The sequence below is a fragment of the Ranitomeya imitator genome, chromosome 8, assembly GCF_032444005.1.
Source record: "Ranitomeya imitator isolate aRanImi1 chromosome 8, aRanImi1.pri, whole genome shotgun sequence".
Lineage (NCBI taxonomy): Eukaryota > Metazoa > Chordata > Amphibia > Anura > Dendrobatidae > Ranitomeya > Ranitomeya imitator.
The window spans coordinates 22,948,320-23,092,498 of NC_091289.1; the positions used below are offsets into that span (position 1 = coordinate 22,948,320).

The window sequence follows — 144,179 nt, forward strand, 5'->3', positions numbered from 1 at the left end:
TTTTTTTTTAAACCAAGAATATTTGTTAATTCTCTAGTTTTTTTATATGCATTGGTGCCTTCTGATTCATAAAAAGCTAGGAAAGTCCTGGAAGTATAAAACATTACTAATTCAGCCCCTAAACGCCATTTTTACTGGTGGTCACGTGACCTCGTTCTCTATCCTGAGCTCAATAACCATAGGACCGTATCCGCTAACACTACGTCTCGCTCGGTACCAGGTCGCTGTAATAAACCTTTACTTAAACTCACTTCTTTTCCCCGCATTTAACCCTTCGTTGTTCATTGTTTCTTATGTTGTTACTTCCACGAACCCGAGGAAATGCTGCAATGTGAAACGGAAGTATTACCTTTTATGTAAAGTTATTTATTGATAGAAGATGCGGTACGATGTGTGCGGCAACGTTTCTAACAGACGACATTGACGCGTCTACTAAACCGTTGTTTTTGTTGTTGAGAGATACAAGTTGGAAAAGCAAAAATAAAAATTTAGAGAGAAACTCGTGTCTGAGCTTTTTTCGGTACTAGGTTGTTAGAGGTAACGGGAAATAAGACTAGAACTGATTTTGTACAGATGTGGCAGAGTGCAACCTTTTTTTTTATTTAGACACTCCTACTACAGCAATATTACCCCCCACCAGGGCAAAGCATACACACAGCACTGCTACAATCAAAGTACGTACACACAACCAGCTCTGCTACAACCAAAGAACAGTACTAATCCTGCAATAGTAAACACACACACCTCCTACAGTCATAGCGAGCGCCTGTACTAGGTTTGAACAGTCATTCTGTGCCGACAGTCCCTTTCAAAGGTTATTCCCACCTCCAAGATCCTATCTCAAATATGTACTAGGTGTAATAATAGCTAATCAGAAGAACTATACTACACTTCCAATGTGAAATATTTGCTATGTCTCTCATCCCATGTGAATGGTTACAACCACTAACAACTATCTCACTATACAAGTGGTTGTAACCATGGATACCTAAGCTACTGCAATGTACATGGGGTAAGCAACATGGCTAATCAGAACAACTATACTACATTTCTAATTGAAGATATTTGCTAATATTATTATTGCCAACCACCTTGGATAACATTTTGTACATGGCATCTTTAAAATGGAACTGGACCGTAAATCTATAGTCATAAATAATCCACGTAATGAGCAGTGGTCAGAATACAGCCCACCCCAGGTGAGGCCATCTCCATCATGACACCGGATCCCCCTGATATAGTGTCTGGAGGAATCCTGAGGAACAGAACTAAATCGGGGCCAATGACAATGCAAGAAACACCACATAGAAATGTGAATCCAATATCAGACTGTTCGGTGCCACACTAGTCCACAGGTCATCTATGGTACTGCAGTCCAGCCCTATCGAGTTCGATTGTGCTAAAGCGCATTACCAGACAGAACCTGTCCTGTTCCTGGGTAAAAAAAAAGCAGCCATGTGGTTCCCATCTTAAACCTCAAAGTCTGTGAAGCAAATATGAAGGCAGATCTGGCACCAGACTTTACAATACAAGCTGTATACATTATTAGTTGAATCTTGTAGGCCTGATGAGACTAGTGTATTTACTTTTAAAATCAACGTCAAAATGGCTGTATCCTTTGGAGACACTGAAGAGCCATCACCCACCTTGCTTGACAACTCCTCAGTGTTCCTCCTTCCTGTTGCTGAACATCCACAGATCTAGCTTGATTGACAGCTCCTCAGTGTCCCTCCTCCCTGCTGAGATCTCCACACTGCTCAGTTCAAGCTGCAGCTGTCAGCCAGACTCTCAATACACTTGAACTCATAAAATGCTGATCTTAATACCTGGATTATAAAGTTATTCTGGCATGGATTTTCAAGGTAAATATACCGGTTTCATCAGGTCTAATTGATTTATTTAATAATGTGCCATTAAAATCTAGTGTCAGATTCAACTTAAAGGAAAGGCTTTTCTAGACATCCTCTACCTATTATACGGGACGGAACCCCTACCCCTCTATTAACCAGAACGGACAATCATTGTGATCCCTCTATAAGGCACTAGGTCATATTTTACCTGCAGAGTCGAAAAAGTTCATGAATATCTCTAGGGACCTGCCATGGGGGCTGACCAAACAGGACATTACTGTACCATGAAAAGTAGTGCCATGGGGACATAAAGGTATTTTTGGCTTCTGAATCTCATTTAGGAGAGCCAAAAAGCGGAGGCGTTGCCCATAGAATTTGATCGGAGTTAAAAATCCTGCCACCGACAACTGTAAATAAGGACTTTTATTAAACCTTACAAAAGTTATAACTTTTTTTTTTTTTACATTCGTTTTCATGAAAGCAGAATCCTAAGTGCTCAGCCGACAGTTGGGTTTTGCTTCAATAGTGAGTAGGCAATAATCAGTGATCAATCGGAAATATTAGTAAAAAAAAAAAACACATTAGAAACGCTCATGTTGAGGAATACACGTACAGAAATGGACTGTAAAAAGGTTACACTATCCCAATCCTGGGAAAAATAAAAACGTTTGCAGGTATGTGGAAACCATCACCAAGTAGGTCACTGACAGCAGTAGCTTGCTGACTGTTTTCAGTTAGCAACAGAAGAAAACATCCATATCAAGTTATACCTGGGAAAGTTTGTGAAAGGGTTTGGACTTAGGGGGCCACAGTATTGTGAATTCACCGGTGACTTCCCAGCTTCTCTGTCATCCAAGGATCCCATTGATATACTTGAACAGTCACAAGAGAGGTAGGTCCACAAGTATCGTCTGGAGCACGGCTTTCCTGTGCATTAGTCATTTCCACCGTTTCTGTCTTGGAGAACAGCACTGAGAAAGTTTGATTTTTATGGAAGACGTTTCTTGCTTCTTTTCGGACCTTTCACATAATTAATAAGCTGCGGACTTTATCATAAGCTCCAAGGAAGATAAAACCTCCGAGACTGATTGCGGTAATTCTTGGCACAATACCGGCAAATAACCTGAAAAAGGAAAATCAGATTCATTAAAATTGCAGATAAGTCCCAGTCTGCACATATGAGAAAATCATACCTACAGGACAGAATGGGAGGGCACCACAATGGTGATGTCAGAATGGCAGTGGATTTACCAATTAAGAAATGAGTCTTTCATTATTTTATGTCAAAAATATTTTTCACTTCACCCACTTAGTGGTGGAGTATTAACAGAAACCATTTTTTCTGTGGGACTATTACCAAGTTGATATTTATATGGGTCCCATCCTGTAATTTATAGTTTTCAGGAAGGTACCGCTATGGGGTCTGCGTTGGTGCCATCCTCTCCCACTGAATAGAATCAATACTGATTCTACATAAGGCCAAGCTTATCGGTGATTGGCAAGAGTGTGAGCATCTTCACTAACACCATGGTGGACCACTGCGTGGCTCAGTTTCGACTGTTTATTCTCCACCCCCTCCAGTGTTAAAGTACAGAAAAAATGAAAATCTGAATCCCATCACTGCTCTGCCCCTACAGGGATGCAGAACTTTAAAGAAAGGAGACTGATGGCATTAACCAGTACCAGCAGAGGGAGCCCTACTTATAGCTCCGCCTCTTCTGTTCACACCCCCGCTTAGTACAAGTTTCAGATTCACTGGATTCTATAAATTCTCATATATTACACTTGCATCTGTTCTTTTTTTTATGCAGCCCACACTAAAATAACAACGCCATAGAAAGTGATGGATTTGGTGTAACGTTCATCACTTCCATTTTTTTGTTTGCTAAGGAATCTGTCACTTGTTATTCCGCCCCTCTGGTTTCAATTAGTGGGTCCACTTTTTTTTTTTTTTTTTTAGAATCTTTTCATCAATTAGAAACTCCACAAGAACTGTGTTGCCTTTTCTAAAGTAGAACCAGGCCTCGCTTGTAAACAGGAATTGGTCGTATGCGCTGTTACACTCAGACTATTATTTAGTCCTTGCATCAATCACCAAATTATAAAAATAATAATAATAAAAAAAATAATAGTGCGGAGGCGAGTTATTAATAGCTCTGGAATTTTGTGGTACGGAGTTCTGAATGCGGAAACCCGGGCAGTAGACTGGACAGTGCATGGCGGGATGAGCAATCCTGGCTCTTGATTTTTTTTTGGTATTTTTTAAAAGGGATGTCGGGAGGACCAAATAAAAGTTTTCGCGGTAGCTTAGTATGTTAAAAAAAAAAAAGAAAAAAAAACCCAGAAAACTAAGCTATACTCTCCTCCCGACGCCTTCCGGAATTGAGGGAAAGGCTGCCCTATGGTCTACCTTTACAGAAGCAGGAAGTAGTTGACTTCAAAGCGGCCGCAGGACTGTCGAGACCTGTGGTGTGCCGTGGGGTCAGTTGACTTCTTCAGAGCATCAATATTGAGGAGGCTGACCACTGATGCCTGCAGTCCTGCTGCCACTCTGTGCCGTGACTTGAGATGAGCGAACGTGCTGGGATAAGGTGTTATCTGAAACCGCTCGGGTGCTTAGTGACTTCGAGTCCCCGCGGCTGTTAGCCCCAACACATGCAGGGATGGCCTGTTGAACAGCCGGGAGCTATGCAGGCGCGGAGACTTGAACATATTTTTCGAGCATGCCGAAGACACTCGGTTAGCACCTTATCCGAGCACATTCATTCATCACTAACGGTGACATCTTATTGATACACATTCGCACACTGTGTCCTCAAACCAACACAGCTTCACTAACCCACTCGACTCTGCAATTCCAAAAGGAGCCCGTTTGCATGCTCGGTTCTGCTGTACCAAGGTGCCAGCTCTGCCTTTCCATGCTCAAGGTGATATTCAAGCATATTTAACTTTGCTATTCAAGGTACCATCAAACCTATCCAGCTCCCCTTTTTTCCATGTGCTTCCCACCATATCCAAATCCGCTCTTCCACGCTGCTCCAGGTACTGACCCAGCTCTGCTGTTCCATGTGCTCTCCAACACCATTGGTCAACGTTGCTTCTCCAGACCTTCAGCTTATGGAATTCATCAATCCAGGTGAGGCACAATTCTGAGACTCTAATATGGTTTGGATGATCCTTGATTCATACTTTTCTAGATGACCATCAAAAATGGTGGTAAAAAAATGGACTTCTAGGAGGGTCAGCCTTCTCAAAGAAGCTGGGATTACACAAATGTAAAGGCTATCACAGAAAACCTGGTCTGGATTCGGGGGAAAGTGACTTCAGTTATTAAACCTTCACTGGCCGAGTTCCAGCACGTGTGCACTTCTCCGGCGAAGACCAACATACAAGCCCTTGTCCATAATGGTTTTGCATGGTCTTCAAAAGTAATCGGCTTGCCATAGTTAATGGACATATGTAATTGACAGGCGAGACCCTGCGCTTGCCCTGGTGACAGAAAGTTAATGCAAGCTAAGAAAAACAAATGGTTAAATCCCATCGTTTACCAGTTAAACCGCTCTTTGCTTCGAGGATTTTTCTGCGGATCAAAGTGAAGAGGAACTAAGTGAAATCAGATCTATTTTTGCAGATTTTGCCATATGGAATGTATAAGGAAAATAGCATAATTGTCCGGCCAGGGTACAGCTGGCTAGACGGCTGAAATCACATAATTGCCTAATTTCGCATCTCTGTAAATGTTCTACGCGTTACCCTTTCTGGTAGGTCAGAGTTTACCCGCTCTCTGTGTTCACACTCGATGGCTGGGGGCCGCGTGGCACCCGCCTATAATCCTCGCTCTGATCACGCTATAATCCGATGGATGTTTATAGGCCAATACATCTGGTTTGTAGATAGACCGGACTCCATTCCGAGGAGCTCGCTTCTCCAGCCAGTTGGGAAATTGCTGAAAGTGAACTCCTTCTGGATGGGAGCGATTGCTCTTTTGGGGAGTCATTTATTTTTTGGGGATCGGTGCAATGTAAAACAGTAACTTAGGGCAGGGGGTCCTTGTATGCCATTGCTCCACCAAAGGCCTGGGATATCTTGTTGATGGCTTGTAGATAGACCGGACTCCATTCCGAGGAGCTCGCTTCTCCAGACGACTGGAAAATTGCTGAGCGTGAACTCATTCTGGATGGAAGTAATTGCTCTTTCGGGATTTTGGGGAGTCTTTTTTTTTGGATCGGTGCAATGTAATTTAGGGCAGGGGGTCCTTGTATGCCATTGCTCCACCAAAGGCCTGGGATATCTTGTCGATGGTTTGTAGATAGACCGGACTCCATTCCGAGTCGCTCACTTCTCCAGCCGATTGGAAAATTGCTGAGCGTGAACTCATTCTGGAGGGGAGCGATTGCTCTTTTGGGATTTTGGGGAGTCTGTTTTTTTGGGGGAGGATCGGTACAATGCAAAACAATAGTTGGGGGTGGCCTTGCATGCCATTGCTCCACCAAAGGCCTAGAATGTCATGTCGATGGTTTGTAGCTTGGCCGGACTCCATTCCAAGGTGTTCGCTTCTCCAGTTGGTTGGAAAATTGCTGGAAGTGAACCAATTCTGGATGGGAGTGATTGCTCTTTTGGGGAGTCTTTCTTTTTGGATCAGTGCAATGCAGAACTATAGTTTGGAGGGGCCTTGTATGCCATTGCTCGACCAAAGGCCTGGGATGTCGTGTCGAATACAGGAAGAGTTACTGCAGCTCCATTCCCTTCCAACGGTAGTCATCCTGGAAATGCCGTGATCAAGCTCAGGACACAGTCCAGGTCGGGGATGTCCCACTCCTACCAGGGAATCAGAGTTTGGGACACCCCCCTTTAATGTTCCAGATTCATCCATAAGCTACAAGGTCACCAGAAATGATGATGGTGGAACGGCTAATTCCTTCCCTGCATCTCATGGCTGCCTGGTGCACTGGTGGCAGGTACACCGGCGCCCAGGAAGCGGGAGATGGAGAGGAAGGGAAAAAGTCTTCTCAAGAAAGTTTCAGGAAAACGTGAAGCGCCCGAGACGTTCTGTAGTAGTAACCACATACCGGTGTCTTACCCATTTCATGTACAGGCAAACGAACAAAATGTTAGAAAATAAATGTATATACGGTAATAAACTCAGAATTCAGAAAGGACAGTAATCTCCAATAGATACCCAGTGAGGCCGTGCGTTCTCCAAACGTCATTGAGCGCCAGCAGCACGTTTCCGCCCGCAGTACTCGATCCAGCCTGCAGGAGGGAAGAAAAAAAAAGAGAATTTAATCTGCTCACATTCAGAATTGGAATATTTATTTTTCTTCACATTTGAATTAAAATTTGATTTCCTTCTATACTTCCAACATTATTGCAAATACAGTATATGAGAGGAGAGGTAATTCATCGTACAGATGAAAAGAAAAACAGTAAAATCTTCCTCTATTTCCCCTTTCTACAGGCTAAACTACAAAATAAGAACAATTCTAGACCATTTGGTAAAACTTTAAGATCGGCTTCTCAGTGTCAGGCTCCTGAGTGCAGCAGTAGCCCTCCTCCTCCTCCTCCTCCTCTGCTCCATCTACTATACACATCCAGGCGCATGAAGCTCCAGCCTACAGGTGAGCGCTCATCATCAGGATAAAAAACATTAATTTTCTTGTTCCAGAGGCATCTGTCTTATCAAATGGACACAAGAACATACTGTAGTAGATGGGCACTGCCAGAAAAAACAAAAAACAAAGTTCATTTGCGCTCCATTTTTCTCATTGCACTCTACGGCTCTGTCGAAATCCGGTTGGAGCACTCAACGGAACGGCCAAAATACAATGTAAATGTTGCGGGAATTTACCGATATCTTCTAGTTGTGGCCTCAGCTCATGGTCCAGGCGCGTGACCGAAGCAGTGACTGCTTATTACTAAACCAGCCCACTTGCCTGTCTACACATCAGTGAAGGGGGCTGGCTTAGGCATTTACTTAAGCACTCATCCAGCCCCTTTCTCCCCATTGCTCCAGTCACAGGCCAACAAAAATAACATTTTCCAGTGTCGAACGCAAAAAATGGAAGCAAGGGGTGAAGATCTGAAGCACCTGACCTAGTACAAACTAGTATAAAGATAACTTCTGACTACGGTTCTGGTCCCTGGAAAATCCCTTAAATCCTTGATAAAAAAAGGGGAGAACTTTGGGTTTCACCGCTGAGATCTCCAGCAATCCCAAGAATGCGGGTCTGCAGAATGATTGTCCCTGTACGGTCCCATTAGCTCCATTTATTGTCTATGTGACTGAAAGAAAAAGCCGAGAGCGGTACTTGACGACTTGCCCATGAACTGAGTAAGGCGTGTTCAGACTGGACAATGCAGACCTCCCGTTCTTGGAGCAACCAGATCCCCAGAATTTAAATAAGGACATAACTTTCAAACTTGGGAATAACCCGTAAAAGCTACGTTTTAGGAATTGACTTCGCAATATGCACACTGTCAAGATTTCGCTCTGTTGCTAGCTCGAGATCTTCATACTTCAGTCACTCGCTAATTATCTTCTCAATAAAACATTGAGAGAAGCAAGAAGGCAAGGCTCACAACCACGCACATCTCAACACTTGCAGTTTTGTGATGACAGATCGAGCTGGGAACAGAGGAGAATCCTGAGAGTGTGCATATTACAGTCACATAGGGTGGCGTCAGAAATTTATGTTGCATCCTGAAGACGTGATGCATCTTGTATTGGCGGTAGGACCATCGTGCTTCTTTACCTTTGCCAGCATTATACGGGTCTTCGCTACGTCAAGGGGGGTCGTAACCGCAGCTGCAAAACCACCTGAGTAGTAAAAAAAAAAGAAAGACACAAAACAAATAAGACCTTGTTGGGGATTGATCTTACGGTCCAGTTCCCACAACCTCTGCCAAGACGTCTTAAAATGTGATGTTTATATATAAACTACATCAAACATATGACGGCTAGTTCAGCTCCTGACCGTGAAGGGCCGGTTCTCGGGGGCCAGCGTTCTGCTCCTTTTCGGCAGCAGTGTAGGCAAATTTTATATAGGTTACACATGTAAAGAAGAAGAAGAGTGTTCTCATTCACTCCCTGCAAACTCATAGCTTCAGAAAAGTTGGAGAACTTTGCATCGTACAGTGATTAAAGGGGGTTCTCTGGTTTCATGTAAATGAAAAGGAACTGTAGAATTTAAAAAAAAATGGCCGCTTTCTTCCAAAAACAGCGCCATCCTTGTCCACAGGCCGGGTCAGGTATTGCAGCTCCATAAAAGTGAATGAGGCTGAGCTGCAACACCAGAAATAGTCTATCGGCAGGTACGGTGCGGTTTGGGAAGACAGTTGCCGACTTTTTTCTAATCCTTGTTCACTTTTTATATATTGTGACTTCTTAAAAATGTCCTGAGACCCCCCTCCCATTACTGAAAACAGCTTAAAAATGTCCTGAGACCCCCCCTCCCATTACTGAAAACAGCTTAAAAATGTCCTGAGACCCCACCGATCACTGAAAACAGCTTAAAAATGTCCTGAGACCCCACCGATCACTGAAAACACAGCACTTAAGTGCTCAGCCCCCTCATGCGCGGGCTGAATAGAAAGTCTATGGGCCCAATTCGTTATTGCACTGGAGCCACTGGCGTTTTGCGCCATATTTTTTAATTTGCGCCTCTTTTAATGTGTTCATCAGTTTTGGGTCTTCCAGATGTTTTCTCTCTCTATACATCACTTGCAACTTTTCGAGAAGTCCCAATTGATCGTAAAATATACTCCAGTCCACCCACCTCCTGGAGTGTTTTATCTGCCCCCTGAAATATCTGGGTGCAAATTTTGTGGCTTTTTTTTTCAAGGGACTTGGCACGATAAAATTGCAAAAATTATTTTGTGCCATTTTTTTTTAAATCAATCTAGTGCAAAGAAATAATACTTCAAGACAAAAAAAAAAAGAAAAAAATGAAGAAAAGTTAACAAAAATAAATAAACTGCTACTGATGAATTGGGCCCTTCAGGTCTGTAGACAGCTTTGCGCATGTCTAGGTAGGAGCTATGCTCTTCGGGGGAGGTTCCAAACCTGGACCCACCCCCGCTTTAGAGGGGATAGAATATATTAAAAGTGAAAAAAAAAAGTTACACTTTCAGCCTCATTTTTCTGATTGGGTCCATCGAATTTTCTTTTTCATTTTCTTAAAATGTTGCCCGTTTTGGGAATCCAATATTTCTGGAAGATTTTCTTTTTGCTGATGTCCTGCTGCTTCTCAACTGCCCAGATGTTTTGTCCTCCATTGTTTTTTGCATAGAAGAAGGGGGTTCTTTTTTTTTTTTTTCAGCCTGTAGGCGCTTGCAGCAAAATTTTTCCTCCCCTCCTGACACTATTTAATCGGCGCTGCTGTCAGAGATGTCACCCGGGCGGTGAATCATGGCCTTACTGAGAAAGCCCTGAAGAGCCGCTCGGGGCAGACAGCTGCTCGGTCCTTCTCGCCACTCTGCAGCCTTTTAACGCAGAGCTGCGCCCTCTCACCAGGATTACAATTGGGGGGGAGGGGATGATTGACACCTTCTCGATCTTAACCAAAGCAAATTTGTCAAAAAAACAAATTGGTCGTCTTTCATCTTTTTTTTCTCACCTATTCTGTACGGTGACATCCGGACGCTAAACAACAACTTAGAGAGAATGCGTCCTAAACAAACCGGCTTCTCGAAAGAATGCTGCACGCCCGAACCCAAGACGCTTTTTTTTTTTTTTTTCGCCCTCCTCGCTAATGTGTTTTTCCCCCCTCTTTTCCTAAGTTTCTCATATAATCCTTTGCACCTGCAAAAGCTCCACAGACTGCAGACTGCCAAGAATCGACCGGACGGCTCTGCTTCCATGACCAGAGATCCTGGAATTAAAAAAAAAAGAGAAATAAAAATGCATAACAAAAAAAACAAAATTAAAAAATGGAGGAATGTTACTGAATGTTTCAGATCATCTGCGAATGGTTCGATTTCAAAGATGGGAACTGACGTGGAAGGTCGGGCAAAGCATTAGAGGTCAACCTTGGGAAAAGCCTCGACTTGCCAGATGTTGTGGAACTACAACTCCCAGGCCAGTAGGGGGCAGCATTTATGGATTACACCCAAACAACGAGTAATATAAACAGTGACATAATAAAAAAATTAAAAAAGTGTTTATTAGATACGTATTAGAAAAGTATGTTACAGTAAAACAATTGTAGTCTTAATACATTTTTCACATTTTTCTCTCCCGGATTTAATTTTTCACCCGATATTTCAGACATTTGCCTCCGTGGTGACAGCAATAAATGTCATCGGGGGATTTAAGTTAATTAGGTTTTTAAAGAATCATTACAGTACGGACAAAGAGTTTCAAAGGAAATATCACTGCTCTATTCACTTCTATGGGAGCAGTAGTGAGCATGCTCAACCAATACACAGTGGATAAGCATGCCCACTACTACCTCATTTTCGGGATCCGTGTTGGTCCTAGTAGTCAGATCCCATTGATCACCCATGCTGTGATTAGGTGCTAAATGTTGCTCATAAGACAACCTCTTTGTAGTCGTAGTCGACTGTTTTAGCTCTTCTGATTATTTTCGGATTGTATTTTTTGCTTAATTTTTACTATGATTTTTCATAAACAGTGAGGCAAAAAAGTATTTAGTCAGTCAGCAATAGTGCAATTTCCACCACTTAAAAAGATGAGAGGCGTCTGTAATTTACATCATAGGTAGACCTCAACTATGGGAGACAAACTGAGAAAAAAAAAATCCAGAAAATCACATTGTCTGTTTTTTTATCATTTTATTTGCATATTATGGTGAAAAATAAGTATTTGGTCAGAAACAAACAATCAAGATATCTGGCTCTCACAGACCTGTAACTTCTTCTTTAAGAGTCTCCTCTTTCCTCCACTCATTACCTGTAGTAATGGCACCTGTTTAAACTTGTTATCAGTATAAAAAGACACCTGTGCACACCCCCAAACAGTCTGACTCCAAACTCCACTATGGTGAAGACCAAAGAGCTGTCAAAGGACACCAGAAACAAAATTGTAGCCCTGCACCAGGCTGGGAAGACTGAATCTGCAATAGCCAACCAGCTTGGAGTGAAGAAATCAACAGTGGGAGCAATAATTAGAAAATGGAAGACATACAAGACCACTGATAATCTCCCTCGATCTGGGACTCCACGCAAAATCCCACCCCGTGGGGTCAGAATGATCACAAGAACGGTGAGCAAAAATCCCAGAACCACGCGGGGGGACCTAGTGAATGAACTGCAGAGAGCTGGGACCAATGTAACAAGGCCTACCATAAGTAACACACTACGCCACCATGGACTCAGATCCTGCAGTGCCAGACGTGTCCCACTGCTTAAGCCAGTACATGTCCGGGCCCGTCTGAAGTTTGCTAGAGAGCATTTGGATGATCCAGAGGAGTTTTGGGAGAATGTCCTATGGTCTGATGAAACCAAACTGGAACTGTTTGGTAGAAACACAACTTGTCGTGTTTGGAGGAAAAAGAATACTGAGTTGCATCCATCAAACACCATACCTACTGTAAAGCATGGTGGTGGAAACATCATGCTTTGGGGCTGTTTCTCTGCAAAGGGGCCAGGACGACTGATCCGGTTACATGGAAGAATGAATGGGGCCATGTATCGTGAGATTTTGAGTGCAAACCTCCTTCCATCAGCAAGGGCATTGAAGATGAAACGTGGCTGGGTCTTTCAACATGACAATGATCCAAAGCACACCGCCAGGGCAACGAAGGAGTGGCTTCGTAAGAAGCATTTCAAGGTCCTGGAGTGGCCTAGCCAGTCTCCAGATCTCAACCCTATAGAAAACCTTTGGAGGGAGTTGAAAATCCGTGTTGCCAAGCGAAAAGCCAAAAACATCACTGCTCTAGAGGAGATCTGCATGGAGGAATGGGCCAACATACCAACAACAGTGTGTGGCAACCTTGTGAAGACTTACAGAAAACGTTTGACCTCTGTCATTGCCAACAAAGGATATATTACAAAGTATTGAGATGAAATTTTGTTTCTGACCAAATACTTATTTTCCACCATAATATGCAAATAAAATGTTAAAAAAACAGACAATGTGATTTTCTGGATTTTGTTTTCTCAGTTTGTCTCCCATAGTTGAGGTCTACCTATGATGTAAATTACAGACGCCTCTCATCTTTTTAAGTGGTGGAACTTGCACTATTGCTGACTGACTAAATACTTTTTTGCCCCACTGTATACGTATATTTTATTTTTTAATTTAAAAGGCATAAAGAATGTATATCACTTAGGAGTATACACCGAAGAGAGGAGACTTAATTATCGTGTCCGATTTTGTCCACCCAGGACAGAAGTGCATGGTGCTTGTTCTCTAGGTATCCGGTTTTGCCACTCAGGACAGAAGTGCATGGTGCTTGTTCTCTAGGTATCACCCCCCTTACCTTTACCATGACCCTCGGGCCAATCCCGATCCTCTTATCTAATAAATACACAGTTTCTCCAAGTTACTTGCCACCCAATAATAAAAAAAGATTAGGACCCATCAGGGCTGGGTACCCTCTCCCCAAGGGCCACATGATCCGCCTCTATGGTGTGAATATATTAATCAATATTAACCAATATTTCAGACATTTTGAAAAAAATATCAGGATGTAAACACATTTTTACTTGTGAACGATAATCAATCCTGACATCACCCAACAGTAAAGAGAAACAAATGGAAATTTGCACACGCTAATCCCTTTCTGACAGTTAACAAAGACTTATAAATATCAGGGTTCCTGACAACGCCCCGGGGCGAAACTTGTGCTAATGTTTAATTCGTTACTCCGTGGATATCACTGTACCGTGTCACTGCTATTTACCAATGTAAACTCACCCTTGGAGAACCTATCGGAAAGTATTCATTAAATGCTAAAAGGGAAGTTCCATCAGCACAAACAATTTTTTTTTTGTAAATAGTTTGTTAACATTCCTCTACAATGAAAAATGAAGCTAATTTGCTACCAGTCTTCCTTGAAAGACTTCTACGGTTTAGTGCACGCAGTTTCTACGCAGGCCCATGTGTCAGTCTCCTTGGCAGGAAAGTACAAATAAAATATGACGTAGGGAACAGAAGAGAATCTGACTACAGAGTGGTTTGTTTGTAGTCTGTAACCATGGAGACCAATAGAATCTTCATACAGAAAACAGCACGATATCTTTTAACCAAAACTTTCGGCAAAGTTTCTTTATTTTTTTTTTTAGTTGCTCCAGTTCATTGAAGTTAAAAAATAATGAACGGCTACAAAGAGCAGCTCGGAAGGACTCCACATGTCCATGTGTTACACTGATTAACCCTTGATTTGTCAGCAGATTACAAATTATTGTTAGGGGACCATCGCTGATACAAGTTATTTTCAGGAGGTCCTTCAAATTGAAAATCCCTTAAAAGGCAGCCATCGAAACTTAACCTTCTTTCCAGAGTTTTCTGGCACCTCACTCTTCCGCGTATGGAGGTGAGAGACAATGATGATGGATCATAGACAAGTGCACCTCATTTCCGCATCTGGAGGCGAGAGACGCTGATGACGTTGCATCAGCAGGTTCCCGATATATTCACAGCTGGTAGTTCTCTTTTATGTGTCGGACTGACCTTCATTGGTGCCTCTTACCTCCCAATGCAGAACTGAGAGGCCCAAGAGAACCTTTAAAAGTGACATCAATGGCGTATCCACCGCCTTCACCAATCTCCGGAATGGTAGACTTCTTTCCTCCCCGTTCTGCCTTGTAGAGATGACGTGTTCTACAGGCTCGGCTGTTTTCAGATCTTCCATATGGGAGATCGGTCACGTAGAAGTGAACGCTCGGCCTCCTCTCCTTAGTAGAGGCCCCTAAACACCACACATTAAACCATTATAGGTTTCCTCTAGAAAGTGACATCAATGGCATATCCACCGCCTTCACCAATCTCCGGAATGGTAGATTTCTTTCCTCCCCATTCTGCCTAGTAAAGATGACGTGTTCTACAGGCTCGGCTGTTTTCAGATCTTCCATATGGGAGATCGGTCACGTAGAAGTGAACGCTCGGCCTCCTCTCCATAGTGGAGGCCCCTAAACACCACACATTAACCCATTATAGGTTTCCTCTAGAAATAGCTTCCAAGTCTCTCCACTCTACAGATTCATGGATAATATAAATTAAATGTATAGGATTCACCGGACACCCGGCGCTGGAGGACGGCGCTCTTCCTATACGTTGGCCGCAGTGTTCATGAAGTGCTGGAGTTCTTTCCTTGGATTGTATGAGAAGCACAGAGGAAGCCTTTGAGAAGCTTCTGGCTATGAAAAGCTTTTCCCCATAGAGCACTTACGGATGGTTCTGGTAACAGCTTGTGTTTCTGGGGAAACTATTTAGCGGAAGAACTAATGGTCCTGACAAAGTGACTGCGACGGCACAAACCGGTGACATTCCCATTGTGCGCCTGACGGAGGGGAGTGGATCCTATTCTGCTGCCTGCGCGATTCTGTGCTTCCTCCACGTGAGCAGCATTGGAAGCGATCGGGGTGCGACTGCCAACATTAACCCTTCACACCGGCTGCACGGGGCGAATGGTCAGCTTTTCATTGCCTTTTAACTAGTAGAAAAGTTTACTAATAGTGGTGAGCGAACGTTCTTGGATAAGCTGTTATCTGAGCATGCTCGGGTGGTAACCGAGTGTCTTCGGTGTGCTCGAAAAATATGTCCGAGTCCCTGCGACTGCATGTCTCGCGCAAGTTTGACAGCCGCAACACATGCACGGATTGCCTAACAAACGGCCAATCCCTGCATGTGTTGCAGCTGTCGAACAGCCGCGGGGACTCGAACATATTGTTTGAGCATGCCGAAGGCACTCGGTTAGGACCCGAGCATGCTCAGAGAACACCTTATCCCAGCACGTTCGCTCATCACTACAAATTAATATAGTCTTGTTGAACCAGGCACATCGTTCCGGTCCAATGCTTGGCACAAAACAGCACCAACGTTTACAGAGTGTCTTGATCAGAGTTGTATGTGAAGGGGGCTGGCTGACATCTTATTTCATTAGCTAAGCCAGCCCTGTCCTCAGTTTACATATCTGTGAAGGGGGCTGGGTTAGCTACTTTAATTACCAGTCAGTCAGCCCCGTTACACACTTCAGCTCACATTTTGACATGACATGAAATGCATACTTGACACTAGTCATGGGGGTGTTTAAGGTACTCCCCCAAACCATACCCCACTGCTCCTGTGAATATCCCAACCGTACTGGTAACACCCCAGGATGCCCACTTTTAGGTGGGGTTTACATAAACCTAATCACCTTTCAACATAGTTTTCGGGGGACAGTTGGAAACAGTTAGCGATGTCTTGTGTGGTGCACCGGACCAGGAGTGATTCAGCCAGGACCCCCAGGGGAACATGGGCTAGCAGGACTATACTAATGTTTTTTTTGTAACATATAAAAGATCATAGTGACAATAAAACCTGATCGATACTCGTGAGCGCCACCCCTGGCAAAACTGTGGAAATCGCTCAGGACCTGGCAGAGGACCCCAATTCTGTATCTTGTATAAGCCGGTTAGGTCGTATCAGCCGCGCACCCTAAAAGGCTACAGATGTGTAACAAAATACCAAGACCCCAAATCATAAAAAGGGGCGATTTGCGCGCTGGTCTTGCTTGAAGACTGGACTGGAGCAAAATGCGCCTAATTCATTCATTACCGTGGTTTTGCCCTGATGAAGCTTGAAACTTCGAAACGCGTTGACCAATAAACCCCAGCAATTGATCTTTAGATTCCGATCTTCCTATCTATTGATGGCAGCGTAATAATAATAACAATTATAACAAATCGCATAAAGTATAAAGATGAGCACCGAGGACAGTGACGTCAGGGAAGCACCGTATAAGTGACAAGCTTTTGCGCTCCATGCTATACCCACTGGGCATTCACATCTTGACCCCGGCCAACTGAGGAAGCATTTCCCAGAAGTTCAGAAGAGGAGATGCCAATTACTACATGGTCACCAGGGAAAAGCTAAACCTCTCCAGAAATGTGTTTACAGATTCTGCTCGGCTTCATGTCCGTCATTCATTAGTGAACTGAGATGATCTGTAGGTGGGTCTGACTCGAGATCGGGGTAATAACATTTCTTGGGAGTCCCAAATTCTAAATGATATTTACTAGAAATTATACAAAATAATCTTGCATTTATTTTTTTGGGGAACTTTAATACTGATGACCTGGCACAGCTCCATAGGTTAAGGGGCCTTATATAGTACTGCAAGCGCTCTCCTATTCACTTGTATGGGAAACCAGTCGCAGTGTATAATAATCTTTATTTTTATATAGCGCTAACATATTCCGCAGCGCTTTACAGTTTGCACACATTATCATCGCTGTCCCTGATGGGGCTCACAATCTAAATTCCCTATCAGTATATCTTTGGGATGTGGGAGGAAACCGGAGAACCCGGAGGAAACCCACGCAAACACGGGGAGAACATACAAACTCTTTGCAGATGTTGTCCTGGGTGGGATTAGAACCCAGGACCCCAGCGCTGCAAGGCTGCTGTGTTAACCACTGCGCCACCGTGCTGCCCAAGTGTATAATCACATTATAAAACAGTCAGTTGAATGATTGCAGGTCTAACAGCTTGTTATCTCTCCTGACTTCCCCATACACAGGACCGTTAGAGTGCGCTTACTTTGGGGGCCCAATTCTCCATGTATGATGCTTACATTGGGGGCCTTGTTCTCTCCGTATGAGGCTAGACTTTCCTTTTGGACCCCATTCTCCCCGTCTGAGGCTAGGATTTTTTTGGGGGAACCAGTTCTCACCATGTGAGGCTAGGCTTCGGGGACCTCATTCTCCCTGTATGAGGCTAGGCTTTTGGTGGAGACCCCATTCTCAATCTATGAGGCTAGGGCTGTCATTCTCCCTATATAAGGCAAGTGTTTCTTTGGATACCGCGGTCTCCCAGTATGGGGCTAGGCTTTAATAATAATATTCTTTATTTATATAGCGTCAACATATTCCGCAGCGCTTTACAGTTTAAAAGTTTCAAACACAACAGTCATGAGTAACAACGTTAACAATACAATAATTAAAGTAATAATAATTAATACGGAACCTGAAAACTCATCTCTTCAGGAAAGCCTACAGCCTGCACTGACACCGCTGCTGCCTCACCAACACCGGAGCCACCGCCTCACCAACACCGGAGCTACCGCCTCACCAACACCGGAGCTACCGCCTCACCAACACCGGAGCTCCTGCAACCCTCAACCTACTGTCTCCTTCCCCATAATCCTGTAGAATGTAAGCCCGCAAGGGCAGGGTCCTCGCCCCTCTGTATCAGTCCGTCATTGTTAGTATGTTTACTGTATGTGATATTTGTAACTTGTATGTAACCCCTTCTCATGTACAGCACCATGGAATCAATGGTGCTATATAAATAAATAATAATAATAATAAAGTGAAATAAGCCGCCCCTGCTCGTGAGAGCTTACAATCTACAATGAGGTGGGGGAGATATAAAGTACAGGTGTGTATTTACAATGATGTATTTACAATGATGGTCCAGCCATCTTCAGGGGTGGGGGATAAGCCTTTCTTTCGGGACACCGGTTTCCCTGTATGAGGCTAGGATTTCTTTGTGAACTCGGATCTCCATATATTAGGCTAGGCTTTCTCTCAAGTCCTTGTTCTCATTGTATGAGGTTAGGCTTTCTTTGGAGTCCTCATTCTCCCCATAAGAAGTGAAGATTTCTTTGGGGACCCCGTTCTCCCTGCATGACACTAGGCTTTCTTTTGAAACTCAGTTTTCCTTCTATGAGGCTAGGTTTCTTTGGAGACCCCATTCTGCCTGTATGGAGACTAGGCTTTCTTTGTGAACCCCGTTCTCCCTGTATGGAGACTAGGTTTTCTTTGTGAACCCCGTTCTCCCTGTATGGAGACTAGGCTTTCTTTGGAGACTAGGCTTTCTTTGGAGACCCCATTCTGCCTGTATGGAGACTAGGCTTTCTTTGGAGACCCCATTCTGCCTGTATGGAGACTAGGCTTTCTTTGGAGACCCCATTCTGCCTGTATGGAGACTAGGCTTTCTTTGTGAACCCCGTTCTCCATGTATGGAGACTAGGCTTTCTTTGTGAACCTCGTTCTTCCCTGTATGGAGACTAGGCTTTCTTTGTGAACCTCGTTCTCCCTGTATGGAGACTAGGCTTTTTTTGTGAACCCCGTTCTCCCTGTATCGAGACTAGGCTTTCTTTGTGAACCTCGTTCTCCCTGTATGGAGACTAGGCTTTCTTTGTGAACCTCTTTCTCCCTGTATGAAGCTGGGCTTTCTTTGTGAACCCCGTTCTCCCTGTATGGAGACTATGCTTTCTTTGTGAACCTCGTTCTCCCTGTATGGAGACTAGGCTTTCTTTGTGAACCTCGTTCTCCCTGTATGAGACTAGGCTTTCTTTGTGAACCCCGTTCTCCCTGTATGAAGCTGGGCTTTCTTTGTGAACCCCGTTCTCCCTGTATGGAGACTAGGCTTTCTTTGTGAACCCCGTTCTCCCTGTATGAGACTAGGCTTTCTTTGTGAACCCCGTTCTCCCTGTATGAGACTAGGCTTTCTTTGTGAACCCCGTTCACCCTGTATGAGACTAGGCTTTCTTTGTGAACCCCGTTCTCCCTGTATGAGACTAGGCTTTCTTTGTGAACCCCGTTCTCCCTGTATGAGACTAGGCTTTCTTTGTGAACCCCGTTCTCCCTGTATGGAGACTAGGCTTTCTTTGTGAACCCCGTTCTCCCTGTATGGAGACTAGGCTTTCTTTGGGAACCCCATTCTCCCTGTATGGAGACTAGGCTTTCTTTGTGAACCCCGTTCTCCCTGTATGGAGACTAGGCTTTCTTTGTGAACCCCGTTCTCCCTGTATGGAGACTAAGCTTTCTTTGTGAACCCCGTTCTCCCTGTATGGAGACTAGGCTTTCTTTGTGAACCCCGTTCTCCCTGTATGGAGACTAGGCTTTCTTTGTGAACCCCGTTCTCCCTGTATGAGACTAGGCTTTCTTTGTGAACCCCGTTCTCCCTGTATGAGACTAGGCTTTCTTTGTGAACCCCGTTCTCCCTGTATGAGACTAGGCTTTCTTTGTGAACCCCGTTCTCCCTGTATGAGACTAGGCTTTCTTTGTGAACCCCGTTCTCCCTGTATGAGACTAGGCTTTCTTTGTGAACCCCGTTCTCCCTGTATGAGACTAGGCTTTCTTTGTGAACCCCGTTCTCCCTGTATGGAGACTAGGCTTTCTTTGTGAACCCCGTTCTCCCTGTATGGAGACTAGGCTTTCTTTGTGAACCCCGTTCTCCCTGTATGGAGACTAGGCTTTCTTTGTGAACCCCGTTCTCCCTGTATGGAGACTAGGCTTTCTTTGTGAACCCCGTTCTCCCTGTATGGAGACTAGGCTTTCTTTGTGAACCCCGTTCTCCCTGTATGGAGACTAGGCTTTCTTTGTGAACCCCGTTCTCCCTGTATGGAGACTAGGCTTTCTTTGGGAACCCCGTTCTCCCTGTATGGAGACTAGGCTTTCTTTGGGAACCCCGTTCTCCCTGTATGGAGACTAGGCTTTCTTTGGGAACCCCGTTCTCCCTGTATGGAGACTAAGCTTTCTTTGTGAACCCCGTTCTCCCTGTATGGAGACTAAGCTTTCTTTGTGAACCCCGTTCTCCCTGTATGGAGACTAGGCTTTCTTTGTGAACCCCGTTCTCCCTGTATGAGACTAGGCTTTCTTTGTGAACCCCGTTCTCCCTGTATGAGACTAGGCTTTCTTTGTGAACCCCGTTCTCCCTGTATGAGACTAGGCTTTCTTTGTGAACCCCGTTCTCCCTGTATGGAGACTAGGCTTTCTTTGTGAACCCCGTTCTCCCTGTATGGAGACTAGGCTTTCTTTGTGAATCCCGTTCTCCCTGTATGGAGACTAGGCTTTCTTTGTGAACCCCGTTCTCCCTGTATGGAGACTAGGCTTTCTTTGGGAACCCCATTCTCCCTGTATGGAGACTAGGCTTTCTTTGTGAACCCCGTTCTCCCTGTATGGAGACTAGGCTTTCTTTGTGAACCCCGTTCTCCCTGTATGGAGACTAGGCTTTCTTTGTGAACCCCGTTCTCCCTGTATGAGACTAGGCTTTCTTTGTGAACCCCGTTCTCCCTGTATGGAGACTAGGCTTTCTTTGTGAACCCCGTTCTCCCTGTATGGAGACTAGGCTTTCTTTGGGAACCCCATTCTCCCTGTATGGAGACTAGGCTTTCTTTGTGAACCCCGTTCTCCCTGTATGGAGACTAGGCTTTCTTTGTGAACCCCGTTCTCCCTGTATGGAGACTAGGCTTTCTTTGTGAACCCCGTTCTCCCTGTATGGAGACTAGGCTTTCTTTGTGAACCCCGTTCTCCCTGTATGGAGACTAGGCTTTCTTTGGGAACCCCATTCTCCCTGTATGGAGACTAGGCTTTCTTTGTGAACCCCATTCTCCCTGTATGGAGACTAGGCTTTCTTTGTGAACCCCGTTCTCCCTGTATGGAGACTAAGCTTTCTTTGTGAACCCCGTTCTCCCTGTATGGAGACTAAGCTTTCTTTGTGAACCCCGTTCTCCCTGTATGGAGACTAGGCTTTCTTTGTGAACCCCGTTCTCCCTGTATGAGACTAGGCTTTCTTTGTGAACCCCGTTCTCCCTGTATGAGACTAGGCTTTCTTTGTGAACCCCGTTCTCCCTGTATGAGACTAGGCTTTCTTTGTGAACCCCGTTCTCCCTGTATGGAGACTAGGCTTTCTTTGTGAACCCCGTTCTCCCTGTATGGAGACTAGGCTTTCTTTGTGAATCCCGTTCTCCCTGTATGGAGGCTAGGCTTTCTTTGTGAACCCCGTTCTCCCTGTATGGAGACTAGGCTTTCTTTGTGAACCCCATTCTCCCTGTATGGAGACTAGGCTTTCTTTGTGAACCCCGTTCTCCCTGTATGGAGACTAGGCTTTCTTTGTGAACCCCGTTCTCCCTGTATGGAGACTAGGCTTTCTTTGTGAACCCCGTTCTCCCTGTATGAGACTAGGCTTTCTTTGTGAACCCCGTTCTCCCTGTATGGAGACTAGGCTTTCTTTGTGAACCCCGTTCTCCCTGTATGGAGACTAGGCTTTCTTTGGGAACCCCGTTCTCCCTGTATGGAGACTAGGCTTTCTTTGTGAACCCCGTTCTCCCTGTATGGAGACTAGGCTTTCTTTGTGAACCCCGTTCTCCCTGTATGGAGACTAGGCTTTCTTTGTGAACCCCGTTCTCCCTGTATGGAGACTAGGCTTTCTTTGTGAACCCCGTTCTCCCTGTATGGAGACTAGGCTTTCTTTGTGAACCTCGTTCTCCCTGTATGGAGACTAGGCTTTCTTTGTGAACCTCTTTCTCCCTGTATGAAGCTGGGCTTTCTTTGTGAACCCCGTTCTCCCTGTATGGAGACTATGCTTTCTTTGTGAACCCCGTTCTCCCTGTATGGAGACTAGGCTTTCTTTGTGAACCCCGTTCTCCCTGTATGAAGCTAGGCTTTCTTTGTGAACCCCGTTCTCCCTGTATGGAGACTAGGCTTTCTTTGTGAACCTCGTTCTCCCTGTATGAAGCTAGGCTTTCTTTGTGAACCCCGTTCTCCCTGTTTGGAGACTAGGCTTTTTTTGTGAACCCCATTCTCCCTGTATGGAGACTAGGCTTTCTTTGTGAACCCCGTTCTCCCTGTATGGAGACTAGGCTTTTTTTGTGAACCCCGTTCTCCCTGTATGAGACTAGGCTTTCTTTGTGAACCCCGTTCTCCCTGTATGGAGACTAGGCTTTCTTTGTGAACCCCGTTCTCCCTGTATGGAGACTAGGCTTTCTTTGTGAACCCCGTTCTCCCTGTATGGAGAATAGGCTTTCTTTGTGAACCCCGTTCTCCCTGTACGAGACTAGGCTTTTTTTGTGAACCCCGTTCTCCCTGTATGAGACTAGGCTTTCTTTGTGAACCCCGTTCTCCCTGTATGGAGACTAGGCTTTCTTTGTGAACCCCGTTCTCCCTGTATGGAGACTAGGCTTTCTTTGTGAACCCCGTTCTCCCTGTATGGAGAATAGGCTTTCTTTGTGAACCCCGTTCTCCCTGTATGAGACTAGGCTTTCTTTTGGAACCCAGTTATCCTTCTATGAGACTAGGGTTACTTTGGGGATCCCATTCTCCCTTGTTGACCTTGTTCTCGTTAGAAATTACACGGGTGTCCCACAACAAGCCAGTTTGGGAACATTTCCCTGTACATTGCTGCAGAATATAGATTGGTGCTCCACACGTAACAGGAGCTAAATATGGAAAACAACCTACAGAACGATTGCCAACAAAATCATGCAGATATTATATGGTAATAAGACATTCCATGAATACATCAAGCGTGCACCATCTAGTCTGGCACTATACAATGAGAATACGGATGTACATAGTTGCTGTGTATAGTTTACCATTCTGTACAATGACTGTTACTTACTTTCAAAAACTCCCAAAGTGGAAATTGAACGAGAGAAAACGGGATCTAAAAAAAAAAAAAATAAAATGTACAGTTACAAATAATATATGGGAACAAAGAAGAATTTCACATTTTGCTGACAACCCCTTTAATGCGAATTGTGAAAAAGTTGCAAGAGACCACCAAGCAGGGCTGTGGAGTCGGAGTGGTGGAGTCGGAGTGGTGGAGTCGGAGTCAGAGTCGGCGTCATGGAAATTGAGGAGTCGGAGGTTTGGCTTACCAACGCCATAGCCCTGCCACCAAGGGAAAGTGGTTGGGTTTTACCTGCCTATTTCTATCGATTTGTTAATCAGATGCAGACCTTGAGAATGACCAAATCTGTGCCAGAACTAATCCCAATTATTACATGCCAATAGTTGTAATGGTGTCGTCTTAGGGAATAAAGGGGTCATTGAGAACTTTCCGACACAGGGAAGAGAAATTGCCATTACCCCCCCCAGTTGGCAACATCTTATCTGCATGGCTGGAAAAGGAGGGCCGATAACTCTTGGCAAAATGTTGGAATAGGGCCATCTAAAAGTCAAGGTCATCACTCTCCAATCTGGTTTCCATATTTGTGATAGGAAAATCGTGAACCAAAGTCAAAGCCATAATATCCCAAGAATAGCCTACAAATGGTTAAAAAAAAAAAAATCCGTGCTGGCTATGTTACACAGTATTATGTTGCATAGACACACTGCGCTGAAAAACTAATTAATACTTTATAGAGATTTTCACTTGACGGTCTCCGGTGGTGAACCAGCATCGTAGCCTTGGGTGGTCCTTCATACGTAATAAAGAAAACACAATAAAATTGCTGGACTTCTAGAACGGACTACAGAGAAGAAAACGTGTGGAAAACAGCTTTGTACAGTCACGAGACCATTAATATTCCACGTCCTGTTGTAGCACTACTCGGCGAGTACGAGACGACATCAGGTCTTCTATCTAGTCCCAACGCTCGCGGTGCTGGTGGGAGTCTATATCCGTGCGCTCAGCCCGAGCACGGAGAGCGTTCCACGATGGCCGTTCTACACGCACAACCTAATGCAACCAGAGTCAGCCTGTCTGCTGGCTCCAGCCTCGATTTTCTGCTCGACCCCCTGCCAATGTATTTTGCAGATGCGCGGTCTCGGTGCGCTTAGCACCCAGATCTTCCCAGCAAGTAACACTCAGCAAAAATTTCAAGTGGCTGAACATTAGAAAAAAAAAGTAAAAGCCTTATTTGGCATTGTGAAAAAAAATTATAAATATGTATTTTTTTTGTTTTTCAAACTAAACTAAATGAGACCTTTAAGGCTGGTGTTTTTTTTTTTTTTTTTTTTAGGAAAACCCCTTTAAAGGCAAAACCTGATCAACAGTTTGTAAAATAATGTGACATAAAAGCCCACTCCCCCTCATAGACAATCTGTATAGACTAGAAAAATAACAGCGCTCCTCAGGGGCGGTGCCTTGGGCAGCACAGTTTATTAGCGCCCTTCCAGATGGATTACTGTCCTATAGTATATAATAGTAAGCGCCAACAACTTGTGGGTAATGACAACGGTGACTTTTCAAAAGGGATAAATTATTACCATGTAGCCCTATGCCTACTGACATAATTGAAAGGGGGGCCAATAATAGAGACATGTTCCCTATAAATAAATATGTTATTAACATTTTCCGGGTCTGCTTCCTCCTTTCCTGGCAGCCATTTTTTTTTACTGGTGTTATTCTCCCAGACCAATAAGGCCAACACAGATATTGTTACAGGAAGGGGCCAGGATGGAGGCAGAACGGGGGGACGTTATTACAGGAAGAGGGACATCATTACAGGAAGGAGTCAGGATAGAGACAGGATGGGGAGGCCATTACATGAAGGGGCCGGGATGGAGGCAGGAAGAAGGGGGGCGTCATTAAAAGAAGGGGCCAGGACAGAGACAGGATGGGGACGATAATGACAGGATGGGGGACGTCATTACATGAAGAGGCCAAGACAAGAGACGTCATTACTGGAAGGGGCCAGTACAGGGTATGTCATTACTGGAAGAGGCTAGGACAGGGGACATCATTACGGAAAGAGGTTAGGACAGGGGACGTCATTACAGGGAGGGGCCAGGATGAGGGACGTCATTATGGGAAGAGGCTATGACGGGGACGTCATTACGGGAAGAGGCTAGGACAGGGGACGTCATTACAGGGAGGGGCCAGGATGGGGGACGTCATTATGGGAAGAGGCTAGGACGGGGGAGTCATTACAGGAAGGGACCCGGACGGGGGAGTCATTACAGGAAGGGGCCCAGACGGTGGAGTCATTACAGGAAGGGGCCCAGATGGGGGATGACATTACAGGAAGAGGCTAGGACACGGGACATCATTACGGGAAAAGGCTAAAACTGGGGACGTCATTGCGGGAAGAGGCTAAAACAGGGAACGTCATTACGGGAAGAGGCTAGGACCGGGGACGTCATTACGGGAAAAGGATAGGACAGGAGACATCATTACGGGAAGGGGCCCAGGACGGGGGACGTCATTATGGGAAGAAGCTAGGACAGGGGACGTCATTACAGGAAGAGGCTAGGACACGGGACGTCATTACGGGAAAAGGCTAAAACTAGGGACGTCATTGCGGGAAGAGGCTAAAACAGGGAACGTCATTATGGGAAGAGGCTAGGACCGGGGACGTCATGACAGGAAGGGGCCAGGTTGGGGGACGTCATTACGGGAAAAGGCTAGGACAGGAGATGTCATTACGGGAAGGGGCCCAGGACGGGGGACGTCATTACGGGAAGAAGCTAGGACAGGGGACGCCATTACAGGAAGAGGCCAGGACAGGTGACGTCATTATGGGAAGGAGCCAGGACTGGAGGATGTCATGACGGGAAGGGGCCAGGACTGGAGACATCATTACGGGAAGAAGCTAGGACAGGGGACGTCATTACAGGAAGGGGCCAGGTCCAGGGACATCATTACAGGAAGAGGCTAGGACAGAGGACGTCATTACGGGAAGGGGCCAGTACAGGAGGATGTCATTACAGGAAGGGGCAGGACGGGGGACATCATTACAGGAAGGGGCAGGACGGGGGACATCATTACGGGAAGGGGCCAGGACATGGAACGTCATTACAGAAACGAGACAAGACAGGGGACATCATTACATGGAGGAGAATATGAAGATTTTTATATGTTCTACAATGCTACAAGGGCCCAAATATCAGACCATCGTGCAGTTGGGGGCCAGGATCCTAATTTTTCACTGGGGCCCATCGGACTCTAGTTACGCCAATGAGAACAAGGGTTCATTGCTTTGCAAACAGTAATCATTAAATAAGTAAAAAAAAAAAAGTTGCTCACAAAAGTAGAGAACCCCATTAAGAGGTATGAAGAGATATGCGATCGGATATACACGGAGAACCAAAATTCGACATGCAGAATCAGTTCTACAGGAGGTGGATCCATGTAACAGGGGGCTGAAATACAACGACTACTTTACAAAGCCATCTCCATAAACACAGTAGCATAAAAACAAATCCAGCACATTACATTTCCTCGAAAATACAATACTTAAGTACAGTAATAAATCTAGAAGGGAACGCAAGTGTGGAACCCGATCACAATAAGTGCAGGAACATCTCAGTGCGGATACATTTCAGTAGCGTCACCGGGGACCCGGGTTCAGCCATGCTCCTAAACGCAGCTGACAAGTGGCTGTAAAACAATTGGAATGGTGAATACTCAATTCAGGACGGTCGGAGGGGGACCAGTACTGAAGATAAGGGGAAATAAAGAGGCTTTGTCTGTGTCCATGACATCATGAGGAGCGGAATGTTCCGAATATAGCCTTCGTTTCCTGTCTGTGGTTCCGCACCTGGCACCTACTACATAATAATTGGCTGATAGATGACATTTCCAGTGAGCCATCTTGTATTACAGCATCTGGACGATCCATAATGCAAGTATCCTCCGAAATCCCAAAAAAATGCATTCCTCGTCACAGCGAGTAGACAACGTAGTGTATCTACCACCTACCGGGCATGAAGGCAGCTGTGCCAGCAGTTGTCAGGCGCAATGTGATCTCATAGTTGTAATGTCCGCCATACTGTCCATGAAAGGCACCAATGCAGCCCTCAGAGAAAAAAACCTAAGTATCACAGACGTCGGCTGGTCTACAAAAAAGTCATCCACCGATTAGCATTAGGCGTTCTTAAGAAATGGGGAAATATTAAGAAGGGAGACAAAGCTGCTGCAAAGAGCAACTCCACACTAGATGGATGGTCAATCAATTTCAATGGGTGCCGTGTAAGGCAGGGGACATTATCAGGAGCCACCAGGGTCTCTAGTAAGTCACTGGTAGATCTTGTGTGCAGGAAAGGGGTTGGACAATCCCTTTAATGTAACACGGGGAGTATAAAAGTGGTTGTCACTATTGCCGTGCTGCAACGGAGTCTTAGGTTCAAATCCGGCTATGATCAAAGTCTACATGGAGGAAATATGTTCTCTCGAGATTTGGCAGGATTTTTCTTTTCCTTGTTATGTTAGCCATTGTGGCCAAGATTTGGGGTTTCCAGATGTTTTAGGCTATTTTTCTCTTTAAAAAGTCACTATATTTTTGTGCAATGAGTGGGGGACAGAGTCTACAGTACTGTGAATATCTACAGTATGTGCGGGACGGGTCTGTGAATATCTACAGTATGTAGGGGACGGGTCTTTGTCTCTACAGTAAGTGAGGGTGGGTCTTTCTCACTATACAGTAAGTGAAGGCGTGAATGTAGCCACAGTCAGTGGGGGTGGGTCTTTGTATCTATAGTAAGTGGGGGCAGGTTTTTTGGTATCTCTACAGTAAGTGGGGGCGGGTCTGTCTCTACAGTAAGTGGAGGTGGGTCTTTGTATCTCTATAGTAAGTGGGGGAGGGTCTTTGCAACTCCAGTAAGTGGGGGTGGGTCTTTGTATCTCTACTACAGTAAGTGGAGGTGGGTCTTTGTATCTCTATAGTAAGTGGAGGATGGTCTTTGTATCTCTATAGTAAGTGGGGGAGGGTCTGTGTATCTTCAGTAAGTGAGGGTCTTTGTATCTCTATAGTAAGTGGGGGAGGGTCTTTGAATCTTCAGTAAGTGAGGGTCTTTGTATCTCTATGGTAAGTGGGGGAGGGTCTTTGTATCTCTATAGCAAGTGGGGGAGGGTCTTTGTATCTACAATAACTGATAGCGGGTCTTTGTATTTTCAGTAAGTGAGGGTCTTTGTCTACAGTAAGTGGGGGCAGTTCCTTGTGTCTACAGTAAGTGAGGGTGGGACTGTATCTATACAGTATGTGAGAAAGGGTCTTTGTATCTCTACAATAAGTGAGGGCAGGTCTTTGTAGCTTTATATTAAGTGGGGGAAGGTCTTTGAATCTCTTCAGTAAGTGAGGGCACTTCCTTGAATCTCTACAGTAAGTGGGGGCGGGTCTTTGTATCTCTATAGTGAGGGCAGGTCTTTTTATCTCTCCAGTAAGCTGGGGAGGGTCTTTGTGTCTCTCCAGTAAGTGGGGGAGGGTCTTTGTATCTCTCCAGTAAGTGGAGGAGGGTCTTTGTATCTCTCCAGTAAGTGAGGGCAGGTCTGTGTATCTCAACAAGTAAGTGGAGGTGGTTGTTTGTATCTCTACAGTAAGTGGGGGAAGGTCTTTGTATCTTCAGTAAGTTTGGGTCTTTGTATCTCTCCAGTAAGTGGGAGAGGGTCTTTGTATCTCTTCAGTAAGTGAGGGCAGGTCTTTGTATCTCTCGAGTAAGTGGGGGAGGGTCTTTGAATCTCTATAGTAAGTGGGGGCGGGTCTTTGAATCTCTACAGTAAGTGAATCTCTAGAGTAAGTGAGGAATGGTCTTTGTATCTCTCCAGTAAGTGGGGGAGGGTCTTTGTATCTCTACAGAAAGTGAGGGCAGGTCTTTGTATCTCTCCAGAAAGTGGGGGAGGTTCTTTGCATCTTCAGTTAGTGAGGGAGGGTCTTTGTATCTCTAGGTTAGTGGGGGAGGGTCTTTGTATCTTCAGTAAGTGAGGGTCTTTGTATCTCTAGGTTAGTGGGGGAGGGTCTTTGTATCTCTACAGTAAGTGGAGGTGGGTGTTTGTATCTCTACAATAACTGATGGCGGGTCTTTGTAACTCTACAATAACTGATGGCTGGTCTTTGTATCTCTACAATAACTAATGGCTGGTCTTTGTAACTCTACAATAACTGATGGCTGGTCTTTGTAACTCTACAGTAAGTGGGGGAGGGTGTTTGTATCTTCAGTTAGTGGGGGAGGGTCTTTGTATCTCTATGTTAGTGGGGGAGGGTCTTTGTATCTTCAGTAAGTGAGGGTCTTTGTATCTCTATGTTAGTGGGGGAGGGTCTTTGTATCTCTACAGTAAGTGGAGGTGGGTGTTTGTAACTCTACAATAACTAATGGCTGGTCTTTGTAACTCTACAATAACTGATGGCTGGTCTTTGTAACTCTACAGTAAGTGGGGGAGGGTGTTTGTATCTTCAGTAAGTGAGGGAGGGTCTTTGTATTTCTATAGTAAGTGGGGGCTGGTCTTTGTAACTCTACAATAACTGATGGCGGGTCTTTGTAACTCTACAGTAAGTGGGGGTGGGTGTTTGTTCCTCTGCTCAGTCAAATTATATACAGGTATAACAGCGAGGTGGACTTTCAGCTAAGGGTAGACAAGCCATTGGACAATGACAGAAGTAATTTTAATGGGTCAATGAAGGAATGGAAGTTCCAGTACCTATAATGCTGGTTGAATGTTCATAAAAAACAATTACTCATTTACAATAAGTGGATTTGAAATTGTAGAACATAAGCACCAATTTTCTGGCCATATTAGACTGGCACGTTTAATTCTTACCTTGCTGTAGAGGACCAGGCGGTAACAAGACCCTGATTTTCTACAGGTTTTGGGTGAAGTGCTGGTATCCCTTTAAATTTTACAAGTCAGTATTTTCAGCGGCATCACCAAAGGCGTCATAAAGACGTGGCTAGTAACACACTTTTTTTTAAATTATCGTACTTCACAAAATATTCATTTTGTGTTGGTTTTCCAGCGCTTCTTATTACAAGCGCTGAGAGGTGTTTGCTAATTCCTGTCACAGGCAATGATTAATACATGAAGCAGCTTTGGTGAGACTCGAAGAGGGAAGAAAAAAAAAAAAAAAGTAACATGACAGATGCCCCGGCATGACAGAATGGTTATCTGTTCAGACAGGAACCGAGAGTGAGAAGAAATCAATGTCACCGCCATGGGCTGAGCCGACACGCCGAAATCTCCCAGGAAGTCGGTCATCGCTGGGGATGATAAATGCTGCATGATGCGTCTCACCGTCCTGCAGCAGAGGTCACACGGAGCAATGCAATAAATCGTGCCGACTGCAGGAAAAACACTCCTCATCTGTATCTCTGATAATTGGTAAAAAAAAAAAAAAAAAAAAAACAACAGTAAAAAAGTAAAAATAATAAATATATATCATTATAATATACCATAATGATTATATTTTTTAATGTCTCTGTATACGTTGAAATATTAAAACAAACATTCTAATTGCCATCCTCTTGCCCAAGACGCCAGATGTTATGTTTATCGTTGACGTGATCGCTGGTCATGTGCTGTCAACGCTCAGGTCACCGATTGGCTGCAGCAGTCATGTGAATGATGGGTGTGACATCAATCGCCGCATGACTGGCGGAATATCAGGGGATTAAATAGATATATGTTTATTTTTATTTACACATTTGTGGGTTGTTGTTTTTTTAGCTGTTATTTCACATTTCCAGATTACTCCCTTGTGGTTTTAATACAAAGTTTGTTTTTTTAAGACTGTGTTTATGTTTTTTGTTTTATTTTATTTGGCAGCAAGATGTCAACTGTGGTTCCTTTTTTTGTCAGTGGATTCCTCCCCCCCCCCCCCCCCCCCCCCCTACCACTCTGGGGTTTTTGTGATCTTTGGTTATAGACTTCTCTTTATAAAAAAAAAAAATAATAATAATAAAATCCAAAAATGTTTGTAAACAAATGCTTTATTTAATAAAAAAAAAAAATTAAAATAAATTATTATAAATAATAACAATATAAGCAGAAAGTTTATTTTGATATTATATTTATGGGTCCCAAAAGGACTAGGTTCTGAAATATTGCACCAAATTTACATGTTTTTTTGGACGTGACTTGTGAAGTCACAGTAAAACGTTGACCTTAAATGCTTCATTAATTCGGAGCAGCATCTTGGTCCATTATGTAACATTATAGAAGGTGGGGGGAGTTGATTATAGTCATGAAAATCATTTGCAAATGGTGTGTAACAATAAAAAAAAAAAAAAAAAAAATCACAAAGCAGGGGAGTGTTGAATAAAAAGCCTCCAAAAAAAAAAAACATTAAAAAAAAATAAAGAAAAATCCCTAATATTAGAGCATTTTCCTTACAGACGTCCATGGGCGACTTATTGCGACTCCACCTGATTAAGGGGCTTTATTCACTTATAATACCTTACATTAGTATAATTTTGGATGTAGCCAGATGTTCATTTATCATCTAAAAAAGCCCTCAAGGATTCAAAAGAATAAAAAAATAAAATAAAATCTACAACCCATAAATCTTCCGGAAGGGGTCGTCCAGGGTTGAAAGGTGTTATTGGTTCACAGAAATGTCTCCTAGGCTGGATTTGCACCTGATTGATGGTTTGTGCGCGGCAGATGTTCCAGAGGTGTGAAAATTAGTTAATTTAGAACTGTGCTATAAAAATAACTACTGTCTTTGCTCTATGCCCCCACTGTAGACACTTAAAGGGGCTTTCCAGGCGCTTTAATACTATCCTTAAAATAATTAATCAATACCAGATCGGTGGGGTTCGAACCGATCCGGTGGCTTACCGAGAAAGCCAAAGTCACTCGGTTAGCACCGAAGCATGCTCAGATAACACCTTATCCCAGCACGTTCGCCCATCACTGCCGGTAATAAAAGGAGAATTTTATGGGCTCAGGATTTGGAGGTCGATAAGTGGACTGAAGCCGGCTCTAGGATAGAATAAACAGCGCAGATTATTTATTGATCCAGGTTACGGCCCAGGAGGTGGGGTGAACTTCTACCTTTCCCCAGATATCAGATCTGCTTTATTTACACAAAACTCATCCAAATGTTGTTCACGGCGGGCCGCCATATTTTTGTAGGACACTACAGATCCCTCCCATCCGGCCTTTTAAGATTTTTGGAAATGTTGTTCAGGACCGCAATGTTTCGCTGCACTTTCCTATACTAGTCATCCATTACCTATGGGGCAACGATGGTGGCCCAACATCTGATTTCTCATTTGTGTGCCCCCCATTCTTCCGTGGCTGCGGCCAGGGGGAGTTGAATGGTGCAGGAAGTCATCATGCATGTGACCTGCTGCAATATTCATGTCTGTGACACTGAAGACACCCAAAGACAGGGGAACGGTGCTAAGCTTCATCAGGGGTTGTCCGGTGAAAAAAAATATATAGTTACCACATATTCCCAGTGTCCGACTGCAGGGACCCACGTCGATAGGTAGAACGGGGAACCTTTATCCCCTTTATAATGGGTTGGCAGCGTACATGCTCCACCACCGCTCCATTCATTCCCTATGGGCTGCCAAGTTCTACGCTTGTGGCCCATAGGAAAGGAATGGAGCAGCACTCAGACATCCGATCTGCTGCTCCATTTTGTAATGGGGATAACGTTTTCCTGTTCTGCTGATTGATCTGTGTCCCAGTGGTCAAACCCTCACCTGACATCAAGTTACCACCTATATTTTGGATAAGCTGTTTTCACCAGAGAACCCCTTTAAATAAAACAGACAGAACATGCAGAACTTGGCTATCCATTGGGCTCCACATAGCTGTTTCGCTGATATCAGCTTCATCAGGGGAGGAGGCCCATTTCATCCCGATAAGCAGCTATTTCAGGGAAACATGTCAAAAACGTAGAAGGCTACTCACTTTTTTGGAGTTTTAATGAGCATTTTAGAGATATTGAGACAAATAAATGTTTCCCTAATGTTACCAAAAGTTAATTTTTATGATAGGTCGAAGGTTTTAGACATTTTCTGCTCAATCAAGAAAATTAACTTATATTAATGTTAGCGAAAAATGTATTTGACCCTATTTCTCTAAAGCGTTCATTAAAATTCCGAAAGACTGAGCAGCCTTCTACCCTTTGTTTCCCTGAAATATCAGCTTCATCAGGGGAAGAAAGGGCCCGGATGAAGCGGATATTTCAGCGAAACATTTTATATAATTATTGAGTCCATCGTGAATACTCCAAAACGTTTCCGACAAGTGGGATCGACTAATCAGAAAAGGTGTCGAGAATATCAACAGGTCAGAGGTGGTTCACAAGGCTTCGGTCCTTTGGACTAGGGACGTCCCGAGAATTTTTTTTTTTTCAACCATAATAAAATGTGTTTTCTGCCATTTCCTTGTCCCAATTTTTGCAAAAAAAAAAGAAAAAAAATTGAGCCAAAAAACCATTGTTGGTAAATATACCCCACTCAATCCGCACTCCACCCCGATTTTGCCATTTTTCTTCCTTTTTCCTTCGCTAGCCTGTATGATAGCAGATGAGTTTCACAGCTTTCTATGAATGACGATATTGTTTAAGCTGAAACAGATGTGTGGTCAGATGGCAAACCCATTAGTACGTTCCATCGTTGAAGAAAAAAAAATGGATAACAATGAGCCATCAGAAGAAAAAAAATGCAAGTATCGCACTAATCAGGAAATCTACAAGCCGCGGCTAATCTCACATTTATCGAAGGATAATGCCTTTTAGGCATACGCCGAATACTATGAAGCACGGAAACTGTTCACATGAGGAGGTCACAGAAGTGAAGGCCATAAAACACCCAAAAATTTGCCGGCAAAAAAAAAATATTTTTGAATTAAATTATTTTTTTTTTCTCAAACTGGAAATTTTCATGAATGGAAAAAAGAAACTATTCACATACGTTCTGCCGCCAACAATGCCCAGTTCAGTATGGCCGCCTCCTTCTAGGAGGTCAGGAATGTCTAAAGGAGGAGATGAATGGCGCAATTGTTTTTAAGTCATTTTCAAGGATACATATATAATATACAGAGATTTCCTGCCATGCACGAGAATATTCGAACATCCTCTAAAATATCACATAAAATGCTAAATATATAATAAAAAAATAAAATAAAATACATTGTTTTATATAAAAATACTAAAATAAATATATTATATATATATATATATATATATATATATATATATATAGTGATAAGTGAGCGTGCTCGGATAACACGTTTTCTGAGCATGCTTGTGTGTTAACAGCACCTCCAGCGTGCTTGGATAACTTGTTAGCCGAGCACATTCGTTCGCTCACTAATTTTTACATTTTATGAGTGTTAACGAGTTTTCCAGTACTTATTGATGAACGATTCCATAGGACACTTGGAAGACATACAGCGCCATACACTGCGTAACAGTCACAGCAATGGAAACTCCCGCCCATACAAGTTAATGACAGAACGGTTGCAGTACCGTTAACAACCACTAAACACTGAACGGATTGTAAAATGGAATAAAAAAAAAAAACTTATAAAAAGTAGTAAAAAAAAAAAAGAATATTGAGGTTTGTGAGAAAAGTTGCGTAAAAAAAAAAAGAAAAGACACTAAGACAGTAATTGAAAATATACTGTACAATCGGAGTTTTACAAACCTCGAAGGAGATGAAGAAACAGAAGGTCAAGACTACGGAGCCTGGTGACACAGCAGGCCCCCAGGCAGCCATCATCGGGTTTGGAAGGTGTTCAGGGGTCTGCACTGTGTAAGTTACACATAACCACTCGGTGCAATATCTCAGTGTTACACTTGGCCACAGTGTTATAAAGTTATAAAAAAAAAAAAAAAAATACAGATTTTAGTATGAATCCCAGAAAATATCCTCAGGAATGGTGAAGACAAAAGAAGCTAGAAAAAGGACTAAACTAATGCTTGAGGAAGACAATCTTTTACTAAGTCTATAGGAAATTTTTAAAAATATATTGTGCATTTTTTTACTTTTGAAAATTCCAATGGTGGGTGGGGGCGACAGCAAATCTTGTTGCAATGGTGTTACTCATCTTACTGTTTGCACCGAACGGCCACGCGTCTCCCCACGCCCAAAACAGCCACGCGTATCCCCATGCCCAAAAGGAAAAAAGCACCTACGCATCTCCCCACGCCCAAACCCCCCTGAACGGCCACAAGTCTCCCCACGCCCAAAACGGCGACGCGTCTCCCAAACCAAAACGCACCGAACGGCCACGTGTTTCCCGTTCCAAAACGCACCGAACGGCCATGCACCTCCCGGCTCAAAATGCCATGAATGGCCATGCGTCTCCCAACACCCAGAACGAAAGGCCACACGTCTCCCCACGCCCAAAACCCACAAACAACACGCACCGAACGGCCATGCGTCTCCCGAACAAAAATGCACCAAATGGCCACGCATTTCTAGTCCAAAAATGCACCGAACGGCTGCGCATCTCTCAACCCAAAATGCACCGAACGACCATGTCTTTCCCATCCCAAAATGCACCGAACGGCCACACATCTCCCCACGCCCAAAACGCACCAAACGAACACGTCTCCCCACACCAAAAACGCACCGAACGGCCATGCGCCGAACGGCCACTTTTCCAGTCCCAAAATGCACCAAACGGCTGCGCATCTCTCGACCCAAAATGCCATGAACGGCCACGCATCTCCCAACACCCAAAACGAAACCGAACGGCCACACGTCTCCCTACACCCAAAACCCACTAACAACCACGCGTCTCCCCAGGCCCAAAACGCCATGAACGGCCACACGTCTCCCCAAACCCAAAATGCATCGAACTGCCACGTGTCTCCCCACGTTCAAAAAGCACCGAATGACCACGTGTTTCCCGTCCCAAAACGCACCGAACAGCCACGCATCTCCTGAGCCAAAACGCCACGAACGGCCACGCGTCTCCTCACACCCAAAATGAAATCGAACAGCCACATGTCTCCCCACGCCCAAAACGCAGCAAATGGCCACGCGTCTCCCCAAGCTCAAAACGCACCAAACGGCCATGCGTCTTGCCCCAAAACGCACCGAATGGCCACGTGTCTCCCCAAGCCCAAAACGCACCAAACGGCCACCCATCTCCCGACCCAAAACACTGAACGGCCAATAGTATCTCCACGTCCAAAACGCACTGAACGGCCACGCCTCTCCCGAGGCATCTCCTGACCCAAAACATGTCAGCCTCTAGTTCGGGTCAGAGCCGGTTTGTACTTTGCTGTCCGTACTCGGATGGTGAAACTGGCATAAAAATACCCATCCGACCAGAGATTTGGAGCCTCCCAATATTCCCTTGATGTTGAGAGAAAAAGGGAATTGGGTTTGATGAATTTCAGCATCTGATCCTTTTGGTCTCAGAGGGGATGAAGCATCTTATTCCATTCTTCACATTGAGAATATATGTACGCTCAGATGAAGTGAGTGTGCATGTGTACGCAATGGAGAGGAACAGCTTTCTTTGGCTCGCATAGAGAAGTTTGGGCACCTTATTGTAACAGCCCTTTTAAGCCTTTAGAATAGAACGTAGAAAGGATGGAAAACAGTGGAATTTTTGGAACTATTTGGGCAATAACAAAAATATTTCTTAATATGGAAACAAATAAATAAATGTACACCGACTTCTACAATTTGGAAACAGATCGGAGTTAATTATCAGCGCATGGAGATGGGTCTTAAAGTACTCACTATTTGCAATCTTGGAGCAGTCATCACCTCACATGGGTCTGCATAGGAGCTGCAGACACAAAACGAAAAAGTCACACGGGAGAAGATTCTCTAAAAAAAGGAGCTTGGCTTCTAGCGAGAGGATTATTGTATTAGTGGATTTTGCATCTTCCACATTCCAGCCCGATATCATCTTTCAGCACGAGATAAAGGGTATCTTGTTTATTCTACAAAAATTAAATTAGTTTGACCAGAGGACCTGGTAGAAACCATGCCCGAAAATAAAGGAGACCAAAAGGCTCATCTCAACTTCGCTTAAAAAAAAATAAATAAAAATGGAGAATTAAATTCCACCTGTCATCACCCGGAGCACCCCACATGAAGAATTTACACAATCTGAGCTGGAGATGCCGGAGGGGGATGTCAGAACACTTTGTCACTGCCGCACTCTCTGCTGTTAAATTGCCCCCAAGAAAAGACAAGTGCCTGAAAAGGGGAAAGGTATTCGAAGCACATTAAGACATGCTTAGAATAGTAGAGCTGGCCGGGTGCCAAGATTGATCATTTTCCAATTTTGCTCAATGTTCAGGTCCTACTACTAATACAGATGAGGCCTAAAAAAAATCCTAAAATAAAAAGTATCTGTAAAGCCAACACCTTGCAACCGCTCCTCTCTGACTCAACAGAAAAATTAGGAAAGGAGTTGTGTTAAAAAAAAAAAAAAAGTTAAAAAATTGAAATACACTGATCCATTGTCTGCTGTCACTTGTATTCTTTTTTTTTTTTTTTTAATGGGGTTTGTTTTGTTTTCAGGTTTTAATTACTTTCAGGTGTTTATTACTACCGTTTTGTTTCACTTTTAGTTTATTATTTTGTGTGTTTTGGTTTCCGTCTTTTGCTTCCTTTTTAGTTTTAGATTATTTTTTTGCGTTTGTTTTGTATTTGTTTTATTTTTATTGTCAGTTTATTATTTTGCGCTTGTTTCGTTTTTACTTGTTTTACTTGTGTGTGTTTCTTTCATTTTTACTTTTTAATATCGTTATTTTGCTTTGTGCTTGCTTCATTTTTTAGTTATTTTGTCTTTGTTCTATGTCATTTTTTTGGTATTTGTTTGGTTTTTATTAATTTTTTGTTTGCTTTTTTGTTTGTTTATGTTAAACTTTTCTGTTCTCCATTTTTTTGTCTTTTAAAGCACAGATTTTTTTTTTATCTTTTCGGGAACGGACGAGGTTAAGAGTAAATTACGAAAACCTCTGTGTCGTGTCCACGTACTGGAGGATTTACAGGAAGAAAAACAGAATAAAATCTGAATATTCTATTGCATCTTCATTCTTACATGGAATCCACCTGCTGCTTGAGATAGATTACACCAACGCTGCTTTCTACCTAGTTGTCTTTCCATCATCTTGATCGGTAAAAATTGGAATAAATAGCATTACGTAACAAGATACACTTCTTCTATTTAGGTCGCATTTCTATTCACCTTGGAACAATACCCAAAGCTGTACCCTGCTGACGTCCCCCCGCCGAGCTCCTGTATACATTCACTCCTTGTACATTCTTCAGCAAATGACACGGTATTAAGCTGCAGGACAAACCGCTCCTTCCAGGATCACGTTGTAAATCATCCTAACACCTGACGAGAGTCTTGTTCCCCACGAGCAAAAAGAAGAATGTGAAACCCCAAATTACATAAGGTGTAAAGCAATCCATGCGTTCTGTCAGCTTGTCAAAGGTGTGCATGTATTATCAACTCATTAATTAAATACAAATGCCCAGAAGGTGAACTGATTTCATCCCAGGTGCTCTTTTCAAGGCTATTCCTTTTTTTTTCTCCAAAGCCAAGTGTTGATTTGCAGAGGTAAAATCGGCACTGTGACAAAGTTTACTTTACAGAAACAAGAGAAAAAAAAATAAAAGGGGCAATCCTAATTTATCCTTAGGTTCCTCTATCATTACATGATCTTGGGATTCTGACCTCTGAGATCCATGCTGATCCTTAGAGTAAGCCGTCTCTACCTACAGGGAACTGCAACTGAGCTGTGTTGCTGTTCTCCTGCACAGCAGGTGGGCGGGGAAAAAAACTAAGAAGGAGCTACAGAACTAAAACAGCACTGTAGTCTCTTCTTTCTCCGGATTTGCGGGTCCCTTAGGTTGAACCTTCTTCTGATCATAATGTGATGACACATCCTAGCAATTGAAGGTGGTAACAGCCCGCCATTATAAAAGATATACAAGGATATTCACTAACAATGACATACAAAGCCATTCACAATCTGACTCCTCCATACATCTGTGACATGGTCTCCCACTACCTACCTACACGCAACCTTCGATCATCTCATGATCTCCTACTCTACTCCTCTCTCATCTCTTCCTCGCACAACCGCATCCAAGACTTCTCCCGTGCTTCCCCTATACTCTGGAACACTCTACCCCAACACATCAGGCTCTCACCTACGACGGAAACCTTCAAAAGCAACCTGAAGACCCACCTCTTCCGACAAGCCTACAGCCTGCAGCGATCCCCAGTCTACTGAACCGCCACATGACCAGCTCTACCCTCTCCTACTGTATCCTCACCCATCCCCTGTAGATTGTGAGCCCTCGCGGGCAGGGTCCTCTCTCCTCCTGTACTTGTGTGTCCCTTGTTTTACTCATGTTTATTGTCTGTCTTTGTCTATGTCCATGTCTTTACTTGTCTATATTTGCCCCATTCACATGTAAAGCGCCATGGAATAAATGGTGCTATAAAAATGAATAATAATAATAAATCACAAAATTTTGTGGACATTTAATTGGATGAGTTTCATAACGTATAGTGCTTTGTTTCTCTGTTACAGAGCTTTGAATTCCTCGTTTATCTCAATTCAGAGCATGTTAGACCCCAATACAGCCTTTAAAGAAGACCTAAAGATAATGACAGCTTGGGGGGCTTCAGGAAAAGCCAAGTCAATGCACTTCATCCAAAAGGTTTACGCCTAAGGTGGAGAGTCGCACCTGCGTTATAAGTCAAAAGTAAAACTGCGGTTTCGAAAAGTTAACCTTAGACCTATGATTGAAAAATCCCATTTTGAATTTCTTGAGGATCTGTTCTCGGGTGACTATTAGATAAATAAATTAGCAAATACTTCTATGGATGGACTTTTTATCTCTGAGATCAAAAAACACCTAAATAATTTTCAAAAATGTTTTTTGAATAGATGTCAGACGAATGGCCGCTAATGTCCCTGAAGGCTGTAGGGGGTTAAAGTTCTTCTTTATGAAGTTGGCCAAAAATGAGTATTAAAGAACCCAGAAACATAAAACAAAGTTGACCGAACCCGCTAATATTGAATGAATCGGCCAATGGGTGAACGTGCGTGGGGGCCTCCCGGTTCACCCCCACCGATGATGTTGGGGTAGAAAAGTACCCGGCCACTGAAATTTCAACATCGAAAACAAAGTGATGTTTAGATCCTGGAAGCTACAAACTGCCACATTTAACATTCTTTGATTTTCTTCATTTTTTTCCTTCGGATTAAAGCCACATGCTGGCTTCTGCTCATTTCATGGTTCATTTAAGATAAACATGCAGAAAATTGTGGGGGATAAAAAAAACAAGAGGTCAAAGATTTCGGAAGTGGCAAAGGACTGTCCCAGCAAGCCCTTGGCCTTTTGTGTTTTACAGAAGGCCAAAAGTGTAAATATTGATATTTGTCGTAACAGAAAGGAAAAAAAACTGGAGCATTACAAGGAACAAGCCAAAAGGATCATATCGGGAACTTTATAAAAAACAGATTGAAAGATAATCCTCCCCCCAACTAATATTAATTGTGGGGGACAGATGTTTAGGACTAAAAGAATTGCAGTTGACATATGTGCTCCATGTGTCCATGGCTCATCTGTCATCAAAATGTTTATTTCATTTATCAATAAAGAATTTCATCTGTGCTACGGCATACCTGTCCTTCACACAAAACCTGCAGAACAGCATGGTCGGCGGCTTTTCAAGGCATGTTTTCTCTGAAACGTACCAGTTTAAAATGTCCAGGAACTGTCCTGATAATCAAGATCTGTAACCGGCAATCCATTCTTCCTCAAAAGGTTTTTTCCCTTTTATGAATATTCTGCAAGCACTTTAAGTGATGGAACTTCTTTCAGCTCAGTTCCCAACCAGCATTTCCCAATGGCTTACCTAACCTGAACTGGAAGACCACCTTTTTGTTCTGCCTGTATATAGTTAATAGACAGGACAGCAATAGCAGAGACAATTCCCCCACACACTTACTATAGAGCAATAAAGATGGGCCCCCACTTCCTGTACAGAGGCAAAGACAAGTCCCCACTTCCTGTACAGAGGCAAAGACAAGCCCCCACTTCCTGTACAGAGGCAAAGACAAGCCCCCACTTCCTGTACAGAGGCAAAGGCCGGCAACCACTTCCTGTACAGAGGCAAAGACCGGCCCCAACTTCCTGTGCAGATGCAAAGACCGGCAACCACTTCCTGTGCAGAGGCAAAGACCAGCCCTCACTTCCTGTGCAGAGGCAAAGACCGGCTCCCACTTCCTATACAGAGGCAAAGACAAGCCCCCACTCTCTATATAGAGGCAAAGACCAGCCCCCACTTCCTGTACAGAGGCAAATACCAGCCCCAACTTCCTGTACAGAGGTCAAGACCGCCCTCAACTTCCTGTACAGAGTTTTCCTCTGTACAGGAAGTTGAGGGCGGTCTTGACCTCTGTACAGGAAGTACAGCCCCAATTTCCTGTACAGAGGCAAAGACCATCCCCAACTTACTGTACAGAGGCAAAGACTGGCTCCCACTTCCTGTACAAAGGCAAAGACCAGCCCCAACTTCCTGTACAGAGGCAAAGACCGGCCCCAACTTCCTGTACAGAGGCAAAGACCGGCCCCAACTTCCTGTACAGAGGCAAAGACCAGCCCCAACTTCCTGTACAGAGGCAAAGACAAGCCCCAACTTCCTGTACAGAGGCAAAGACCGGCACCCACTTCCTGCACAGAGACAAAGACTGACCCCCACTTCCTAAACAGATACAAAGGCTAAAGCCCACTTTCTGTACAGAGACAAAGACCAGCACCCACTTTCTGTACAGAAAAAAGGACAGGCCCCCACTTCCTGTAGCGAGACAAAGACTAGCCCCCCCACTTCCTGTACAGACAAGAACTGGCCCTTATTTTCTGAAGAGGCAAAAACTGGCCACACTTCCAGTAGAGAAAAAGCCTCTCTCTCCACTTCTTGTAATCACTCTTCGCATCTGTTTCTCAATATGGATTATACTTACCAACAGGCTGTGGACGAAAAGCTAGGCATCTGGTACCCTGGAGTGATGTTTTACAGATGAGATTTAATGAAGTGATTAAAGTTCAATAATGGTCAACCCCATTAAAGTAGATGCCATCTAACATGATAGCCAATTTAGGAACCTTCTCTTGAGATGACTACTAAGAGTTTTAGCTATTAGACCATCTGATCATCAGTGGGTGGTCCTTTAGGGAGGGGAATGTCCATATAGGATCACTCGAGAAACTAGACAATAGATGATTTTTTAATTGAAAAGTTTTTAAGATTCTATATGTTTTTGTATGTATAGGTTAATCTCAACAAGGCTACAAAGTTATGGCTCCTATATACACATTAGACTACACGCAGACCATCCCGGCAATATTGCCCAACAGTCTAATGTGTATGAAAGGCTCCTGACTCTCCACCAATAGGTGATGTCAGGGGAGAGTAAGATCCAGCAAGTTGGATTTCTAGTGGCCAATTGTTTTGTTCTTTGGGAGATAAATCATGTCATATGACTGTCAGAGCACATGGGCTGAGTATGGGGGAGTCGAGAGAATAAAGCAGTTGGTGACAAATCGTTTGGCCAACGGCAATCTAACGCATATAGAGGCGTTAATCTTGGCTTCTTCATCAAGTCTCCCTTTAATCTGGGATATTTTAATGGCTTCTTTACAACAAGGACTTTTCCATATGGCAAAGATGGGCACAAGGATCAAGTACTACTGCACACATATGATTGGTTATGGGTTCGTAAGATCATCCAGATGGCTTTTTACTTGACTCAAACCTTATAGGGGCAAATATTTTAGTAATGCTGCCTCTAATGGAGCATACCCCATGTTTATGGTGGATTCTCGAGAACAAAACCTTGCAAAAACAAAAAAGAACCCCAAGGAACATTATGGACCTTTTTGGGTGCTGTATTAGCAATTCATATAACTCCGATCTATACTCGACCATTATTATGCTGCAAAAATCAATTGAGGAGAAAAAATAAAATAAAACAATTTCCAATGGGAATTTTACAACTTTATTTTGTTCCACCACCTAAAAAGTTTACGAATAGGAAGCATTTCAGAATTTAGATGGCAACTTTTCCAGCCCTGGAAAATATCAACCATAGCAGCAGCTGGTAAAAATAGAGCAAGTAGTGCTTCTGATTTACCGTATGATTTAATGGATGTGTACAGACATATTGTATATCTAGCTATCTACTCCCTGACACAGCCATGAGTAACAATTATTTTATCTAACGGGAGACTCCTGCGCCTGGTGACTTGGAGAAGCTTAGTCTGGGTCTTCGTCAGCCAGGTTTTATTGAGTAATTAGAGCCATCTCGGCACCTCTGAGCGAGAAGTTTGTTTAAATTAAGGAGTCCAGACTTGAGTGAACAAATCCGGATCACTAAGCAGAAAGTGTGAAGAGACACCTGTTTTGACATTTCATGCTTGTAATCTCATCAGTTATGATGCAAAATTGTCAACATTAAGGTTTCCTCTATGTCAAAATAATAACCATGTTATCACCCCAGAAGAATTTTGCTTTTCATAGAGTCTAGAGGTTTGTTTTCTTCATGAAAAAAAACACTAACGAAAAAAGTCAAGTTTGGGGAGTCTATCTCCAGGACGTAGAGACGGGTGTGGTGGGGAACTGACCCTGAGGTCCAGGGAGGAGGAGATCAGCATTGGAGGTCACAATGAAGAGATTGATCTTGAGGTCCAAAGTGGGGGGAAACCTAATAAGGAACAGTTTGGGGGAAATCTGGGGAAGTAACAGAGGTCAACCTTGAGGTACAGGGAGGAAAGATTAAACTTAACTTCCAGGGAGGGGAGGAGAGGGAGATCAAATTTGAGGTCAACAGAGAAGGGACATCAATCTGAAGATCCAAAGCGTTGAGAGATCGAACATTGGGTCCAGGTAAGGACTAAAGGTCAATCTCTAGAAGTCCAGGAATGGAATAGAGGTTGATCGTGAGGTCTAGAGAGGAGTAGAAGTTCGATTTTGAGGTCCATAGAGGAAGGAGAGATTGATATTGAAGTCCAGTAAGAAAGGAGGAGTTGGATCTCAAGGTCTAGGGAGGGAATAGAAAACGATTTTGAGGTTCAAGGAGGAAGAAGACTTTGATCTAGAGTTGCAAATAAAGAGGTGATGTCCTACGATCCTAGAGGAGACAGAACATACAGTAATTCTCAGTATCCAGTGAGGGGCCTAGGGAATAGATTACATCTCTCAGCGCTTTCCCACCCCAAAAAGAAAAATTAAAATCAGCTGGATTAAACTTTTAGGCCAATATTTGTTTTCAGGCTTTGGTTGTAAGGAAAAATGTTAATAATTGAAAGTAAGCAAAGATTTTCAATGCAGTAAAAGCTTTCTGTAACTACCACGGGATCACTAGGAAGGAGGGACTAATCGGACATATCCAACGACTGCTCCATGGAGAGACCCTAGAAGGGTTTTTGATGAAGATTTTGCGGCAGCAGATTGATTGTAACTGGGTCAAAAAAAAAAAAACGTTTTGCCCTACTCGCAGTTTAAAATGATCTTGGCTATGACTGCACTTATCCAGAAGAAGACCAACAATCCGGTCCCTGCACCCTCCTCTTTCTTCTAGTAGCACAGTCTCAAATTTTTATATTTCAGATATAACGTTTGTTGAACCTCAGAACTGAAATCCAGAACACATGTTTCTCCTTTTGTGCTGGAAGCTCCAACAATAACCTGACTTGCCGATCCTCTTGTGTGTCTTGGTTATGGTACAACAAAATACAAAAGTCTAACTGGCTGCCACGCGCTTTGCTGAAACCATGAAGCCAGTCATCGAACAAGAATCTGCCCGGCACTTAATTAACTACTCAAAATTATTTTTCTGGATAACTCGTGCAACTGATTAGGCCAATTCTACATTCAATCATTGTCAACACGTTCTACATTTGTTAGATTATAACCATTTCCAGTCTCCTTTATCTTTCTAGCAGATGCCAAAAGGATGGCAGCCAAATTTCACACGTTTTATGCGAAGAGCATGAGTCAACCCTTTCTAAGCAACCTTTACATAAGACGAGTGAAAGCCTGCTCTGTACAATCAGCTACTCGGGAGATTTACAAAAGATTAATGAAATAATCCAAAGGCTACGTTCACACATAGTGGACTGGCTGTGGAAATGCTCGATAAAAAGTCGAAAAGCAAACCGGCACGGAATTAGGAGGATTTTGGTGCAAATTTTCTGGTGGAATTTGGCTGAAATAAAAAAAAAAAAAAAAAAATCCGTAAACTCCTCTCCTTTGTTACTGCTATGATATTGGTGGCCTGGTGTCGGTACCTTGGCATCCAGCGATCACATGTGACCACAAGTCAACCCTGGAAGTCAGGTCTTCAGAGATCATCAGAGCACCAGACTTCCACTACCGTGAGAGCGCCATGGAAGGCAAGCACACAGATTGTTGTTGTTTTTTTTGTTGTTTTTTTTTTTAATTTAAAACTTTGAGAAAATTGCCTTTTGTCTAAATTTGTTGGGTTGGTTACAGATTTAGACTTCCCTATTTTACTCAAAAATGGGAAAACATACAACAAATCCATGGCCAAAATGGTAAATTTCCACCCAGATAATTTCCAATCCTATCAACTTTGATTTTCCATTCGAAAATCAGGGTGAGAAACTTGCAGTTCTAAATCAACTCTTTCTATTAAAAGACACCTGCATTAGCCATTCGGCGGGAAGAAAAACCTGCACCTTTCCCCTTATTAGTCGAATCGATCCAACTCGTCAATGGAAGGATTTAGCTAATTAGTAAAAAGGGTAAAAATCAATGTAAGACAATCTATTCTATACAAATAAACAATCTTTACAAATCTTTAAAATTGCACAAGAAAATAAATGGTTGTACTAGCTCTTCAGACTATTACGACAACTGTAACAACAATCTTAACCTCGACCGGCCAGAAGACAAACAAGCCGGTAGGAAATAGGCACAACTTGCATTCCATGATGTCTTTTTCACTCGACATTTGCAATTCGCATTAACTCCAACCCAAGCAAACTTTCCAAACACAACAGCAATTCAGTGGATCGGCACCGTGAAAAAGACCACAACTGGCTAATAAAAAAAGGAAAATATGATTCATATTTCATTAGCGTTTATTTAGCTTAAAGAGTAAACCAGAAAAAATGAAAAGGCAAAAAAACACAAATATTTTGGTACTGGCTATGGAAAAAAGGCGTGTGGGGTCATAATGGCACCACTCACTTTCTATACGGAAGTGAGCATACTCTGGATGTGCCAAATAACCCCTGTAACGATAGTAGTAGTGATGAGTGCAAGTGCTCGGTACTCGAGTTTGCCCAGGGTGCTCGGGTATGCCCCGGGTCCCCAAGTCACACGTAGAGTCCCCGCATGTTTCTTGGCTGTTAGACAGCCATAAAACATGCGGGGATTGCCTGACATACGCAGGCAATACACCCATGTTTGGTGGCTTTGTAACAGCCGTGAAACATGCGGCTGCGGGAACTCGAACATGTCACCCGAGATACTTGGTGCATATCTGAGCATCCTTGGCAAACTCGAGTAACGAGCACTTGCGCTCATCACTACCTCTTAGGCTCAATATCCAATCACGTGGCATAACTTGTTGAAGGGTCTCAAATTGACTTATAGGGTGGTAGCTACCTCCATCAGAGCCAGCTTTCTTCCTAAGAGCTTGGTGGTCTCTACAAGGAGATCTAGTAACCTTTGTAGACCCAACTGTGCAAACGCAATTTGAGAAGAAAGCATGCTCAATCGCGAGAAAAAGCAGTTGAGCATGACAACTTCGGCTCCATTTTAATAAGTAGAAAAGTTTCCCGTTCTGCCGATCGGGGCAGTCGGACCTCCATTGATCAATAAGTTATCACCCATCTTTGTGTAAAACAAGACAACACCTTTAAAGGGATTCATCCCAAAATAGGTCTTTCCTATGGCATCCAAGTGACAGAATTTCGTCTTCTTGCATCTCATGGTGGATTTTCATCTTTAGAACTTAACAGAACAGATTTTTTTTCTTATTCTTATTCAGAACAGAATATTATTTCAATAACTTTTTTTTGTGTTGATAAAGATATAAAAAAAACGGTTTTGGTTTTCTCCAGTGGCCTGTATATTTTTTTTTCTCAACTTCGAAAGTTTCAGCCAAACCCAAGCAGGTGTGAGATGAATCCTGTTCCAAAAGACTGAAAAGAATTCTCAGTCCGCTACGTCACTCTCGAAAATGCTTTAGCTGTGCTTGTTTGGTTTTGTTAGCGTTTATTCGCGATTGTTCTCGCTGTCACTTTGGACAAATGATTAAAAAAAGAGAAATCATAAAAAGAAAAAAAAAGTAATATAGGCTATTCAATGAATTTTTGTGCCGTCTCGGTGATTGAGTTGCCGCCCGGCTACATGTCACCCTTCCACTGTACATATGATATTTGTTTAAAGTGTTTTCTTCACTTTTGTGAGGCAGCGGAGCTTGACAAGACCCACAAAGCAATATTTACATTTTAAGTACAAGTTTCACAATTTTTTTTTTCAAGAATGGAAAATTTATGGGTAAAAAAACGCTGGCCGAGTCACACCAATGTAAAAAGCAGGCTGTAACTACCCAAAAATCAAATAAATAAAAAATCCAAAAACATGGCATTGTCAAGGTATTTGTCAACTTCTTGAGCAAATATTATGACCTGTTTTAGAGTTCGCTGGTCTCTCCTTCTCGTGTGATTGGCCACTGTCCAACTACCCATGGTGATACTTAAAGGGGATCGGTCAAAAGGATCAACCCTTCTAAGCCGTCTCTATGGGCATGTAGGTCATAGGAAGCTGAATAAAAGGATACCTTGATATCTGCGATCCGATGTCTTATTACAGAGAAATCAATGTTTCTCTTAATATGTAAATGAGCTCTTAAGATCTATGGGCTGGACATAGATCTCCCTGAGAATTTATCCCAGAACTTAATCTAAATGAATGAGGCGTTACCAATGTGAAGCATGTAATGACTGCTCTCCTCATCTACATGTCTCCCACTGGTAACACCCCCTTTCATTTAGGCTATGCTCCAGAGGCGGAGTCTCAGGGAGATCTATGTCCGGCCCAAAGATCTGAACAGCTCATTTACATACTAAGAAAAGCATTGATTTCTCTGGAATAAAACTTAGGATCTCAGATACCAATGTGTCATTTTATTCGGCTTTCTATGACATACATGCCCGTATAAGCGACTTAGGAGGGTGGATCCTACTGACAGATTCCCTTAAATAAATTAGCAAACACTAACCCCAGGCTCAGGAGACGTCTGATTATTTTTAAAATAAATCATTTGTGGTGGTATCATGTGATGGATGCCAAAACTGGGTTCAGAGGAGCAGGCAAAATAGCTCTTAGAAGGACATTACATACAGCACTGAGCAGTGTAACTGTACATCCAGCACTGCCTCACCAACTCCCCTTTACACAGACTTCAGAAAGCAGCTGTAATCCAATTCCTCAGTGTTCTGGCAGCCAATCAGGAATTGACCAAGATGGATATTAGCTGTATTTCAGAGTCAACGTTGAGTTCAAGATAGCAGGAGAAGTGGCTGATAAGTGGAGAAAGGAGCATATTTCTCTGATGAAATCTATTACAAAAAAATATTCTTACTTTTGATTTAGGCAAAGTTTGACCAACATTTCCAAGATAAATGCTCTTGCGAAGTCCTCCAGACTTCCGCAGTAAAATCTTCTTCCACAACCACATATAAGGACGTTGACAATTTTACGGAGTAGCGTTATGGCCGCCATGATGATAAATGCTCAATCCGTTTTATAGGACATAGTCCCATTAAAGAAATCACCGTCATCTGAGAAAGTATGGAGAACGAAGGCACCGCTCGCACCTGGAGGAAGTAGCTCTCCGCAAAAATAACCTACAACCGTCCTGTGTCTTGTTTTTCACACCCCGTGAGTAATAAAGGTGTGTGTCGAAGATTTTGGAGGGACGCAATGTGCCGTGAAGATTTACACAGATAACTATCTGCAGCTGCAATCAGATTGGACTCGATCCAATGAATGTTTCTTTCTGATAAATCTAAAATATATTCCCTCGTGATCCCTCCTATTATACGGGGAGGCTCCCAAAATACTGGATCATTTGTAATTTTGTGATTATTTACTAAACACAAAAAATTAATTAAAAAAAAAAAAATAAAGTGGCACCGAGCTGGTTGATAGCGTCTTCCATTTGTTAATTCATTTTTTTTTTTTTTTACTGTGAATTTAACGTTTTTTGGGGGGCCCATTTTCCCTATTTTGTACATTAAAAAAAATCAGAATTTTTTTTATTATTATAGGGTTTTTTTTTTTAACAGTTAGCGATCATACAGATCATCTGCAATCTGTCGAGAGAAAACCAAGTGTTGGATTTGCCTACAGTGCCCCCGCAGGAGATATGAAGAATTACACAGTTATTACATCAATGGCTATCCATGCGACTCATGAATGTCCAGGGACCTTCGGAGAAAGGAATATTATTACCATCTACTCTTCATTGTTGCTAATGAGTATTCTGAAATAGCAGCCGCTAATCAATTCACAAAATAAAATCTGTGCTCAACAAACACAGATGTTCCCATTACGCAGATAGGAGATGACAGTTGGTGCTCATAAAGTTCTATGGAGAAGTATAATTGTCCCATCAGGAGAACTTGTAGCGGAATGTCTGTGCCTGCCTCTAGCTCCTCCCTGGAATGTCAGTGTCCGCCTGTAGCTCCTCCCCCTCCATAGAATTTTAAAAGCACCAACTGTCATCCCGTATCTCAGTAATGGAAAACTATGTCTTTACGGAATACAGATTTTATCCGAGTGAAAGATCAGTCCAGGAGGAGAAAATCAGATTTCTCTGATAAGCTATATTACAAAGTTGCTTATTTTCATGTGTGCTATTGATTTATGAAACAAAAATTAAAACTACCAATACCCTTTAAAGAGACTATACATTTCTGATGCACCCAGTGCCCTCCATTTGCCTCCTCTGCTGCAGGGACATGGGAAGGAGGCAAACAGGCGGCACCAGTACATCAGATGCATAGCAACTTTTTAAAAACCAGAGAGTAGAAGGTCCCTTTACGAGGGTATTAACTTTTTTTCTTTTTTTTAAAGGGCACAGCCCCTTTAATAAGGAAAACATTTCTTTTTAAAATCTTTAAAAAAAATTGGTATTGGTCTAAAATTATTTAGTACCTTAAAGGGATATGTGACAGCATCTGTTAGATCAGGGGTCCCCAACTCCAGTCCTCAAGGCCCACCAACATGTCATGTTTTCAGGATTTCCTTAGTCTTGCCCAGGTAATAATTGCATCACCTGTGCAATGCAAAGGAAATCCTGAAAACATGACCTGTTGGTGGGCCTTGAGGACTGAAGTTGGGGACCCCTGTGTAGATCACAGAGGGACCCCATAAGTCTACAATTCAGCCTTGAAGCCCCATTGAAATCTATGACATTGACGACAGAGCGCCGCATCATTAACTCCTCCTGGACACTTGCCGTCAAAAAAGAACACAAGTCAACCGATCAGGTGATCGGCTGGGGGCCCAAAAGCAGGACTAGTGCTGGTCTTACAGAAACCACCCATTCAGTGGATAGCTTATTTAGGCATAGGCGGTGGCTCAGTGGTTAGCACTGTATGGTGGCTCAGTGGTTAGCACTGTATGGTGGCTCAGTGGTTAGCATTGCTGCTTTGTAGCGCTGGGGTCCTGGGTTCAAATCCCACCAAGGACAAAATCTGCAAGGAGTTTGTATGTTCTCCCCGTGTTCCCGTGGGTTTCCTCCGGGTTCTCCGGTTTCCTCCCACATTCCAAAGACATGCTGATAGGGATTCTAGATTGTGTGTCCCCAATGGGGATGGTGTCGTAAAGTGATGTGGAATTAATGGTGCTATATAAGTGAGTAAAATAAATACAAAATGCAGCCTGGACTACCCCTTTAATGATAAAACCATGTGTCTGCAATTATCATTATGCTACTATAAATTAGGAGCATACTACATTAAAAAAAATGAAAATGTATGCAGCAAGCTCTGCAGCTCCCTCTAGTGGTGGCTGCAAGAAAACCAGAATTATCAGGAAAATGGAGCCACAATCTCCATAATGTTACATTTTTTAAAAAAAGGTTGTTTTTCAAAGGGAAAACATTAATTAAAAACAAAAAAAACAAAAAATAAGAAAAGTAGCGGCCTGAAGATAAAGTTAACGCAAGTATTAAGGTAGAAGACAACAAACAAGATAAACACATTTCTTCTCCTCTTCGGAATGTAGAAGTCGATTAATCTCAATCACTTCAAGAAGTACGTGAACTCTTTGAAAGCAGAGATGATAAAAAGGTTTGATGCGCTGTGTGCAATCCATTTGTTGTTTGGAGATGAAAAAAAAAAAATCCTGAAACAAGCCGAACGTGAGAAATGCCAAGACTCTGCTTTCATACGTGTCCACGGGTCTCTTTGAACTTCTAATTTGCAGATTCGGTCAGTATATTGAACTAATTATCATGCAAAGTGCCTGCCAGATTTCACGGCTATGATTCCTTGCTGTAGACAATGTGCGGGCTGAATGCAGGGCAGATAACTAGATAATGCGGAGCCCCGGTCTGGAAGAAGTTATATAATATATGCTCATATTACAGGATGAGAACCAGCTCCCAATGGTGGCAGGATTACGGTTTTTCCACATGTCCTATATTTACACTTGACTCCCATATGCCAAGGTTATGGATTTACAGCAAGGCAACAAACAAAAAAGTATATGCAAATAGCCAGGGATCACCAAAAAAAATAGACAAGGGTCGTGCAAAACAATATCTAATTATCATTCATTCCATAAAAGAGTTATTTAATAATCAGCCATTACAAAGATATAAAACTTTGTAATATACTCCATTACCTTCTCTCTCAGACATCAGATTGAACAAGCTGTTTTAGCTGCTTATTTCGTGCTCTTTTACATGCTGCTTTGAACTGCCGCTCTAGTGAGAACCCATGATCAAACATTATTTACAAACACTCTCCCCCGTCTGAGCGCAGGAGAGGGGAGCAGAAAGGCTCACGTTTCAGGCGAGTGCCTGTCAAAAAGTATCTGAATATGGTTTTTGGCAGATCAAAGCAGCTCGTATAAGAGCACGAACTACGCAGATAAAACAGCACTTATTGCATGACGTTTAGGAGAAAAGGCAGAAAAAATGTAATGGAGTGCATAACAAAGATTCACAAAGGCTGATAAGTAATAAAGTTTAGATACTCCTTAAAGGGTTATTCACAAATGTAAAAGTTACTACCCGTCTAAAAACGAGCCCGGCCATTGGTACCACCAACAATTTGGTGGATGGGTTCTGAAACGCCTCGTCAAAAATAAAGCAGTGGGTGCCCATTTTTATTCTCTATTCCTGTAGGGCAGTTCAGAGCCCTTTTGGGGGGCGGGGGAATCGGCGGAGGACTCAGTGTTCCGATTCCCACCAATTTGGATAGCTTGTAACTTTTAAGACAACTGATCACCTTCAGAGACATCCAACTTCATCCATGATGATCATCATTCTTAAAGGGGGGTCCTCTATAAAGACAAACGTTGCTTTTGCGCCCCATTTTTGACATCAAGATCAGTACCCCTTTATGTGGCGTAGCGGGGAGCTAATAACCGTAGCTCACACTAAGGCCTTCTTGACCCATCTGTGTAGTACATGGTTGACCATATACCGTTGAAGAGAAGGCCATGATCACCTGATCGTTGGCGGTTCCAAGAGCTTGATTGGCGGCCGTCAGCTGACAGTTTCTTTAAGAGAAAGGGAGACAAACCCTTTAAAAGTGACCGTCAGAAGATCTAAACTGCAAAATCATAAAAGGGTCTGTACAGGCGTCCATTCTCTGCTCATTTCCCGGACTGACGTCAATCCTCCACACAGAGTCTCCAGCCAATAGCAGGGTGGTGTCACGTGACCACTGCTGCCAATCAGTGGCTGCTGATTGGCTGCAGCTTTTACATTCTTTTTGGACAGCTTAAAAAAAACAAAAAACAAAAAAAAACATAGGGACATACCACACCCAATACCCAAGAGGTCACTATTTCGACCTCGGACCGGGAGCCCCTGGATAATTTGACAGCATACCCCGCATTGTAAGGTGCGGATCAGAGCCGAGGTGCACAGGGATCTACCAGAATGGAGGCCGAGACTCGTGGAAAAGACCATTTTCTCTACTAGAAAAAAAAAAAAAATTTCCAGTTGTGTAAGGAAAGATTAATTACACAACATCAGACATCCGACACCTATAACAGTATCTGGAGGACACTTTAAGAAACTGCCCTCCAGATAATTAACCTGGGGAGGATTTTGCTGGATTGTGAAAACAAAAAAAAAAATAAAAAAATAAAATTAAAAATCTTCTTTCGGATTCACCGTGACCGGACACATGGAAGGAGATGAATAAAGACGTCTTTTATTGAAAGTTATTTGGCCTAAAGCTAACAGTACAGGAGTGCGGAGATCCTCCCCGAGATAACCGCGCTCTACTGTTTTCCTTTGGGAATCGCTCACATCTGCTCTCTGCAGCCGCTCAAAAGTTCAGGCTCCTCCTCGGGAAACCTCCGCTGGTATATTATCCAAGCAATAAAAAACTGCTATTATTAAAGCTGATCCCTTAAATCCTTAAAGGGGTTGTCCAATATTTGGATATTGACGACTTATCTTGAAGAAGAGGTCATTAGTATGTCCCCCCACTAAGCAAAAGTAAACACTGAGCACCGCAGAAAGCTCCTGCAAGGGTTAAAAAGCAAATATAACTATATAAATATCTGCTTTTTGTTATTTTTTTTCATTATATTTTGACTTTAGTATTATATTGGTATATGCCATTTATATTACAGTATATTATATTTGTATTATACTATACTGTATTTTTTAGATTAGATTTATTATATTTGTATTATAGATTTTCTCAACTACGGTATATTTTATTATATTTTGATTAGTTTTTAAATTATATTTTACATTATTTTTTATGTTACCGTATATTTTCAATATTTTTGCATTATATTTTACATTATTTTTTTACATTATATTTAGTATAATTGATGCCATCATTGATTGATGACTGGGGGGGGGTCTTCTGGACAAGACCCCACAAAGCCTCAGAATGAAGTACTAGCAGCAGTACAGGTAAGCGCTGCTTCTGGTTCCCTGGGTAGCAAACCTACCATATATCCCCTGTGTAGGGAGCTGGAAGATGGCCCTATTCACTGAAACAGGGTCATATTGTGAGTCCCTGCATGATAAATGGTCAGGAGCGTTTCTGATCCCTTCGCTTTTGTGAAGGTTAGGGAAGAGATTAAAAAAATAAATAAATAAATAAATAAATAAATACACAAGTTATATATCAGTGCGAAACGCGCCTCGGGTGTGGTGGGTCCCCAGGAGTACTCCTGTTATGATTAGGCAATTCAGTACCACAGTGAACATAGAGGTCAGAGCACATACAGTGATCTGACAATAATCCAAAAACATAGAACGAGCTCTGAGACGTGGGAACTCTGCTGACCGCAATCCCTAATCCTCTCCAACCACACTAGAGGCAGCCGTGGATTGCGCCTAACGCTCCCTATGCAACTCGGCACAGCCTGAGAAACTAGCTAGCCTGAAGATAGAAAATAAGCCTACCTTGCCTAAGAGAAATACCCCAAAGGAAAAGGCAGCCCCCCACATATAATGACTGTGAGTTAAGATGAAAAGACAAACGTAGAGATGAAATAGATTTAGCAAAGTGAGGCCCGACTTTCTGAACAGAGCGAGGATAGGAAAGGTAACTTTGCGGTCAACACAAAACCCTAAAAACCACGCAAAGGGGGCAAAAAGACCCTCCGTACCGAACTAACGGCACGGAGGTACACCCTCTGCGTCCCAGAGCTTCCAGCAAACAAATAGATAAGCTGGACAGAAGAAAAGCAAACAAAATAGCAAAGGAAAACTTAGCTATGCAGAGCAGCAGGCCACAGGAACGATCCAGGAGGAAAACAAGTCCAATACTGGAACATTGACAGGAAGCCAGGATCAAAGCACTAGGTGGAGTTAAGTAGAGCAGCACCTAACAACCTCACCAGATCACCTGAGGGAGGAAACTCAGAAGCTGCAGTACCACTTCCCTCCACCAACGGAAGCTCACAGAGAGAATCAGCCGAAGTACCACTTGTGACCACAGGAGGGAGCTCTGCCACAGAATTCACAACATACTCCATTGGTAATTATACTTTTACTATTGTTTTGTCATATACACTTGTATTATTACTATACTGTTTACCATTTGTGCATGTTTGTACATGGTCACACAGCACCCGTCAGGCCGCGACCAATCAGCGACGGCCAAAGTCCAGCCGAGAATTAGTCCCTCCCAACTTTTGTCCAGTCAGTGCCCGGCGCACACTCCATACTCCCCTCCAGTCAGCGCTCACACAGGGTTAATGGCAGCATTACACCACGTTATGCCACGGGTAACGCACTCCGTAAACGCTGCTATTAACCCTGTGCGACCAACTTTTTACTATTGATGCTGCCTATGCGGCATCAATAGTAAAAAGATGTAATGTTAAAAATCAAAAAAACTGCTATTCTCACCTTCCGTCGTCCGCCGATGCGCATGCAGCTGCCGCCAGCTTCTGTTCCCAGAGATGCATTGCGAAATTACCCAGAAGACTTAGCGGTCTTGCGAGACCGCTAAGTCATCTGGGTAATTTCGCAATGCATCGCTGGGAACGGAAGCTGGCGGCAGCAGCGCGCGCATCGGGACAGCTGCGTGGCCTATGTTATATACTGCGTGGGCAGTGTTTAGATACTGCGTGGGCAGTGTTATATACTGCGTGTCTGCTATATACTACATGGCTTCTATATAGTACGTGGCCTGTGCTATATACTATGCGGCTGCTATATACATACATATTCTAGAATACCTGATGCGTTAGAATCGGGCCACCATCTAGAGTATATATATATATATATATATATATATATATATATATATATATATATATATATATATATATATATATATATATATATATATATATATATATATATTCTTTTTTTTTTTCTTTAAAGATTTCACAATACAACCACATAATATCATATACGGTAGATCCACTAAACCTGATGGTACTGGTGTACTTACTTTGAAGCTGTTCCTAATACTAAAATAAAAGCAAAGCCACAATATGAGGAATAAGAAAAGGTCGCTCGTTTGAGTGATTCCCAACTCAGACTGCAGTAGTCGGTAAAATCATGATTTATGTATCCACAATCTCCCTACATATCATATCTGCAGCAGGTTATAACAGCCAGAGGGGCTCTTACCAAGTACTAAAGGCTTTAGTCATGAAGCAATCAAGAACTCAGAGACTTTAGTAGTCGGTAAACGTGGCATTAATCGAGTTGTGTTGAGCTATTTTACATAGTCCTGGCTTGATAGATTTATTGAAAAAAAAAAAAAAAAGCAGAAAGCTTGTTATTTTTTTTTTTTTTACTAATAATCAAAATTTGCAATGTGGGGAGAGGGAGGGGGGAATAATTTTGACTGCAACTGGATATGGAAGCGTCTAATCTGTGAGTGCTTAGCATGTTACAAAGTACAGAATATACATGCAACTACTGCCCTCTTGTGGTTATGTATTGTATTGCTTATGGAGAAGGTAAAAATAAAGAACACATTTTTTTTATTACTCAAACCACTGTATTCTTCTCAATTGATCTCAAATATGAGGGGGGGGGGGGAAATAACAGCACACTCAATATGCTCGTTTTTTTTTTTACTATAAATGGAATAACAGTTCAGTATTATGGGGAAAAAACAACTGTTATCACTTGAATCTATTTAAAACAAATAAATAAATAAGTGTGGTCATCGCTGTAATGAAATCTGCTGCCATTGCAGAGCCAATTGTCCTATTATTTATACTGTTTGATTGAATTTTTTCAATCAAACATTTTGTTTTTTAAAACCCCAATTAAAAAAAAAACAATATGCATGAAAATCTGACTATACAATGCTTTGTAATGGAGTACGGTGAAATCTGCAGCCAAATCTGAAAGCAAGACGTGCAGAGAACCTCTACAAACACCATCCTCTTACCCCGGGGACTCGGCATTGAACAGCATGGCATAGCTGATGTTTAACCCTGCTGTTGTCTTCGGTCTGGGGAGACCGATTTTGAACTTTGGTATTTTTTTGGGGGTGTTCAAGATGCGGTTCTGAAACTCGTGGTTGATTGACTTAAATGAGGATGGGTCGGTCGGCCACGGGGTTTCAGAGCCGCATCTTGAATATTTTAAAGAATATTGAAGTTCAAGGCCGGTCGTTTTTGACCGAAGACAACAGCAGGGTTAATTAATATGATGTAATGCTCTATTTCTCCTGCGGAGGCACTGTCGGGAAATTACTCAATGGCTCCTCAGTAAATGAGGGCTGATGGAATTGTTAAAAGTGGAGAACCCCTTTAAGGGTCAGAAAAATAAAAAATTGTGTTGGTTGTCCTATTCGGTGTTATCCGAGACGGCATTAGAGGCTTAATCCGTTCTCTGAAATAAAAAAAAAAATAAAAAAGCTGTATGAGGACAAAAAAAAAAAATGTTTTATTGAGGGAAAATAGACAGGTGGCTTTTTGAGGCCTGAGCTAATAGAACATTTTTTATTTATTTATTTTTTAATTTTTTTTCTTTGTTCTGGAGGAAAGATTATCTGTCTGCCCTAAACATGAAGGTAGAGCCCGGCCCGGCGCATTATACCCACCCGTTACATCAAGCCTCCGATTAGGCAAGGAGCTTGGTTTCTTCTCGTGTAAAATTTCCTATTAATAATAGTGTCCATTTAAAAGACATCTGCTTAAAACTTACATTTGCCTAATGGAAAAATTCCAAACAGCTTATTTCCCATGAAGCCCAGGACGGACGCCGTCCCGACAGATGTTTCTCCGATCGGACACAATTATTCGACCAGTTGACTTGATGCGCGGAGAACAAACGTGCGCTGAGCAGATCATTGTTTTCCCTCTTAGGAAACTTACGTGGGTTGTGGTTGCATTTTAATAGAGGCAGCAGAAGAAAACGCTCCAACACGAGACAATTAATAAAAGCTAGAAATAACAGAAGTACGTTACAAAAAAGAAAAAAAAAAAAAAAAAGGTTACAGGAAATCGGAGCCAAAGTCTACGCTCAATAATGCAGCCAAATGCAGTGTTTCCATCATATAAGAGTAAGAAGAAAAAAAAAATGTTGGAAGTGGACTAATATGAAGGGTTTGGGTATACAGCTCCATAGCAGAACTATGCGTCTTCATAGATATAGTCTACAAATAGATTCTGGGTAAACTCAGACTTGCGAAAGGAAAACCTTTAAATGGTCCCTGTGCTTTCAGACAATGCGATCAACAGTTAATCTACAAATCACTTTATTTAAAAATTAAGTGGTCTTAAGACTGTAAAAAAAAAAAAAAAAAACACCTCCATTGTGCCGGCCAACAAGTCTCTTCTGTCTACTTTGCCGTCCACTGCCTGTTGTTGAGTGTAATCCATTTCTAGTAGCAGAGTTTCTGAGAAGATTATAGGAAGTGGGGAAAGCGGATCTTTGTCCACCCTCTATGGAAAGCGGAGGGGGCGGGTCTCCGACCGCCCTCTACGGAAAGCGGGTCTCCGACCGCCCTCTACGGAAAGCGGGTCTCCGACCGCCCTCTACGGAAAGCGGGTCTCCGACCGCCCTCTACGGAAAGCGGGTCTCCGACCGCCCTCTACGGAAAGCGGGTCTCCGACCGCCCTCTACGGAAAGCGGGTCTCCAACCGCCCTCTACGGAAAGCGGGTCTCCAACCGCCCTCTACGGAAAGCGGAGGCAGAGGTCTTTGTCCGCCCTCTATGGAAAGCAAAGGGAGCGGGTCTTTGTCCGCCCTTAATGGAAAGCGGAGGGAGTGGGTTTTTGTCCGCCATCTACGGAAAGCAAAGGGAGCGGGTCTTTGTCCGCCCTCTACAGAGAGCCGAGGGAGCAGGTCTTTGTCCACCCTCTATGGAAAGCAAAGGGAGCGGGTCTTTGTCCCCTCTCTACAGGAAGCGGAGGGAGCGGGTCTTTGTCCCCTCTCTACGGGAAGCGGAGGCAGGGGGTCTTTGTCCCCTCTCTACCGGAAGCGGAGGCAGCGGGTCTTTGTCCCCTCTCTACCGGAAGCGGAGGCAGCGGGTCTTTGTCCCCTCTCTACTGGAAGCGGAGGCAGCGGGTCTTTGTTCCCTCTCTACAGGAAGCGGAGGCAGGGGGTCTTTGTCCCCTCTCTACTGGAAGCGGAGGCAGCAGGTCTTTGTCCCCTCTCTACAGGAAGCGGAGGCAGGGGGTCTTTGTCCCCTCTCTACAGGAAGCGGAGGCAGGGGGTCTTTGTCCCCTCTCTACCGGAAGCGGAGGCAGCGGGTCTTTGTCCCCTCTCTACAGGAAGCGGAGGCAGGGGGTCTTTGTCCCCTCTCTACTGGAAGCGGAGGCAGCGGGTCTTTGTCCCCTCTCTACAGGAAGCGGAGGCAGGGGGTCTTTGTCCCCTCTCTACCGGAAGCGGAGGCAGCGGGTCTTTGTCCCCTCTCTACCGGAAGCGGAGGCAGCGGGTCTTTGTCCCCTCTCTACAGGAAGCGGAGGGAGCGGGTCTTTGTCCCCTCTCTACAGGAAGCGGAGGCAGCGGGTCTTTGTCCCCTCTCTACAGGAAGCGGAGGGAGCGGGTCTTTGTCCCCTCTCTACGGGAAGTGGAGGGAGCGGGTCTTTGTCCCCTCTCTACAGGAAGTGGAGGGAGCGGGTCTTTGTCCCCTCTCTACCGGAAGCGGAGGCAGCGGGTCTTTGTACCCTCTCTACAGGAAGTGGAGGGAGCGGGTCTTTGTCCTTTCTCTCTGGGAAGTGGGGGGTATCACTTTGTCCCTCCTCCACGGGAAGTGGTGCTTCGTCTCTCTGTGCAGCAAGTCTGATACTTCATACAAACTGCGTACAACCAATACTCAGAGGCAAGCTTTCAGTTGGGGGCAAACACACAATTTTACAATGGCAATCTGGGAACTGAGGGAAAGGAAGCATCGGCAGCATGATGAAAAAGAACAGTTAACACAAAAATAAAAAAGTGTAGAGCGTGAGAACAGGAACTTATTAAACTGGAATGCGCACCAGAAGCATATTTACTAAAGATGAGCGGATTGAGTCGTGCAAAACCAGTCCAGGTCAGCGCTCTCTAGTTGTGCAGAGGAGCAAACTGAATTTCATGACCTTCTCAGATCTGAAGATCATCCTATGATTTGCATGAATACAGAATACATCACAAATGGCCGGAAAACCACACCGAAGAACCCAAGGTGTCCATGGCCAAAGCGACCAGATCATCTCTAATATTTACGGTGTTGTGAGGTTGCGGGAGGGGAGGGGAGTGAAGGCAGCCTAGAAATTATTTCGTAAAAGTTTTGAGTGAAAAAAAAAGAGCTCACTTTAAAGTGAATTTACTTATTTGGATGGGGGGGGATTTAACCAGTCTTTCATTCTAAATAAATCAAAAATGTATATGCTGGGCCGCCATCAGGGCATTACTGCCCTTACTGCTGTATGGGGCCCGGTCAGCAGCAGTACACAGAGGGGCCCACAGATCCGGGGCCCCACTGTTGTGCGTCTACTGATCGGGCCCCATCATGCACTAAAATACTGTGCACTGCGGCGCACACGTCGGCGCTGGGGCCCGGGAGCCTTCTTGGAGCTGTGCAGGGCCATCTCACCTAGTCGGCTGCGCAGCTCCTGCTCGGCTGTAGCTAGACTGTATGGGCTCCCTGCAGGTCCTGACTACAGCCCATACATTCTAGCAATCTCAGTAGTGAATGTGCTAGAATGTAGGGGCTCCTGTCAGGTCCTCTCAGCAGCCCATACATTCTAGCTGCTGCCTCACTGCTGAAAACACTTTAAATGGGTGAGGTGGGGGGGAGACTGCAGATGATGAAGTGTGTTTGAGAGGGTACTGCACGTGATGAAATGATAGGAGGCTGCAAATGATGAAGTAAGGGGGACTTCAGATGAAGTGAAGGGGGATAGGGGACTGCAAATGATGATGTGGGGGTGACAGGAACTGCAAATGATGATGTGGGGGTGACGGGGGCTGCAAATGATGATGTGGGGGTGACGGGGACGGCAAATGATGTGGGGGTGATGGGGACGGCAAATGATGATGTGGGGGTGATGGGGACGGCAAATGATGATGTGGGGATGATGGGGACGGCAAATGATGATGTGGGGATGATGGGGACGGCAAATGATGATGTGGGGGTGATGGGGACGGCAAATGATGATGTGGGGGTGATGGGGACAGCAAATGATGTGAAGGTGACGGGGGCTGCAAATGATGATGTGGGGATGACGGGGGCTGCAAATGATGATGTGGGGGTGATGGGGACAGCAAATGATGATGTGGGGGTGATGGGGACAGCAAATGATGTGGGGGTGATGGGGACAGCAAATGATGATGTGGGGGTGATGGGGGCTGCAAATGATGATGTGGGGGTGATGGGGACAGCAAATGATGATGTGGGGGTGATGGGGACTGCAAATGATGATGTGGGGGTGATGGGGACTGCAAATGATGTGGGGGTGATGGGAACCGTAAGGCCATGTTCACACGATCCTTTTTTTAATGCGGAACCGCCGCGATTTTGCCGCTGCGAGTCCGCAGCTGTTTTCCATGCAGGGTACATTACAATGTACCCTATGGAAAACAGGAACTGCTGTGCCCACATTGCGGAAAATCCCAAAAAAAGCCGCGCTGAATAGCTGCGGCAAAAAAGAAGTACCATGTCACTTCTTTTTGCGGAACTGCAGCGGTTCTGCACCCATAGACCTCCATTGTGAGGTCAAACCCGCAGTAAAACCCGCAGACGAAAAAAATATCTGCGGGTTTTCTGCGGTTTGTGGTGCAGAACCGCTGCAGTGTGGCTGCCCCCCCGTGCCCTAATCCCACCCCCCCATGCTCCGACGCCCCCCCGTGCCCTAATCTCCCCCCCTTATACTTACCGGGCCTCCCGGTGTCCGTCCGGCCGTCTTCTCCCTGGGCGCCGCCATCTTCCAAAATGGCGGGCGCATGCTGATCACTGTGATAACCTCACAGTGATCAAAATAATAAAAAGGTAAATGCCCCCCCCCCCTTTATCACCCCCATAGGTAGTAACAATAATAAAATAAAGAATTTTTTTTTTCCCCCCCCCCACTACAGTTAGAACTAGGGTTAGGGTTAGGGGTAGGATTAGGGTTAGGGGTAGGGTTAGGGGTAGGGTTAGGGGTAGGGTTAGGGGGTAGGGTTAGGGGGTAGGGGTAGGGTTAGGGTATTTTCAGCCATTTTAACCCTAAAAAAACTTCCTAGAAAACACAGACTCTGCAGAGAAAACTGCATAAAAAACCGCATCAAAAAACGCACCAAAAAGCACCAAAAAACGCACCTGCGTTTTCTGCCAAGAGCTGCGGTTTTTAGTGCAGAAAAAACAGCAGGGAAATCAGGAACGTGTGAACATGGCCTAAATGATGATGTGGGGGTGATGGGAACTGCAAATGATGAATTGTGTTTGAGGGGGTACTGCACATGATGAAATGATAGGGGGCTGCAAACGATTAAGGGCACTGCAGATGAAGTGAAGGGGGATAGGGGACTAAATGATGTAGTAAGGTGGGCTGCAAATGATGAAGTGGGGGTGATGGGGACTGCACATCGAGTGAGTGTGAGGAACGGTGGACAGCAATTGAATTGAAGGTGGGGGTGGGGAGAGCAAATAATGAATCTTGAGGGTGGGGAAGAGCAGTTGATAATGAATAGAGGGTGGGAGAGAGAAGACATGACAATGAATTGAGGCAGAAGGGGCATGTAACTATAATGAATCGGGGTAAGGGTTAGAGCGGGAGGTTCATAGTGGGGTCAATGAGGATAAAGTGACTGGACATAAATTGGGGGAGGGAGTACAGGTGCTAATTAATTTATATATTAAATAGGGAAAGTGGTTATGTACAGATAGTGGGGGGACAGTGGCGGATTATAATTTATATTTGGAATGGTGGGTAGCATAATAACCAATTATATATTTATGGTGGGTGATTTTTTTTATTTTTTATTAATGATCAGTATTGTACTATTCAGTCACAATGTGGTGGTAATATGTTGTCCGGCCATGGTGTGGCGGTATTTGTTCCTTGTATGTGCTATTATTTGGTCACTGTGTGGTGGTAATATGTGGTCTGGTCATGTTGTGTTGGTATTTGTTCCTTGTATGTAGTTGGTCACCATGTGGTGGTAATATGTGGTCTGGACATGCTGTTGTGTTGTGCAGAAGTCTGGTGGATACACAGCTGATAGTCCTACTGAATAGACTGTTAGAATTTGCATTATGGCAAGAAAAAAGCAGCTAAGTAAAGAAAAACGAGTGGCCATCATTACTTTCAGAAATGAAAGTCAGTCAGTCCGAAAAATTGTGCAAACTTTGAAAGTGTCCCCAAGTGCAGTGGCAAAAACCATCAAGCACTACAAAGAGACTGGCTCACATGAGGATCACCCCAGGAAAGGAAGACCAAGAGTCACCTCTGCTTCTGAGGATAAGTTTATCCGTGTCACCAGCCTCAGAAATCGCAGGTTAACAGATGCTCAGATTAGAGACCAGGTCAATGCCACACAGAGTTCTAGCAGCAGACACATCTCTACAACAACTGTTAAGAGGAGACTTTGTGCACCAGGCCTTCATGGTAAAATGGCTGCTAGGAAACCACTGCTAAGGACAGGCAACAAGCAGAAGAGACTTGTTTGGGCTAAAGAACACAAGGAACAGACATTAGACCAGGGGAAATCTGTGCTTTGGTCTGATGAGTCCAAATTTGAGATCTTTGGTTCCAACCACAATGTCTTTGTGCGACGCAGAAAAGGTGAACGGATGGACTCTACATGTCTGGTTCCCACCGTGAAGCATGGAGGAGGAGGAGGTGTGATGGTGTGGGGGTGCTTTGCTGGGGACACTGTTGGGGATTTATTCAAAATTGAAGGCATACTGAACCAGCATGGCTACCACAGCATCTTGCAGCGGCATGCTACTCCATACGGTTTGCGTTTAGTTGGACCATCATTTATTTTTCAACAGGACAATGACCCCAAACACATCTCCAGGTTGTGTAAGGGCTATTTGACCAAGAAGGAGAGTGATGGGGTGCTACGCCAGATGACCTGGCCTCCACAGTCACCAGACCTGAACCCAATCGAGATGGTTTGGGGTGAACTGGACCGCAGAGCGAAGGCAAAAGGGCCAACAAGTGCTAAGCATCTCTGGGAACTCCTTCAAGATTGTTGGATGACCATTTCCGGTGACTACCTCTTGAAGCTCATCAAGAGAATGCCAAGAGTGAGCAAAGCAATCATCAAAGCAAAAGGTGGCTGAGAACCTAGAATATAAAACAATTTCAGTTGCTTCACACTTTTTTGCTAAGTATATAATCCCACATGTGTTAATTCATAGTTTTGATGCCTTCAGTGTGAATGTACAATTTTCATAGACATGAAAATACAGAAAAATCTTTAAATGAGAAGGTGTGTCCAAACTTTTGGCTTTTGGTCTGTACAGTGTGTGTATATATATATATATATATATATATATATATATATATATATATATATATATATATATATATATATATATCTATCTTAGATCAAATTTTTTTTTAGGTTTCAGGTTGACAAAAAAAAAGAGGGTAAAAAAAAATTAAAAATAAAATAATCTCCACGATAAAGTGGACTCCATTATTAATTGCGTGCTACCTCCTAAACAAGAAAATGCCACATTTATTCCAAAGACTAAAAAATATAAATAAAAAAAAAATAAATAAAATAAAATAGGGGCGTTTCACCATAACAATAATTGTTTTCACTCCTCTGACGGCTTTCTGGAAATTAACAAATATTTCATGCAGAATTAGGTTTGAAGGTTCTTTTATGGACAAACACAAAAGGAAAAAGACCCCAATTAAATCCCTTACAAAAGTGCTGCCATTTTGATCCGCGCAAACACCTTGGAAAAGGTCACCTACCGCTCCTTTCTATCAGCCGGGAAAATTAATTACTGCGCTGACATATGTCAGAATGGATTTTACGAGGATGGCAGAGTTGAGCTGGAGTTGTGGGTTTCGCCCATTTGTTACTTATGCAAAATCGGTTTTGCCGAGAATGGAATTGTATTCATTTATTCACGCGCCCTCGGATAAATCACGGGGGCTTGTTGGGTTTTGTATTCCATCTCCATCTTGATGAAATCTGAAGAAAATTACATGTGTTTAGTGGAGCGTAAAATAAGTACAGGACGGAGTTCTTGTGCGGAGTGTATTCAGATGAATGGATCACAGAGGAGGTCTCTTAAAAAAAACGGGTTCACGAGTTTAGAAAACCCATTCTTGTTGTTTGGGTCTAGAACCCAATTCGGAGAGAGACCTACACTTAGAATCTCCTGCTTTGGAGGAACCGATGCCGCCCGCTATGCAATTCAATAGGAATTGTGCAATGCTTTCTTCCTCCTGTGGGGGTGCTGCAGGGAAACTGAACACTTGGAAACTAGATTATCTTAACCACAATGATAGCCGACTGCAGGGGGACATTTTGTACGCCTTTTGCCAGAAGGACAATTTAATAAGACAGGATTTTACAAGGTTCTACAGATTAGATATTAGAACAAAACTTTTTGGATAGTGATCAATGAGTGGAACAGGCGGCCACGAAAGGTGGCGAGTTCTTCTTCAATGGAAGTCTTCAAACAGAGGCCGGACAGACATCTTTCTGAGAAGGTTTAGTGACTCCTGCATTGAGAAGGAGGTTGGATACGATGACCCCGGAGGTCCCTTCCAACTCTAACATTCTATGATTCTAAGGCTGAAGAACAAATAGCATTATTACCAAGGGGTATAACTGTGGAACTGAGGGGAGCAACGACACAAGGAGGAGGAACACATATGGGGGAGTGGCTTCCAATTTGTTTATTCCCCATAGCAAGAACACAATAATCCTAAAATCTGGTGAAACATTCATAGAACCCCTGACTAAGCACCATAAAACCTTTTTTTGATTTAACTAAAATTCAAAATTCTGAAAGGAAAATTTACCAAAATTTCCAATGCAAAAATACAAAAAGTATAAGACTATCTGGTTTAATGACCTTCTGGGAATGCTGCCATAATAGCTTGGAACTCAAAAGGCACCCACTTATGGGCGTGGTTTTGCAAAGCCATGCCTCATTTCAGACCAATTTGTGAGACTGCCTCTGCAAAAATCAGGACTGTTGGCGAGTATGAATGTTGTGTCGAGTTGGAAAGGTCAGTCACTAAACAAAGTCATAAGCTGAATATTAAAAATAATAATAATAATAATAATAATAATAATAATAATAATAAACTAGAAAAAAAATTAGAACAAAATATATTACTATACCGTCAGAATTTTATGGTATGTTCTCCTTTAGAAAACGCATCTAATGAAACAGTCGCGGGTCTTACCTCTCTCAGGACTGTGCTCTTATAACCTCGGTATAGGCCTCGGATTCCCTGTAATAACAATGGAAACCAAGTTGGCATCAAACAAAGAAAAAATAAAATTTTTCTTTTCAAAAGTTCTCAGATAACGGTGGGATCATCCAATGACCCCAATACGGCCTTAAAGGAATATTTTCAACAACATCTTTTTTTAAAGTGACACTGTCTTGATCGTGATGTCCAACCTAAATGTTATAGAGCACAGAGGAAAAAAAATTATATTTAGCACACTGATACAGTATTTATTTAAATTTCTGACTATTCTGGGCTAAAGAGTCCAGTGGGCGGCCTTATCAGTGATTGACAGCCTAGGAATCAACATGAAATAATTGCAAGGTAGATGGAAATTTTCCCATAAAACTATATATTAATCTGCTCAGCTCCTCCGGCTCTATAACATGCTGACCACAGATGGGACTGTATATCCAATATCTCAGGATCCCTTTAAGACATTTCATGAATGGTAGAGGTTTTTAATATATTTTTGGATCTTATTGAGGTTTATAAAATTGTTCCAATTTTTGTCTGCTCTTCTCCAACTTCTGAAAAAAACATTTTGTCCGTAAACTTTAGCTCTCCTGTAGGTAGAAAACTACAACTCCCAGCATGCCCCGAAAGCCACATACTGGGAGTAGCACAACTGATAAGCTACAGGTTGCTGACGTACGGTATAAATGGTACGAGGCCTTTTAAGGTCCGGTGCAAAATAAACGCCTTGGATGGAGACTTCAAAGTGATCGTAGGGTTCTTGCGAGTTCATCCGGAGACGCTCGACTAATATTTTACCTCCGATCAGAACTTTTTCTGCGTTGACTCAAATATTTTGACAGTATTTGGATTTCCAGGAGTTCATATAAGGAGAGGACCCTGTTTTCTGTGAAGTTAGAAGGCACACGGCGAGACTTTTGCAGGGATCGCCGCTCGGATCTTATGAGCTCTTACCTCTTGGCGGAGGGTGCTGGCAAACATCTGGTAGGTGGTGGAGGACGGAGATACCTGGGCTCTTTGCTTAATGACCTCTGAAGGAACGCGGATCAGACAAGCCACCTGGAGACAAAACACGGAAGAGATCTGTAACACGGAACGGACTGATGTGAGGGAGGTTCAATGAAATTCTGTATGAATGTGGATGACTATGAGACTCGGTATAAGGCTCTGACGTATGGCACCATAAGGGGCACACCGCTACTCAACAATCCATTCAGTGCAATTCCCTGGCATATATGCCAAACACGGTGCTCACAGCATTCCTGGTCATGTGCTGGACACAAAAGGTGCACAGCTACCTACAGTACAGAGGTATCAGAGTAATGGCCCACGGGGAGGTGCACACACGGAGCAGAAAAGGTGTGGGTTATTCACATGTCCTGGCTTAAGTGCCGATTCCTAGTTCCTTCCACTAGGGCCATTTCCCTTTTGTGCAATTCCAAGCCATCACTCAAGACTTTCTAAGGCCAACTCAGACAGCTATGTGCTGTCTGAGTCCTCGGCATTATGATGATGGTTAATCATCTCTTCAGAAAAGATCTGCTTGTTAACTATCCATCTGCATTTCTCTCCTGCCTCAGAGAGGAGGTCACTATTAGTCTGCTGTAAGCATCACAAACTTTTGTTTGCTATTCTAGTGCTGTTCACACTATAGCGCTGTTGCAACAGTCTGATCATCTCTGCAAGTATTCAACTGCCTGTTCATTGTTGCTCATTTTGCAGTTAACCATTCTTCTGCTGTATGCATAACAGATCATATCATCTATAAATGGTACTGTTCACACTACAGCACCAGGGGAAACAGTATGTAATCTTCTATTAAAACAAGCAAGCATCACTTCTGCCTGCGGTTAACCAGTTATTTGCAGATTGCCTACGTCTCTGACTTCTGATAGCACACAACTCTGCCTTCAGCCATTTGCTTGCTGCAAGTGCTGGACTGACTACATATCTACAGCCCTTGTATATATATATATATATATATATATATATATATATATATATATATATATATATATATATATATATATATATATATATATATATATATATATATATCCACGCTCCTGGCTTTGTTCTTTTCGTCATCCTAGTCCTCACTGATCCATGTGCTGTCTAGCATTTCCTGCCTGCTGTGCAATCACCTTTGGTCCATGTTCTCATCCTGACCTATGGCTTCGATAACCCATCTCACCAGGTGAAACTTATGCACAAGATTGGTGTGAACTATGAATTATTACTAGCATAAGTGCATAGTTTGGGACTGCTGTACCCCATCATCAAAAGGTCTAATAGCAATCCATGGTCTTGTATGTCCAACGCCGGGTCAGGACTGATTTTTGTACCCAGAAGTAGTAAACAGGAAAATTATATTACTATTGAAGACCAGCAAAAAGATCTTGAAAATCAAAAGAAAATCATGTGGGAAACATACCGTATTTGAAAAATTGGATGGATTTACGAAAAGACAAAAAAAAATACCATTATTTGCTGAAACTGTAATTTCAACTACTTAAAAACATATAGCATAGAATTTTTTTAATTGTTTATTTCATTCCTAAATACAAAGTAAGGCAACTTTATAAATAGTTTTCCTTAAATTGTTTCTACCATTTTGACGCTGAAGAGTCTAAGGGGTAACATTTCTCCTAACGGAGAGTGACAATCCAAACCTGACATGTCAGAGTGAGGAGACTTATAAGCCATGCAATGCTCCTCTGGGAAATTAAATATGCAAATTGTCTCTTCGGAGAGGAAGAGGAGTAGAACTAGTGCCACCTATAGGAAGCAGCGATCCTAAAAGTCAATTATCGACTCTTTGACGAGCCTTGCAATATGACAAAAAAGAATGTCAATTTGCAAAACACAGAGTTCCCCCTCATCAGCGCAAAGTATGAGATCTGATTTGGCTAGGTGAGAGGCTCTGGACTGGGGTCTAATGGGTAACGTTTCTCCTTGTGGAGAGCGACAAGCCAAGCCTGGCAAGTCAGAGTGAGGAGACTTATAATGCTGAAGAGTGAGACAGAACCTTGGATATACACAAAGCTCATATCCAGCCTACATTACTGGGAGGGACACTCCCAGAACAGAAAAACCTGAAAATTAGATCAGTCCACAAAATACTTATCGGGGGGGTCTGTAGCCTTTAAGATAAAAACAAATCTAATTATGTTCAATACCTATAATAAAGTAGAAAATGACAGATTACTGCCATAAAAAAACCCTTTACATGCTCATAATAGACACTTATAAGAGGTGACAACGTAGTTTTACAACATCAGGATCTCTCACAATAACAAACGTCTAGACCCAGGTCGCGACTCCCAGACGTGCGGCGGAGATCGGTTCTGGCAGAACATCCAAGTGGAGTTATCTGGAGTGGCCCGCATGACCGGTTACGAAACAGGAAAGCCGTTGATTAAACGTGAGCGGTACATTATTCATCCCAATCATTTCCCGCTCAATAAACGCGCGGAATGAAGACAAACCCTATGTCCCTTGCAGGACGGATCAACAAAAATCACATCCTAGGCAAAACATTTTCTTTAGCCATCTCACAGTATAAACTTCACCATTCGAGTTCCCTGCTGGCGTTACAGTTCTTTAATCTCAGGACTGGAGGAGTTTCCAACAATTAGACCCCAACCAACTTATGAGATGTCATCTATTTTTCAGATGTGAACGCACCCCTCTCTTTAAAAGAGTTCTTTCCCTCTTTATAGATGATATTGTTGGATAGCCCTTGAAAATACAAGCACTTTTGGAATTTACGGCTTTTTAAAATTTTCATCCGTTCTTGAGATATTAGCATTTTTTGCTTTTGTTTACATCTAGTTGCTAAGGAGACCGACCACTGCTGAGGTCTTGCTTATAAAAACGAGGCTGAAGCTTTGCCGGGGATTAGGAGGTAACAATTTTTCTCCAGTGAACATGGCCAGCTTGAAAACAGTGTTTACAAACTCAAGAGAATAAGACCTTGAAAGCACTCCGCATGTTCTGCTAGGTTACATCAGTGGTCGGTTTCCAAGGTAACAAGCTGTAAACAAACAGAAAAATGTTAATATCTCAAGAATGGATGAAAATGTTCATAAGCAGTGAATTCCAAAAGCGCTATCCAATAATATCAACTATAAAGATGGAAGCTACCCTTTCAAGTGGAGAGGAGGGGTGGGTTACATCTTACAAAATGATGGAATATCATAAGTTGGTGGAGGTCCAATTGCTTGTATTTCAACCATCATCGAAAAATACTTATTTATGAAGATGGGAATCTGACACAATGTTTTTATTACCACTTCTGAGAACTGCAGGATGTAGTGACCCTGTTTCCAGCAATGTGTCACTTACTGGGCTGCTTGCTGCAGTTTTGATGAAATCCCTGTTTTACCTGCTGTGGATCTACCAGTTGTCTGCTTAATTGTGTATAACCCCGCCCTAACCACTGATTGGCAGCTTACTGTGTACACTGTGCAGAAAGCTACCAATCAGTGGTGGGGGCGCGGTTAGACTACCTATCTAGTGAAAATCTCCTGCTGATAAAAAAAGGGATTTTATCAAAACCACAGCAAGCAGCCCAATAAGTGACACATCCTTGGAAATCAGGGTATCTGCCCCCAGATTAGGTGACAAAAGACTGGTGACTGTTTTCCTTTAAGAAAAAATTAAAATCTTAACTGTAAAAAGATCACTTTTATACATAATTACATAGTAATTACAGGAAAAGTCAGAAATTGTCTAAAACACAACCATTCTTTTTAGAAGAGTTTTTTTTGTGATCTGCTGCTTTTACAGTTTTCAGAATTTGCTGGCAACATATTTCCTAGAAAAAATTGACCAACTAGATTAATAAGTATTATTCTAAGAAAACATTTAAGAAAACTAATATTTATTTTAATGTAAACCTCTACTCATTTTAGGAGTCCAGAGGGCGGTCCTACATCTGTCAATCACCAAGCAGGACCACCCACTGGACATCTAAGCTGAGAATAAAGGTTTAACCTTACTGTATAGGAAATATTTTTCCTACAATTATGTATATAATAGAATATATGTATAGAATCTCTTGCTCCATCACCTGCAGAGTAGACCGTTTTTTCACGAGGATTATGCTTATTTTACTGGAGAAAATAACTCTCCGGGCTACATTATTCTGGCCTTTGATGTCTAACAGAGAAGTAATGAAAGTGTGAATAGACCCTAAGCCTGGACAATCCCTGGCGATCAGCTTTTAATACACCAGAGGAACCTCATCGAGGTATACGTTTCTCTGCAGCAGCCACTATAGGTGAAATGTAGTATAGCATGCCTCTTATTCAACCCTAATGGCTGCCCGAGTAACATAATGGGTATGAAGGAGCACCTGTCCATTCCGGGACATAAGAGCGAAGGATCGGGAGATGGAGACCCCACATCCTTTACGACATCGTACACCCCAATAGAACAAGTGTTGCCCAAACTCATGGGGCAACCCCAAAAGAATACGACATGACAGATGGGCAAAGCGGATTGCTACTTTGCATTCTAATAGAAGAAATATTACATTGGGTTTTCTCAGTCAAGGTTTATGGTATTTATCGTCCCTCGTGTCAGCAGCAATTCTTCTGTCTGCTTTTTTTTTTTTTTGTGTCGAAATATCAAAAAACTGTATAAAATCAGCACTTCAAAGCCGTATTCATGAGACCACCGCCGTCAATCCAGAGATATTTTAAGGGGAAAAAAATAAAAAAAAGCAAGTTTATACACGGCTCCATGTGTCCGGGGTCACAACCAGCTGATGACCCCATTATGTCAAGAAAATAGGAATTTGTCAACGTGTGAAGTTCATCATAAATATTCATAGAACTTCATGCTCCGTAACACTTCACATTTGCTTTTGGTTTCCTTAAAACACACACAGGCGGAAGGGAAACCTTAAAAGGGTTTGCAGATAACAAACAAAAAAAAACAAAAAACCACTATCTGACTTAGAGTTGCGGGTGCCCAGCATGGCTTCCCGACTTCTGTGGTGTTGCAATCTTCCTCGGTGATGGGGGGCTTACGCGGTAATGCTTTCCTCTGTATTCCAAACCTTAGTCCATTTTATTTTAGATTATCTTTGATCCTTCTTACCCCCCTCGTTCTCCCCATACCGGAGTCAGAACTACAAGGAGAGACTTTTTTTTTTTTTTTTGTTTCGGAGAAGCAGATGCCCTGGTCTGAACTCTAAAACAAGGGGCCGATGTCATCTTAGGGCCACTTGTCACAGCCATTTTCTTGGAAGCGTTGGCGTCTTGTGACATTTAGACATCAAAATGAATGAAATGTTAAACAATAAAAAGAATCTCGGAACTGGCTTGTCTGTAATCTTAACATATTCAAAGGAGGCCGAGACGGAAAGGAAGGTTGGCTCACCAAGAGAATCTTGTGTGCCGGACCATACTCACATTACCTGGTTGTATCTATGGATGAGTAGAAACAATATCTGTTCTACACCCGGTCTCCGTCTTCGAGTTTGGATCTCCGTTCCGGCAATCCTACACCTGGGCACCTCTGGCGCTTACTAGGAACCCGCAACCTCATCACGTGTTGCGATGTGACGTTGCAGGAGCCTACAAAGTGGCAGAGGCGCCCATGATGCCATACTGAGGACTACCGGCCTAGAGGTGAAAAGTGTCCTGGGGGTCCGGCTGCTACATAGGACCAAATTGGACGTTGGACCAGGGTAATTTAAATCTTCTTGCTCATCTCCTAAGCTAGAAAAGAACATACTGATACGACACATTCGATTGAAGTCTTAAGTCTCCCTAGCTGCCAGCCCGGGAATCGAAAACAACCTGGTACAAATTCCCATCCCCCTTTAACTCGAGCCAATCAGGAAAGCAAATAGGGGGACCTTAAAAAAAAAAAAAAAAAAGGGACAGGCTTCTTCTGGTCTCCAGCCCAATACTAGAGTTGCAACTCCTCCTTGTCATACTTTTTTATTTTTTTACTTTACTATCCAAAAGTCCTTTTAAAGAGGTTTCCTTTATCCCCAAATGGGTTACTTCCATCTTCGAGGGACATTGACTATCGCTAGAATATGTCATCACTTAGTGATCACTACAGGTTTGACCTGTGGGACCCCCAATGATCCTCAGAATGAGGGGAATGCTTCAGTAACATGGTCCAGTTTCATTTTTTACTCAGGAATTCTCGGCCCAATTCAAGTGATTGTGCCATAGAATAGTACAGGGGCCTGTGAGATAGACATTAATGGCTGTGACCTGGAGAAAACTTGGCAGTATGTGGTATAGGTTATATGAGCAGCCGCTGAGCATTCAGAAAGACTGGACAGCAGTGTGAGCAGCCTCTTCTTACATCAGCACCCCGATATCTCCAGTACTACAGTAGACAGGGTGGACAGCAGTGTGAGCAGCCTATTCTTACATCAGCACCCCAATATCTCCAGTGCTAAAGTAGACAGGGTGGACAGCAGTGTGAGCAGCCTATTCTTACATCAGCACCCCGATATCTCCAGTGCTAAAGTAGACAGGGTGGACAGCAGTGTGAGCAGCATCTTCTTACCTCAGCAGTACTGGTATCTCCATTATTAGATCAGATAGACGAGGGTGGACAGCAGTGTGAGCAGCCTCTTCTTACCTCAGCAGTACTGGTATCTCCAGTATTAGATTATAAACAGGGTGGATAGTAGTGTGAGCAGCCTCTTCTTACCTCAGCAGTACTGGTATCTCCAGTATTAGATCAGATAGTCAGGGTGGACAGCAGTGTGAGCAGCCTCTTCTTACCTCAGCAGTACTGGTATCTCCAGTATTAGATCAGATAGACAGGGTGGACAGCAGTGTGAGCAGCCTCTTCTTACCTCAGAACTACTGGTATCTCCATTATTAGATCAGATAGACAGGGTGGACAGAAGTGTGAGCAGCTTCTTCTTACCTCAGCACCCTTAGTATCTCCAGAATTAGATTATAGATAGGGTGGACAGCAGTGTGAGCAGCCTCTTACCTCAGCATCCCTGATACCTCCAGTGTTACATAAGGTCATCCACTGGGGCTACATCTTTCTGCACATGAAGAGAAGGGGCAGAGCTACCTACTGCACATGCTCACAGGCTCCTGTCCTACTACTATTCTAGGGCAGCTATGTGTCATGTAACATGACGATGGCCATTTTGAAATACTATAGTGATTACCTCCCTAGCTAAAATGAATTTGATTTGTGAATTAAAGTTTTTTTTTTTTAGAACATTACTTATAAAGTTTTTCATTTTTTACTCTATTCCTAGAGCACCCCTTTAAGGGAGGCGAAAAACTGCTCCTGCAAGGAAACAGTGGTCGTACATTCGCATGCACAGTGGATCAGGGCAAGAAAAAGGTTCTGCGCTCTGTGCATTTGCTAAGATTTGGAAGGTCATGCAGGGGCAGAGTGTACAGCAGGGTGTACAGCAGGGTGTACAGCAGGGTGTACAGCAGGGTGTACAGCAGGGTGTACGGCTGTTCACAAACCCGGATAAGCCAGAACAATTAAGGGGTAGAGTGGTCTACAAAAAAAAAAAAAGTGGTGAGGTTTTTCCAAAACGACAATCAGCTTACAATAACAATAATATTAAATAATGTGATTTTAAATATATTATTTGCTATATTAAGCTAATCCTGAGAACATCCCTCTAAGGTACGGTTCTGCAAATCACATTAAGTCTAAAAGCACAAACGTAAAAACAATCCAAAAATTGGATTGCATTTATGATAGAACACTGCCATCTAGTGCTAACTTGCAATAGCGCTTTACAAATCCTGGTTTACGTTTATTATTATTATGCATAGACTTTAATCACCTGACATACAGTACAGACCAAAAGTTTGGACACACCTTCTCATTTAAAGATTTTTCTGTACTTTCATGACTATGAAAATTGTACATTCACACTGAAGGCTTCAAAACTATGAATTAACACATGTGGAATTATATACGTAACAAAAAAGTGTGAAACAACTTAAGATGTCTTATATTCTAGGTTCTTCAAAGTAGCCACCTTTTGCTTTGATGACTGCTTTGCACACTCTTGGCATTCTCTTGATGAGCTTCAAGAGTTAGTCACCGGGAATGGTTTTCACTTCACAGGTGTGCCATGTCAGGTTTAATAAGTGGGATTTCTTGCCTTATAAATGGGGTTGGGACCATCAGTTGTGTTGTGCAGAAGTCTGGTGGATACACAGCTGATAGTCCTACTGAATAGACTGTTACAATTTGTATTATGGCAAGAAAAAAGCAGCTAAGAAAAACGAGTGGCCATCATTACTTTAAGAAACGAAGGTCAGTCCGTCCGAAAAATTGGGCAAACTTTGAAAGTGTCCCCAAGTGCAGTGGCAAAAACCATCAAGCACTACAAAGAAACTGGCTCACATGAGGACCACCCCAGGAAAGGAAGACCAAGAGTCACCTCTGCTTCTGAGGATAAGTTTATCCAAGTCACCAGCCTCAGAAATTGCAGGTTAACAGCAGCTCAGATTAGAGACCAGGTCAATGCCACACAGCGTTCTAGGAGCAGACACATCTCTACAACAACTGTTAAGAGGAGACTTTGTGCAGCAGGCCTTCATGGTAAAATAGCTGCTAGGAAACCACTGCTAAGGACAGGCAACAAGCAGAAGAGACTTGTTTGGGCTTAAGAACACAAGGAATGGACATTAGACCAGTGGAAATCTGTGCTTTGGTCTGATGAGTCCAAATTTGAGATCTTTGGTTCCAACCACCTTGTCTTTGTGCGACGCTGAAAAGGTGAACGGATGGACTCTACATGTCTGGTTCCCACCGTGAAGCATGGAGGAGGTGTGATGGTGTGGGGGTGCTTTGCTGGTGACACTGTGGGGGATTCATTCAAAACTGAAGGCATACTGAACCAGCATGACTACCACAACATCATGCTATTCCATCCGGTTTGCGTTTAGTTGGACCATCATTTATTTTTCAACAGGACAATGACCCAAACACACCTCCAGGCTGTGTAAGGGCTATTTGACCAAGAAGGAGAGTGATGGGGTGCTACGCCAGATGACCTGGCCTCCACAGTCACCAGACCTGAACCCAATCGAGATGGTTTGGGGTGAGCTGGACCGCAGAGTGAAGGCAAAAGGGCCAACAAGAGCTAAGCATCTCTGGGAACTCCTTCAAGATTGTTGGAAGACCATTCCCGGTGACAACCTCTTGAAGCTCATCAAGAGAATGCCAAGAGTGTACAAAGCAGTCATCAAAGCAAAAAGGTGGCTACTTTGAAGAACCAAGAATATAAGACATAATTTCAGTTGTTTCACACTTTTTTGTTAAGTATATAATTCCACATGTGGTAATTCATAGTTTTGATGGCTTCAGTGTGAATGTACAATTTTCATAGTCATGAAAATACAGAAAAATCTTTAAATGAGAAGGTGTGTCCAAACTTTTGGTCTGTACTGCACATCACATATGCTGGCACAAACTCTTCTACGGGATCTACTCCCTAAAGGGGAAAAATAAAAAAAACGCATTTCATGATCTAATAGCCAGCTCCATTCTGCAAAAACTGAAGTTTAACCAAATATGCTAATTAGGCTGCTCGGGGCACCCTGGGTGTGGCCAAGAGGTTCAAAGCACTGTTTCACAGACCTGTGACATACCTGTGACTGGTGACTGACAGCACTGACTTGCCTGGAGCGAGCACTGGTCAGTAAGAAAGCTCAGGAAAGCCAGTGCTGCCAATCACCAGTCAGGGAGGCGTGGCATGCAAAAGAAGTGGATGGAATGAGCACAAAGACTCTTGGCCACACCCAGGGTGCACCTCATAGCCAATACTGTCAATTTGGGGTAGACCGACCATTTAAATTATGGGAGTTGTCATTTCACAACAGCTGGAGTACAACAGATTGCAGACGACTGTGCGTGAAACGTTAGAATGCTAATGATCTCTATGTATGTTCTGGGGGGAGTCATATTCAGCAACATGTAAAGTTCTCCACTCTGCCATCACCTGCTAGCCCTAAAAACTTTTGGAATATGAACAAAAAAAAAAGTTCACAATGGTTTTTACTCCAAAGAGCTGCTGCTTCCCGCATTTTCCGCGCCCGCCTCCGGCGCGTGGTCTTGTGTGGGAGGTTGATGGCTGACAGCTTCTAATTTGCAGATTTCAAGCTTTAATCGTATAATGAATTTGTTGGCAGGAGCAGTGGATATCTGTCTCCATTCATCTTTATTTACAAGCCATCTCCAGCAGCAGAATTCCACTTTTCCTGCAACTCTCACGGCACCTCCTGGGATAAAAAAAACTAACTAAAGTCTTAAAGTGAACCAGTCACTAATAAATATTGGGCGCTGACAGATTGTGGGGTTTAAGAACCTGGATGGGCAGAGATTCAGCAGCAGCAGGGAGGAGGGACACTGAGGAGCTGTCTATAAGGGTGGATGAGCATTCAGCAGAAGGGAGGATGGACACTGAGGAGCTGTCTATAAGGGTGGGTGGGCAGAGATTCAGCAGCAGGGAGGAAGGACACTGAGGAGCTGTCTATAAGGGTGGATGGGCAGACATTCAGCAGCAGGGAGGATGGACACTGAGGAGCTGCCTATAAGGGTGGATGGGCAGAGATTCAGCAGCATGGAGGAGCTGAGGAGCTGTCTATAAGGGTGGTCAGATATTTAGCAGCAGAGAGGAGGGACATTGAGGAGCTGTCTATAAGGGTGGATGGGCAGAGAGCCAGCAGCAGGGAGGATGGACACTGAGGAGCTGCCTATAAGGGTGGATGGGCAGAGATTCAGCAGCATGGAGGAAGGACACCGAGGAGCTGTCTATAAGGGTGGATGGGCAGAGATTCAGCAGCAGCAGGGACACAGGAGCTGTCTATAAGGGTGGATGGGCATTCAGCAGCATGGAGGATGGACACTGAGGAGCTGTCTATAAGGGTGGATGGGCATTCAGCAGCATGGAGGATGGACACTGAGGAGCTGTCTATAAGGGTGGATGGGCAGAGATTCAGCAGCATGGAGGAAGGACACTGAGGAGCTGTCTATAAGGGTGGATGGGCATTCAGCAGCATGGAGGATGGACACTGAGAAGCTGTCTATAAGGGTGGATGGGCAGAGATTCAGCAGCAGGGAGGAAGGACACTGAGGAGCTGTCTATAAGGGAGGATGGGCAGAGATTCAGCAGCAGGGAGGATGGACACTGAGGAGCTGTCTATAAGGGTGGATGGGCATTCAGCAGCAGCAGGGACACAGGAGCTGTCTATAAGGGTGGATGGGCATTCAGCAGCAGCAGGGACACAGGAGCTGTCTATAAGGGTGGATGGGCATTCAGCCGCATGGAGGATGGACACTGAGGAGCTGTCTATAAGGGTGGATGGGCAGAGATTCAGCAGCAGCAGGGACACAGGAGCTGTCTATAAGGGTGGATGAGCATTCAGCAGCAGGGAGGATGGACACTGAGGAGCTGTCTATAAGGGTGGATGGGCAGAGATTCAGCAGCAGGGAGGAAGGACACTGAGGAGCTGTCTATAAGGGTGGATGGGGAGACTCAGCAGCAGCAAGGACACAGGAGCTGTCTATAAGGGTGGATGTCTATAAAGGCACGGATGATTGACCTCGTGGAGACCAAAACATCCAACACCGCGGAGACACCATCACGTGTTTCTCAACGCAGTGATCCAGAACACTGCCCCCAAATATGCAAATGCATGTAGAGGAGCTGCGGAGACACCATCACATGTTTCTCAACGCAGGCAGTGAATAGCCAGGCCTTTCCCCGGGAAGGAACAACCAAGGGAAGGGCAGCATCCAATAAAGGAAAACATCTCAATAAAGGAAAACCACCTATGCAAAGCATGGTATCCATCCACAGACAGCTGTTTCAGGGTTTTTGCCCCTCATCAGTGTGGAGTAGGAAACTGGCTATCAGGAGCTTTATAGCTATAAACTGGCTATAAGGGTGGATGGGCAGAGATTCAGCAGTAGGGAGGAAGGACACTGAGGAGCTGTCTATAAGGGTGGATGGGCAGAGATTCAGCAGCAGGGAGGATGGACACTGAGGAGCTGTCTAAGGGTGGATGGGCAGAGATTCAGCAGCAGGGAGGATGGACACTGAGGAGCTGTCTATAAGGGTGGATGAGCAGAGATTCAGCAGCAGGGAGGATGGACACTGAGGAGCTGTCTATAAGGGTGGATGGGCAGAGATTCAGCAGCAGGGAGGATGGACACTGAGGAGCTGTCTATAAGGGTGGATGGGCATATCCAGCAGCAGCAGGGACACATGAGCTATCTATAAGGGTGGATGGGCAGAGATTCAGCAGCAGGGAGGAAGGACGCTGAGGAGCTGTCTATAAGGGAGGATGGGCAGAGATTCAGCAGCAGGGAGGATGGACACTGAGGAGCTGTCTATAAGGGTGGATGGGCAGAGATTCAGCAGCAGCAGGGACACAGGAGCTGTCTATAAGGGTGGATGAGCATTCAGCAGCAGGGAGGATGGACACTGAGGAGCTGTCTATAAGGGTGGATGGGCAGAGATTCAGCAGCAGGGAGGAAGGACGCTGAGGAGCTGTCTATAAGGGAGGATGGGCAGAGATTCAGCAGCAGGGAGGATGGACACTGAGGAGCTGTCAATCAGCTTTGAGTGGAGATTACGTTAAACTCTCTAAAATGATTAGACAGCCATTCTGACATGGATTTCCAAACAAAATACAACAGTATAATCAAGTATAATCGCTCCAGGTGTTATATGGGCAGTTTGTATTGTGAAGCCCGGTGATTGATCCACTTTAAGGGAAGGGATGGAACATAAGTTTAAAAAGTTCAAAGCGTCGGCAAAATATATAACAGTGTTTGAGTCCTTACAACCAGCTCCTACCGTGGAGAGAATGAAGACGAGTTGGACTATATTCCCCCGGGTGAATCCAGCAGAGCCATCAATTCACTTATTTCACTGACTTATATGGCACCATTGATTCTACAGCACTTTACAGACGTCGTCGCTGTCCCCATTGGGGCTCACAATCTAGATCCCGAGCCCGAATCAGTATGTCTTTGGAGTGTGGCATGAAACCGTAGAACCCGGAGGAAACCCACGCAAACACGGGGAGAACATACAAACGCCTCACAGATGTTCTCCTTGGTGGGATTTGAACCCAGGACCCCAGCGCTGCAAAGCAACAGTGCTAACCACTGAGCCACCATGCTGCCCTCATCTATAATGTGAGCCTGGGCCTAGCTTTAAATTAGGGGTACCAATAGGATGACAAGTCATTCCAGCAAGGGATAAAAAAGGGTCAGAATACACCAGAAAAGCAAGGAAAGCAATGGCAGCTACAGATGGCTACAAAAGGAACAGAAACCTGATAGAGCCGTATTTTATACAGAGTCTGTCACTAGGTTTTTGTTCCCTCATCCAGGAGGATAAACTGGGGTTAAAACGAAAATAAGCAAATATCCTGCGGTAAGTAAATAAGAAAAAAGTAATAGTACATGTAAATAACACGGTGTACTTTGCTGACGCTAGTTGATGAAACAAGCCTAAAAGCCATCCCACCGCGACAAGGTGCTCCCGTCGGGACGGTCCCATCTCTATTATTAAGCCTCTATGACCCCATGTTACTTACATGAAGTATTACCATTTACTTACTACAGGGTATACACTCATTTGGTTTATTTTTCCCAAAGGTTATATTTGATTATGCCACAGTGATTTTGTACCTACACGTTGCACTTACACCAACATGTGCTACAGATCATTTCTTTGGTTTTGCTAGTCTGACAGCAGCATAATGTAGAGGCAGAGACCCCGATTCCAGCGATGTGTCACTTACTGGGCTGCTTACTGTAGTTTTTATAAAATTACAGTTTTATTAGCGGACTCAGCGCCCACCGGACTCAGCGCTCACCGGACTCAGCGCCCACCGGACTCAGCGCAAAAATGCTATTGATCTGTGTGTGTAAATTACAAGACGGAGCAGTTACATGCCAGATAATAACCTATGGCTTCACAGATCGATTTCTGCTTACCCTGATGCAGAGGAAAGCACCCCACCCCCTACAAATAATATAGTACACCCGCATCACCCCGTTATCTCTACAGAACAGTAAGTGACCCCAGTCTATGTACTACAATTCCCAGCATGGCCTAACAACCGGAGGAATATTGGAGACCACCGATGTGGAGTGAAAAGCGATATTGGCAAACATATGCAATATATTTAATTCAATTTTTTTTCTTTTTTAAAAAGGTGATGTACACTGTTAAAGGGGTTGCCCATCGCTTGAGAATTCCCGTATAAATCAACTCAGTGCCCCACAGAAAAGTAATTGCAACGGTACCGCTGCAGCCAATCAGTTGTCACTGATCAGCTGCAGCTCATCAATATTCTGTCAGACTTTATTTGGACAGAGGACGAGAAGTGAGTTATACTACTTTTTTTTACTTTTCATTTTTAAATTCCCACCACGGGAAGTGTACCATCTGACCAGAGACTGTTTTTTACTTTATTTTTTAGGTAGGCTATCATTTTCTTCCCGCTATAGGAACAAAAAAAAGAGAAACTAAAAACGACAAACGTGAAGGGACCTGGGCATGACGAACAACAGTGCCCTACGTCCTGTATTCACTATAGTGGGGTCCCCTTTAAATCTGTCCACTATTGGCTAAAACAGTGCCGAATACTTGAGCCTGTCTGCAGTAAGCTTAGGAGCTCCCCCTTGTGGTACTTGCAGGCAGGAAAAATTTTATCATTTAAAGAGGAGCTGTCATCAAGTCAAAGGTGGCCAGTTTTTGACACTCTGATTCCTGCTGCTCCCCTAAGTATTCCGGATTTTCTTTTTTACCCCCCCCCCCCCCCCATAGAGTTTTACCTATGTGAGCCTTTTAATTTAATATCTGGAAACGCATGATGGATTTATACATTATAAAAAATAAAAAAAAATATATATATAAATATATATCTCCTCTTTAAAGGGGAGTTCCATGTTAGACATATATGGCCAGGATTGGAGAAAAGCCATGGCTCTCAGCTTTCCAATCGACCTACATTTACTCCTCCGAATGCTACCACCAATGGGCGCCCAATGAGGGTCAATCTAAATATTTTCACAAGTAGATAAAAATAGAATTCAGATTTTCATTTTTTGGGGAGAGGAACGCGTAACCTTAAATGGAGTGGGATGTGTTACCGTCTGTCTCCGACTATAAGAGAGCGACGGTGAAGAGCGGCGTGCGACCATAATATGCAGCAATCACATCTGCGCTCACATGAGGGTCTCCTTATAAAAGAGCAATTTCACGCCTCCACGTCTCCCGTGCTGGGACAGATATGGCCTCTGGCACTTCTTAGTCAAGAATGCATTTTGCTTTTTTTTTTTTTATTTCTGCAGTTATTTATTTTTTCCTGGAAGTGAAGAAGAAATGCGGCTGGAGCATAATTGAGGCTGGGACTCAGAGATTCTCCAACGCCCGCGAGTGATTGTGCCATCATATAAAAATCCAATCACATTGCCTCTTCTGTATCTACAGCTGTGAGCTGGAGACAGGGCTGAGTAATTAAACTTCTATTGATTCATCGTTAAGGTTTTAATCAGGTTTTAAAGAAAGAAGAAGTGGAGGAGATGACTTCAGAACTTTATTTTAACCTGTGGAAAATATCGGTTGACGATGTGTTGGAAGCAAGAAAAATGAGACACCATAAAAAAAAAACTGAGCCGCTTTGTCAAGTGTCTTAGAGTCGAGCAAAAAGATTATACTACCCTGGTCAAGCATTCAGTCCAGTTCTCAGTGGCTTCCGGACAAGGGAAGTGTTCACTTTTGCGTCCAGGATCGTTGGCATGGACTTTTGGACACCCCTTGTGTCATCATGACATTGTAGGGTCAAGAAAGTGCAAGAGGCTCTCGGGATGCTGGGTGAAGACTGCGGTGGTCCGGCTGACATGTAGGACAAGCCTGAGGGTCATACCAGAAGAGCAGAAATCTTTTTGGCCAACTTGACACTAGACAATAGCGTCAACATTTCCAAAAAATTAGGTATTGAGGGATAATAGTAGTATGCAATGATTGGATCACTTTTGATGGAGACGAGGAAGGAAAACCGGTAAACCGAGGGAAGCCAAGAGGAGGTGTCATCCAACTGGTCTGATCCCAAAGAAGACTAACTCAAATTGATGAAACAGCTACAGCAGGCTACCACAGACCAGACTATGGTAGTAGAAGAGTCAGTGCCCATACTAACCCTTGTTCATCAAACAGTAATTAGACCTACTGGTAATTGTATATTCCAGTTTAATAAGTTTCTGTTCTCACGTTCTACACTTTTTATTTTTGTGTTAACTGTTTTTCCAGTTCATCAATCCTGACAGCACCATTGAGGTCGTCCTTCTTATCCTCACTGGGACAGGAAACAATGAGAGGTTAAAAGGACCCTCCCATCTCCACCCCTCGGTGTCTTTTTCAAAGTACCACACCTGGATGGATGCAACATAAATTATTCTTTATACAAAGGTTGCGTCACATTAGTATAGAATTTCTCAGAAGGGAGGGAACTAGCCGTGCTGTCAGGATGGATTCCTGGAAATACAATTAGGTCTAATTACAGTTTTCCAGTTCATCAATCCTGACAGCACCATGGAGAATACCAAAGTATGATGGTCTAAGGTGAGACTACCGCATGAAGAACCTTCCAATCTAAGGCCACTTGTCCCGAGACTATATCTAGCTTGTAATGTCTCAAGAAAGTATTCAGACTTGACCATGTTGCAGCCCTACATATCTGATCCACTGATGCCCCCCTTTCTCTGCCCGTAAGTTAGCTATGGACCTAGTTGAATGGGCTCTAAGAGTTTCTGGGGGAGATCTTCCCTCAGCCTCATAGGCCAGACCAATCGTGGATCTAATCCACCTAGCTATTGTGGATTTTGCCATTTTCTTACCTCTGTTTGATCATAGTAACATAGTAACATAGTTAGTAAGGCCGAAAAAAGACATTTGTCCATCCAGTTCAGCCTATATTCCATCATAATAAATCCCCAGATCTACGTCCTTCTACAGAACCTAATAATTGTATGATACAATATTGTTCTGCTCCAGGAAGACATCCAGGCCTCTCTTGAACCCCTCGACTGAGTTCGCCATCACCACCTCCTCAGGCAAGCAATTCCAGATTCTAAACGAATAGAAGAAAGGCGTTCCAGCTCCTTAAAATTTCCAAACTTTATTTCTTCATTAAAATACGAACAGCAAATCCTTGCCTTAGTGCAAAAGTATGAGTGCAGAGTACATGCGACGCGTTTCGATCAAGATGATCTTACTCAATGCATGATATTTTGCAAACTGCAGTGACTATTAAATGCAAGTGGACCAATCTCTTCACTGATACAAGTCACATGACTTATTACCACAGGTCCTATGCACGTAAACTCCACCACAGCTGCGAGAGATGAACAACAAATAAGCCAAGGTAAAGAAATAATACCTAAAAAATATTAATACACAATGGATAATAAAAACGATAATACAATGAGAGGCTAGCAATAGTGATACATGATCTCATTTTTACGATTTAAACCAAATGGGTATCTCGTTCCCAAATTGAAAATCCAGAAAGCTTCTCTGGTTAGAAGCTGTCTCTTGACATCTCCACCTCGCTGTGAGTTTACGTGCATAGGACCTGTGGTAATAAGTCATGTGACTTGTATCAGTGAAGAGATTGGTCAACTTGCATTTAATAGTCACCGCAGTTTGCAAAATATCATGCATTGAGTAAGATCATTTTGATCGAAACGCATCGCATGTACTCTGCACTCATACTTTTGCACTAAGGCAAGGATTTGCTGTTCGTATTTTAATGAAGAAATAAAGTTTGGAAATTTTAAGGAGCTGGAACGCCTTTCTTCTATTCGTTTTGCTATTCACTCATCCTGGTCCGAGATGAAGTTCCGTGCACCTGCGTGGATCGGTGAGCTGGCTGTGGCTATTTAGTCTTTTTACCTTGCAAATTCCAGATTCTCACTGCCCTAACGGTAAAGAATCCTCTTCTATGTTGGTGGAAAAACCTTCTCTCCTCCAGACGCAAAGAATGCCCCCTTGTGGCCGTCACCTTCCTTGGTATAAACAGATCCTCAGCGAGATATTTGTATTGTCCCCTTATATACTTATACATGGTTATTAGATCCCCCCTCAGTCGTCTTTTTTCTAGACTAAATAATCCTAATTTCGCTAATCTATCTGGGTATTGTAGTTCTCCCATCCCCTTTATTAATTTTGTCGCCCTCCTTTGTGCTCTCTCTAGTTCCATTATATCCTTCCTGAGCACCGGTGCCCAAAACTGGACAAAGTACTCCATGTGCGGTCTAACTAGGGATTTGTACAGAGGCAGTATAATGCTCTCATCATGTGTATCCAGACCTCTTTTAATGCACCCCATGTTCCTGTTTGCCTTGGCAGCTGCTGCCTGGCACTGGCTGCTCCAGGTAAGTTTATCATTAACTAGGATCCCCAAATCCTTCTCCCTGTCAGATTTACCCAGTGGTTTCCCGTTCAGTGTGTAATGGTGATATTGATTCCGTCTTCCCATGTGTATAACCTTACATTTATCATTGTTAAACCTCCATATTGCACGAACAAGTTTGTGTCCTGTCTCCAGTCCCTAGTTGCCTCTAGGTATTGGAGAACCATCTCCATAACATCTAAGCAATGAAAGGATTGTTCCTTCGGGTTTCTAGGGTGCTGGCAGAAAGAGGAGAGAACGACTTCTTGGTTCATGTTTGGGATTGATCCGCTGGGTCGAGCCTCAAGACCAGTCGGTCCTCAAAATACCCGTAAGTACGGGTCCCCGATATATAGGGCCTGCAATTCCCTATTCTTTTAGCCGATGTAGGGCATTTAGCACCAGGTTTAGCTCCCATTGTGGGACAGATTTCCTCACAGAAGGCCTCAGCCTCTGTATAGCTCTCATTATAAATAGCAGAGGTCGCAGGTTTCCTGCTTGCCTGAAGGGTAGATATCGCTTCATCGGACAATCCTCTTGACTTCAGGACCTGCCTCTCAGGATCCATGCTGATAGTTGAAGACTGTCCGGATTGTGGTGGGGAACTGGGCCCTGGTAGAGGGGTCTTCTTCTGCCATCTTTCTCAGCAGAGGGAACCAACTCCTCTTCGGCCAGAAGAGCACCACCAAGAGAATCTTCATCCTTTCTCCCTGTACTTTCCTCAGCACTCTCGAAACCAGAGGAAGAGGGAGAAACGCATAGGACAGCTTCTCTCCCCATGGTTAGGACAGTGCGCTGACTCCCACTGAACCGTCTAGGGCAGGGGTCCCCAACTCCAGTCCTCAAGGCCCACCAACAGGTCATGTTTTCAGGATTTCCTTTGCATTGCACAGGTGATGCAATTATTACCTGGGCAAGACTAAGGAAATCCTGAAAACATGACATGTTGGTGGGCCTTGAGGACTGGAGTTGGGGACCCCTGGTCTAGGGGGTTTAGGGAAGAAAAAATAAATTCTGACCTTCGTGTTTTCTCTGGATGCAAACAGATCTACTCGTGGAACCCCCCCGCGTTGGTACAGCATGCCGAACACCTCCTCGTAAAGCTCCCACTCGGTCGGGGATATCTTCTGCCTGCTCAGGAAGTCTGCCACCTTGTTCCTGGATCCTTCCAGGTGTACTGCAGAGACGGATAGCACCGTCCTTTCTGCCCATTTGAAGATCTTCCATGCTAGGTGTTGCAGGACAGGATGTCTTGGTCCCCATTGATTGCGTAAGAACACCATCGTTGTTATGTTGTCGGACAGGACTTTTATATGTCGGCCTTTAACCGTCAACTAGACCTGGAGCAGAACCTTCCATACTGCATACAGTTCTCTTAAATTCAAGGATCTGGATCCCATCTCTAGACTCCACTCTCCCTGGAAATTTCTTCCTTCCGAATGGCCGCCCCAGCCCAGCTGACTTGCGTTAGTGGTGATCACGGTGCAAAGGGAGATAATCCAAGGAATTCCTGCCTGGAAATTTTCCGTAGTGGTCCACCAGCGTAGAGATTCCTTCACAGAGAGAGATAGGGGCATCACGGTGTCCAGCAACAGTTGACATTTGTCCCAGGCAGATTGAATCGCGCCCTGGAGTTTTCATGAGTGGAACTGACTCCACTGTACGCAGGGGATACAAGAGGTCATCAGTCCCAGGATTCTCATCGCTTCTCTGATGGAGCAATGGTTTCCTGTAAATTAGTGGATTATTTCCATCATTGCGATCTGCTTCTCTTCTGGTAAAAAAAGATGTTCTTAGTTGGGAGTCTACAAGAACCCTTAGGAATTTATTTCTGGATTCTGGAAGGAGATCTCACTTTTCCCAATTTATGACCCATCCCAGCCTCTCAAGCGTGAAAATCGAGGTCTGGCAAAGCTCCCCGAGTTGTTCCTTGGAAATCGCCATGATCAGGAAGTCGTCTAGGTAGGGGACTATGATGATATCCCGTTTCCTTAGATAGGCGACTAACTCCACCACAAGCTTGGTGAACACCCTGGGTGTTGAAGCTAGGCTGAAGGGAAGACAATGGAATTGGTAGTGACGAACTCTCTCCTGGACTGTCAGAGCAAACCTTAGGTATCTCTGAGACAAAGCATGGTCAGGAACATGATAGTATGCACTTTTTTTTTTTTTTTTTTTTTTTTTAAGTCTAGGGTATACATCACTGCATTCCTGTCTATAAGGGGAATTGTAGATCTGATGGATTCCATCTTGAATTTCTTGTATTTTATCCAGCGGTTCAGGGTCTTTAAATTTATTATTGTCCTGCTCTTTCTTTCCTGAGAAGAGACTGGAGTAATGGCCCTTGCACTTTACCTGCTGGGGCACTGGGACTACAGCTCTGATCTTTAGGAGATCCTGGACATCTGACAACATGGGGGAAATAGCTGACTGAAGGCGGGAGTTTGTTATGATGAACCTCGCTGGGGAGTTGGGTAAACTATTTTTTAACCGCAGGTGACTATCCCCAAAATCCACCGATTTCCTGAGATCTCCTGCCAGCCCCGAGGAACCGCCCTAGCCTAGCTTCCAGTTGGCATTGGATAAAGACCCATTCCTGGCTGCGAATAGTACAAACTCTGCTGATGCGTCAGCCATGATCTTGGTCGCCAGCTTCAGGAGGGGGAAGGGATTTCAGGATGGTGTCCCTGGGGGTCTTAAACCTCAAGTGTTCCTCCAAGGTTTCCCAGGTTCTCTTTAGGAGGCCGTCCACAGGGTTTCAGCTCGCCGGAGGCAGACACTGGAGCCAAGAGCCTCCAGGCAGGAGAAGCGGCTCACAACTCAGGAGCAGTTCTCACCGAAGTAGGCTGAGGGACCCCCCCATCGGAGGGTGACGGCCGCAGACTTGACAGCTGGGAGAGGCTGGGCCCCCCGATCCATGCTGGTCTGCCCGGTATAGCCAGGGATAGGAGCTTCCTCTCGTCATTCCTATCCTCACTGGGACAAGAAAAAACACTGAGGGGTGGCGATGGAGGGGTCCTTTTAACCTCTCGTTGTTTCCTGTCCCAGTGAGGGGATAAGAAGGACAACCGACATGGTGCTGTCAGGACTGATGAACTGGAAAAGCCCATTTACTGGCACATCAGAACCGATCCATGTAACAACGGATGAAGATACCCCGGTAAAGCCAAATGGCAGGGGACTTCTTACAGATGGACTCTGCCATTTCACTGCACCAGGTTATCTTCTTCCATTGCTCCATGGATCAGTTCTGATGTGCCCAGTAAAGGGCTTCAAAACACTTTTCCAGGGATGCAAAAACTGGCCAGAAATGGTTCAAAAGAACATGACAAAGAGTTCAGGTGATGACTTGGTCTCGAATTTCTCCAGATCTCAATCCAATTGATCATCTGTGAGACGTGCTGGAAAAACAAGTCTGATCCTTGGAGGCGGTACCGGGCAACTTACAATCTGCTGCTAAGGTGCCAGGACACCCACAGAGGGTGGAGGAAGCCTTCACAATATTAGGCATTAATATATAGCATGAAATTAAAGTCTAAACAACAACCTCTCCATAAATCCCATTAGGACACGTGGACATTAATGATCGGGTCCTACTTTTATGGATCAGAATGCAGATGAAAACTTGCTGAAGGTCATCACGGAGGAACCCGAGATATGAATTTTAGTAGGGGGCTTCACTTTCAGTCTTATCCTTCCGTATACCAATAATACAAAGAGACGGAAAGTAAATTCTCATTGAAAATTACAATCCTGAGGATGATCAGGAATACAGGTCATAAAGACCTTCTGTCTCCCGAGTTCAGAAGGAACAGATGGAGAATCTGATTTTCCTATAATATGAATGTATTTATGTCCCCTCCAGATGGGACAACGGCTCTTCTGTATAATATACAGGGAGACAAGCGGAATACAGCGATCCCCGCGCTCCGAGACACAACCGCTCCACGGCAATCTCACTCTTCAATTCCATGCGTCATATCTATGACATCTTTATTTACTGGATTCAACAAGCTGTTTAGTGGAATAATTTTCGATTTCCAGCGCGAGTTCTCAAATGTACATGGGCATGACAAGGCGCACTCATGTACTGAGGCAAAGCATGGATGATAGGAGAATCTGAGATTTAACCAGATTGTCAGAGTCTGTATTAGTGTAAAAAAATAAAATAAACCGTACCAGAGGTACAGTACAGACCAAAAGTTTGGACACACGTTCTCATTTAAAGATTTTTCTGTATTTTTATGACTATGAAAATTGTAAATTCACATTGAAGGCATCAAAACTATGAATTAACACATGTGGAGTTATATACTTAACAAAAAAGTGTGAAACAACTGAAAATATGTCTTATATTCTAGGTTCTTCAAAGTAGCCACCTTTTGCTTTGATGACTGCTTTGCACAATCTTGGCATTCTCTTGATGAACTTCAAGAGGTAGTCACCAGGAATGGTCTTCCAACAATCTTGAAGGAGTTCCCAGAGATGCTTAGCACTTGTTGGCCCTTTTGCCTTCACTCTGCGGTCCAGCTCACCCCAAACCATCTTGATTGGGTTCAGGTCTGGTGACTGTGGAGGCCAGGTCATCTGGCGTAGCACCCCATCACTCTCCTTCTTGGTTAAATAGCCCTTACACAGCCTGGAGGTGTGTTTGGGGTCATTGTCCTGTTGAAAAATAAATGATGGTTCAACTAAACGCAAACCGGATGGAATAGCATGCCGCTGCAAGATGCTGTGGTAGCCATGCTTGTTCATAGTAACATAGTAACATAGTTAGTAAGGCCGAAAAAAGACATTTGTCCATCCAGTTCAGCCTATATTCCATCATAATAAATCCCCAGATCTACGTCCTTCTACAGAACCTAATAATTGTATGATACAATATTGTTCTGCTCCAGGAAGACATCCAGGCCTCTCTTGAACCCCTCGACTGAGTTCGCCATCACCACCTCCTCAGGCAAGCAATTCCAGATTCTCACTGCCCTAACAGTAAAGAATCCTCTTCTATGTTGGTGGAAAAATCTTCTCTCCTCCAGACGCAAAGAATGCCCCCTTGTGCCCGTCACCTTCCTTGGTATAAACAGATCCTCAGCGAGATATTTGTATTGTCCCCTTATATACTTATACATGGTTATTAGATCCCCCCTCAGTCGTCTTTTTTCTAGACTAAATAATCCTAATTTCGCTAATCTATCTGGGTATTGTAGTTCTCCCATCCCCTTTATTAATTTTGTTGCCCTCCTTTGTACTCTCTCTAGTTCCATTATATCCTTCCTGAGCACCGGTGCCCAAAACTGGACACAGTACTCCATGTGCGGTCTAACTAGGGATTTGTACAGAGGCAGTATAATGCTCTCATCATGTGTATCCAGACCTCTTTTAATGCACCCCATGATCCTGTTTGCCTTGGCAGCTGCTGCCTGGGACTGGCTGCTCCAGGTAAGTTTATCATTAACTAGGATCCCCAAGTCCTTCTCCCTGTCAGATTTACCCAGTGGTTTCCCATTCAGTGTGTAATGGTGATATTGATTCCTTCTTCCCATGTGTATAACCTTACATTTATCATTGTTAAACCTCATCTGCCACCTTTCAGCCCAAGTTTCCAACTTATCCAGATCCATCTGTAGCAGAATACTATCTTCTCTTGTATTAACTGCTTTACATAGTTTTGTATCATCTGCAAATATCGATATTTTACTGTGTAAACCTTCTACCAGATCATTAATGAATATGTTGAAGAGAACAGGTCCCAATACTGACCCCTGCGGTACCCCACTGGTCACAGCGACCCAGTTAGAGACTATACCATTTATAACCACCCTCTGCTTTCTATCACTAAGCCAGTTACTAACCCATTTACACACATTTTCCCCCAGACCAAGCATTCTCATTTTGTGTACCAACCTCTTGTGCGGCACGGTATCAAACGCTTTGGAAAAATCGTGATATACCACGTCCAATGACTCACCGTGGTCCAGCCTATAGCTTACCTCTTCATAAAAACTGATTAGATTGGTTTGACAGGAGCGATTTCTCATAAACCCATGCCGATATGGAGTTAAACAGTTATTCTCATTGAGATAATCCAGAATAACATCCCTCAGAAACCCTTCAAATATTTTACCAACAATAGAGGTTAGACTTACTGGCCTATAATTTCCAGGTTCACTTTTAGAGCCCTTTTTGAATATTGGCACCACATTTGCTATGCGCCAGTCCTGCGGAACAGATCCTGTCGCTATAGATCAGTATGCCTTCAATTTTGCATAAATCCCCAACAGTGTCACCAGCAAAGCCCCCCCACACCATCACACCTCCTCCTCCATGCTTCACGGTGGGAACCAGGCATGTAGAGTCCATCCGTTCACCTTTTCTGCGTCGCACAAATACACGGTGGTTGGAACCAAAGATCTCAAATTTGGACTCATCAGACGAAAGCACAGATTTCTACTGGTCTAATGTCCATTCCTTGTGTTCTTTAGCCCAAACAAGTCTCTTCTGCTTGTTGCCTGTCCTTAGCAGTGGTTTCCTAGCAGCTATTTTACCATGAAGGCCTGCTGCACAAAGTCTCCTCTTAACAGTTGTTGTAGAGATGTGTCTGCTGCTAGAACTCTGTGTGGCATTGACCTGGTCTCTAATCTGAGCTGCTGTTAACCTGCGATTTCTGAGGCTGGTGACTCAGATAAACTTATCCTCAGAAGCAGAGGTGACTCTTGGTCTTCCTTTCCTGGGGCGGTCCTCATGTGAGCCAGTTTCTTTGTAGCGCTTGATGGTTTTTGCCACTGCACTTGGGGACACTTTCAAAGTTTTCACAATTTTTCGTACTGACTGACCTTCATTTCTTAAAGTAATAGTGGCCACTCATTTTTCTTTACTTAGCTGCTTTCTTCTTGCCATAATACAAATTCTAACAGTCTATTCAGTAGGACTATCAGCTGTGTATCCACCAGACTTCTGCACAACACAACTGATGGTCCCAACACCATTTATAAGGCAAGAAATCCCACTTATGAAACCTGACATGGCACACCTGTGAAGTGAAAACCATTCCCGGTGACTACCTCTTGAAGCTCATCAAGAGAATGCCAAGAGTGTGCAAAGCAGTCATCAAAGCAAAAGGTGGCTACTTTGAAGAACCTAGAATAATAAGGCCTATTTTCAGTTTTTTCACACTTTTGTTAAGTATATAATTCCACATGTGGTAATTCATAGTTTTGATGCCTTCAGTGTGAATGTACAATTTTCATCGTCATGAAAATACAGAAAAATCTTTAAATGAGAAGGTGTGTCCAAACTTTTGGTCTGTACTGTAGGTTATTGCTTAAAGAGTATCTGACTTTTCACACAAAAGCCTGTGGAAAATAAACGTTCATCCCCCCCACAACAAGGAGAAATATTTATTGGTGATACATCCAAGTGTATCCAGAAACTGTCGGGAGTCTAATGTTCTACAACTTGTCATGCACTTCTATTCAGTGAGCGGTTCCTCTTCATCAGCATTCTGACAGCACTATAGGTGCAGGAACTTAATCTCACTCACTTCCCAAGATGCGTTACATTAATAGCTTGCCTTACTCAAACTGAAAGTCCACCTCTCTGTTATGCCAGTATGCAGTTTGCATCTTTACTTCTGCTCTCCTGTGTTTCAAATCCCGACCCAACTTTTTGCAGAGATAAAGACCCTGTCTGTATAGTGTTTAAATAAATACTCATGCCTACTTCCAGGATAAAGGCCTGCCCCCGCTCCCTTTATAAGGGCCGAGATGCGCCCCCCTGCTCCCTTTACGGGGGCCAAGATGCGCTCCCTTTACAGGGGCCGAGATGCGCCCCCTTGCTCCCTTTACAGGGGCCGAGATGCGCCCCCCCCGCTCCCTTTACAGGGGCCGAGATGCGCCCCCCCCCCCCCGCTCCTTTTACAGGGGCCGAGATGCGCCCCCCCGCTCCCTTTACGGGGGCCGAGATGCGCTCCCTTTACAGGGGCCGAGATGCGCCCCCTTGCTCCCTTTACAGGGGCCGAGATGCGCCCCCCCCCCGCTCCCTTTACAGGGGCCGAGATGCGCCCCCCCCCCCCCGCTCCCTTTACAGGGGCCGAGATGCGCCCCCTTGCTCCTTTTACAGGGGCCGAGATGCGCCCCCCCCTCCTTTTACAGGGGCCGAGATGCGCCCCCCCCCCCCCCCCCCCCGCTCCCTTTACAGGGGCCGAGATGCACCCCCCTGCTCCCTTTACAGGGGCCGAGATGCGCCCCCCCCCCCCCGCTCCCTTTACAGGGGCCGAGATCCGCTCCACACTTCCTGTACAGAAATGTAAACCCCCCTACAATCAAGTAGGTCTTTGCCCAATGAGAAGGATAAGGGAGGTGGATCAGGCTAGGCATCTTTACTGGGAATGACGGCCCCTGGGTCTTGAGGATAGACACCGGGAGACAGAAAGAAGAGGCTATGGCTGATAAATGTCAGATACTTCTTGTTATGGAATCAAGATGTTTCCCCGGGCTCAAATGGGCATTTTGTTAATTTGTAAAGAGACAACCCTTTATAGTATCTTTATGAGGCAGTACATAAAAATAAAAAAATTAAAAACAAAAAAAAAAAAAAAATTAAAAAAGCCGGATTACTTACCGGTAATGCCCTTTTAATGAGCCACGACAGCACCCACTATGAGAGAGGGACCCGCCCATAGGAACAGGAAACCTACAGAGATAAAAAGGGCGGTCCCCCTCTCCTCCTCAGTTGTTTTTCAGAGTACAAGAGGAACCGCCATTGTCCAAATTACTAGGGTGGGAAGTGACAGGGTGCTGTCGTGGCTCATTAAAAGGGCATTACCGGTAAGTAATCCGGCTTTTTACCCTTCGCCACGACAGCACCCACTATGAGAGACTTTCAGAGAACCTTCACCTGGGTGAGATTACCGTACTAAGGACGGCTCTCCCGAATGCCAAGTCAGATGCAGAAGACAGATCAAGTCTATAATGTCTATAGAAAGTAGAAGGCGACGACCAGGTTGCGGCCTTACATATAAGCTCGATGGAGATGTCTTTATTCTCCGCCCACGAGGATGATACAGCTCGAGCTGAATGCGCCTTTACTTCCTCTGGAGGATCTTTGCCTTTTGATGAGTATGCAAGATGGATAGCTTCTCTGATCCAACGGGACAAGGTAGCTTTCGTGACACCGTAGCCTTTTCAGTGACCCTGAAAAGATACAAACAGAGCCCTACTCTGTCTGCAGGACTGGGTTCTCGCTATGTAGCTTAAGACTGCTCTTTTTACGTCCAACATATGTAGCTTCTCTTCCTCTGGATTTATTGGATTATCATAAAAGGAAGGTAGGAAAATTTCCTGAGATCTATGCAATTTTGTCGCTACTTTAGGGAGATATGATGGATCTGGTTTGAGAACCACTCTGTCCTGGTATGTCATTAGGAATGGAGGGTTTACGGAGAGGGCTTGGATGTCTCCTACTCGTCTGGCTGACGTTAAGGCTATCAGTAAAGCTACCTTGTATGTGACATTTTTTAGAGGGATGGTATCTAAAGGCTCAAATGGAGGACCCGTTAAGGCGTCTAGAACGAGATTCAAATCCCAAGGTGGTAGACGTGGGACATGAACCGGAGTAGATCGTTCACATGCTCTAATAAATCTAGCTATCCATCTATCACCTGCTATATTAGCACTGCAGAGGGCTCCTAAAGCAGACACCTGAACTCTTAAGGTATTAACTGATAGACCGAGTTCATGACCCTTTTGTAGGAACTCTAGGATAGCTTTAATAGGAACTTTACTAGAGAAGGGCTTTGTATAGAAGGTAAGGAGTTTTTTCCATACTCTGCTGTATATTAGGGTTGTAGACCTTTTTCTACTCAGCAGCAGCGTGTTAATAAGTTCTTGAGAAAAACCCCTTAGGGTTAGTATCCGCCTTTCAAGTTCCACGCCGTTAGGTGAAGATTTTTGACTTGCTGGTGATAGAATGGACCCTGAGATAGTAGGTCTGGGGTCATTGGCAGAATCCAGGGATCGCACACTGACATCGCTCGAAGACATGAGAACCAAGGCCTCTTTGGCCAAAATGGTGCTATCAATATCACCCTCGCTTTCTCTTCCCTTATCTTTTTGATGACCAGAGGAATCAGCATCATTGGAGGGAACGCATAAGCCAGATCGTATTCCCACGGATGTTGGAGTGAGTCTATCATGTCTGGATGGTCTGTTGGATTTAAGGAGGCAAACCTCAGTACCTGTCTGTTGTTTTTGGTTGCAAATAAATCTATTTGCGGCAGGCCCCATATGTCCACTATGTTCTTGAATATCCGAGGACTGAGAGTCCACTCTCCTTGACGGAGTGTGTGGCGACTTAAGAAGTCGGCTTTTACATTTTCTACTCCTCTGATGTGGAGAGCTGTTAGTGATAAGAAATTGTTTTCTGCCAAGTTGAAGATGTTTGCCGCTGTACACATTAGACTTCCTGATCGCGTTCCTCCTTGATGATTTAAATACGCGACAACTGTCGTATTGTCCGATAGGACTCTGATATGAGATGCTCGGAGCTGGGGAAGAAACAAATTCAACGCATAATAAACTGCTGTAAGACTCATGCTGGTGTGGTAGATGGAGGCAGGTATATCTCGCCCAGGTGTTTGTCCTATGTGAATTAGGCCACTCAGTATCTTCAGGGTGCTAATGGGTTAATGATTGCAGGAATAAAAGATGACCAGCTGGGTGTTTCCAGTGTCTGCCTGGGGCACACAGATTGCCTGCCTGTGTGAGACAAACGTGAGTGAAGAGCTCTGCTCAAGATCTGTATGATGTTAGCTGGGTGGGAGAAGCCCCCCCAGTTGTTGAGATAGCAACGTATTTGTTTAGTTAGTGCCGGACAGGCTAGGGTTTATTTTTATGTTTTGTTTTTTGTGTTGCTTTCACGTTAATAAATCTGACCTGAGGTCAGCCTGCTCAGAAACCTGCTGTACGCCTCAGATTCAATGCACAAACCACGTGTCCTTTGACCCCAGCAAAGGCGATCCCAGAGTGTTTTGTCACATTGTGGTGGAGAATGCGGGCATACCGTGGCACAGGCGACAGCATGGAAGACGTGGTGAAAGCCTTAGTACAGTCCACTGCCGTACAGCAGCAGGCCACTGCCGCACAGCACGAAGCTAATCGCTTGATGGCCGCACAGCTGAAGGAGTTACTGGACATGACGGTTGCAGACCGCCAACTTCTCCAACAGGTGGCGCAGCGCCTGGTGAGCATGCCTGACGCTGACCCGGAAGCAGAGTCCAGAAGGATCCATGTGAGTCGATACTGGCAAAAGCTGACTGCAGAAGATGACGTCAAGGCATACCTGACAACGTTTGAGCGGCTGGCATTGAGAGAGAAGTGGCCGAAGGCACGATGGGCCGATTTGATTGCCCCGTTTCTCTCCGGCGAGGCCCAAAAAGCTTACCACGATTTGGACCCGGAGGTCGCTCAGGACTTTGAGAAGCTGAAAGCTGAGATCCTGGCCCGGCTGGGTGTGACGACGGCTGTCCGTGCACAGAGGGTACATCAGTGGACATACCAGCAAGATAAACCAGCGCGGTCTCAGATGTTCGACCTGATCTACTTGACAAAGAAATGGCTGCAACCCGAGGTACTGACAATACCCGAAATAATCCAGCGGGTTGTCCTGGACAAGTACCTGAGAGTACTACCCCCAGCGCTGAAAAGGTGGGTAAGCCAAGGAAATCCCACGACAGCGGATCAACTTGTGGAGTTGGTCGAGCGTTATTCCGTGGCAGAAGGACTTCCCGACAACACCGCCAAACCCCGGACTGTGCCTCCTCCTCGTGGAACCGGTAAGACTGTTCCAGGGACCACGGGTGAAGGAAAATCGCTTAAAACTGTGGGGGAGGAGTCCGGGACTGCTCGCACTCCGAGACCAAGAGTATTGGACGGTGGTCTCAGTAGGGGACCTGTTAGGTGTTTCCGCTGCCATGAGAAGGGTCATGTTTCTGCGAACTGTCCTGTTACCGCTGAACCCATGCAGTGCGACGTTATAGACTCTAGAAAACGCATGTCTTTGGTTACACAGCTAGTGAGTGTGAATGCGGGTCAAAATGATACAGTGAAACACCTGTGTGAATTATCTGTTGATGGGAAAAATGTTGTGGCATTACTAGACTCTGGAAGTGTGGTGACTCTGGTGAAAGCTAGTCTAGTGGCACTTCCGTCTGGTCCGTCTGACAAGTTTTCTGTGACGTGTGTGCATGGTGACACCCGCTCGTACTTAACAGCGGTCATATGGATTTCTACTCCCTATGGGTCAGTGCAGCACAAAGTGGGACTCGTTCCCGCATTGTTACATGATGTAATCCTGGGCAGGGATTTTCCCTATTTCTGGCAGTTGTGGGAGAATCAGTTGCTCCTTCACGGTAGCTGTACCCGTGAATCTTCTCCCATGCCATCTGGAGGTCCCGAGTCCCTAGAGGAGACCCCACAGGAAGATGTTGCTGGGGAGGTTAGTGAATCTAACCTTCAGTACCCCTTCTCCGTCATGGCGGGGGAAACAGAGGAAACTGAGGAACCTCAGCGAGAGGCGGAGGCAGACAGCCATCCGGCACCCTGCCTGCCAGATTTGGGAGTCCAGGTGGATGACTTCCACAGCGAGCAAATGAAAGATCCTACCCTGACTCCGGCTAGGAAAAATGTAAAAATGATAGATGGGGTACCCGTAGAACCTGACACTAGGCTAGCGTACCCGTATATGGTTCTTGAAAATGATTTGCTCTACCAGGTAGAAAAAAAAGGGGAAGACACAGTGCAACGGTTAGTGGTACCCAAACCTTATCGGCGGAAGGTACTGGATTTGGCCAACGGACATATAATGGGGGGACATCTGGGGGTACAGAAAACCACAGAAAGGATATTGCATTGTTTTGTGTGGCCTGGAATACATTGTGATGTGCGTAACTATTGTGAGTCCTGTCCAGAGTGCCAAATCGCGGCCCCTAAATCTCAGTTCCGTAGCCCTTTGGTACCCCTTCCTATCATCGGGGTCCCTTTTGAGAGAATTGGGATGGATTTGGTTGGGCCCCTTCCCCGATCCGCACGTGGGCACCAACATATCCTCGTCATCGTGGACTATGCCACTCGTTACCCGGAAGCCGTCCCTTTGCGTAACACAGCTACCAAGACGATCGCCAAGGAATTGGTACAAGTGTTTAGTCGGGTGGGAATTCCAAAACAGATACTCACCGACCAGGGGACTCCCTTTATGTCGAGGGTAATGAAGGAGCTCTGCAGGCTCTTACAAATAGACCCGTTGCGTACGTCTGTCTATCACCCTCAAACAGATGGCCTGGTTGAGCGCTTCAACAAAACCTTAAAACAGATGCTCCGGAAGGCGATAGACAAAGATGGGAAGAACTGGGATTACTTGTTACCCTATTTGCTGTTTGCCATTAGGGAAGTTCCCCAGTCTTCCACAGGATTTTCGCCTTTCGAACTGTTGTACGCCCGTCGTCCCCGGGGACTGCTGGACGTCGCAAAAGAAACCTGGGAAGGTCAAGTCACTCCCTTTAAAACGGTGATCGACCATGTAACACAAATGCAGGATCGTATTGCCGCTGTTATGCCCATTGTTAGGGACCATATGTTACAGGCCCAGGGAGCCCAGAGGCAAAGTTATGATAGAGGCGCTAAGGTCCGTACATTTGCACCCGGCGATAGGGAGTTGGTCCTAATCCCTACGGTGGATAGTAAATTCCTGGCGAAATGGCAGGGCCCATTTGAGGTCCGAGAAAGAGTTGGTGAAGTGAACTATAAAGTGTACCAGCCGGGTAAGAGAAAACCGGAACAGATTTATCATGTGAATCTGATAAAATCCTGGAAAGACCGCTCTGCCCTAACGGCGGATCTGCCCCGTCCGGTTTGTTCACCTGCTGTACCAGAGGTGCAGGTTGCTGAGACTCTCTCAGAACGACAAAAATCTGAGGTTAAGCAATTTTTGTTACAGAACCGACAGTTTTTCTCCGAAAAACCTGGCCGGACGAAGTTGGTGAAACATGAGATTGTCACAGAGCCTGGCGTCACTGTTCATGTGAAGCCCTACCGGATTCCGGAAGCCCGCCGTGAAGCCGTCTCCCGGGAAGTGATGGCAATGTTGGACTTAGGAGTCATTGAGGAGTCACACAGCGCCTGGTCCAGTCCAATTGTGTTGATACCTAAACCGGATGGCTCCATCCGGTTTTGTAATGACTTTAGGAAACTGAATGCAGTTTCTAAATTTGATGCGTACCCTATGCCCCGGGTCGATGAGTTGATCGACCGGCTTGGTAAAGCCCGATACATTACGACCCTGGATTTAACAAAGGGGTACTGGCAGATTCCTCTGGCCGAGGCGGCCAGAGAGAAGACGGCATTTGCTACACCGGAAGGTCTGTTCCAGTATGTCTATATGCCGTTTGGACTTCACGGAGCTCCCGCAACGTTCCAGAGATTGATGGATCGAGTCTTGAGGCCTCACAGACAGTACGCTTCTGCCTACCTGGATGACATCGTAATTTACAGCATGGACTGGGAAACTCATCTCCAGAAGGTACAAGCCGTGATTGATGACCTGCAAGATGCAGGTTTAACGGCAAACCCCAAGAAATGCCACATCGGGCTTGAAGAAGCCCGATACTTGGGCTACGTGATTGGCCGAGGAGTGGTTAAACCCCAGATCGACAAAATACAGGCAATTCAGGGCTGGCCACAACCAGTGAACAAGAAACAAGTGCAGGCTTTCCTGGGGATTGCCGGCTATTATCGCCGGTTCATACCCAATTTTGCAGCCATGGCTACTCCCTTGACGGATCTTACCAAGGGGAAGGGTTCCGTCATGGTAAAATGGACCTCAGCTGCTGAAGAGGCCTTCCACAGCCTGAAACGGTCTTTGTGCTCTCAGCCCGTACTAGTGACTCCTGATTTCAGCAGCGAGTTTGTGGTACAAACTGATGCCTCTGATACTGGTGTCGGAGCTGTACTTTCCCAGGTGAGGGACGGAGTCGAACACCCGGTCCTCTATCTCAGTCGGAAACTGAATGTACATGAGCAGAGGTATGCCGTGGTTGAAAAAGAGTGCCTAGCCATTAAATGGGCTCTCGACTCCCTCAAGTATTACCTGGCTGGTAGGAAGTTTAGGCTGGTCACAGACCATGCCCCTCTCAAGTGGATGCACCTCCACAAGGACCGTAATAGTCGGGTAACCAGGTGGTTCCTTGCCCTGCAGGCTTACTCTTTTACGGTGGAGCACCGACCTGGGGTGCAGATGGGGAACGCCGATGCCCTATCCCGAGTGCACTGTTTCAAAAGTGTTCTTGCTCGACCGGAGTGGTCTGAGCAAGGGGGGGGGATATGTAAGACTCATGCTGGTGTGGTAGATGGAGGGAGGTATATCTCGCCCAGGTGTTTGTCCTATGTGAATTAGGCCACTCAGTATCTTCAGGGTGCTAATGGGTTAATGATTGCAGGAATAAAAGATGACCAGCTGGGTGTTTCCAGTGTCTGCCTGGGGCACACAGATTGCCTGCCTGTGTGAGACAAACGTGAGTGAAGAGCTCTGCTCAAGATCTGTATGATGTTAGCTGGGTGGGGGAAGCCCCCCCAGTTGTTGAGATAGCAACGTATTTGTTTAGTTAGTGCCGGACAGGCTAGGGTTTATTTTTAGGTTTTGTTTTTTGTGTTGCTTTCACGTTAATAAATCTGACCTGAGGTCAGCCTGCTCAGAAACCTGCTGTACGCCTCAGATTCAATGCACAAACCACGTGTCCTTTGACCCCAGCAAAGGCGATCCCAGAGTGTTTTGTCACACTGCTCTTAATTCTTTCCAATTAGAGGACTGCTGAATTTCATTAGAATTCCAGCGGCCTTGAGCTAAATCTTGATTCAGATGGGCCCCCAAAGCCCTCTGGACCTGCGTCAGTAGTGACCAATTTTGAGGATTTTATTGACCATGAGACTCCCCTGGATAAATGTGTTCTATCTAGCCACCAAAGGAGAGAACTGAGTACGTCTTTAGACAGGGTCATCTTTGTATTTAAATGATCATGGCAATACGACTGAACCTGCAGAACTTGATGTTGTAAGGTTCTAGTATGGTATTGGGCCCATTGAACCGCAGGAATACAAGAGGATAGAGAACCCAAGAGAGACATAGCGTCTCTGAGTGACATTCTAGGGTTAGACCTCGCCGTAGTCACCTTAGAAATTATAACTGATTTTTTGTCTTCTGGCAAAAGACATCTTTGACTTACAGAGTCCAAGATTAGACCTAAGAAGGACTGGAGAGTCTCTGGCTGTAGTCTGGACTTTTTGAAGTTCACAATCCAACCCAAATCCTGTAATAATGAAATGGCATTAGTCAGACGTTCTTTACATTGTGAAGCTGAGTTACCAATTATCAGGAAGTCATCTAGATAAGGGACAATTAACGTATCTTGATGACGCAGATAAGCCATCACCTCGAGCATAACCTTTGTGAAAATCCGAGGCGCCATGGAGAGACCGAATGGCATGGCTGTGAACTGGAAGTGGCGGATCCGGCCCTGTAGCTGTACCGCTACTCTGAGATACTGTTGGTGTTCTGCACAGATGGGAAGATGGTAGTATGCATCTTTCAAATCTAGACCCGCCATGAAGCACCTAGGGAACAAAAGTTTAATGGTTGATCTTATCGATTCCATTTTAAAAGGCATGATCACGGAGATAGGAGTTTAATCTTTTTAGATTTATTATAGTACGGAAGGTACCATCTGGTTTCTGAATTAGAAACAAAGAAGAATAGAATCCTTTCCTCTCCTGGTTTTTTGGTACCTCTATAAGAACATTCTTAGCCAAAAGGCTCAGAATTTCTATTTGAAGCGCTTTACGTTGTTCCGGCGCTTTTAATGATGTAACTACAAAAGTATTTGATGGTAATTTGAAGAATTCTAATTTTAGTCCCCTTTTGATTATGTTAAGGATCCATTGGTTTGAAGATATTTGTTCCCACTGTTGATGGAAATTTTTCAGTCTTCCCCCTACTGGGATGCTACTGATGGTATCTACCACGTCTAGAGGTCTCGGGGTTACTGAATAAGGCACCTTTCGATTTTGCTTCCTTCGGATCCCAACGGTCTCTCTGCTGTTCATACGGCCTCTTTCTGTTGAACGGCCGTCTCCTAAACGCTCTCCTATAAGAAGGAAGAAACTGTTTAGGGAATCCCTTCCTTCTTTCTCCTGCTTTATTAAGGAGTTCGTCAAGAACCTTTCCAAACAGGAACTCACCCTGGCATGGGATTGTACATAATCTGGACTTAGATTGTGCATCGCCCTTCCATCCCTTCAACCAGAGAGCTCGACCAGCCGCATTGACAAGTCCTGCAGACCTTGCCGCCAATCTTAAAGAATCTGCTGAAGCGTCAGCCAAAAATGCCGCAGCACTTTTAATAAAGGGACTGCTTGCAAGATCTTGTCCCTTGCGATTTTTCCTTTTATCTGCTGTTCAAGCTGGTCTACCCATACCAGTAATGACCTTGCAGTGCACGTGCCCGATATGGCTTAAAGGCTCCTGTGTTAGTCTCCCAGGATCTTTTCAGGAGTGCTTCAGTCTTACGATCCAAAAGGATCTAGTAAGATCCCTGCATCTTCCACAGGAAGAGATGACGGTTTGGAGGTGGATGCCACTGCTGCATCTACTTTGGGAACCTTGGACCATACTGTTAGTTCCTCGTCACTGAAGGGGTAACGTCTCTTAGAAGAGGATGGGAGAAACCCTTTCCCTTGTTTATCCCACTCTTTTTTTACAAGGTCCTTGACGGCAGAGACCACTGGAAAGACTCGCCTTTTTTTATGACCCAGACCTGAAAACATGATATCCTGTGCAGACTTTACAGCTCTCGTGTCTGGACACCCCATAGTGTTCCTGACTGATCTTACGAGGTTATCTATACTTTCTACAGGAAAACATGCTCCGCCTTCATCTTCAGAGGAGCTGGAAGATGATACTGAAGTATTGGAAGACCGGATGAGGCCCTCTTCGGACTCCGTACTAGAGGCAGGGGAGAGACGCTTAGTTCCGTGTTTCTCTAAGGATTTTGACCCGAGAGACTGGATCTCCTGTCGTATCATGGCTCTAATATTTGTGGATGTTACAGCCTCCTCATCTTGCAGAGTCTGCTTTATACAGTCCTGACATAACCTCTTGGGGTACGTGTCAGGCAGAGGTTGCAAACAGAGAGCACATTGTTTGTGTTTAGTTTATTGGACTTTTTAGCCTAAGGGGAGAGCAGAGAAGGAAGGGATCAGCTTATAGGTAGAGGATATGAAACACTCACCCAGTGAAGCTAACACCATACCGGTCTTGGAGGTGGAGATTTTGTGTGGGGAATAAGTAGATCTGATTCTCTACTTCTTGTCTTGCTCCTGTGAGTATCAGCTCCTGCCATGGAGCGATCACTCTTTTTCGCCGATTTAGCACTGCTCATGTCAGCGCTCTCATCCACCGCTGGTGGAAGCTCGTTATGTGCCGGGGACAGCATGGTGAGCGGTTAGCGCTGTACCCCGGCCTGTATTTGAGAAGAGCGGCCATTAGAACGCCGCCTGCCGCGAACCGGAAGTGTACCCATCCACTTCCGGTTCAGTGAATCAGCGCGGACTTACCCGCGCGATGCTGCCGCCGCCGCTCCTATGCACATTCTCACAGCAGCGCCGCTGTAGAGCGGACGATCCTCCACACCTTCCTCCTCCATAGGCCGGACTTCAGTCGCCCGGAACCTGCCGGATGGTGCCCAGACGAGGGGGAAGGATGCATGCAGTGCCTCCCCCGACGCTGCCACTGACGCCGCAGCCCCTGCTGTCCCCACAGGACCACACAGGCGGGTGCATAGGCGTTCAGGTAATCCTGGAGGTGCTCCAACCACCTCCTCTGTAGGAATCCCTAGATCTTCCGATAGGAACAGGAAACCAACTGAGGAGGAGAGGGGGACCGCCCTTTTTATCTCTGTAGGTTTCCTGTTCCTATGGGCGGGTCCCTCTCTCATAGTGGGTGCTGTCGTGGCGAAGGGTAAAAAAATAAATCAGGGAATTCTTGACTATCAGAGGTAGGCTAGTCCTCTGGTCAGGATCCTCATCTCTTGGTCAGAATAAGGAGTGGCTGCAAAGAGCGCCTCCCACTCTGGAGGACCCGTTGTGTCCTGCAGTACACAAAACACCTATTGATGTGAATGGACACTATGCAATACTTCATTTATCCTCTGGGGGAGCTGTGGGGTAACTGAACAGCTGATCACAACTGGTTCTAGCAAAGAGTTGTAATCCGCTTATTACCATGGTACCCATATAACATTTGTCCAAGAGATCCTCTGTATCCTCGGACCAAAGCAGGTGGAATTAACCCTTCCATCCCTCTAAACTATGTCCTTGTCATAAATCAGCCTTTTCTTTATTTCATGTATATAGTCTTGCGTGTCTAGATTTTTCCCCCATCTGTATCTTGTGACGTGTCTCCTCCCTACAAAGGGAATCTGCGCTGAAGCAGAAAATCCTGCTGCTACTTGCTACATACATGCGCCAGCGGCACGCATTTCAGCATTTCACAGATTTTACTCCACAGACGTTGTTTGCTTTTTTTTTTTTCTTAGTTCAGGTGGTAATTATTATTAAAAGTAACCCGGTTAATGTCTGAAGTCTCACATGCAATGCTACATGGGAAAAATGTATGCAAATTATCTAAAAAGAAAGAAAAAAAAAAACCTGTCTCCCTAGTGCCATCTATAGGTAGCTTCCCAGGATGACAACGTCTCGCCCATTAACGAGTCTTACCAACCAGGACACCATCTGTAGACGTCCTTGTCGGAGTCCTTGCCCCGTGCGAGTACTAAATGGAATAACTCTGGTGCACTGGTTTTCATTAAATGGTTATTTCCAAAATCATAGGGAACAGGGTTAGAGATAACCTACTGCTGGGACCAGCGGCAATCCTGAGAACGGGGTCCTGGATGTCGGGGGATCACATTCTGCAGCAGTGCGCATGCTCGTCCTCCACTCCATTCATTTAGAAAGCCATGTACAGCAGCGATCTGCTATTTCAGGCAGCGATTGCCTGCAGCGGTGTCGTGACGTTACTGTTGCAGCCAATTCACACAGATCGAAGCAACGGTAGCGAGCTGGAGCCGGCACCAATGAGGGCGAGTGTCATCTGCGTTTGTCATTTCACACGTCTGCAAACATCTAGCACTTTTTTTTTTTTTTGCAAAAGTGGAAAACCCCTTTAAGGATTCAGCTAAAGTAATTTCTGCCTATTCTCAATTTTTATATTAATAATAATTTAAATCATAATTATGTTACTACAGTGTTATTTTTATTTAAACTTTATTATGATTAATATTATATATATATATATATATATATATATATATATATATATATATATATATATATATATATATATATATATATATATATATATATATATATACACAGTGGGGCAAAAAAGTATTTAGTCAGTCAGCAATAGTGCAAGTTCCACCACTTAAAAAGATGAGAGGCGTCTGTAATTTACATCATAGGTAGACCTCAACTATGGGAGACAAACTGAGAAAAAAAAATCCAGAAAATCACATTGTCTGTTTTTTTAACAATTTATTTGCATATTATGGTGGAAAATAAGTATTTGGTCAGAAACAAACAATCAAGATTTCTGGCTCTCACAGACCTGTAACTTCTTCTTTAAGAGTCTCCTCTTTCCTCCACTCATTACCTGTAGTAATGGCACCTGTTTAAACTTGTTATCAGTATAAAAAGACACCTGTGCACACCCTCAAACAGTCTGACTCCAAACTCCACTATGGTGAAGACCAAAGAGCTGCCAAAGGACACCAGAAACCAAATTGTAGCCCTGCACCAGGCTGGGAAGACTAAATCTGCAATAGCCAACCAGCTTGGAGTGAAGAAATCAACAGTGGGAGCAATAATTAGAAAATGGAAGACATACAAGACCACTGATAATCTCCCTCGATCTGGGGCTCCACGCAAAATCCCACCCCGTGGGGTCAGAATGATCACAAGAACGGTGAGCAAAAATCCCAGAACCACGCGGGGGAACCTAGTGAATGAACTGCAGAGAGCTGGGACCAATGTAACAAGGCCTACCATAAGTAACACACTACGCCACCATGGACCCAGATCCTGCAGTGCCAGACGTGTCCCACTGCTTAAGCCAGTACATGTCCGGGCCCGTCTGAAGTTTGCTAGAGAGCATTTGGATGATCCAGAGGAGTTTTGGGAGAATGTCCTATGGTCTGATGAAACCAAACTGGAACTGTTTGGTAGAAACACAACTTGTCGTGTTTGGAGGAAAAAGAATACTGAGTTGCATCCATCAAACACCATACCTACTGTACAGCATGGTGGTGGAAACATCATGCTTTGGGGCTGTTTCTCTGCAAAGGGGCCAGGACGACTGATCCGGGTACATGAAAGAATGAATGGGGCCATGTATCGTGAGATTTTGAGTGCAAACCTCCTTCCATCAGCAAGGGCATTAAAGATGAAACGTGGCTGGGTCTTTCAACATGACAATGATCCAAAGCACACCGCCAGGGCAACGAAGGAGTGGCTTCGTAAGAAGCATTTCAAGGTCCTGGAGTGGCCTAGCCAGTCTCCAGATCTCAACCCTATAGAAAACCTTTGGAGGGAGTTGAAAGTCCGTGTTGCCAAGCGAAAAGCCAAAAACATCACTGCTCTAGAGGAGATCTGCATGGAGGAATGGGCCAACATACCAACAACAGTGTGTGGCAACCTTGTGAAGACTTACAGAAAACGTTTGACCTCTGTCATTGCCAACAAAGGATATATTACAAAGTATTGAGATGAAATTTTGTTTCTGACCAAATACTTATTTTTCACCATAATATGCAAATAAATTGTTAAAAAAACAGACAATGTGATTTTCTGGATTTTGTTTTCTCAGTTTGTCTCCCATAGTTGAGGTCTACCTATGATGTAAATTACAGACGCCTCTCATCTTTTTAAGTGGTGGAACTTGCACTATTGCTGACTGACTAAATACTTTTTTGCCCCACTGTATATATATTTTAGCATTGCATTATTATTTTAATTTGTATTTACCGTATATACTCGAGTATAAGCCGAGATTTTCAGCCCAAATTTTTGGGCTGAAAGTGCCCCTCTCGGCTTATACTCGAGTCACGGTAGCGGTGGGGTCGGCAGGTGAGGGGGTGAGGGCGCTGAGGTATACTTACCTAGTCCTAGCGATCCTCGCGCTGTCCCTGCCGTCCCACGGTCTTCTGTGCTGCAGCTTCTTCCTCTCTTCAGCGGTCACGTGGGACCGCTCATTACAGAAATGAATAAGCGGCTCCACCTCCCATAGAGGCGGAGCCGCTTATTCATTTCTCTAATCAGCGGTGCCGGTGACCGCTGATAGAGAAAGAAGCTGCGGCACCGAAGACAGGAGGGGACAGCGCGAGGATCGCCAGGACTAGGTAAGTATAGCATATTCACCTGTCCTCGTTCCAGCCGCCGGGCGCCGATCCATCTTCCCGGCCGGCGCCTCCATCTTCCCGGCGTCTCTGCTCTCTGACTGTTCAGGCAGAGGGCGCGATGACGCATACAGTGTGCGCGGCGCCCTCTGCCTGATCAGTCAGAGCAGAGACGCCGGGAAGATGGAGGCGCCGGAACGAGACGCCGGGAGCTGCAATCAAGGGAGGTGAGTATGTGGTTTTTTTTTTTTATTGCAGCAGTAGCAGCGGCAGCACAGATTAATGTGGAGCATCTATGGGGCACAGTGAACGGTGCAGAGCACCGTATAAGGCACAGCTAGAGGGCACAATGAACGGTGCAGAGCACCGTATAAGGCACAGCTAGGGGGCACAATGAACGGTGCAGAGCACCGTATAAGGCACAGCTAGGGGGCACAATGAACGGTGCAGAGCACCGTATAAGGCACAGCTATGGGGCACAGTGAACGGTGCAGAGCACCGTATAAGGCACAGCTAGGGGGCACAGTGAACGGTGCAGAGCACCGTATAAGGCACAGCTAGGGGGCACAATGAACGGTGCAGAGCACCGTATAAGGCACAGCTAGGGGGCACAGTGAACGGTGCAGAGCACCGTATATGGCACAGCACAGCTATGGGGCACAATGAACGGTGCAGAGCACCGTATATGGCACAGCACAGCTATGGGGCACAGTGAACGGTGCAGAGCACCGTATATGGCACAGCACAGCTATGGGGCACAGTGAACGGTGCAGAGCACCGTATATGGCACAGCACAGCTATGGGGCACAGTGAACGGTGCAGAGCACCGTATATGGCACAGCACAGCTATGGGGCACAGTGAACGGTGCAGAGCACCGTATATGGCACAGCACAGCTATGGGGCACAGTGAACGGTGCAGATCACCGTATATGGCACAGCACAGCTATGGGGCACAGTGAACGGTGCAGAGCACCGTATATGGCACAGCACAGCTATGGGGCACAGTGAACGGTGCAGAGCACCGTATATGGCACAGCACAGCTATGTATGGGGCACAGTGAACGGTGCAGAGCACCGTATATGGCACAGCTATGGGGCACAGTGAACGGTGCAGAGCACCGTATATGGCACATCTATGGGGCACAATGAACGGTGCAGAGCACCGTATATGGCACAGCTAGGGGGCACAATGAACGGTGCAGAGCACTATATGGTTCACACCTATGGGGAAATATGAACGGTGCAGAGCACTATAGCACAGCTATGGGGAAATAATGATCTATTTTTATTTTTGAAATTCACCGGTAAATGCTGCATTTCCACCCTAGGCTTATACTCGAGTCAATAAGTTTTCCCAGTTTTTTGTGGCAAAATTAGGGGGGGTCGGCTTATACTCGAGTATATACGGTATATCTTATTACTATTAAACTAGTATTACCGTATATGAGCTGAGTTTTTCAGCACATTTTTTCGTGATGAAAATGCCCCCCTCGGCTTATACACGAGTCATTGTCCCAGAAAGACGGTGGGGGAGCGGCGGATCCCAGAGCCAGCAGCTGCGGCTAAAGCCTGTGTCCGCTGCTAAAGGTAAGTGAATATTCACTGCACTGGCAATGAATCTTCATTTCTCTTATAGTGCGCACAGTCACATCTGAAGCCACCGGCTTCAAGTATAAAAAAAAACAAACAAACAAAAAAAAAAAAAACACATCCTACTTACCTTCCCCGCACACCCTCGCAGCATCTCGTTCCGGCTTCCAGCAGCTCCTGTGGCTGGGTAATGACGTGTCCCTGCTCATTAAGGAAATGAATATTCATTTTCTTAGTAAGCGGTGACACATGATCGCCTCTATGGGAGGTGGAGCCGCATATTCATTACTGTAATGAGCGGTACCATGTGACCGCTCAGTACAGGAAGAAGCTGCCAGCGCCGGGGAAAAGACCTGCAGGGACCGCACCAGGAGCAGGTGAGTATAATTAGACAGTCCACGCTCCCCCTCCCCTGCCGACCCCTGGGTATGACTCGAGTATAAACCAAGAGAGGGACTTTCAGCCCCCCAAAAAATGGGCTGAAAATCTCGGCTTATACTCGAGTATATACGGTGTATTACTACATTATTATTGCTGTTATTTTTATTCTTATTCAATTATTACACTATTAACTAATTATTATTGTTACTTATTATTATACTTCAATCTATAAAAAAAAAAAACTAGGGGAAAAAAAATAAACATCTTACCATTTCTCCGACAGAGGCGGCGGCCATGTGAACTAAAGGCGAGCGATACGGAGACGAGCCGGAGTGCAGCACGGATTTCACAGATTCATAAGTCACAAAGAAAGCGGCAGCTAAACACAAAAGAAAAAAAAAGTGATTACATGTTAAAAAGCTAAATGATCAGATAAATCAGTGTCTGTGTATCAAAAGGTATTTGTTTTGGGATTTTTTTTTTTTTTTTTTTACTATGTGGAATATATCTCTGAGCCTGGAATGGATCTATTTCCCATACACTATAGTAGCTTGTGACTTTTTCCATGAACTTAAATGGCCCCATTTACCAAGAGCTGTAATACTAGATTCAACCACAGGGCAAAAATTTCGCTGTTTTTGTTTTTCGTTTTGTTTTGTTTTTTTATACCAAAAAAAAAAGAAATTAAACAAAGTCAGCAAAAGTCTGATCTAGGAAAATATAAAATGATTTAACCCAGAAGTTAAAACAGCATTAAATAAAAATGAAAAATTTGATTTGTATTTTTTGGGTGGGTCTCGATGCCTTTCCCAAAAAGATGCTTAGAAAAAGATTTAAAAAAAAAAAAAACATAGTATGTGCACCAATATGGCACCAATGAAAAGTGAAAAAAAAATTTAAGAAAAAAAAAAAGCTTTCACAGCTTACCAATGTAAAAAAAAAAAAAGTTACTCAGAAAAAAGCGACACAAAAATATATATTTTTTTAAATCAGTAAAATAATGATACAAATCTGCCATCGCCATAATTGATAACACTGCACAAATAAGACCTCCCGACCCTCACCCCCCCCCCCCCCCAAGAAAAAAAACAATGGCGGACTTGTGGATTTTTTTTTCACCATTTTAAAGTACATTATATGGTAAAATGAATGGGGGAAATTCAAAAGTACAATTTGTCTCCCAAAATGCAAGCCTGCGTATGGTTACAAAAAGAAAAAAAAATGGTTACGTCGACCAAAAAAACAAAATAAAGTTATGACTAAAGAAGGGGAGGAAAAAAACAAGAGCAAAAAAGAAAATTAATGAAAAAAAATTCTAATCATAGACATCCCTAGCATGCCCTCTCACTGGCCCTCCTCCTCTGATGAGTGCCCTCTATGATGGGGAGCAGCGCTGCCTGGCACAGACCTAGGCCTGATACGACTCACCATTAGGGAACGATCCCACGGCCGTGGAGGGGACGCCGGAGTAGATGCCACGGAAGCCACCAGCTTTGGAGAAGCCCTGAGGGCTCTGCAGTCGCGTTTTCACAGTGTCGAGGGGGAATAAGATGAGGTCCACGCACATCCCAGCCGTCCCTCCGGCCTGGAGGACAAAGCAGGCTGCTGTGAGTTTTGTGCCCGGGGCCAGGTGGTCATACTGCACCCATGTAGGGGCCACGTCACCGCCGGGCTCCCTACATCTACAGCAGTGATGTCCTCCTTTATCTCCTACTACCCCAGTCACTGCGGCCCCCAACACCCGACTCACAATTAGATTAACCAGACTCCCTTAACACCCATGCCAGTCTCATCTAATACCCACTGAGCCAGTCTCATTAAAAAAAAACATACCAATCCAGTATCCGATCACACCCACCGTGCCATTACTTTCATTTCCCATTCTCTTATAATGCTCACTGTGCCAGTCTCATACTACCCATCGTGTCAGTTCCTTATATTTTCCATTGTCCCAGTCTCTTGTAATGTTCACTGTCCCGGTCTCATATTGCCCACTGTACCGTTTATTTTATTTCCATTGTCCCGGTCTCATATAATGCTCACTGGGTCAGTTTTAGTCCCGGTCTCATAATACTCACTGTGTCAGTTTCTTATATTTCCTATTGTCCCGGTCTCATATAATGCTCACTGTGTCAGTTTCTTATAGTTCCCATTGTCCCGGTCTGAAATAATGCTCACTGTGTCAGTTTCTTATATTTCCTATTGTTCCGGTCTCATATAATGCTCACTGTGTCAGTTTCTTATAGTTCCCATTGTCCCGGTCTGAAATAATGCTCACTGTGTCAGTTTCTTATAGTTCCCATTGTTCCAGTCTCATATAATGCTCACTGTGTCAGTTTCTTAGTCCCGATCTCATATAATGCTCACTGTGTCAGTTTCTTATATTTCCTATTGTCCCAGTCTCATATAATGCTCACTGTCAGTTTCTTATATTTCCTATTGTCCCGGTCTCATATAATGCTCACTGTGTCAGTTTCTTAGTCCCGGTCTCATATAATGCTCACTGTGTCAGTTTCTTATATTTCCTATTGTGCCGGTCTCATATAATGCTCACTGTGTCAGTTTCTTATATTTCCTATTGTCCCGGTCTCATATAATGCTCACTGTGCCAGTTTCTTATAGTTCCCATTGTCCCGGTCTGAAATAATGCTCACTGTGTCACTTTCTTATATTTCCTATTGTCCCGGTCTCATATAATGCTCACTGTGTCAGTTTCTTATAGTTCCTATTGTCCCAGTCTCATATAATGCTCACTGTGTCAGTTTCTTATAATTCCCATTGTCCCAGTCTCATAATGCTCACTGTGTCAATTTCTTATAGTTCCCATTGTGCCGGTCTCATATAATGCTCACTGTGTCAGTTTCTTATAGTTCCTATTGTCCCGGTCTCATATAATGCTCACTGTGTCAGTTTCTTATAGTTCCTATTGTCCCGGTCTCATATAATGCTCACTGTGTCAGTTTCTTATAGTTCCTATTGTCCCGGTCTCATATAATGCTCACTGTCAGTTTCTTATATTTCCTATTGTCCCGGTCTCATATAATGCTCACTGTGTCAGTTTCTTATAGTTCCTATTGTCCCGGTTTCATATAATGCTCACTGTGTCAGTTTCTTATAGTTCCTATTGTCCCGGTCTCATATAATGCTCACTGTCAGTTTCTAATATTTCCTATTGTCCCGGTCTCATATAATGCTCACTGTGTCAGTTTCTTATATTTCCCATCGTCCCGGTCTCATATAATGCTCACTGTGTCAGTTTCTTATAGTTCCTATAGTCCCGGTCTCATATAATGCTCACTGTGTCAGTTTCTTATATTTCCCATCATCCCGGTCTCATATAATGCTCACTGTGTCAGTTTCTTATAGTTCCCATTGTTCCAGTCTCATATAATGCTCACTGTGTCAGTTTCTTAGTCCCGGTCTCATATAATGCTCACTGTGTCAGTTTCTTATATTTCCTATTGTCCCAGTCTCATATAATGCTCACTGTCAGTTTCTTATATTTCCTATTGTCCCGGTCTCATATAATGCTCACTGTGTCAGTTTCTTAGTCCCGGTCTCATATAATGCTCACTGTGTCAGTTTCTTATATTTCTTATTGTCCCGGTCTCATATAATGCTCACTGTGTCAGTTTCTTATATTTCCCATTGTTCCAGTCTCATATAATGCTCACTGTGTCAGTTTCTTATATTTCCCATCGTCCCGGTCTCATATAATGCTCACTGTGTCAGTTTCTTATAGTTCCTATAGTCCCGGTCTCATATAATGCTCACTGTGTCAGTTTCTTATATTTCCTATTGTCCCGGTCTCATATAATGCTCACTGTGTCAGTTTCTTATATTTCCCATCGTCCCGGTCTCATATAATGCTCACTGTGTCAGTTTCTTAGTCCCGGTCTCATATAATGCTCACTGTGTCAGCTTCTTAGTCCCGGTCTCATATAATGCTCACTGTGTCAGTTTCTTATATTTCCCATCATCCCGGTCTCATATAATGCTCACTGTGTCAGTTTCTTATAGTTCCTATTGTCCCGGTCTCATATAATGCTCACTGTGTCAGTTTATTATAGTTCCCATTGTCCCAGTCTCATATAATGCTCACTGTGTCAGTTTCTTATAGTTCCTATTGTCCCGGTCTCATATAATGCTCACTGTGTCAGTTTCTTAGTCCCGGTCTCATATAATGCTCACTGTGTCAGTTTCTTATAGTTCCTATTGTCCCGGTCTCATATAATGCTCACTGTGTCAGTTTATTATAGTTCCCATTGTCCCAGTCTCATATAATGCTCACTGTGTCAGTTTCTTATAGTTCCTATTGTCCCAGTCTCATATAATGCTCACTGTGTCAGTTTCTTATATTTCCCATCGTCCCGGTCTCATATAATGCTCACTGTGTCAGTTTCTTATAGTTCCTATTGTCCCGGTCTCATATAATGCTCACTGTGTCAGTTTCTTATATTTCCCATCGTCCCGGTCTCATATAATGCTCACTGTGTCAGTTTCTTATAGTTCCTATTGTCCCGGTCTCATATAATGCTCACTGTGTCAGTTTCTTATATTTCCCATCGTCCCGGTCTCATATAATGCTCACTGTGTCAGTTTCTTATATTTCCCATCGTCCCGGTCTCATATAATGCTCACTGTGTCAGTTTATTATAGTTCCTATTGTCCCGGTCTCATATAATGCTCACTGTGTCAGTTTATTATAGTTCCCATTGTCCCAGTCTCATATAATGCTCACTGTGTCAGTTTATTATAGTTCCCATTGTCCCGGTCTCATATAATGCTCACTGTGTCAGTTTCTTATAGTTCCTATTGTCCCGGTCTCATATAATGCTCACTGTGTCAGTTTCTTATAGTTCCTATTGTCCCGGTCTCATATAATGCTCACTGTGTCAGTTTCTTATATTTCCCATCGTCCCGGTCTCATATAATGCTCACTGTGTCAGTTTCTTAGTCCCGGTCTCATATAATGCTCACTGTGTCAGTTTCTTATATTTCCCATCGTCCCGGTCTCATATAATGCTCACTGTGTCAGTTTCTTAGTCCCGGTCTCATATAATGCTCACTGTGTCAGTTTCTTATATTTCCCATCGTCCCAGTCTCATATAATGCTCACTGTGTCAGTTTCTTATAGTTCCTATCGTCCCGGTCTCATATAATGCTCACTGTGTCAGTTTCTTATATTTCCCATCGTCCCGGTCTCATATAATGCTCACAGTGTCAGTTTCTTATATTTCCCATCGTCCCGGTCTCATATAATGCTCACTGTCAGTTTCTTATATTTCCCATCGTCCCGGTCTCATATAATGCTCACTGTGTCAGTTTATTATAGTTCCCATTGTCCCAGTCTCATATAATGCTCACTGTGTCAGTTTCTTAGTCCCGGTCTCATATAATGCTCACTGTGTCAGTTTATTATAGTTCCCATTGTCCCGGACTCATATAATGCTCACTGTGTCAGTTTCTTATATTTCCCATTGTCCCGGTCTCATACAATGCTCACTGTGTCAGTTTCTTATATTTCCCATCGTCCCAGTCTCATATAATGCTCACTGTGTCAGTTTCTTATATTTCCCATCATCCTGGTCTCATATAATGCTCACTGTGTCAGTTTCTTATATTTCCCATCGTCCCGGTCTCATATAATGCTCACTGTGTCAGTTTCTTAGTCCCGGTCTCATATAATGCTCACTGTGTCAGTTTCTTAGTCCCGGTCTCATATAATGCTCACTGTGTCAGTTTCTTATATTTCCCATCATCCCGGTCTCATATAATGCTCACTGTGTCAGTTTCTTATAGTTCCTATTGTCCCGGTCTCATATAATGCTCACTGTGTCAGTTTATTATAGTTCCCATTGTCCCAGTCTCATATAATGCTCACTGTGTCAGTTTCTTATAGTTCCTATTGTCCCGGTCTCATATAATGCTCAGTGTCAGTTTATTATAGTTCCCATTGTCCCAGTCTCATATAATGCTCACTGTGTCAGTTTCTTATAGTTCCTATTGTCCCGGTCTCATATAATGCTCACTGTGTCAGTTTCTTATAGTTCCTATTGTCCCGGTCTCATATAATGCTCACTGTGTCAGTTTCTTATAGTTCCTATTGTCCCGGTCTCATATAATGCTCACTGTGTCAGTTTCTTATATTTCCTATTGTCCCAGTCTCATATAATGCTCACTGTGTCAGTTTATTATAGTTCCCATTGTCCCAGTCTCATATAATGCTTACTGTGTCAGTTTCTTATAGTTCCTATTGTCCCGGTCTCATATAATGCTCACTGTGTCAGTTTCTTATAGTTCCAATTGTCCCGGTCTCACATAATGCTCACTGTGTCAGTTTCTTATAGTTCCTATTGTCCCGGTCTCATATAATGCTCACTGTGTCAGTTTCTTATATTTCCTATTGTCCCGGTCTCATATAATGCTCACTGTGTCAGTTTCTTATATTTCCTATTGTCCCGGTCTCATATAATGCTCACTGTGTCAGTTTCTTAGTCCCGGTCTCATATAATGCTCACTGTGTCAGTTTCTTATATTTCCCATCGTCCCAGTCTCATATAATGCTCACTGTGTCAGTTTCTTATAGTTCCTATCGTCCCGGTCTCATATAATGCTCACTGTGTCAGTTTATTATAGTTCCCATTGTCCCGGTCTCATATAATGCTCACTGTGTCAGTTTATTATAGTTCCCATTGTCCCAGTCTCATATAATGCTCACTGTGTCAGTTTCTTATAGTTCCTATTGTCCCGGTCTCATATAATGCTCACTGTGTCAGTTTCTTATAGTTCCTATTGTCCCGGTCTCATATAATGCTCACTGTGTCAGTTTCTTATAGTTCCCATTGTCCCAGTCTCATATAATGCTCACTGTGTCAGTTTCTTATAGTTCCTATTGTCCCGGTCTCATATAATGCTCACTGTGTCAGTTTCTTATATTTCCCATTGTCCCGGTCTCATACAATGCTCACTGTGTCAGTTTATTATAGTTCCCATTGTCCCAGTCTCATATAATGCTCACTGTGTCAGTTTCTTATAGTTCCCATTGTCCCAGTCTCATATAATGCTCACTGTGTCAATTTCTTATAGTTCCTATTGTCCCGGTCTCATATAATGCTCACTGTGTCAGTTTCTTAGTCCCGGTCTCATATAATGCTCACTGTGTCAGTTTCTTATATTTCCTATTGTCCCGGTCTCATATAATGCTCACTGTGTCAGTTTCTTAGTCCCGGTCTCATATAATGCTCACTGTGTCAGTTTCTTATATTTCCTATTGTCCCGGTCTCATATAATGCTCACTGTGTCAGTTTCTTAGTCCCGGTCTCATATAATGCTCACTGTGTCAGTTTCTTATAGTTCCTATTGTCCCGGTCTCCTATAATGCTCACTGTGTCAGTTTCTTATATTTCCTATTGTCCCGGTCTCATATAATGCTCACTGTGTCAGTTTCTTATATTTCCCATCGTCCCGGTCTCATATAATGCTCACTGTGTCAGTTTCTTATATTTCCCATCGTCCCGGTCTCATATAATGCTCACTGTGTCAGTTTCTTAGTCCCGGTCTCATATAATGCTCACTGTGTCAGTTTCTTATATTTCCCATCGTCCCGGTCTCATATAATGCTCACTGTGTCAGTTTCTTATAGTTCCCATCGTCCCGGTCTCATATAATGCTCACTGTGTCAGTTTCTTATATTTCCTATTGTCCCGGTCTCATATAATGCTCACTGTGTCAGTTTCTTATAGTTCCCATCGTCCCGGTCTCATATAATGCTCACTGTGTCAGTTTCTTAGTCCCGGTCTCATATAATGCTCACTGTGTCAGTTTCTTATATTTCCCATCGTCCCGGTCTCATATAATGCTCACTGTGTCAGTTTCTTATATTTCCCATCGTCCCGGTCTCATATAATGCTCACTGTGTCAGTTTCTTATATTTCCCATCGTCCCGGTCTCATATAATGCTCACTGTGTCAGTTTCTTATAGTTCCTATTGTCCCGGTCTCATATAATGCTCACTGTGTCAGCCTCTTATTGCCCACTGTGCCATTTCCCTTATTTCCCATTATGCCAGTCGCCTGTAATGCCCACTGCACCAGTTACACATAGCTCCCATTGCTCGATAGGAGTTGTAGTCCTGTAACTAGAGGCGGCGGGTAACCAGGAGCTGTGCCCGCAGGTGAAGCCTCACTGTGCCACTCCCGGGCGGGTGACAGCCGCACTCACCAGCAGAGAGGCGCCATAATCCTTCCGCTCCATGTCAGCAGCTGCGGCACCGATCTCCACACTGACACATCCCGCACACTGCACTCACATGTCACCCACAGCAATCAACACAGGGTGACACACACCGGGGACGAAAACATACTATCCCTGGGCAAAAACAGCGTCCGCCTCATCTGTCTCTAAAATGCAGCGGAGCGAAACCCAGGGATAAATCATGTTTGTCCCAGTGCTGTCACTATAACTCCGCCTACAGAGGATTAATCATTAGCGTCCCTCTATGCTGAGCTGCTGTCTCCAATTTCAGCCGCCATTTTTGTGAAGCCTCATCCTAGTTTATTCTGAAGACAATTGCAAAAATTGTGTAAAGTTTAACCAATCCAGTGCTGATTAGTTTCCTCGATAATGAACAGACTGGCGAGGTGAAGCGAGGATGTAACATAGCAGCTGCTCTCTGTACATAGGTCATACAGGAGCTTCTCTCAAAATTAGAATATCATCATACTGATCATCTGATCATCGCCTGTATGTAGCAGAGCCGATCAGATTAGGCAGCTTCTAGCCTCCCATGGAGACTATTGAAGCATTAAAAAAGTAATTCAAAATGTTTTTAAAAATACAAAAAAAAATAAAATATGTATAAAAGTTGAAATCACCCCCTTTTCGCCCCATTCAAAATAAAGCAATAAAAAAAATCAAACATATTTGGTATTGCCCGATCGATCAGTATAAACAAAGAATTAACCCGCTGAACGGCATAATGATAAAAAAAAAATCAAAACGCCAGAATTTCATTTTTTGGTCGCTGCAACATTGCATTAAAATGCAATAACGGGCGATCAAAAGAACGTATCTGCACCAAAATGGTATGATTAAAAATGTCAGCTCAGCGCGCAAAAAATAAGCTCTCACCCAGTCCCAGATCACGAAAAATGGAGACGCTACGGGTCTCGGAAAATGGCGCAAATTTTTTTTTTTACAAACTTTGGAATTTTTTTTCACCACTTAAATAAAAAAAGAACCTAGACATGTTAGGTGTCTGTGAACTCGTAATGACCTGGAGAATCATAATGGCTGGTCGGTTTTAGCATTTAGCGAACATGGTAAAAAAAAACAACAACAACAACAAAAAAAAACACTGTGGGGTTGCACTTTTTTTTTGCAATCTCACCACACTTGGAATTTTTTGTTCCCGTTTTCTAGTGCAGGATATGTTAAAGCCAATGGTGTTGTTCAAAAGTACAACTCGTCCCGCAAAAAGCAAGCCCTCACACGGCCATATTAGTTACATAGTTACATAGTTATTAAGGTTGAAGGAAGACTATAAGTCCATCTAATTCAACCCTTAGCCTAACCTAACGTGCCCTAACATGTTGATCCAGAGGAAGGCAAAAAAAATATTGACCTAAAATAAAGAAAGTTATGCCTCTGGGAAGAAGGGGAGTGAAAAACGAAAATGCAAAAGTAAAAATACCTCTTGTCGATAAGGGGTTAAAGTCCCTCTATTCCCCTATTGTAGAGCTATAGCAATAAACCAGCATAAATCTAATTTCTATGATTCCACTGTGCTGTGGCTATGAGGAAAGCTGAGTCTGATGTTGTGACTGTGGATGGCAGTCTTGCAGACATATCAACTAGTCAACAAATGATCCAGAGGTTGGTAAGTTTCAGGCGACACCTCTACTAGTTCTTTTACACATACTGGTTAGTAACTGGTTCAAGAACACCCGATTTCTTACCTTATGGCCGGTCAGAACAATGAAAGCAAATGTTACCATCCATCTTTCGTGTCTCTCCTATTGCCTCATAGATTGTAGGCTGGCGAGCAGCAGGGCCCTCACTCCTCTTGGTATCTGTGGATTTATGTCATTATTGATATTCTGTAATGTCTTTTATTGTCTGTACAAGTCCACTCTAAAATGTAAAGTGCTGTGGAATATGTTGGCGCTATAGAAATAAAATGATATTTATTATTATAAATAGAGTATAGAAAGGGAACAAAAAAAAAGGAAGGCAGCACTCTAGGGTTTAGCAAAAAGTGGCCTTGATTGAGTAAGGCTTTTGAAAGCTGAAACGTTGCACCACGTCATGTGTGCCCAATAAAGTCCACATACAGTGCCTTGTGAAACTATTCGGCTCCCTGGAATTTTTCAACCTTTTCCCACATATCATGCTTCAAACATAACGATACCAAATGTAAATTTTTGGTAAAGAATCAACAACAAGAAGAACACAATTGTGAAGTTGAATGAAATTTATTCGTTATTTAAAATTTTTGTGGAAATGCAAAAACTGAAAAGTGGGGCGTGCAATATTATTCGGCCCCTTTACTTTCAGTGCAGCAAACTCACCCCAGAAGTTCATTGTGGATCTCTGAACGATCCATTGTTGTCCTAAATGTCTAATGATGATAAATATAATCCACCTGTGTGTAATTAAGTCTCCGTATAAATGCACCTGCTCTGTGATAGTCTCAGGGTTCTGTGTGAAGCACAGAGAGCATCATGAAGACCAAGGAACCCAACAGGCAGGTCCGTGATACTATTGTGGAGAAGTTTAAAGCCGGATATGGATACAAAATGATTTCCAAAACTTTAAACATCCCAAGGAGCACTGTGCAAGCGATGATATTGAAATGGAAGGAGTATCATTCCACTGCAAATCTACCAAGACCCGGCCGTCCCTCTAAACTTTCATCTCAAACAAGGAGAAGACTGATCAGAGAAGCAGCCAAGAGGCCCATGATCACTCTGCATGAACTGCAGAGATCTACAGCTGAGGTGGGACGGTCTGTCCATAGGACAACAATCAGTCGTACACTGCACAAGTCTGGCCTTTATTGAAGAGTGGCAAGAAGAAAGCCATTTCTCAAAGATATCCATAAAAAGTGTTGTTTAAAGTTTGCAACAAGCCACCTGGGAGACACACCAAAGATGTGGAAGAAGGTGCTCTGGTCAGATGAAACCAAAATCGAACTTTTTGACAACAATGCCAAACGATATGTTTGGCGTAAAGGCAACACAGCTCATAACCCTGAAAACACCATCCCCACTGTCAAACATGGTGGTGGCAGCATCATGGTTTGGGCCTGCTTTTCTTCAGCAGGGACAGGGAAGATGGATGGAGCCAAATACAGGACCACTCTTGAAGAAAACCTGTTGGAGTCTGCAAAAGACCTGAGACTGGGACGGAGGTTTGTCTTCCAACAAGACAATGACACCAAACATAAAGCAAAATCTACAATGGAATGGTTCAGAAATAAACATATCCAGGTGTTAGAATGGCCAAGTCAAAGTCCAGACCTCAATCCAATCGAGAATCTGTGGAAAGAGCTGAAAACTGCTGTTCACAAACGATCTCCATCAAACCTCACTGAGCTCGAGCTGTTTGCCAAGGAAGAATGGGCAAGAATTTCAGTCTCTAGATGTACAAAACTGATAGAGACAAACCCCGAGCGACTGCAGCTGTAATCGCAGCAAAAGGTGGCGCAACAAAGTATTAAGTTAAAGGGGCCGAATAATATTGCACGCCCCACTTTTTAGTTTTTTAATTTCCACAAAAATTTAAAATAACCAATAAATTTCGTTCAACTTCACAATTGTGTTCCACTTGTTGTTGATTCTTCACCAAAAATTTACATTTGGTATCTTTATGTTTAACGCATGATATGTGGGAAAAGGTTGAAAAGTTCCAGGGGGCCGAACACTTTCGCAAGGCACTGTAGATAGGTAGATAATAGTAACATAGTAAAATAGTTATTAAGGTTGAAGCAAGACTATAAGTCCATCTAGTTCAACCCATAGCCTAACCTAACATGCCCTAACATGTTGATCCAGAGGAAGGGAAAAAACCCATGTGGCATAGAGTAAGCTCCACCTTGGGGAAAAAAATTCCTTCCCGACTCCACATACGGCAATCAGACTAGTTCCCTGCATCAACACCCTAGCAAGGAATCTAGTATGTATACCCTGTAACATTATACTTTTCAAGAAAGGTATCCAGTCCCCTCTTAAATTTAAGTAATGAATCACTCATTACAACATCATACGGCAGAGAGTTCCATAGTCTCACTGCTCTTACAGTAAAGAATCCGCGTCTGTTATTATGCTTAAACCTTTTTTCCTCCAAACGCAGAGGATGCCCCCTTGTCCCTATCTCAGGTCTATGATTAAAAAGATCATCAGAAAGGTCTTTGTACTGTCCCCTCATATATTTATACATTAAAATAAGATCACCCCTTAGTCTTCGTTTTTCCAAACTAAATAGCCCCAAGTGTAATAACCTATCTTGGTATTGCAGACCCCCCAGTCCTCTAATAACCTTGGTCGCTCTTCTCTGCACCCGCTCTAGTTCAGCTATGTCTTTCTTAAACACCGGAGACCAGAACTGTGCACAGTATTCTAAGTGTGGTCGAACAAGTGACTTGTATGGAGGTAAAATTATGTTCTCCTCATGAGCATCTATGCCTCTTTTAATGCATCCCATTATTTTATTTGCCTTTGTAGCAGCTGCTGACACTGGCCACTGAATATGAGTTTGTCATCCACCCATACACCCAGGTCTTTTTCATTGACGGTTTTGCCCAGAGTTTTAGAATTAAGCACATAATTATACATCTTATTACTTCTACCCAAGTGTATGACCTTACATTTATCCCCATTAAAGCTCATTTGCCATTTATCAGCCCAAGCTTCTAGTTTACATAAATCATCCTGTAATATAAAATTGTCCTCCTCTGTATTGATTACCCTGCAGAGTTTAGTGTCATCTGCAAATATTGAAATTCTGCTCTGAATGCCCCCTACAAGGTCATTAATAAATATGTTAAAAAGAAGAGGGCCCAATACTGACCCCTGTGGTACCCCACTGCTAACCGTGACCCAGTCCGAGTGTGCTCCATTAATAACCACCCTTTGTTTCCTATCCCTGAGCCAGCTCTTAACCCACTTACACATATTTTCCCCTATTCCCATTATTCTCATTTTATGTATCAACCTTTTGTGTGGCACCGTATCAAAAGCTTTTGAAAATCCATATACACTACGTCCACTGGGTTCCCTTGGTCCAGTCCGGAAATTACCTCTTCATAGAAGCTGATCAGATTAGTCTGACATGAACGGTCCCTAGTAAACCCGTGCTGATACTGGGTCATGAGGTTATTCCTCTTCAGATACTCCAGTATAGCGTCCCTTAGAATGCCCTCCAGGATTTTACCCACAGTAGAGGTTAAGCTTACTGGCCGATAATTTCCGAGTTCAGTTTTTGTCCCCTTTTTGAATATTGACACCACATTTGCTATACGCCAGTCCTGTGGTACAGACCCTGTTATTATGGACTCTTTAAAGGTTAAAAATAATGGTCTATCATTGACTGTACTTAATTCCTGCAGTACTCGAGGGTGTATCCCATCCGGGCCCGGAGATTTGTCAATTTTAGTGATTTTTAAACGCCGTCGTACTTCCTGCTGGGTTAAGCAGGTGACATTTAATGGGGACTTTTTGTTATCACTGATCATATTGTTTGCCATGGGATTTTCTTGTGTAAAGCTGGTTTCACATTTGCGTTTTTTGCCGCTGCATTTTTGCGCAAAAAACGCATGCGTTTTTTTCCTATACTTAACATTAAAAACGCATGCTTTTTTTGCATGCGTTTTGCCCCTTTTTGCAGCCACATGCGTCTTTTCTATGCATGTGTTGTGTTGCAGAAATGCAACATGTAGTAATTTGTAGCGGCATTTTTTTGCCGCAATAAAACGCATGCGTTTTTTTGCGGCAAAAAAATCTATTGCTGTCTATGTAAACGCATGCGTTTTTAAGCACATGCGTTTGGTTGCGTTAAAAACGCATGCGTTTTTATAGAAAAAAAAAAGAAAACACACTGATATGCCACCCCCCACCATAAAGGTGATAAAGGGATCCTAACCCTAACCCTAAAGGGATCCTAACCCTAACCCTAAAGGGATCCTAACCCTAACCCTACCCCTAACCCTAACCCTAGGGATCCTAACCCTAACCCTACCCCTAACCCTACCCCTAACCCTACCCCTAACCCTAAGGGTTAGGGTTAGGATCCCTTTAGGGTTAGGGTTAGGGGTAGGGTTAGGGTTAGGATCCCTAGGGTTAGGGTTAGGGGTAGGGTTAGGGTTAGGATCCCTTTAGGGTTAGGGTTAGGATCCCTACCGATAACCCTAACCCTAGCTATTTCTGTTTATAGTGGGTTTTTTACTTGATTTTGATGATTGGCAGCTGTCACACACTTCTCATCATGCGTTTAAAAAATGTAAACGCATAAAAAAACGCATGTAAACGCGTCAAAACGCCGCGTATTTTTCACCACATGCAAAAATGCATGCGTCTAAAAAACGCAGCGTTTGCACGCGTTTACATGTGTTTTTTTTCACCATGCGTTTTCGCCCCCATTAGAAGAAGCTACGGCGAAACAGCGCTTGTCGGGCGCCCGGGGATCCGCACCTGCCTCTCGCCACCTGTGCCCTGCACATCTCTGCACCTCCATTCAAACACAGGTAAATAATTCTATGACCAGCTGTACGAGTCTCCTTCACTTTACTTTACTTTTCAGCTGGAACCTTTTCCTTCCATGTTCTCTCACAGGGAATCTATCCTCCAGCCTGTTAGCATTACCGTAATTCTCTTTCTGCACAACTGGATAGAATTATAGGCTCTCATGTGTCAGCAACTATAGGAGTATTACTTTTCAGTGGTCGTACATTACCCATATTTATAGTGTGGAGTTAACTTTTGTGCCATATTGTGCTTCCCATTTATATGCATTGGTGGTACATCATATGTTACCCCTCGGGGTTTTAAATTACACAGTGGCCTGAGTAGGTTCGTCTCCCCAGATTTTGTCTGGTGGCAAATATCCCCCCTGTCTTCCTTTTGCCCTTACTTGGTGTATTTGATTGTTATGCTTTTACAGTTTGTTAATAAACATAATTTTTAATCACATTTTTCTTCTCTGCACTTCGTTTTTCCTTGGGAGCTATTGTTCTCACCAAGGAATATGTTAGTTATTGGTATTTGAAGTGACTTCAGCCTGTCTGAAATAGGACTATGAAAATTACCATGTCTCCTGGGTATAGGGCGGATCAGTAACTTTGAATTAACTGTCCTGCCAGTCTCTGGAGCAAGGTATGGAGACTGTTGCTCCCTCGGTGTTCCGGCTACCGGATCCTGCGCCTCGGAAGGAGGCAGCCTGTGTAGGGCAGAACTCCTTCTGGTTTCCTCTCCTTTTGCTATGACTTCGTTTCTCGCTCTCTACAATACAATTTGCTGTTCGTGTCCCTTCTTAGGATGCTGCAGCACGTGGGGCAGGCGCAGCTCCGTGACCTTCCGTCTAGGCCTCTAACAGGATCTCACCCCTCTCAGGGACCAACCCTGTCGGCAACTCCTAGGTGTTCCTCCTTCCTCTCTGTCTGCCTGACAGGAACTTCCTGACTTCCTATCCAGGCCACCAGTTTTACCTAATTGTGAAGAGTGCCCAAATAAATAGGAGCATAGCTCCCCCTGGTGGACTTTAGTGTGAAGTGTGTTGCATACTTGTGATACCTGGTAAAGAGATCCCCCTTAATGCCTTCAAACGTAACATCACTCCCCCCTAGAGGGGAGTGATATTACTGCAATGACCAGGACCCTGGGGTGCTGCACTCCCCTCCCCCCATTAAATCCAGTACTCTGGGACTGGGAAAAGAAAACAACAATACATTAGCAAAAAGACGTGCAATTTTTGAATGCTATAAAGCAAGTTAATATATACTAAGCTCCCCTGTAAGGGAGGTGAGGACACTTGAACGTTACAAACAAAAAAAAAATTTACATTGTGCGCGTGACTTTAAGTCACGTAGGAAACAGTTATTAACTAGCTATGAAACACAATTACCCATACAGGTATACTATCTCTCGAAACTTGAAAGTGCAAATCAACATCTCCTTCATTGTTATTCTTCACATGCAGGATTATCTATCAACCCCCACGGGCTTTATGCATTTCTCTTCAATTTTATTCAAAGTACATCATTAAACATTTCCCATTATCTGACTTAACCTCAATTCTATTATTATTCTCTATACTCTCAACAACATACTATTGGCTATGTAAACATCATTACTATTAGGATTTAAATTTCTAACTTTAGCTGTTCCTAGCAGAGTGCAGCGATTCAACATTCCCTTTAAACGTTCAAATAACATTTAAGTCTTTCAATGAGGTAGTGCAGGGTACCAATATGCAAGTCAATTATCAACTCTCAAACAACAAGAACTTTCGCGAGGTCATCAGGAACAGTCTCTTCAAAAAGCTCTTCTTGTAAAACCAGTAGGGAGCACCCTTAAGAAGATGCAAACTATTTACAAGCAGTTCAGGAATCATTCACCATCCATTATCCTACAGTCTTTTAGGCAACGATGAACTTGTGCAAACTGGGGATCCCTTTAACAGGGGACCCCTTGTAGAAATAACCCTGGACGGGTGCAGAACTTGGAATCCTCTTTTAACTGAGGACCCCTTTAAGGAACCCTAAACGGGTTTTAAAGTAGAAAAAAAGGAAAGTTTTTAAGAACTATTTACAGTCACTTTCAGGTTTCCTTTTGTTTACTGAAACAATTCTGGCGGTAGCACTGGTGGGGGCAGTCCTCTTGGATACGAACGACTGCCCGGCATCACATATAGTGCATCTGCACTCTGGATTGGAGTCTGTGTGCTTACAGTTCTCTGCTCCACTAAGGCACCAGCACATCTAGAGCACAGAATGGCAGGTGGTCTTTCAGGAATGGCGGTGGTTGTTGGGCAATGTGGAGCCTCCGGTGTCAACGTCTACGAGTCACGAGATGGTGATCTTGCTTCACCCGACTCGCATTTGTGAACATGGAGGGCATACCACCCCTTGTCTCCCCAGTGCCTGGTGTAGGTGACACGATCGCCAGAATAGAGGTCCCTATCAGGGTGGCCCTCCGTTAAGTGCGCCTCCACATCTCGCCTGTTCACAAAGACCTCAGGGTAGAGGTCTGGCTCTTTAATGAACCCCCAGCCGGCATCGAGGCGAAACACCATCACATTCCTGCACCTCCATGGGCCCCGATCTCCATAACCCATCTTGCGGGCCCGGGCTTTGGCCTGCAGATCCCGTTCACGCGCGGCCTGGCGCTTAAGTTGTTTCTTCTTCTCTCACTCCTCGCGCTGCAGGGCCAGCTGCCGGCGGTAGTCCTGCTGGGTGATGATTTCGATGCTCTCTCCCTCCGGCTGAGCCTCTCCAGGGAACCCGATCAGACCAGTAGTGGTATGGGTCCACCTGAAGGCCACCCACTCTCCTTGGACGTCCACAGTCTGCCTAATGGGCTGCAGCGGGGTGTCAGAGGTTCTCAGGGTCTCCCAGGGCCTTTCACACTCAAGGCGGCTACAAAGCCGGCCGGGTGGTGGTGGTGGAGGGGAGTCGACGGGCACTAGCAAGGCAGTGTCCTCAGCTACCAGGGCAGGGTTTACAGGCTTACCCGTGGCCACGGCATCGCTGGTGCTGGTCTCTTTCACTGTAGGCAGTGGCTCTTTTGGCTGACTGCGCTGCTGCTCCTGAACGCTAACAGCTGCTTGGTACCATGACTTCCCGAGCTGGCGGCAAAGCTCCTCCACTTCCGCGCCGAGAACCTCCGGGTTCAGACATGGCGGCGGGGTTTCTCCTGCTTCCGATTGGCGGGCTGCACTGCGGGTGTTCTCCCACTCCTCCTGGTGACCTCCGCTCGCCATCTTGCCAGTCAGGGTAGTGTCTGCTTCCTCCTCCGGTTTCTGCTCCTCCTCTTCTGGAGGGCGGTTCCTTCTTCCTCCACCATCCCAAACTAAGAGGCGGATTCCTATTGTTGATGGGCATATTTTCCTGACGTAGTAGTATCTGTGGGGGACGGCTTCCATTTTCGCGCCGTTCTTCTATGATGACACGCCCCACTCCTCCTGCGCGCCGCATGGTGCTATAATGGCGGTGGTTTTGGTGGGAATTTTGGCAGTCTTTTGCAATACACAGTCCTTTAGCAAATCACAGTTCAAGTACAATTCTGGCAAAGTTCTTAGGCGCACATGACACGATTTTTCAGGCTTAAGTAGATCCTGTTCGTGACGCCAAGATTTTGGAGCGCCCCCGTAGGGCAGTGGGGTACTCGGTACCGGGTCCTTCGGTTCTCAAGGGGGATGTCACGCTAGCTGACCCGGTCCGTGGCCCTCGGGAGGTCCGTTGTAAAAGGGAAAGGTCTTTAAAGGGATATGTTCGTGACGCCACCTGTGGTATTGGGTCAGGGTGACCGACGCTGCTTTAAGGGGTCTGTTGGGGTGATGCTATAGCAGCTAGATGGTATACCTTCCCACAGGTGAAGTATGCCCCCAGGGCTTCCCAGTGTGTAGATGGTGAATGGTGTAAGGTGCAGTGAAGAACGAGGACACAAGGTTGCAGTCTCTTTACCTTTACTGAAGGCTTCAGCATCCACAGTCCAGAGCACCAGATCACAGGGTAGGCAGAGTCCGGCCGGTTTGGAGCCAAATCCAGAATCTCCTTATCCAGGTGGAAATCAGTAGCCTTCCTCTAGCGCCTGGGTGTTGTAATACCTCCCTGCTGAGCCTCTCATAAGGTCCTTACAACTGTTGTAGATGTTCTAGATGTTATGTCTCTATCTGTCCCTCAGATGGATAGGAACAAACCCGTATGACTGATGGCCTGAGACTTTTTACAGGGACTCTAGCACGCCCCAGCCCCCACAAGTTGCCACCGTGTCTCCTGGGTATAGGGCGGATCAGTAACTTGGAATTAACTTTCCTGCCAGTCTCTGGAGCAAGGTATGGAGACTGTTGCTCCCTCGGTGTTCCGGCTACCGCATCCTGCGCCTCGGAAGGAGGCAGCCTGTGTAGGGCAGAACTCCTTCTGGTTTCCTCTCCTTTTGCTATGACTTTGTTTCTCACTCTCAACAATACAATTTGCTGTTCGTGTCCCTTCTTAGGATGCTGCCGCACATGGGGCAGGTGCAGCTCCGTGACTTTCCGTCTAGGCCTCTGACAGGATACCACTCTCTCAATACTGCTCTTAATACTTGGTCGGGGCTCCTTTTGCATCAATTACTGCATCAATGGCATGGAGACGATCAGCCTGTGGAACTGCTGAGGGGTTATGGAAGCCCAAGCCCAAGTTGCTTTGCTGTCAGCCTTCAGCTCGTCTGCATTGTTGGGTCTGGTGTCTCTCATCTTCCTCTTGACAATACTCCATAGATTCTCTATGCGGTTAAGGTCAGGTGAGTTTTTCAGCCAATCAAGCACAGTGATACTGTTGGTTGTAAACCTGGTATTGGTACTTTTCGCAGTGTGGACAGGGGCCAAGTCCTGCTGGAGAATGACATTTCCATCTCCAAAAAGCTTGTCGGCAGAGGGAAGCATGAAGTGTGCTACAATTTCCTGGTAGACGGCTGCGCTGACTTTGGTCTTGATAAAACACAGTGGACCTACACCAGCAGATGACATGGCTCCCCAAACCATCACTGATTGTGGAGACTTCACACTAGACCTCCAGCAGCTTGGATTGTGGCCTCTCCACTCTTCCTCCAGACTCTGGGACCTTGATTTCCAAATGAAATGCAAAATTTACTTTCATCTGAAAGCAACACCTTGGACCACTGAGCAACAGTCCAGTTCTTTTTCTCCTTGGCCCAGGTAAGACGCTTCTGGCGTTGTCTACTGGTCATGAGTGGATTGACACAAAGAATGCGACACTTGTAGCCCATGTCCTGGATATGTCTGTGTGTGGTGGCTCTTGAAGCTATGACTCCAGCAGCAGTCCGCTCCTTGTGAATCTCCCACACATTTTTGAATGGCCTTTTCTTAACCCCTTCATGACCCAGCCTATTTTGACCTTAAAGACCTTGCCGTTTTTTGCAATTCTGACCAGTGTCCCTTTATGAGGTAATAACTCAGGAACGCTTCAACGGATCCTAGCGGTTCTGAGAATGTTTTTTCGTGACATATTGGGCTTCATGTTAGTGGTAAATTTAGGTCAATAAATTCTGCGTTTATTTGTGATAAAAACGGAAATTTGGCGAAAATTTTGAAAATTTTGCAATTTTCACATTTTGAATTTTTATTCTGTTAAACCAGAGAGATATGTGACACAAAATAGTTAATAAATAACATTTCCCACATGTTTACTTTACATCAGCACAATTTTGGAAACAAATTTTTTTTTTGTTAGGAAGTTATAAGGGTTAAAATTTGACCAGCGATTTGTCATTTTTACAACGAAATTTACAAAACCATTTTTTTTAGGGACCACCTCACATTTGAAGTCAGTTTGAGGGGTCTATATGGCTGAAAATACCCAAAAGTGACACCATTCTAAAAACTGCACCCCTCAAGGTACTCAAAACCACATTCAAGAAGTTTATTAACCCTTCAGGTGCTTCACAGCAGCAGAAGCAACATGGAAGGAAAAAATGAACATTTAACTTTTTAGTCACAAAAATTATCTTTTAGCAACAATTTTTTTATTTTCCCAATGGTAAAAGGAGAAACTGAACCACGAAAGTTGTTGTCCAATTTGTCCTGAGTACGCTGATACCTCATATGTGGGGGTAAACCACTGTTTGGGCGCACGGCAGGGCTTGGAAGGGAAGGAGCGCCATTTGACTTTTTGAATCAAAAATTGGCTCCACTCTTTAGCGGACACCATGTCACGTTTGGAGAGCCCCCGTGTGCCTAAAAATTGGAGCTCCCCCACAAGTGACCCCATTTTGGAAACTAGACGCCCCAAGGAACTTATCTAGATGCATAGTGAGCACTTTGAACCCCCAGGTGCTTCACAAATTAATCCGTAAAAATGAAAAAGTACTTTTTTTTCACAAAAAAAATCTTTTAGCCTCAATTTTTTCATTTTCACATGGGCAACAGGATAAAATGGATCCTAAAATGTGTTGGGCAATTTCTCCTGAGTACACCAATACCTCACATGTGGGGGTAAACCACTGTTTGGGCACATGGTAAGGCTCGGAAGGGAAGGAGCGCCATTTGACTTTTTGAATGAAAAATTATTTCCATCGTTAGCGGACACCATGTCGCGTTTGGAGAGCTCCTGTGTGCCTAAACATTGGCGCTCCCCCACAAGTGACCCCATTTTGGAAACTAGACCCCCCAAGGAACTTATTTAGATGCCTAGTGAGCACTTTAAACCCTCAGGTGCTTCACAAATTGATCTGTAAAAATGAAAAAGTACTTTTTTTTCACAAAAAAATTCTTTTCGTCTCAATTTTTTCATTTTCACATGGGCAGTAGGGTAAAATGGATCATAAAATTTGTTGGGCAATTTCTCCCGAGTACGTCGATACCTCATATGTGGGGGTAAACCACTGTTTGGGCACTCGGCAGGGCTCGGAAGGGAAGGCGCGCCATTTGACTTTTTGAATGGAAAATTAGCTCCAATTGTTAGCGGACACCATGTCGCGTTTGGAGAGCCCCTGTGTGCCTAAACATTGGAGCTCCCCCACAAGTGACCCCATTTTGGAAACTAGACCCCCCAAGGAACTTATCTAGATGCATATTGAGCACTTTAAACCCCCAGGTGCTTCACAGAAGTTTATAACGCAGAGCCATGAAAATAAAAAATAATTTTTCTTTCCTCAAAAATGATTTTTTAGCCTGGAATTTCCTATTTTGCCAAGGATAATAGGAGAAATTGGACTCCAAATATTGTTGTCCTGTTTGTCCTGAGTACGCAGATACCCAATATGTGGGGGTAAACCACTGTTTGGGCGCACGGCAGGGCTCGGAAGGGATGGCACGCCATTTGGCTTTTTAAATGGAAAATTAGCTCCAATCATTAGCGGACACCATGTCACGTTTGGAGAGCCCCTGTGTGCCTAAACATTGGAGATCCCCCAGAAATGACACCATTTTGGAAACTAGACCCCCAAAGGAACTAATCTAGATGTGTGGTGAGGACTTTGAACCCCCAAGTGCTTCACAGAAGTTTATAACGCAGAGCCATGAAAAAAAAAAAAAATTATTTTCTCAAAAATGATCTTTTAGCCTGCAATTTTTTATTTTCCCAAGGGTAACAGGAGAAATTTGACCCCAATATTTGTTGTCCAGTTTCTCCTGAGTATGGTGATACCCCATATGTGGGGGTAAACTACTGTTTGGGCACATGCCGGGGCTTGGAATTGAAGTAGTGACGTTTTGAAATGCAGACTTTGATGGAATGCTCTGCGGGCGTCACGTTGCGTTTGCAGAGCCCCTGATGTGGCTAAACAGTAGAAACCCCCCACAAGTGACCCCATTTTGGAAACTAGACCCCGAAAGGAACTTATCTAGATGTGTGGTGAGCACTTTGAACCCCCAAGTGCTTCATAGAAGTTTATAATGCAGAGCCGTGAAAATAATAAATACGTTTTCTTTCCTCAAAAATAATTATTTAGCCCAGAATTTTTTATTTTCCCAAGGGTTACAGGAGAAATTGGACCCCAAAAGTTGTTGTCCAGTTTCTCCTGAGTACGCTGATACCCCATGAGTGGGGGTAAACCACTGTTTGGGCACACGTCGGGGCTCAGAAGGGAAGTAGTGACTTTTGAAATGCAGACTTTGATGGAATGGTCTGCGGGTGTCATGTTGCGTTTGCAGAGCCCCTGGTGTGCCTAAACAGTAGAAACCCCCACAAGTGACCCCATTTTAGAAATTAGACCCCCCAAGGAACTTATCTAGATATGTGGTGAGCACTTTGAACCCCCAAGTGCTTCACAGACGTTTACAACGCAGAGCCGTGAAAATAAAAAATCATTTTTCTTTCCTCAAAAATTATGTTTTAGCAAGCATTTTTTTTGATTCACAAGGGTAACAGGAGAAATTGGACCCCAGTAATTGTTGCGCAGTTTGTCCTGAGTATGCTGGTACCCCATATGTGGGGGTAAACCACTGTTTGGGCACACGTCAGGGCTCGGAAGTGAGGGAGCACCATTTGACTTTTTGAATACGAGATTGGCTGGAATCAATGGTGGCGCCATGTTGCGTTTGGAGACCCCTGATGTGCCTAAACAGTGGTAACCCCTCAATTCTACCTCCAACACTAACCCCAACACACCCCTAACCCTAATCCCAACTGTAGCCATAACCCTAAACACAACCCTAACCGCAACACACCCCTAACCACAACCCTAACCCCAACACACCCCTAACCATAACCACAACCCTAATTCCAACCCTAACCCTAAGGCTATGTGCCCACGTTGCGGATTCGTGTGAGATATTTTCGCACCATTTTTGAAAAATCCGCGGGTAAAAGGCACTGCGTTTTACCTGCGGATTTTCCGCGGATTTCCAGTGTTTTTTGTGCGGATTTCACCTGCGGATTCCTATTGAGGAACAGGTGTAAAACGCTGCGGAATCCGCACAAAGAATTGACATGCTGCGGAAAATACAACGCAGCGTTTCCGCGTGGTATTTTCTGCACCATGGGCACAGCGGATTTGGTTTCCATATGTTTACATGGTACTGTAAACCTGATGGAACACTGCTGCGAATCCGCAGCCAAATCCGCACCGTGTGCACATAGCCTAATTCTAAAGGTATGTGCACACGCTGCGGAAAACGCTGCGGATCCGCAGCAGTTTCCCATGAGTTTACAGTTCAATGTAAACCTACGGGAAACAAAAATCGCTGTGCCCATGCTGCGGAAAAACTGCACGGGAACGCAGCGGTTTACATTCCGCAGCATGTCACTTCTTTGTGCGGATTCCGCAGCGGTTTTACAACTGCTCAAATAGAAAATCGCAGTTGTAAAACCGCAGTGAAATGCGCAGAAAAACCGCGGTATATCCGCCATAAATCCGCAGCGGTTTAGCACTGCGGATTTATCAAATCCGCAGCGGAAAAATCCGCAGAGGACCAGAATACGTGTGCACATACCGAAACCCTAACCCTAGCCCTAACCCTACCCCTACCCCTAGCCCTAACCCTAACCCTACCCCTACCCCTACCCCTACCCCTAACCCTACCCCTAGCCCTAACTCTAACCCTAGCCCTAACCCTACCCCTAACCCTAACCCTACCCCTAACCCTACCCCTAACCCTAACCCTAACCCTATTCTAACATTAGTGGGAAAAAAAAAAATTCTTTATTTTTTTATTGTCCCTACCTATGGGGGTGACAAAGGGGGGGGGTCATTTATTATTTTTTTTATTTTGATCACTGAGATAGATTATATCTCAGTGATCAAAATGCACTTTGGAACGAATCTGCCGGCCGCCCCATTTTGGAAGATGGCGGCGCCCAGGGAGAAGACGGACGGGACCCCGGCTGGATCGGTAAGTATGATGGGGTGGGGGGGGACCACGGGGGGGGGATTGGAGCACGGGGGGGGAATCGGAGTGCGGGAGGGGTGGAACGGAGCACGGGGGGCGTGGAACGGAGCACGGGGGGGCTGGAATGGAGCACGGGGGGGTGGAACGGAGCACGAAGGGGGGTGGATCGGAGTGCAGGGGGGGTGATCGGAGCACGGGGGGGTGATTGGAGCACGGGGGGAGCGGACAAGAGCACGGGGGGGAGCGGAGCACTGGACGGAGGGGAGCCGGAGCAGTGTACCGGCCAGATCGGAGGGCTGGGGGGGCGATCGGAGGGGTGGGGTGGGGGCACACTAGTATTTCCAGCCATGGCCGATGATATTTCAGCATCGGCCATGGCTGGATTGTAATATTTCACCCGTTATAATGGGTGAAATATTACAAATCGCTCTGATTGGCAGTTTCACTTTCAACAGCCAATCAGAGCGATCGTAGCCACGAGGGGGTGAAGCCACCCCCCCTGGGCTAAACTACCACTCCCCCTGTCCCTGCAGATCGGGTGAAATGGGAGTTAACCCTTTCACCCGATCTGCAGGGACGCGATCTTTCCATGACGCCGCATAGGCGTCATGGGTCGGAATGGCACCGACTTTCATGACGCCTACGTGGCGTCATGGGTCGGGAAGGGGTTAACAATCCTTTCCAGGCTGCGGTTATCCCTGTTGCTTGTGCACCTTTTTCTACCACACTTTTTCCTTCTACTCCACTTTCCGTTAGTATGCTTGGATACAGCACTCTGTAAACAGCCAGCTTCTCTATCACTGACCTTTTGTGGCTTACCCTCCTTGTGGAGTGTGTCAATGACTGCCTTCAGGACATCTGTCAGTTCAGCAGTCTTCCCCATGATTGTGGAGCTACTGAAACAGACAAAGGGACCTTTATAAACACTTAGGAATCCTTTACAGGTGTTTCTGTTAATTATTCTATTTTTCTGAGATAACGACTTCTGGGTTTTCATTGGCTGTAAGCCATAATCATCAACATTAACAGAAATAAACACGTGAGATAGATCATTCTGTAATGACTCTATATAATATATGAGTTTCACTTTTTGTATTTAAGACCTGAAATAATTTAACTTTTTGACGATATTCTAATTTCGTATCTGTCATATGCTTTGAAAAATGGCCTCAGTGTGTTAAAATTTTGCTACATTTTATGCATGTGATTTTTACAATATTTAGGGAGAACTTGTATTTCTACAGTTTATGGAAGATATCTAAAATGCAAGGGCTTGGAAAGGGGTGTAGTAATTTATCGCAAGCCTTAACTACTGAAATTCCGGAATTCCTCATGCTTTCTCTATCCCAGCGAAATGTGTTGACTTTATTGATCAGCTTGTTTCGTAAAATGTCCCAAATTCATTCAGAAGTCAGAACCTTATGTTCTTCCAACTATATGATGAGTACGTTAATGAGTAACCTTGAGTTCATGCTAAGCACCTACAGTCATGGCCAAAAGCGTTGACATTCTTTAAATTGTTCTCAGAAAATGAAGTATTTCTCCCAGAAATTTATTGCAATTGCATGTTTTGTTAGACACATATTGATTTCCTTTCTGTGTATTGGAACAACATACAAAAATCGAGAAAAAAAAAGGCAGCAAGAAAAGGGATGAGTCCTGTATCAATTGAATATTCACTGTTGCAAGTCATCTAGAGAAAAGGAGAAAAAAACAATAAGTAAAATCATATAAGTGATGTTATCAAAAAAGAAACCTAAAGTACTCAATAGGAATAAAACAAATAAGGATCATAAAAGGAAGGAAGACAAGACATCATTTCTAAATCGCCACGTTAATCTTAAATTCCACATTCAGTCCATTAGGGCGCAGAGTACTTAACTCTACGTAACTCATCCTTAATAACTTATGGATCCAAGGTAGTATTTTAGTTTTAAGCAATTTTATTCTGTCGCCTCCTCTCCTCAGGGGCGGATGATGATCGATAATTCGAAACTTTAAAATTCTTTTTACTATGACCACAATCTATAAAATGTTTTGGGACTGGTAGATCAAGTTTTTTTCTTCCTAATGGTGTTTATATGATGGCTCAGTCTAGTGTTTAGTTCCCATGTGGTCTCCTCCACATAACACAGATTACATGGACATTGCAATAAATAAGTTACGTGTTCAGAATTACATGTTAGATAGGGATTCATAAAAAAATAGTTAATGATAGGATGTGAAAATTGATTTCCCTTAACCCCTCTGTGACCTTGGACGTACTATCCCGTCGAGGTGCCCTGGGCCTATCTGACCCTTGACGGGATAGTACGTCCTGCCCTTTAATGCGATACCGCGACTTAAGTCGCGGTGATCGCATTAAAATTTCGACGCCATCTCACCTGGGGGGAGATGGCCTCGGCATCCAGGGCATTGTCGCCGCCCACCCGCCCTCTCGATCGCTGTGATTGGCTGTTCAATTCTGAACAGCCAATCACAGCCATTCTCATTGTTTCAGCCAATCGGAGCGGCTGAAACAATGAGGTCACAGGCTAGGATCGAGTACCGATGTACTCGATCCTAGGTCCGGTGCCTGGCAACGCCAGGCACCGGCAAGAACACCCCGGATTGGCGCGATCGCCGATCGCATCGATCGCGCCAATCGCAGGGCACCGCGCGGTATTACCGCGCTGTGCCCTGCCGGAACCTGCGTGGATCGGTGCTCTAATAGCACCGATCCTAGGATAGGACACAGTGCAGGCCCAGCAGGGCCTGCAGGAGCCGATTGGCGCGATCGATGTCATCGTCGATCGCGCCAATCACAGGGCGCAGCGGCGATCACGCTGTGACCGCTCTGTGCCCTGCAGGTGACCTGGCTGTGACCTGCCTAGGATGGCGCGAACAGATCCGATCCTAGGCAGGTCACAGCCAGGTCACCAGGAAAGCTCTGATTGGTGGGATCGATGTTATGGTCGATCCCACCAATGACAGGTCACAGCAGCAGCATGACCGCTCTGTGACCTGTCTGTGTCACCTGCCTGACCTGTGTATGACCGCTCTGCAGGGTCCTCATTCTAGCTGAGGATTCCTACAGAGCGGTCATACTGCTGGATCTCCCTGCTGGATTTTGTGCCTGGATCTCCCTGCCGTGCTGGGTATTGTGGTGCCACAGCAGCCTGTAGCACCACAATCCCTGCTAAAGAAAGAAGACAACTAAACGTAAGTTTTATCCCTGATCCCTGCCCAATCCCCGTTCATCCACCCCAATCCCCGTTCATCCACCCCAATCCCCGTTCATCCACCCCAATCCCCGTTCATCCACCCCAATCCCCCCTTCCCCCTCTTTTTACCCCCTCCACCCCCATTTGTGCCGCCTCCGTGCGCACATTTAGTAGCCGCCGAGCGTTGATTGGTGACGCAGTTCACCGATCAACGCTCGCGCTCGCTTTTTTTCCCTCACCCCCGTTGCGCCAACTCCGTACACACATTCCGCAGCCGCCAAAGTTTGATAAGTGACGCAGTTCACTTATCAGAGTTTGTGCCTGCCGTTTTCCTTTTTTTTTTTTCACCCCCCTTTTGCGCCACCTGACTACAACCGTACGTTTTGATCACTGATCCCTGCCCAATCCCCACTTCCACCCCCATCTCCCTTCCCCCTCTTTTTACCCCCCTTTGCACCTCCTTCCGTGCGCCCATTTAACAGCCGCCGAGCGTTGATTGGTGACGCAGTTCACCGATCAACTCTCGCGCTCGCTTTTTTCCCTTCAGCCTTTTTGCGCAACCTCCGTACACACATCCCGCAGCCGCCAAACTTTGATAAGTGACGCAGTTCTCTTATCAGAGTTTGTGCCTGCCTTTTTTTTTTTTTTTATAGGTTTTTCTTCTCCTTTTAGCATTTTCTTTTCAGATAAGTTTGCACAAATTACTATCCCCCCACACATACACATACAGTTATCAATAAAGTGCACCCAATCACCATATTCACACAAAAATGTCCCGCTCGTCCCGTTCGTCCCAACAGCGCTATTCATTGGAGGAGGCATATGCTTTCCTTGCCTCCGACACTGATAGCGAGGGAGAGGATCCCACTTTTCTTCACTTTTCTGATTCTTCATCCTCTTCCTCCTCCTCCTCCTCTTCCTCCTCGGGTCCTGCGGAACCACCACGCAGACGCCCCAGGACAGAAGATGAGGCAGCCCCCACCACTCCTGAACCAGCGCTCCCCACTGCGGAACCCACATGGACCTCGCCCCCCGAAAATTACGAGCCACTGATTCCTGATTTTGTGGCAGAATCAGGAATCAAGTTTGACACCACGGGCCTCACAGAAACAGACTTTTTCAAAGTCTTTTTCTCTGAGGATTTTATTAACCTCATGGTGGAGCAAACTAATTTGTATGCTCGTCAATTTTTGGAGCAAAACCCCGGTACATCATTTTCCAACTGGTCTCCTGTAGACGCAGTTGAAATGATGCAGTTTTGGGGCCTGGTCCTCCACATGGGGATCGTGAAGAAGCCAGAAATGCGGCAATATTGGAGTGTAGATGTTTTATATAACACTCCAGTATTCCGAATGGCCATGGTTCGGAGACGTTTTGAGGCCATCCATAAATTCCTGCATTATTCCGATAATGCACAGTGTCCCGCACGAGATGACCCCAACTTTGACCGTCTGTTCAAAGTTCGGCCGGTCATCGAACACTTCAACAAAAAGTTTTCTGAAGTGTACGTGCCCAAAAGGGACATCTGCGTGGATGAGTCCTTGGTCCATTTTAAGGGGCGGCTCGGATTCCGTCAATACCTGCCCAACAAAAGGGCCAGGTACGGAATCAAACTCTACAAGCTGTGTGAGAGTGCCTCAGGGTACATCCACAGGTTTAGAGTGTATGAAGGGAAGGACAGCAGGATTGAACCCCCTGAGTGTCCTCCTGTCCTGGGAGTGAGTGGGAAGATCGTGTGGGATTTGGTGCACCCACTGCTGGATAAAGGTTATCACCTCTATACTGATAACTTTTATACCAGCATCCCACTCTACAAATCCCTCTCTGCGCGAGGTACCGCAGCCTGCGGTACTGTGCGCAAAAATCAGAGAGGCCTCCCAAAGACGCTACTTCGGCAGATGCTCAGAAAAGGTGAGAGCAAGGCCCAATGTAGCGACCACCTGCTGGTGGTCAAGTACAAGGACAAGAGGGATGTCCTTCTCTTGACCACCATACATGGTGATGGCAGAGCCCTCAGCACTGTACGGGGTACCTCTACTCAGGTCTGCAAACCGGACTGTGTACTGGGCTACAACAAAAGCATGGGGGGGTTGATCTCTCTGATCAACTCCTCCAACCATACAGTGCTTTGAGAAAGGCCAAGGTGTGGTACAAAAAGTTGGCCGTCCACATCGTACAAATGGCAATGCTCAACGCTTTCCTGCTGTTACGATGTGCACGCCACACCGATACGTCGTACCTTCAGTTCCAGGAGGTAGTGGTTAAGGCCCTGATATTTGGTACTCCGGAAGGAGAGGGCCCCAGTACTTCCGGAACTGAAGGTGCTCGTATCGTACCAGGCCAGCATTTTCCGGGGGTGGTCCCGCCAACCGGCAGAAAAGGTAAGCCGCAAAAAAGGTGCCGAGTGTGTTACAAAAGGGGAATACGCAAGGACACCATTTATCAATGCGACACCTGCCCCGAAAAACCTGGCCTGTGTATGAAGGATTGCTTCAGATTGTACCACACCTCCATGCACTACTAATTTACTTTACAAGAAAGCGTACATTAGTTCCAAAAAGGGGGCACATCTAGATAAGTTCCTTGGGGGGGGTCTAGGTTCCAAAATGATGTCACTTGTGGTTTTTTTTTTACTGTTTAGGCACATCAGGGGCTCTGCAAACGGAACATGACGACCGCAGACAATTTCTGCATTCCAAAACGTCACAACTTCCCTTTCGAGCCCCAACGTGTGCCTAAACAGTTTTTTCCCACATATGGCGTACCAGCGTAATCAGGACAATTTGGACAACAACTTTTGATGTCCAATTTCTCCTGTTACCTTTGGGAAAATTTAAAATTGGGGACTAAAATATAATTTTTGTGGGAAAAAATAGGATTTTTTATTTTCACGCCTGGGCATTATAAACTTTAGTGAAGCACGTGGGGGTTCAAATTTCTCACCAAACACCTAGATAAGTTCCTTAGGGGGTACAGTTTCCAAAATGGGGTCACTTGTGGGGGGTTTCTACTGTTTAGTCACATCAGGGGCTCTGCAAATGGAACATGATGCCAGCAGAACATTCCATCAAAGTCTGCATTCCAAAACGTCACTACTTCCCTTTCGAGCCCCAACGTGTGCCCAAACAGTAGTTCCTCCCCACATATGGGGTATCAGTGTACTCAGGACAAATTGGACAACAACTTTTGGGGTCCAATTTCTCCTGGTACCCTTGGGAAAATTAAAAATTGGGGACTAAAATATCATTTTTGTAGGAAAAAATAGGATTTTTTATTTTCACGCCTGGGCATTATATACTTTAGTGAAGCACGTGGGGGTTCAAAATTCTCACCACACAACTAGATAAGTTCCTTAGAGGGTCTAGTTTCCAAAATGGGGTCACTTGTGGTTGGTTTCCACTGTTTAGGCACATCATGGGCTCTCCAAACGCGACATGGCGTCCGATCTCAATTCCAGCCAAAGTTAGCTTGAAAAAGTCAAACGGCGCTCCTTTCCTTCTGAGCCCTGCCATGCGCCCAAACAGTGGTTCCCCCCAAATATGGGGTATCAGCGTACTCAGGACAAATTGGACAACAACTTTTGGGGTCCAATTTCTCCTTTTACCCTTGAGAAAATAAAAAATTGGGGACTAAGCGATCATGTTTGTGGAAAAAATAGGAATTTTTTTTTTCACGCCCGGGCGTTATAAACTTTCGTGAAGCACTTGGGGGATAAAAGTGCTCATGACACATCTAGATAAGTTCCTTAGGGGGTCTAGTTTCCAAAATGGGGTCATTTGTGGGGGGTTTCCACTGTTTAGGCACATCAGGGGGTCGCCAAACGCGACATGGCGTCCGATCTCAATTCCAGCCAAATTTAGCTTGAAAAAGTCAAACGGCGCTCCTTTCCTTCTGAGCCCTGCCATGCGCCCAAACAGTGGTTCCCCCCAAATATTGGGTATCAGCGTACTCAGGACAAATTGGACAACAACTTTTGGGGTCCAATTTCTCCTTTTACCCTTGAGAAAATAAAAAATTGGGGACTAAACGATCATGTTTGTGGAAAAAAATAGGAATTTTTTTTTCACGCCCAGGCGTTATAAACTTTCATGAAGCACTTGGGGGATAAAAGTGCTCATGACACATCTAGATAAGTTCCTTAGGGGGTCTAGTTTCCAAAATGGGGTCACTTGTGGGGGGTTTCCACTGTTTAGGCACATCAGGGGGTCGCCAAACGCGACATGGCATCCGATCTCAATTCCAGCCAAAGTTAGCTTGAAAAAGTCAAACGGCGCTCCTTTCCTTCTGAGCCCTGCCATGCGCCCAAACAGTGGTCCCCCCCCACATATGGGGTATCAGCGTACTCAGGACAAATTGGACAACAACTTTTGGGGTCCAATTTCTCCTTTTACCCTTGAGAAAATAAAAAATTGGGGACTAAACGATCATGTTTGTGGAAAAAATAGGAATTTTTTTTTTCACGCTCGGGCGTTATAAACTTTCGTGAAGCACTTGGGGGATAAAAGTGCTCATGACACATCTAGATAAGTTCCTTAGGGGGTCTAGTTTCCAAAATGGGGTCATTTGTGGGGGGTTTCCACTGTTTAGGCACATCAGGGGGTCGCCAAACGCGACATGGCGTCCGATCTCAATTCCAGCCAAATTTAGCTTGAAAAAGTCAAACGGCGCTCCTTTCCTTCTGAGCCCTGCCATGCGCCCAAACAGTGGTCCCCCCCCACATATGGGGTATCAGCGTACTCAGGACAAATTGGACAACAACTTTTGGGGTCCAATTTCTCCTTTTACCCTTGAGAAAATAAAAAATTGGGGACTAAACGATCATGTTTGTGGAAAAAATAGGAATTTTTTTTTCACGCCCGGGCGTTATAAACTTTCGTGAATAACTTGGGGGATAAAAGTGCTCATGACACATCTAGATAAGTTCCTTAGGGGGTCTAGTTTCCAAAATGGGGTCATTTGTGGGGGGTTTCCACTGTTTAGGCACATCAGGGGGTCGCCAAACGCGACATGGCGTCCGATCTCAATTCCAGCCAAATTTAGCTTGAAAAAGTCAAACGGCGCTCCTTTCCTTCTGAGCCCTGCCATGCGCCCAAACAGTGGTCCCCCCCACATATGGGGTATCAGCGTAGTCAGGAAAAATTGGACAACAACTTTTGGGGTCCAATTTCTCCTTTTACCCTTGAGAAAATAAAAAATTGGGGACTAAACGATCATGGTTGTGGAAAAAATAGGATTTTTTTTTTTCACGCCCGGGCGTTATAAACTTTCGTGAAGCACTTGGGGGATAAAAGTGCTCATGACACATCTAGATAAGTTCCTTAGGGGGTCTAGTTTCCAAAATAGGGTCACTTGTGGGGGGTTTCCACTGTTTAGGCACATCAGGGGGTCGCCAAACGTGACATGGCGTCCGATCTCAATTCCAGCCAAATTTAGCTTGAAAAAGTCAAACGGCGCTCCTTTCCTTCTGAGCCCTGCCATGCGCCCAAAAAGTGGTTCCCCCTCACATGTGGGGTATCAGCGTACTCAGGATTAATTGGACAACAACTT

The 144,179-nt window shown here is 44.4% G+C and overlaps 1 protein-coding gene across 1 annotated transcript; it reads right to left on the minus strand.

The window, feature by feature from the left end:
• Nucleotides 1–2,254: 2,254 nt before the first annotated feature.
• On the minus strand, nt 2,255–119,262 carry SLC25A26 (solute carrier family 25 member 26). Its single transcript, XM_069736558.1, has 10 exons — nt 119,107–119,262; nt 112,312–112,468; nt 111,153–111,262; nt 67,917–68,021; nt 66,939–66,986; nt 23,365–23,409; nt 10,651–10,720; nt 8,603–8,667; nt 7,030–7,103; nt 2,255–2,973 (listed from the first exon to the last, which is right to left on the minus strand). Exons 1-10 carry the CDS (start codon nt 119,137–119,139, stop codon nt 2,874–2,876), a joined length of 807 nt encoding a protein of 268 aa, XP_069592659.1. The 5' UTR covers nt 119,140–119,262; the 3' UTR covers nt 2,255–2,873.
• Between the last annotated feature and the right edge of the window lie 24,917 nt (nt 119,263–144,179).

Bases quoted from the DNA above. Each gene is read 5' to 3' on its own strand.
- SLC25A26 (XM_069736558.1), bottom strand. From the start codon at position 119,139: ATGGAGCGGAAGGATTATGGCGCCTCTCTGCTG. The intron at 112,469-119,106 runs GTGAGTGCGGCT...TTTGTCCTCCAG, and splicing joins ATTATGGCGCCTCTCTGCTG to GCCGGAGGGACGGCTGGGAT. The intron at 10,721-23,364 runs GTAAGTAACAGT...TTTTAATTCCAG, and splicing joins CACTTTGGGAGTTTTTGAAA to GATCTCTGGTCATGGAAGCA.